Source organism: Hypanus sabinus, chromosome 3, assembly GCF_030144855.1.
Source record: "Hypanus sabinus isolate sHypSab1 chromosome 3, sHypSab1.hap1, whole genome shotgun sequence".
NCBI classification, from domain to species: Eukaryota; Metazoa; Chordata; class Chondrichthyes; order Myliobatiformes; family Dasyatidae; genus Hypanus; species Hypanus sabinus.
Window position 1 is genome coordinate 131,931,343 of NC_082708.1, and position 144,179 is coordinate 132,075,521.

Genomic DNA, 144,179 nt, shown 5'->3' on the forward strand with positions numbered 1-144,179 from the left:
CCTGCGGCCACCCGAGCTCAAATACAGTGCTTTCGACCGGGAACTGTTGGCGCTCTACCTGGGAATCCGGCATTTCAGGTACTTCCTAGAAGGTCGGCCCTTCACCGCGTTCACGGACCACAAACCGCTTACCTTTGCGTTTACGTTTACGAAAGCATCCCGCCAGCAATGCCACCTGTCCTACATCTCTGAATACACGACGGATGTCCGGCACGTCTCGGGTAAGGACAATGTCGTGGCGGATGCGCTCTCTCGCCCTACTGTTCATGCCCTTTCCCAAGGGGTAGACTTTGAGGCGCTGGCAGAGGCGCAGCAGGCGGATGAGGAGATTCCAAAGTACAGAACCGCAGTCTCCGGTTTGCAGCTCCAGGACCTCCCCATAGGCCCAGGTGAGATGACCCTACTCTGTGACGTCGCCACCGGCCAGCCCCGTCCCGTCGTCCCGACAGCCTGGTGGTGCCGTGTTTTCGACTCCATTCATAACTTGGCGCATCCCTCCAGGTTCGTTTGGCACGGACTCCGCAAGCAGATCAGTGAATGGGCCAAAACGTGCATGCACTGCCAGACAGCCAAGGTGCAGCGGCACACCAAAGCCCTGCCGCAGCAGTTCCACCCCACCCGCCGGCGTTTCGACAACATTCATGTGGATATCGTGGGCCCCCTGCCAGTGTCGCACGGAGCGCGGCAGCTCCTGACTATCGTGGACCGGTTCACAAGATGGCCAGAGGCGATCCCACTCACCGACACCACCTCCGAATCTTGCGCCCGGGCCCTGATTGCCACCTGGATATCTCGCTTTGGTGTACCGGCCCACATTACCTCCAACAGAGGCGCCCAGTTCACCTCCAGCCTGTGGTCAGCTATGGCCAGACTTTTGGGGACTCAGCTGCACCACACCACTGCCTACCACCCGCAGTCGAACGGACTAGTGGAGCGTTTCCACCGTCACCTGAAGTCAGCCCTCATGGCCCGCCTGCGAGGAGCCAACTGGGCGGACGAGCTTCCCTGGGTCCTACTCGGCATCCGCACGGCACCCAAAGATGACCTGCACGCCTCGTCGGCCAAGTTGGTGTACGGCGCGCCCCTGGTCGTCCCCAGGGAGTTCCTACCAGCCCCACGGGGGCAAGAGGAAGATCCCGCAGCAGTCCTGGGCAGACTACGCGAGAAGCTCGGTAACCTGGCCCCCATACCCACTTCACAGCACGGGCGGAACCCGACCTGCGTACCCAAAGACCTGCAGAACTGTAAGTTTGTGTTTGTACGAAGGGGCGGGCATCGGCCACCGCTGTAGCGGCCATACGAGGGGCCGTTTATGGTGCTCCGGAACAACGGGTCCACATTCGTGCTGGACGTTGGGGGGAGAGAGGAGGTTTTCACAGTGGACCGACTCAAACCAGCCCACGTGGACCTGGCGCAACCGGCCGAGTTTCCGGCACCTCGGCGCAGAGGCCGACCTCCCAAGCAGGTTCCGGCCCAGACTGTGGACATTGGGGGGTGTATCACCGGTTCTGGGGGGGGGGGGTTATGTGGCGACCCATTTCCTGGCACATCCAAACCGGCTCACAATTAGCCAGCGTACTGGCTAAAGGAGATAGCCTGCAGGGATTTGCGAGCACAGAGCTTTGGAGCCTCTGCGCCATGGGGGGCTGGTTGAGGGAGGCTTAAAAGTGAGGCTGGGGATTTCGAATAAAGTTTTTCCTTCGACTGCAGTTACCGACTCCATGTCGTAATTTTAGCGCTGCGTGTAGCACACCGCTACACATTCATCATTATACTTGTGGGTCAAAAGTATAAAACATTCTGCCAGGAGAGTGCAAGTCTCTTAAGATTCTCAACTGAAAGTCTGCTGTGTAAATAAAGAACAATACTGCACAGTACAGGTCTTTTAGCCCATGTTGTTGTGCCAGAGGACCAACTCTAACCTACTTTTAACCAACTCTAAGTTCAATTTAACTCTTCTATATAGCACTGCATTTCTCTGTCATCTGTGTGTCTATCTAAGAGTTTCTTAAATGCCCCTCATGTGTCTACCTATACCACCACCACTGGGCAGGTCTTTCCATGCACCCACAACTCTCTGTGTATAGAAATTACCTTTAAACATTTTCTCCCCGCTCCCCACCCCCTCATACTTTCCTACAAAATCCTTTAAAATACGCCCTCTTGTATTAGCCATTTCTGCTCTGGCTAAAGGTCTCCGGGAATCCACTTTATCTATATTTATGCATGACACACAAAATGCTGGCTGCTCCTGTGGCTCCTCCCACAGACCCCGGTATAAAGGCGATTGAGGCCTGAGCCCGGCCCTCAGTCTCCAGGATGTAGTATGGTGGTCAACTACTGCTTGTTCTTTCTTCCAGTCAATAAAAGCCGATATCTCGACTTCACATCTCAGAGAGAGTTATTGATGGTGCATCAATTTTATTGACTGGAAGTTTTAAAACATGGAAAGCGGTTTACGTCCGGAAAGATTGGATTTGGACCCCCAAGAAGCTGAAGCAGCTCTTGCCTTTGAACTCTGGCTTACATGCTTCCAATCATACTTGGAGGAGGTTAGTGCAACTGAACCCGCTGTTATGCACAGAATTCTCCTCTCAAGGGTCACCCCAAAAGTTTATTCATTTATCAGGGACCTGTCGACCTACGAAGGGGCACTGGACACCCTCAAAAGACAGTACCTGCGACCAGTGAACACCGTCTACGCAAGACATAGCTTAGCTACGCAATGACGAGCGCCCAGTTTCTCCGAGCCCTACAGACACTCGTGCGAACTTGCGATTGCAAAACTCTCACAGCGGAACAGCATGTGGAGCTGCTAGTACGACACGCCTTTGTTACAGGAATCAGGTCAGTGTATGTACGTCAGCGGTTGCTGGAAAATGCCGATCTTACCTTTCGCTCAGTGATTGAGACGGCCGACACGCTGGAGGCTGCTCTGCACAACGCTGACACTGTCCAGCCGTGCAATTCCCCACCGATTCCGTGGACACCTCAGACCCCGCCGCCGCCAGTTCCAGTGAGCGAATTCACCAACGCCGCTGCCAGCCGCGATTCCACGAACTCCCCAAACCCGACCACAGCTGTTGCCAGTCGCAAGCCCGCACAGTGTTACTTCTGCAGACTCGAAAAGCACCCCCGAAAACGCTGCCTGGCTCTAGAAGCGACCTGCTCCAGCTGCGGGAAGAAGGGCCATTTTGCCGAGGTCTGTAAGTCTAAACCACAAGCGGGGTCGGGCAGCGCTGTGTGTGAGACATGGGGGCCGCTATCTTGCCTGCCTAGATGGGGGCGGCCATCTTTGTTGGCGCCAACATGCCCCGCCCCCTACCCACCGGTGCTTACCAGGCACCAAGACGGCAGTTCAACTCTGGCCACCATAACCCTCGACCAAAGCGCCCCACACCAGCTTGCAAGGTCAATGATGGACATCCTGGTGGAGGGGCACAGGACTAGCTGCCTGTTTGACACGGGCAGCACTGAGAGTTTTATTGACCCAGACACGGTGCAACGCTGTGGACTCGTGACACGGCCGGTAAGCCAGAGGGTCACCTTGGCTGCTGGGTCGCATTCCACAGACATCCGGGTGGGTTGTGTAGCGACATTGGTGGTGCAGGGCACAGAATATCAGAACTTTGTGCTACTGGTCATGCCTCAACTGTGCGCACCTGTGCTATTGGGGCTGGACTTCCAGAGCCATCTCGAAAGTGTGACTATGGCATATGACGGGCCCCTCCCACCACTCACTGTCAGGAATCCTCAGTTTTGTGGGACTTCGCCATATACCCCGCTACTGACCACACACACACACCGACCCACACGTCCCACCCAGCACCATGCCAACAGCTGCGCTATTGACAACACTTGCAGCCTCGCCACCCTCAAGATCCCTCCCCCACCGCTGTTCGCCAACCTGACCCCCGACTGTAAACCTGTGGCAACTAAAAGCTGGAGGTACAACGCGGGGGACAGGGCCTTCATTCAGTCAGAGGTGCAGCGGCTGCTCAGGGAGCACAAGTCCTTGGAGGGCCCAGGTGGTTGTTGTTTGGACCAGGCAGAAAAATAGGATGGTCGTGGATTATAGTCAGACTATCAATAGGTTCACGCAGCTTGATGCGTACCCCCTACCCCGCATCGCGGATATGGTCAACCAGATAGCTCAGTACAAGGTGTACTCGACCATAGACCTGAAATCCACTTACCATCAGCTCCCCATCCGCCCAGAGGACCGCCCCTACACCGCCTTCGAGGCGGGCGGCAGGCTCTATCACTTCCTGCGCGTCCCATTCGGTGTCACAAATGGTGTCTCGGTCTTCCAAAGGGAAATGGGCCAGATGGTGGACCAGTGCCAACTGAAGGCCACATTTCCCTATCTGGATAACATCACCATCTGTGGTCACGACTGGCCAGATCACAACGCCAACCTCCAACGATTTTTCCAAGTGGCCGAAGCCCTGAACCTTACTTATAACAGGGCAAGTGTGTGTTCGAGAACCACCCGACTCACTATCCTTAGGTATGTCGTGGAAAACGGGGTCATTGGCCCTGATCCCGACCATATCCCCCTGTTAGAACTCTCTCTTCCCACCACTCTCAAAGCCCTCAGATGGTGCCTGGGCTTCTTTTCCTATTACGCCCAATGGGTCCCCCATTACGTAGACAAGGCCCGCCCCCTGGTCAAGTCTACCACATTTCCCCTCTCTGCCGAAGCCTGCGCGGCCTTCAGCCGCATTAAAGGGGACATTGCCAAAGCAACGATGCATGCGGTGGATGAGACCATTCCCTTCCAAGTAGAGAATGACGCCTCCGATTTTGCGCTGGCTGCTACCCTCAATCAGGCAGGCAGGCCAGTAGCATTCTTTTCTCGTACCCTTCAAGGCTCTGAAATTCGGCACTCCGCGGTGGAGAAAGAAGCCCAGGCCATAGTGGAAGCTATTAGGCACTGGAGGCACTATCTCGCCGGCAAAAGGCTCACCTTGCTGACCGACCAGCGCTCAGTTGCGTTCATGTTCAGCAACCAACAGCGGGGCAAAATCAAAAATGATAAAATTTTGAGGTGGAGAATCGAACTCTCCACCTACAACTATGACATCCTGTACCGGCCTGGAAGGCTCAATGAGCCCCTGATGCCCTATCTCAGGGAGCGTGTGTCAGCGCACAGCTCGACCAGCTATACTCCCTCCATGCAGATCTTTGCCACCCGGAGGTCACCCGATTTTACCATTTCGTGAAAGCCCGGAACCTGCCTTACTCCCTTGAGGACATCAGGACGATGACCAGGGACTGCCAAGTCTGCGCTGAGTGCAAACCGCACTTCTACCGTCCTGAAAAGGCGCAACTTATCAAAGCCACCCGCCCCTTTGAGCGACTGAGTGTTGACTTTAAGGGCCCCCTTCCCTCCACCGACCGCAATGTCAACTCTCTCAATATTATCGACAAGTACTCGCGATTCCCCTTTGCCATCCCCTGCCCCGATACCACTACCACGTCCATCATAAAAGCCCTGCACCAGCTCTTCACTCTGTTCGGATACCCCTGCTATATCCACAGTGATAGAGGGTCCTCCTTTATGAGTGACGAGCTGCGCCAGTACCTGCTGGCTAGGGGTATTGCTATTAGTCGGACCAGGAGCTATAATCCCCGGGGAAATGGACAGGTGGAGAGGGAGAATGCCACAGTGTGGAAGGCCACACTTTTAGCCCTTAAGTCAAAAGGGTTGCCTGTCTCTTGATGGCAGGAGGTCCTCCCCGAGGCACTCCACTCTATCTGCTCCCTGTTATGTACGTCCACCAATGCCACCCCTCACGAGCGCCTATTCTCTTTTCCCAGGAAGTCTGTCACTGGGACCACCCTACCAGCTTGGCTGATGTCCCCAGGGCCAGTGCTGCTCTGGAAACATGTGAGGAGCAATAAATACCCTCCGCTGGTCGAGAGGGTTCACCTTCTACATACGAACCCCCAGTATGCCTACATGGTCTTACCTGATGGGCGGGAAGACACGGTCTCCGTCCGCGACCTGGCGCCCGCAGGAGCAGCAGGCCACTACCCCGAACACTCCCCGGTAACTATGAACCCTGTACCCGAGGTGACACCGCACACACCAGGCCCTACACAGACTCCTCACGACACTCATATACCGGGCGTCTCGTACGTGTATATACCAGGCGCCTCGCACATGCGTGAGGGATCACTGACGCCTAGTGGGCTGACAGCCCCAGTTAGGCCGGAACCAGCACAACCTCCGTCTCCGGTGCAATCACCACCAGCACCTGTGCAATCACCACCACCGGCTCCTGTGCAATCACCACCACCGGCATCTGTGCAATCACCACCAGCACCTGTGCAATCACCACCACCGGCACCTGTGCAATCACCACCACCGGCATCTGTGCAATCACCCCCACCGGCATCTGTGCAATCACCACCACCGGCAACTGTGCAATCACCACCACTGGCACCTGTGCAATCACCACCACCGGCAACTGTGCAATCACCACCACTGGCACCTGTGCAATCACCACCACCGGCACCTGTGCAATCACCACCACCGGCATCTGTGCAATCACCCCCACCGGCATCTGTGCAATCACCACCACCGGCAACTGTGCAATCACCACCACCGGCACCTGTGCAATCACCACCACCGGCATCTGTGCAATCACCACCACCGGCATCTGTGCAATCACCACCACTGGCACCTGTGCAATCATCACCACCGGCATCTGTGCAATCACCCCCACCGGCATCTGTGCAATCACCACCACCGGCAACTGTGCAATCACCACCACTGGCACCTGTGCAATCACCACCACCGGCACCTGTGCAATCACCACCACTGGCACCTGTGCAATCATCACCACCGGCATCTGTGCAATCACCCCCACCGGCATCTGTGCAATCACCACCACCGGCTCCTGTGCAATCACCACCACCGGCACCTGTGCAATCACCACCACCGGCATCTGTGCAATCACCACCACCGGCAACTGTGCAATCACCACCACTGGCACCTGTGCAATCACCACCACCGGCACCTGTGCAATCACCAGCACCGGCATCTGTGCAATCACCACCACTGGCACCTGTGCAATCACCACCACCGGCAACTGTGCAATCACCACCACCGGCAACTGTGCAATCACCACCACTGGCACCTGTGCAATCACCACCACCGGCACCTGTGCAATCACCACCACCGGCACCTGTGCAATCACCACCACCGGCATCTGTGCAATCACCACCACCGGCACCTGTGCAATCACCACCACCGGCACCTGTGCAATCACCACCACCGGCAACTGTGCAATCACCACCACCGGCATCTGTGCAATCACCCCCACCGGCATCTGTGCAATCACCACCACCGGCACCTGTGCAATCACCACCACCGGCAACTGTGCAATCACCACCACCGGCACCTGTGCAATCACCACCATCGGCATCTGTGCAATCACCCCCACCGGCATCTGTGCAATCACCACCACCGGCATCTGTGCAATCACCCCCACCGGCATCTGTGCAATCACCACCACCGGCATCTGTGCAATCACCACCACCAGCAACTGTGCAATCACCACCACTGGCACCTGTGCAATCACCACCACCGGCATCTGTGCAATCACAGTCGGAGCTATGTAGATCACAGTGACAGATTCGACCACATGATAGACTTAACCTGTAAGAAACTTCACCACATGGGGACTCTTTTTAAAACAAAGTGGGAGGGGGTGAATGTGGTGAACTACATATACCTGTCTGGACACGTCCCCTGCTGACTGCTCCTGTGGCTCCTCCCACAGACCCCGGTATAAAGGTGATTGAGGCCTGAGCCCGGCCTCTCTGTCTCCAGGATGTAGTATGGTGGTCAACTATTGCTTGTTCCTTCTTCCAGTCAATAAAAGCCGATATCTTGCCTTTACTTCTCAGAGTGAGTCATTGATGGTGCATCAACAAGATAGAGGCAGGAAATATGTTCCAGATGCTGGGAGAGTCCAGGACCAGAGGTCATGGTTTGAGAATAAGGGGTAGGTCATTTAGGACAGAGTTAAGGAAAAACTTCTTTGCCCAGAGTGATGTGGGGGTCTGGAATGCACTGCCTCAGAAGGCAGTGGAGGTCAATTCTCTGGATGCTTTCAGAAGGAGCTAGCTAGGTATCTTATGAATAGGGGAATCAAGGGATATGGGGACAAGGCAGGAACCGGGTATTGATAGTAGATGATCAGTCATGATCTCAAAATGGCGGTGCAGGCTCGAAGGGCCGAATGGTCTACTTCTGCACCTATTGTCTATGGTCTATTGATATAAGAGCAGAATTAGGTCATTTGGCCCATTGTGCTTGCTCTGCTTTAATTATACAAATGACCTGGCCTCCACGGTCGTCTATGACAGTGAATTCCAGAGATTCACCACCCTCTAGCTAAGTAACTTCCTCCTCATCTCTCATGTTCTGAAGCAGTGTCCTTCTTTTCTGAGGCCTACCATCTGGTACTGGACTCCTCCACTATTGGAAACATCCTCCACATCCATTCTATCTAAGCCTTTTAATATTCGATAGAGTTCAATTAGATGCCTCCTTATTCTTCTAAACTCCTGTGAGTACAGGCCAAGAGCCATCAAATGCTCTTCATACATTAACCCTTTCATTCCCATGATAATTTTCATGAATCTCCTTTAGACTATTTCCAATGCTTGCACATCCTTTCCTAGATAAGGAGCCCCAATCTACTCCCAACGCTCCAAGTATGGTCTGACCAGTGCCTTATTAAGCCTCCTTATTTTTATATTCTAGTCCTCTTGAAATGAATGCTACGATTGCATGTGCCTTTCCTTACTACCAACTCAACTGGTGTGGTGAACTATGTGCCTGTCTGGACACGTCCCCTGCTGACTGCTCCTGTGGCTCCTCCCACAGGCCCCTGTATAAAGGCGATCTGAGGCCTGATGCTCGGCCTCAGTCTCCAGGACATAGTATGATGGACACTCACTCCTGGTTCCTTCTTCCAGTCAATAAAAGCCGATATCTCGCCTTATGTCTCAGTGTGAGTTATTGATGGTGCATCAACCGGCAAGCTGACCTTTAGAGAATCCATGTCTAAACTGTCCAGCACCACAGGCACAAAGCATCATATAGGCAGCAAGCAACAGTCACAAGAAATGAGGGGTGTGTCTATCATGCTGATGTTGTCAGTGCACGTCCCATTCTCAGAGTCCACTACTGCAATGAGTCACAGGACTGGTTACACAAGATTTTTATAAGATTGGTAAGCTATTAATTTTAGCTATCTCAAAACCTGACAAAACTAAAGTTTTACAAAGGCAAACCAAGCTAAAGCACTTTTGTCAGAAGCATGTTTTCTTGCCTCACTTTTGACCAACATGTTCCTTAGGAAGGTAGTTACCTGATTGTAGACATCTTTCTTTGGAAGTAAAAACACTTGAACAAATTTTAATAAGATGGGTCTTGTGAACTGAAACTGTTAGCAGAGCCTTTTATGGTCTCCATGGAAGCTTGTCAATACTTGTGAGAATTTAGTGGACAGAGCATACAGCAACTGCAGCTGAAGAGTGAAAATAGGGAACATGCAACAGGCCAGGAAATATGGCTGGAAAGAACTCCATCTTGTCAAACCAGGCCAGTAGATCACCTATTTTATGTTAGAGGCCATATCCAAGCTTGTTTTCTCATCTGCTTTATCAAGCCTCTAATTTAATCAGTTAGAGATCAATATAACAAACAAAAGTCAAATGCTGCAGGTGCTTTAAGTCTGAAAACAGAAAGTGATTAAAAAGTTCAACAGGTCTGCAGGCAGCACCCATGAAGATATAAAAGCACTAACATTTCAGGTCTGGTGACCTTCCATTGTAGCTAAAATCTTTTGTATATCAGTCTATGATTAACTAAAAATCTGAGTTTAGATCTACACAGTAGGCCTGAGCACTTAAAATTTGTGTGATTCTTTTTATTTTCAAAGACTCCTTTCCTCAAGATAAAAGCAACAAGTCGGTCAAAATTAATGCAAGAATGAATGTCTTGTTTACAAGACAAATTAACAACTGACAGCTTGGTTAACTTCGTCAAAGCTTTTCAAAACATGATTTGAAAGGCTAAAATGAAAAATGCTGCCACACCTAGTAAAAAATCCATTTAATCAGTTCAGTGATCCACGCAACCGCATTCATTAAAAATAGCCCAAACTTGCTCTTTTTCAAGGTGACATTGAAGGTTATGTTATCCTTATAAATTTTAGTGTTGTAAAAGTAGTCAATTTAGAAGTATTAGGATCAAGTAAATATCAAAATGTATTTGTTCATTGGTCCCCACTGATAATTTTTCCCCTTTGTATAAGTATGATAGATGCTCCATTAGTTTCCATTGATATTATTGTTTTTTTAACCCTTGCTTTTAAATCACATGTTGCCATTATCTGTCCAATCTGACTACCAACTCACTTTAATTGTTTTGTTAGGGAAACAGGGGCAGCAGACCGGTGAAATTGACCAAGCAACAGAGATTAATTTAGCTATCCTTAGATTATATTTTCATTGTTTTAAGTACCTGCATTTCAGAAGAAAAGCGCATTATACTTAACCTTTGGCCAGAAACATTGTTTTCCATTGGACCCAATAGAATCCAACCCACATTTTAGCTTTCCATTCTCAACACCAGACATTATTCTTCCAATGCGGTTTCACACTTCACCAACCATTGGTATTAACAATTGATTTTAAGCACGCCGTAACTATTATTTCTAGAACATCTGTAGGTGTTCTACCTTTAAAAATAGAACCTGAACATTAATGTTTTGAGAGTTTCCACTAATAACTCAGCTGGACCAGCCACAGCAATGTTGTAGTGATGGAAGCAGCTCAATGAGTGGAAATTATGTGAGAAGTGACTCAGCTAATGACAGTCTTGCTACCGTTTCCAAGGCACAGATCAGTAGTGCGATAGATTACGCTCCAACTCTTCTCAGAAAGCTCTAGGAAAAGCAGCACACTTCAAATAGGACGCATATGTAGGGAGAGATACTATAGGCTGGATGAATGTTACAGATTGATAACTCTTCCTCAGAATCGGGCACCAATGATTCAAAGTTACCTGAACTCGTCGAATAGGCCTGCAATGTGTCTGGTGGAAGATGAGGTGATAATCCCCAAGAATACTTTGGGCTTCATTGGAACAGCATAAAGGGCCAAAGACAGGGAGGTCAGATGTTGGTCAGAGAAATGAAATGATGGGTGACAGGAAGCTTAGGGCAAATGTAAGAGATTCTGCAGATGCTGGAAATCCAAAACAACACACTCAAAATGCTGGGCGAACTCAGCAGGTCAGGCAGCAGCTATGGAAATGAACGGCTGATGCTTCAGGCTGAGACCTTTCATCAGGAAGCTTAGGGTTTTGTGGACCCTAATTCTCCCCCTTGGATACTCCAATGTGGATGAGACTGGATTCCATTCAAGGTCACAGTCTCCCACAGGCATCTTGACTGCACCTCCTCCCTTTATGATTCCAATTTAATCTCCCAAAATTTCCAGCTTTGTCCTGTTTCTTCTTCTGGCAATACCTTTGATAGCAATGATTCCAAGACATTTTCCATTTACATTAACTGTGGCTTCTTATGCACTCGCTACTCAGCCCACCTTAGCAAAGACAGGTATTTTCACTCAGCCAGCCCCCAAATTCAACAAATTATTCTGCATATTTTTGACCACATTAAATGTGAAGCAAAAATAAACAACTTTCCTTTTCCTTTTGTGGTTCTCTCCAGAATTCCTAGGTTCGCATCTCCACCTATACCCACTCCCCCTCTCAAAGGAAAATATCAAAATTGACCCTGCCCCATTGGCTCAATAAACGTTGATCTTGTTCACAGTTTATGAAGGTTTCCTTTTCTTGACAAACAAATTTGAATAAGAATATATGAAAAAAGCAACACCACAAGTAACAGTCAAGTTTGTAAAAGGAGTTGAAAGTTCTCATAGACCCTGTCACATTCACAGTGTGAGTTCCTTTCTCTGAGGAGTAACGCATTAAGGTAGTAAGTACCATAATGCATCACCTTCAACATCAGTGAATGCAATCATCCAGCAAAGCAACAATAACATGTATTCCAGTGATATGCACTACGCACTCTCCCAATGGATCCTTATAACCAGAATAAGAAGGTGAGGAAAATCCATTATTTGCAGTAAATCACAACATCCCCCATGTCTAGAGAACAGGAGATTTATCTCCAAAGGTATTTCAGGACATTGAGGGATGGGTCCAAAGTTTCTGTCCACAGATGGGTTTTGGCTCCTTATCAAACCTGAGACTATTTCATGTACTGTTGTCATTCCCTAATAGCCAGCCATTCATCTTCACCTTTTCAGAGCATGGCTGCTTGGGGGCAAGTTATGTCCTTGACGTGTGGTTTACGGTACCCTGAAATTCCAGGATATGTGTGCAGCAGAGATACAAAGAGAATGACCAGGCCACAGGAATATCATATTCCTGATGTGAAGTTCCATGTTCCTTTGTCAACCTGGGACTCGGTGCAATCTGACTCTTTAGAAGAAGGCAGTAGGATTGTTTGCTTCAATATTTTGAGCAATCAGATAACTCTGATCAGATAGCAACAAGATCACTAGAAACGGAAGTCAGTGATAGTGGAAAGAACCACATTTCAACCAGAAAAGATGACTATATGTGTTCACAATATATGCTATTCATTCACAATCCTTTTGATTGTGCGATAAAAAACACCAAAACAATCTGATTGCTACATTAACAACACACCAATAATGCAGACTGACAAGCTGTAATTAAATTAATTAATGGAGACCATACAGGTTATGATTTAATTTAAGAATATCAGTGAATCATATTGTCAGCAACAAGTGTACACGTTCGGATACTGCTGGTGGGGTGATGATCTGTCAGGGCACAACAGCAGCAACTCGGCCAGTGGCACTGTGACAGGCTCTGAGACTCAGCAGGAAAGCATAAAGTCAGTCTGGGTGATAGTGATAGGAGACTTGATAGTTAGTGGGACGGACAGGAGAATCTGTGGCCGTAGATGAAATGGCAGGATTGTGTGTCAGGTGTTAGAGTCCAGAATGTCCCAGAGCAGCTGCAGAAACTGCAGGTTAAGCAGCAGCGGTCATGGGGTACGGTAGCACAAATGACATAGGTAGAAAGGGGGAAGAGGTTCCATGCAGTTAGGGAGGGGGCTGAAGAGCAGGTCCTCTAAGGTAGTAAACTCCAGATTACTCCCAGTGCCGCGTGCTAGCCAGGGCAGGAATAGGATGATAGTTCAGATGAATGAGTGGCTGATGAATTGGAGCAGTGGGCAGAGTTTCAGGTTGTAGCTACACTGCCGGGGAACCAATATCCTGGCTGGGAGGTTCACTAATGTGACTCAGGAGGTTTTAAACTAGTTTGAAAGGGGGATGGGAAAAAGAGCACCAGGTCAGAAAGTGAACGGATAGAGATGTCAGGACCAATAAAAACAGACAAAAGCAAGGCAATAGATACGATGGGACGGATACAGTAGTTTGAAGTGTGTGTATTTTAATGCGAGGAGCATTATGGGTAATGGTGATGAACTTAGGGCAAGGAGAGCTTCTTAAATCAACATGTACTTAGTGAAATCAGGGTCTGTACTGGATCTGACGCTGGGTAATGAGCTTGGGCAGGTGACCAGGGAGAGCAGTTAGGAAGCAGTGACCACAAGTCCTTAACAGCAGATAAGGATAAGCATGCACCTTGTGGGAGAGTACTAATTGGAGCAGGGCAAATTATGAGAGCATTAGGGAGGAACTGGGAAGAGTTGATTGGGAACGCCTAGCTTTGGGCATATGGAGGGTGTTTAAAGACCAGCTGCATAAATCGCAGGACAGGTATGTTCCATTCAGAAAGAAGGACAGAGAAACTTGAATGTTGAGAGAGGTGATGAGTTTAATCAAGAAGATAAAGGAAAAGTATGTAAAGCTTAGAAAGCAAGAATCAAACAGAGCCCTTGAGGATTATAAAGAAGCCAGAAAAGAACTCAAGAAAGGAAGGAAGGATCACGATAAGTTTTTGGCAAGTAAGATTAAAGAGAATCCCAAGGCATTCTATACATACATCAAGAGCAAGAGGAGAGGGTAGGACAAGTGAGGTAGGAAGTGTGAGGTGGTACACTTTGGAAGGACAAACTCCAAGGCAGAGTACAAAGTAAATGGCAGGATACTTGGTAGTGTGGAGGAGCAGAGGGATTTGGGGGTACATGTCCACAGATCCCTGAAAGTTGCCTCACAGGTAGATAGGGTAATTAAGAAACTTATGGGGTGTTAGCTTTCATAAGTCGAGGGATAGAGTTTAAGAGAAACGATGTAATGATGCAACTCTATAAAACTCTGGTTAGGCCACACTTGGAGTACTGTGTCCAGTTCTGGTCGCCTCAGTATAGGAAGGATATGGAAGCATTGGAAAGGGCACAGAGGGGATTTACCAGGATGCTGCCTGGTTTAGAGAGTATGAATTATGATCAGAGATAAGGGAGCTAGGGCTTTACTCTTTGGAGAGAAGGAGGATGAGAGGAGACATGATAGAGGTGTACAAGATATTAAGAGGAATAGACAGAGTGGACAGCCAGCACCTCTTCCCCAGGACACTACTGCTCAGTACAAGAGGACATGGTTTTAAGGTAAGGGGAGGGAGGTTCAAGGGGGATATTAGGGGAGGGTTTTTCAATCAGAGAGTGGTTGGTGCATGGAATACACTGCCTGAGTCAGTGGTTGAGGCAGATACACTAGTGAAGTTTAAGAAACTACTAGACAGGTATATGGAGGAATTTGAGGTGAGGGGTTATATGGGAGGCAGGGTTTGAGGGTCAGCACAACATTGTGGGCTGAAGGGCCTGTAATGCGCTGTACTATTCTATGTTCTATGTCAACTCCTGCATGAGAAGCAACTTGAATCCACTCCAATTTGCCTACAGGCGCAACAGGTCCATAGCAGATGCCATCTCATTGGCTCTTCACTCAACCCTGGACCATCTAGACAGCAATGCTCTTTATCGACTACAGTTCAGCATTCAGTACTTTCATCTCCTCAAAACTAATCGATAAGCTCCAAGACCTTGGCCTCAATATCTCCTTGTGCATCGGATCTTTGATTTCCTCACTTGCAAACTCCAGTTAGTTTGCACTGGCAATAACATCTCCATCAGCTCAGGTGCACCACAAGGCTGTGTGCTTCGTTCCCAGCTCTGCTCATTTTACATTTATGACTGTGTGGTGAAGCACAGCTGCAATGCCTTATACAAGTTTGTAGACAACACCATTGTTGTAAAGGTGGTGATGAATCAGCATATAGGAGGGAGATTGGAAATCTGGCTGGGTGGTACCACAATAACAACCTCTCACTCAATGTCGGCATGACCAGATAGCTCATTACCAGACATCCATGAGGCAATCCTCATTGGAGGATCAGATGTACTGAGCCTCAGTAACTTTAAATTTGTTGATGTTATCATTTCAGAGGACCTGTCCTGAGCCCAGCGCATAAGTGCAATTACAAAGAGAGCACGGCAGAGCCTCTACTCCCTTAGGAGTTTGCAAAAATTTGGCATGACATTTAAAACTTCAACAAACTTTTATAGATGTGTGGTGGAGAGCATCACAGCCTGGTGTGGAAACACCAATGCCCTTGAATGGAAAATCCTAAAAATAGTAGTGGATGCAGCCCAGTCCATCATGGGTAAAGCCTTCTCCACTACTGAGTACATCTACATGGAGCATTGTCGCAGGAAAGCAGCTTCCATCATCAGGGACACTCACCATCTAGGTCATGCTCTCTTCTTGTTGCTGCCATCAGGAAGAAGGCATTGGAGCCTTAGGCTCTGGTACAGTTGGTACCCCTCAACCATCAGACTCTTGAAGCAGAAGAGGATAACTTCACTCAACTTCACTTGTCCCATCACTGAAATCTTCCCACAACCTATGGACTCACTATCAAGGACTCTACATCTCATGTTCTCAATATTTGTTGCTTATTTATTATTATTAATTTATTGTATTTGCATAGCTTGTTGTCTTTTGCACACTGATTAAATGCCCAGTTTGTGTGATTTTTCATTGATCCTGTTATGATTATTATTCTATTATAGATTTATTGAGTACGTGTGGAAGAAAATGAATCTCACGTTTGTATATGGTGACATACAGCATATGCACTTCGATAATAAATTTACTTTGAACTTTGACCACTCAAGGAGAAAGAAGGAAAGCATTTGTTTGGATGAGCATCTTAATGAATACTTCACATCAGTACTCACTGAGAAGGATGAGGAGGATGAGGAGACCAGGGCTAAGCATGTTCAAATGCTACAGCATTTTGAGGTAAAGGAGGAGAGAGTGATCTGTCTCTTAAAGAGAGTTAAGGTGGACAAGTCCTCAGAGCTTGATGGGATATACTGCAGGTTATTTTGAGAGGCAAGAGATTGCTGGGGTCTTGACCAATATCTTCATGTCCTTTCTAGCCACAGGTGAGGTCCCAGAGGACTGGCAAATAGCTAGTGTTGTTCTATTATTCAAGGGACCAGGGATAATCCTGGAAATTATGGACCGGTGAGTCTCACATCAGTGGTAGGGAAGTTCTTAGGAAGAGGATTTATGAGCATTTGGAAAATCATGGCCTAATTAGGGAGAGCCAGCATGGCTTTGTGTGGGGCAATCGTATCTTATTAACGACTGATTTTTTTGATGAAATGGTGAGGGTGATTGATGAAGGTAGAGGTGTGAATGTTGCACACGTAGATTTTAGAAAGGCTTCTGACAAGGTCCCTCATTAGAGGCTCATCCAGAAGATTAAGGTGCATGGGGTCCATGTTGAATTGGCCATTTGCATTCAGAAATGGCTAGCCTATAGTAGACAGAGGGTAGGGGCCAAAGGGGCTTATACAAGAGGGAGATCTGTACCAGGACTTCTGCAGTTTATGATGTACAGAAATGACCTGGATAAAAATGTAGATGGATGCTCTAGTAAGTTTGAGATGATACCAAGATTAGTGGTGTTGTAGGGAGCATGGAAGACTGGCAAAGAAAACAACAGGATACGGATCAATTGCAGATTTAGTCAAGTCAAGTTAAGTCAAGTGAACTTTTATTGTCATTTCGACCATAACTGCTGGTACAGTACACAGTAAAAATGAGACATCGTTTTTCAGGACCATGGTGTTACATGACACAGTACAAAAACTACACTGAACTATGTATTAAAAAAAAACACAGAGAAAGCTACACTAGACTATACAGACATACACTGGACTACATAAAGTGCACAAAAACATTGCAGGCATTACAATAAATAATAAACAGGACAGTAGGACAAGGTGTCAGTCCAGGCTTCTGGTATTGAGGAGTCTGATAGCTTGGGGGAAGAAACTGTTACATAGCCTGGTTGTGAGAGCCCGAATGCTCCGGAGCCTTTTCCCAGATGGCAGGAGGGAGAAGAGATTGTATGAGGGGTACATGGGGTCCTTCATAATGCTGTTTGTTTTCCGGATGCAGCATGTAGTGCAAATGTCTGTAATAGCAGGAAGAGAGACCCCGATGATCTTCTCAGCTGACCTCACTATCCGCTGCAGGGTCTTGTGATCTGAGATGGTGCAATTTCTGAACCAGGCAGTGATGCAGCTGCTCAGGTTGCTCTCAATACAACCCGTGTAGAATGTGATGAGGATGGGGATGGGAGATGGACTTTCCTCAGCCTTCACAAAAAAGTAGAGACACTGCTGGGCTTTCTTTGCTATGGAGCTGGTGTTGAGTACCAGGTGAGATTCTCCGCCAGGCGAACACCAAGAAATTTGGTGTTCTTAACGATCTCTTCCGAGGAGCCGTCGATGTTCAGCGGGGAGTGGTCGCTCCGTGCCCTCCTGAAGTCAACAACCATCTCTTTTGTTTTGTTCACATTAAGAGACAGGTTGTTGGCTCTGCACCAGTCCATTAGCCGCTGCACCTCCTCTCTGTAAGCTGACTCGAAATGGCAGATGGAGTGAACCCCATCAAACGTAAGGTGTTGAACCTTGGTAGGTCAAATGCAAATGGACAGTACGCTGTTAAGGGCAAGGTTTTTAAAGGTGTTGATTAGCAGAGGGATCCTGGGTTTAGAGTTCTCTGAACGTAGTTAAACAGGTTGATAGCGTGGTTAAGAAGACATAGGGCATGTTTGTCTTGATTAGTCGAGGCACTGAGTTCAAAGGTCAGAAAGTTATGTTGCAGCTTTATAAAACTCAAGTTAGGCTGCATCTGGAGGATTGCGTAGAGTTGTGGTCACCCAGTTATAGGAAGGATGTTGAGCCTTTAGAGAGGGTGCAGAAGAGGTTTACCGGAATGTTGTCCAGCAAGAGGGCATACTCAATAACAAGAGATTGGAAACAACTATTGTTGTTTTCTCTGAAGCAGCGGAGGCTAAGGGACTATCTGATGGAGGTTTATAAGATTATGAGAGGCATAGATAGAGTGGACAGGCAGTATCTTTTTCCCTGGGTTCTGATGTCTAATACCAGAGGGAGTGCATATAAGATGGGAGGGGTAATTTCAAAGGAGATGTGAGGGGCAAGTATTTTTACACAGAGTTTTGAGTGCCTGGAATGAGCTGCCGGAGGTAGTGGTGGAGGCAGAAACATTAGAGACTTTTAAGAGACATTTAGATAAACACATTAATGAGAGGAAAATAGAAAATATGGACAATTGTGTAGGCAGAAACGATCAGTTTAGTTAGTAAATTGATTACTAACTTTACTGGTTTGGCACAACATCATGGATCAAAAGGACTGTCCCTGTGCTGTACTGTTCTATGTTTTAAATGTTGACTGTTGCATTTCACTTAAGAAAAATATTACTAACTACCACTGCCTTTAGAATTCTCTAGTTGCTTCAGCAGAACCAATGTAAGGCTAGCACTTTCTACAAGGTGACTCCTGAGACATTGGAATGCTTCTTTGCAAATCTGTTGCCGTGGATGCCTTACCCAGCTGGTTTGTGGCGCTGTGATTATTTATTAATTGAGAGGATGGGAACTGAGCTGCTGTCTTGAAATCCTGAGAGACAATTATACGTGTTAGTCCTTCTGCATCACCGTCAGAGAGGCAGCTCATTGGATCTGATAAACTGCAGAAGGACAGTTAATGGATGACTAACATATTGGTTGTGGAGCGAATACTGTTCATGATTCTGATAAATGGAAAAAGGTACAGGAATAAAGCTAACAGAAACACAAAGCATAAAAGGGAAAGATGGAATTTCTAAACAGCCCAGCATCTTGGGAGACAAGACCAGAACCAGGTTTAATATCATTGACAATTCTCATGAAATTTGTTGTTGTGTGGCAGCAGTGCACTGCAATATGTGGTAGTAAAGATATGAATTACACGAAAAAGTACAAATAAAAAGAATAAATTAAATAGGTAGTGCAAAATGGGAGGAGAGAAATCACTGAGGTAGTGCCAATGGGTTCATTGTCCATTCAGAAGTCCGATGGTGGAGGGGAAGAAGCTGTTCCTGAAACATTGAGTGTGAGGCTTGATGGTAGCCAGGAGAAGAGGGCACGTCCTGGATTATGGGGGACACTATGACACTACGCAACCTGCTGAGCTATCTTGCTCCTGTACGCCTCCTCATCACCTTCTGAATTTCTGCCTGCAATAGTTGTGTTGTCAGTAAACTTACAGAAAGTGTTCTAGCTGAGCCTAGCCATAGTCATGGTTGTAGAGAGAATTGAGTATTGGGCTATGCATGCATCCCTGTGGTGCGCCAGTAATGACTGTTTGCAAGGAGGAGATGTTATTTCTGATCCGCATAGACCGTGGGCCTTTCAACAGGAGTGCTTCATTGCCAGCTAATGCCAGAGGTAAAGGATAGATTTATGCAGTGACCATAAACACTTGTTTTTCTACAGATTACCAATTCCATAGTTAATGTGGAAAAGCTATGTAACCTTGTTAATGATAAGATCCTGGAAACACAACTTTATCATTTTGTTGCTAGTGAGAGCCATTACAAGTGGGGGAAGATTAATGCTTAGGGTGTCAGACTGGATGTCAATCAAGTGGCCTTGGAATTTATTTTGGAATGGCAGTGATCTCTTTGGGGTTTGATTGTCAGAATCACTCATTCCATTTTGGACCAAAAGAATAATGCAGCAATGCAGAAGTTTTTTGAATCTTCAGTGCTTCCCAGGCAGATCCCGGAGACGGCTAAATCATTAAACTGTTTTATGTTACCTTGAATTTCAATTCATTAATTTACAGCAGACATACACTAAGGTGAATAATGCTTGCAACTATCAAGTGTTAACTTGATAGTTATCAACTATTAAGTGTTTAATAAACCAACGAGAGCAGAATTGCTTACATAGACTTGTAGAAATATGTTTGGGCTCCTTTAATATTGATAAGATCTATCAATGCCATTAAGTTCCATAATGAAGAAGTCTGGAATGACTTGATCACTTAATTTCCATCAATCCTATAAACTACATTAGGTAACAAGTATCGCTTAAGCTCTATTCAATTTAGCTCCATAGCCAAAAAATGACTTTAGCCCTACTGTATATGAATAATACTCCCAAATATATAAAATAGTTTCAAAAATGTGACAATTATTTTATATGTTGTCCTATGAAAGTGTGTAACTTTAATACAATGATAATAAAAACTGCACATATGTGGTATGTTCATGCAATGGATGTTTAGTCATATAGGATCTTATTATTTATATGTACCAAAGTCTATATTATGGTAGTACTTGTTTTCATATGATGAACAAGTATTAAACAGTAAATGGAATATTTGATTAAAGAAAAAAAGATGAAACTCTAATGCCATTAAAATATATACAATAGTAATCTATTTAAATAATCAGAAACTTAATACCAGAATAGGAAGCATTTCATCACCTTCAGCTCTTAGTGCAATTACTAATTAATGAAATGTTTATCTGTATTCTGTATTACTCCTGTTGTTTCACTGCTGAAAGCCTGCGGGATAGAGTGTAGTCTACATTAAGTATTTCGATTTTTAGTTCTTTACACTTTATTTTGCAATCTTATTTGGTTAAATTGAAGGCAACTCTTGTTAATTTGTATCTCCCATTAGATATTTCAAAAATTTGAGGAGGACATTATAAGAATACAGAATGAAAAACATTTGCTGATGGACTATCTAGGCATAATCTAATCTAGGATAATCAATAGCTCATAAATAATATTGTGGAGCATTAGATCCATGCAGAGTGAACTATTGAAAACAAGGAAGTAGATTTATTTTGTTATTCTCTACATATATGAAACAGAATCTGAAATATTTATGCAATCAATATTCCTTAAACTCTGAGAACTGCAGGTACAGCAACAGAATAGTTATGGTACAAGGCTGAACAAATAATCCAGAGATACGAATCAAATACCATCATTGAAAATTTAATGAACATTAATTAACTAAATCTGAAAAAGAAGTATCAATCAAAAGATCGGCTAACAGCTTGGTTGTCATATTTCATTCTGGTTAACTAGTGACCTATAGTGTAGGAAATCTGAGCACAGAATATACAACATAGAACAGTATGGCACAGGAAAGGCATTTCATTCCTGATGTTGTGCCAATATTGATGGCAATTTAAATTTCCTGTGTGTCATCCACATCCCTTCATATTCACATATTCATCTAAAAGAATATAAAATTCCACTAAACTGCCTCTTCAATTACTACCAGTGTTAACTTATTCTAGGCACCTACCACTCCTGGTGTGAAAAAAATTACCTCATAGCACCTTTAAACCCTTCCCACCTATTAAAAGTAGGTCCTCTGGTATATGATGTTTTTACCCCAGGTCAAAAACTTGGGGTTTTTCATTTTATCAATGTTTCTCATAATTTTAAAGACCTCTATCAAGTACCGCCACAACCCTCAGTGCTCTAGGGAGAACAACCAATGTTTTATCCATCCTTTACTTATAGCTCATGCCTGCTAATCAAGACGGCATTCAGGTAAACTGCTTTTGCATCCTCTGCACGTTCTTCCTATAATGGGGAGACCAGGACTGCATACAATAGACCGTAATACATACTGTCGGAGCAGAATTAGTCTATTTGGCTCATCAGGTCTGTTCTGCCATTCTGGGCCTTGCTGATTCATTATCCTCTCAACCACAATCTCCTGCCTTCTCTCTGTAACCTTTGATGCCTTGACTAATCAAGAATCTGTTATCATCCACTTTAAATATACCCAACGACTTGGCCTCCACTGCTGTCTATGGCAAAGAATTCTATAGATTCACCACCCACTGTCTATAGAAATTCCTCCTCATCTCTGTTCTAAATAGATGTCCCTCTATTCTAAGACTGTGCCCTCTTGTCCTAAAATCACCCACTATGGGAAACATCTTCTCCACATCCATTCTATCCAGGCCTTTCAATATTCAATGGATTTCAATGAAATCCTCCTCCCTCCCCTCCCCCAATCTTCTAAACTCCAGTGCTCATTAACCTCCTCAGGACCATTGCCAGTCCTAGCACATCTGTTCCTAGAAAAGTCCCCTTCATTCCTATTCTTTGCCTCCTACCAGTCAGCCAATCTTCTATCCATTCGAGTATCTTTCCTGTATTAGCATGGGGTATTAACTTGTTAAACAGTCTAACGTGCAACACCTCATCAAAGGCCTTATGAAAGTCCATGGAAACAACATTCACTGACTCTCCTTAGTCTATCATGCCTGTTCTTCCCTCAAAGAATTCCAACGGATTTGGCAGGCAGGATTTCCACTGAAGGAAACCAAGCTAATTTTGGCTTATTTTATCATGCTACTCCAAGTACCCTGAAACCTCATCCTTAATAATAGACTCCAATATCTTCCCAACCACAGACGTCAGCTAACTGGCCTATAATTTGCTTTCCTTTACCTCCCTCCCTTCTTAAAAAGTGGAGCAGTATTTGCAATTTTCCAGTCCTCTGGAACCATTCCACAATCTATTGATTGTTGAAAGATCATTACTAATGCCTCCACAGTCTCTTCAGCTACCTCTTTCAGAATCCTGGCATGTAGTCTATCTGATACAAGGTGACATACCTGCCTTCAGTCCTTTCAGCTTCCCAAGCACCTTTTCCCTAGTAAAAGCAACTACACTCACTTCTGCCTTGTCACTCTCAAATTTCAGACATACTTGCTCTTCCACAGCGAAGATTGCTGCAAAATATTCAAAGTTCATCTCTCATTTCTTTGTCCCCCATTACTGTCTCACCGTCATTTTCCAGTGGTCTAATATCCGCTTTCGCCTCTTTTATTCTTTATGTAGCTGAAAAACCTTTGGCATACTCGTATATTATTGGCTAGCTTACCTTCATAATTCATCATTTCTCTCTTTATGGCTTTTTTTAAGTTGCTTTCTGTAAATTTTTAAAAGCTTTCCAATACTCAAACTTCCCATTGATCTTTGCTATATTATTTGCCCTCTCTTCTTCTTTTATGGTGTCTTTGACTTCTTATTGACCATGGTTGCATCATCCTCCCTTTAGAATACTATCTATCCTGCACCTTTTGAATTGCCCCCACAAACTCCAGCCATTGCTCTTCTACTGTTATTTCTGTTAGTTTCCCCTTCCAATCAACTTTGGCCAGCTGCTCGCTCAAGCCTCTGTAATTCTCTTTACTGTAATACTAAAACATCTGACTTTATCTTCTCCCTCTCAAGCTGCAGGGTGAATTCTCCTTTTTCACAAGCTTCCTAATCAAACCTGGTTTATTACTCAGCACACAGTCTGGAACTATCTTTCACCTTGTAAGCTGCTCTAAAAAGCCATTGCATAGGCACTCTACAAATTCTCTCTCTTGGGATCCAGTACCAACGTGATTTTCCCAATCTACCTGCATATTGAAATCCCTCATGACTATTGTAACATTGACCTTTTTTTTCTATCTCCCATTGTAATTTGTATTCCCACATCCTGACTACTGTTCTGAGGCCTGTATAAAATTCCCATTGGGGTCTTTTTACCCTTGCAGATTTTTTAAACTCTACCTACAATGATTCTACATATTCTGATCCTCTGGTTCTTCATTCTAAGGATTTGATTTCATTTATTATCAACAGAGCCACGCCATCCCTTCTACCTACCTGCCTGTCCTTTCAATACAATGTGTATACTTGGACGTTAAGCTTCCAACTATGATCTTCTTTCAGCTACAACTCAATGATGTCCCCAACTTCATACCTATCAATATTTAACTGTGCCACAAGATCACTTACTTTATTCCATATATTGTGTTCATTCAAATAATATCTTCAATCCTTTATTCATCACCTTTTAGAATTTGCCCCAATGTTACAATTCAATTCATCCACTCACTGCAATTTTGCCCTGTCATCTACCTGTGCTTTCTCACATTCTCACTATGCACAGCATCTACTTTTATACTAACTGTCCCACCTTCAGTGCTATCACTCCAGTTCCCACTCTGCTACCAGATTAATTTTAACCCTCTTCAACAGCTCTAGCAAACCGGCTCACATAATATTGGTCCCCCTTTGGTTTAGGTGTAATATGCCCTTTTTGTACTGGTCATACCTTCCCTTGAAGAGATCCCAATGTTACATAAATCAGAAACCCTTCCTCCTTCACCAATTCTTTACCCACAAGTTCATCTGCAAAATCAACCTGTTCTTACCCTCAATGGGACATGGCACAGGCAGCAATCCAGAGATTACTATCCTGGAAGTCTTGCTTTTCAGCTTTCTGCCTAACTCCCAATAATCTCTCTTCAGGACCTCCTCCCTATTCCTGTCATTGGTGCCAAAATGTATCTCAATTACCGGCTTCTTACTCGCTCCCTTTGTAATGCCCTGGACCTGATCTGAGATATCCCTGATCCTGGCACCTCAGAAGCTGGGTGTCATTTTCATCCACAGAATCTCCCTGTAACCTTTGACACCCTTATTAATCAAAAACCTATCAACCTCTGCTTTAAATATACATGATAATTTTTTCTCCACATCCATCTGCAGCAATGAATTCCACAAATTCACCACCAACTGACTCAAGAAATTCCTCTGCAACACTGTTCTAAAGGGATAGCCCTCTATTCAGAGGCTCTGCCTTCTGCTTCTAGACTCCCCCACTATAGGAAACATCCTCTCCACATCCAGTCTATTTAGGCCTTACAATATCTTTAAAGGTTTCAATGAGATCCCTCTTCATTCTTCTAAACTCCAGCAAGTACAGGCCCTGAGCCATCAAACACAAATTATATGTTAACCCTTTCTTTCCCAAAATAATTCTTTTGAACCTCTTCTGTACCCATCGCCAGTGCTAGTACACCTTTTCCCAGATAAGGGGAAAATACTGCTCAGAATCTCCTAAGTGTGATCTGATCTTCTTTCTCATGTGCCTTGCACATTACACACTTGGGCGAACATGGCTCCCCATCTCGAGTGATCCCTCACAGCGTCAATGATATCTCGCATATTTAGATTTGTTAGTTCTTTCACAGTGTCCATATATTTTCTTCTTTGCCTTTCTCTTCTGCGTTTCCCAGGCATAGTGCCTTGTAAAATGTAAGGTATTCTATTTCTCCCTTTCTCATGGCATGGCCCAGGAAATTAAGTTTCCTCTCATTTAATGTTCTCATTAAAGATCTTTTTTTATGGGCATGTTGTAGTACTATCTCATTAGTTACCCAATCTCAGTATGATATTTTCAGCATTCTTCTAAGAAACCACACTTCTGTTGCTTCTAAGTTTCTTTGGAGTTCTGGTGTTACAGTCCATGTTTCAGAAGCATACAGCAAGATTGACCAGATGTAACATTTTACTAGCCTAAGTCTTGTTGTCATAGAAATGTGTCTGTTGGTAAAATAGGTTTCATTCTTCAGAAGTTGGTTTTGGCAATGGCAATTCTTCTTTTTATTTTTACCTTACTTCTAGCACCTTGTGATATAAAATTACTAAGGTAATTAAAGCTGGTCTTTTGTTCAATTTCTTGGTTACCGATGTACAATTGGCAGTTGGGAGCATCCAGCTGTTTTGATATTACCATGTATTTGTTTTTTTTACAGGTGATGGTTAGAGCAAAATCTGCACTTGTTTGTACTACTTCGTCTAGGAGGGTTTGTATGTCTTCTGCAGCACCTGTTATTAGAGTGGTATCGTCTGTATATCTTATATTGTTGATGTTAACACCTCCAGTTTTTACCCCATCTAGGTCTTCTATTTCTCTGAGAGTCATTTCACTGTAGATATTAAATAATTCAGGTGAGGCAACGCATCCCTGTCTAATTCCTTCTGAATTTTAATCCAACTGCTTATATTATCATCAATTTTTACCGCCACTGTTTGCTTCCAATATAAATTTTGAAGCAGTTTTTGGAAACTTCCATCAATGTTTAGTTTAGCAAGAATTTGAAATAATTTTTCATGTTAAACTTTGTTGAATGCTTTAGTGAAATCAATAAAACATAAAAAGATGTCATTTTGATATTCAATTGCCCTTTCTGAAAGCATTCATAGTATGAAAATTGCATTCCTAGTTCCTCTGTCCTCAATAAACCCATATTGCAGTTTAGAAGTTTCTTAACTTGTTTTTAATTTGACTCAGAACAATTCTTAACAAAATCTTTATTATGTGAGTCATAAGACCGATTGTTCTATAATTTTCACAATCAATAGTTCCCAGAATTATTGGCGGAGTTATAAATACTGATTTCAAGAGAACGTCAGGCAATACACCAGACTCATAGATGCCATTAAACAGTTCAAAAAGAATATCTGTGCCCAGATCTTCTAGGGCTTGTATCATTTCCACTGAAATTTCATTAGGTCCAGTGGCTTTACCATGTTTAGTGATCTGATCAATGCCTAAACTAGCCTCAGCATTACATACTTGCTTTTATATTCCAGTCCTGGTTGGGGGGGTGTGGTTTGGAGAGGCAGGGGACTAGGGGAGCTCTTCCTAACTGCCTAGGTTCTGGAGGTATTTGTGATGAGGTTCCTGCAATGGCTGAAATAGTTCTGAGAAGAGAACTGGGGTTTTGGCTGATGATCTGGGAGGATTGATCCTTAAGATGTTTGTCAATTTGGAGGGCCAGAGTGATGAGGCTTTTGAGGTCCGTGGACATCTCCCATGTAGATAGCTCAGCTTTTAAGCACTCAGAGAGGCCATGTTGGTATTGGACCAGCAGCACTTCAGCATTCCAGCCACACTGCCGCGAGGGCCCTGATTCCACAGTGAAATCCAGGACCGACTGTGGTGAACTACATTTACCTGTCTGGACACGCACCCTGCTGACTGCTCCTGTGGCTCCTCCCACAGACCCCTGTATAAAGGTGATTGAGGTCTGAGCCCGGCCTCTCTGTCTCCAGGATGTAGTATGGTGGTCAACCACTGCTTGTTCCTTCTTCCAGTCAATAAAAGCCGATATCTCGCCTCACATCTCAGAGTGAGTTATTGATGGTGCGTCACCGACCGTGAGCGTTGAAGCAAGATTCCAATCTGTGGTACCCACAGATCTGTGGCCAACAACCCAGTGCATCTTGACAGTAAAACTTTCTTATATATTGCAAGTGATGCAGTGGCCCAGTCAAGAGAGAAATGATGAAGGCAGTTTTGCCTCAGTCTGTAAGAAACAGAGAAGGACAAGATGAACCAGGACGGGAATTTGCAGCATCAGCTTGGGAGTCCAAAGCATTCAGGCTCCGGAATCCGGGGCTCAGAGGGAGGAGGCTGACATGCACAGGGTTGCTGTATCAAGAGAGAATTGGTTGAGAGTGACGGGCAGATGATCAATGGCTTCCTGTTCCTTTGGGATTGTGTGTTTCTGTCAACAACTGACTTCCTTTAGGCGCACCTACTCTGCTGGGTCAATTGTTGGTTCACTCATCCTGTCAGGAAGGGTTGAGGAGGCTTGACCCAAACCAAACGCAGAGTGATAACTTTAAAGTCCAAAATAAAAGTGATTATCAGAGTGTGTGCATGTCACCACATACAACACTGAGATTCTTTCTCAGTGGGCATATTTAACAGATTTATAGAACAATAAACTGTAAACAGCAGGAACTATTAACTGTAAACAATTGTGCAAATGAAGTTATAAATAAATAACAACAAATAACAAGCAGGAATTAACAATATAACAGAGTCCTTAAGTGAGTGTAGCTACCCCCTTTTGTTTAAAAGCCTGATGGTTAAGGGGTAGTAACTGTTTTGAACCTGATGGTCTGAGTCCTGAGACACTTGGCAGCAATGAGAAAAAATCATGGCTTTTAATTATTGCACTTTAATAGTAAACTGCAAAATAACTAGCCATGAGGAGACACAAAACACTAGAGAGAAAATATTTCACACAAGACAACAAGGCGACTGAAGTCTAGGGACAACCGATGGAGGCTGGCTGGGTGAACGAGGACTCAGGGTTAGAGCTGGGTTTAAATGTGCTGCTGCTGATTTGGAAACAAATGGCAGGTGACTATTGTTAGCTGGGTGGAGACTGGAAGGTTTCTGACTGTGCAGTCCTGATAGATTAAGTTTGTAATGACCTGCACACTGGCTGTCCTTAGGCAGGTTATACCTTTCCTATCCTTCAAAACCCTCTCCAGTAGCTTCACCACCACTGATGAGAGGCTCTGGAATTTCTCCCTATTATTTTAATGAACAAAGGCACAGCATTTGCTACTCTTCAGACCTCTGCTGCTTTGCTTTTTACTATCATGGGCACAATGATCTTTGACAAAGTTCCACCCATCTCTTCACTTGCTTCTTTAAAATTCTGCAATATATTGTAGGGCATTATCCACTGAGGACTTATCCACTTTAACGCTTTTCAGAAAACCCAGCGCTGTGTCTTCCTTAATCTCAAATATCCCAGCGCAGTCGCTTGCCTCACTATCATCGAAATTGTTCTCCTCGGTAAATACCAACACAAGTGCTCATTTACTACCTCAGCTACTTGCTCTGACTCCCATCTCTATCCTTGAATGTGCTGGATCTGACTATTTAATACTTAGATCAGACTGTTTAATTGTTATTTTCTTTGTAGGTCTGCTTGTATTTTATGCAAATTTAATATGCCCCTAATGGTTATACAAAGTATAATTCTGGAAAGCTCTGGAAGCTTCTTAGTACTGCGTTATTTGAATTATGACTCTAAGCAGTTCATTCTTATCTATGGATTTGAATTGATTCTTTTCTTTATCTATGGGTATAAAATAACTAAACAGAAAGCAGTGCTAACTTCTTAATCTTATTATCTTAGTTTCTTTGACTTTAACCCTTCTGCTACTACTGCTTCCTTTCTTCTATCAACACTTAATAAAACTATAATGAAGCAACAAGTTTTAAGGCCATATGGCAGAGAATCAGAATTAGGACATTTGCCCCATTGATTCAGCTCTGTCATTCAATCAAGGCTGATCCTTTTTTCCCCTCTTTAGCCCCACTCCCTTGCCTTCTCCCCATAACCTTTGATGCCATGTCCAATCAAGAACCTATCACTCTCTGCCTTAAATACTCCCACCAACCTGGCTACCACAGATATCTGTGGTAACAAATTCCACAAATTCACCACCCTCTGGCTAAAGGAATTTCTCCGCATCTCTGTTTTGAAAGGTCGTCCCTCTATCCTGAGGCTGTGCCCTCTTGTCCTAAACTCTCCCACCATGGGAAACATCCTTTCCACATCGACTCTGTCTAGGCCTTTCAACATTCGAAAGTTTTCAATGAGATCCCCCATCATCCTTCTAAATTCCAGCGAGTACAGACCCAGAGCTATTAAACGCTCCTCATACGATAACCTTTTCATTCCTGGAATCATCCTTGGCAATGTCCTTTGAACTCCCCCCCAATGCCAGCACATCTTTTCTTAGCTGAGCCCAAAGCTGTTCACGGGTGAGACCTCACCAGGGCCTTATAAACCCTCAGCATTACATCCTTGCTCTTGCTCTAGACTACTTGAAATGAATGCAAACATGGCATTTGCCTTACGCACCAACAACTCAAAGTGCAAGTTAACCTTCAGGGTGTTCTGCACAAGGACTCCCAGGTCTCTCCGCATCTCAGGTTTTTGGATTTTCTCCTTGAGCCTCTTTCCTGATTTAAGAAAGAATCTTGGATCAGAATCCAACAAATGGACCTACCTCCTCCTTAGGCACCCTCTTGCCTAAGGATAGGCCTTTCTGGCCTGTCAAGCTGCGTTGGCCAGCAAACCCCTGATTTAACCCTAGCCTAAGCCCCGACCTTAGTGATTAGACGAGGGTTAAATTGGGGGTTTGCTGGGTGGCACAGCTCAAAGGGCCAGAAGGGCCTATTCCACACTGCGAATCAGTAAATAAATAAACAAATAAATCGAAGAGAAGGAAAGTTCAGGATTGGCATGTTCCACTGAGGAGTAAAGTCAAGGATGGTAAGGTAAGGGAACCTTGGGTGGCCATGGAGGTCACTTTATCTTACATGCTGCTATTTTTATCTTTTGTACATTGTTAGAATGCAATCACCTGTTTGGATGACGTACAATACAAAGCTTTTCACTGCTCCTTGAAGCTTGTGACAAAATAAACCAATTAGATTTCATTATGTATTCTGGCTGATGTACAACCCATGATTCCAGGCCTGATCTAGTGATAGAATTGTTTTGAAATCAATATGAAAGCCAATAATGAAAATAAAACCAGAAGGTCCACTCAGCATTGATCTATATATTGGGCATGATAGTGCTGAATAAATATATGAAAGACTATCTTGTAGTGACTACTGAACTGAGCCACACAGAAGCTGCAGCTGGGAGATATTAAAATTCTTTATGAAACACAAAAGCTCCTCTGTGGAGAATCTAGTTCTCTCTTCTCACAACACAATGTTTTGTACTTTTTGAACACAAAAACAACAATAATAGACCTAATTAAGATTAACATATTTAATGTAGATATGTAACTTGGGTGAATTGCATATTTGCATTGATAGCACATCACAACCAGAAGAACCCTTAGAATATTCAATACTGGTGGCTGGTTCAAAATCTCTGAGTGCAAACTTTTACCGTGTTGAGGGATGGCTACCTAAATACACAATCTGCCAGAATATTAAATAACAAACAGATCTTTCCCGTACTGTACATTAAGTGGCAGGGATATACCATTAACAATGTGTTAATGCAAAAAAAGCCACTTTAACACCTTCCCTGATCTCATCCTGTTATCAATGACCTCCCTTCTATTGTGTTCCCCTATGTAGTTTCAATGGTAGAAAATCAGAATGTCCCAAACTCAATAATTGGTTCTGATAACATTAATACATTAAATTAAGTTGTTAAAAGGTTTTATTTCCTACAGACTGGTTCTCATTTTAATTAACAACTAATATCCATAATTTTGTAACTCCAGAATAAGTTTCCGTTCAATTGTACCATCATTCAGCCATACGCACATATGCCACCAAACAAAACACTGTTCTTCCAGGCAAGATACATAACACAGAACATATAAATCACACATTAAGTAATATTAACACCAATAAGTTAACAGATAATAAAATATATTACAGAAGATTGACGTTTAGCATAAGGTGCACTTATGAGACGAGTCAGAAAGTAAACAGTATCTGCTTCTTAAGTTCTGAGAATTGGGTGGTGACAGGGTGTTCATTTGTCTCACAGCCTAGGGGAAGAAGTTGTTTCTCATTCTAACAGTCCTTGTCCTAATGCTATGGTACCTCCTACCTAATGGTAGGGGCCAAGGAGATTGTGGGATGGGCAGGAGGGATCCTTGACAATGCTAAGGGGCCTGCATATGCAGTGCTCTTGACAAATATCTGGGATGGATGGAAGAGAGACCCCAAAGATCCTCTCAGCAGACCCCACTATCCTCTGTAGGGACTTCTGGTCAGAGGCCTTGCGATTCCGCACCAGGCGGTGAGGCAGCTGGGCAGGACACACACTGTTGGTCCTGTAAAGATGAGTTAGAACGTAGGGGAGGTGGGAAGGGAGTCTCGCTCACCTAAATTTCCTCAGCAAGTGGAGACAATGCAGTGCTTTCTCAACTAAAGAGGTGGTGTTGCGGAATCACGTGAGATTGTCCGTTATGTGCACTCCCAGAAACGTGATGCTCCTGACTCTCTCCAGAGAGGAGCCATTTATGCACAATGTTCGGCCTGCACCTTGCTAGGGTCCACAGACATTTCCTTAGCCTTGGGCACACTGAGGCTCAAGTTGCTGGTGCTCACAGCTTTCTGTAAGGTACTCGACCTCTTCTCTGTATGCCATCTCATCATTGTTGTTGATGAGGCCAACTTCATGATTCATTTTGATCTGGATCTAGCAGTACAGTCAAATAGGTTGAGAACGCAACCCTGGGGGTGTGGGGTGTGGAGGGGTCGCTGGTGCTCAGCATGATGGAGCTAGAGATGTTGCTGCCAGTACAGACTGATTGTAGTCTTTGTGTCAGGAAGTCCAAAATACAATTACAGAGAGACGTGTTGAGGCCCAGTGAGGACAGTTTACCCACTAGCTTCTGAGGGATGATCATATTAACCAGCAAGCTGAAGTCGATAAACAGCATTGTGAGGTAAGAGGCTCCATTTTCCAGATGGGAGAGGACAGAATTGAGGCCAGAGGCTATGGCATCACCAGTGGACCAACTGAGTGATTAAAAAAACTGGAAAGGGTCTAGTGTAGCAGGAATATGGGATTTACTGTGGTTCATAACCAGCCGCTCAAAGAACTTCATTATCGTCATGGTCAGTGCCACAGGATGGTTGTTGTTAAGGCAGGTTAGCATTGCACTCTTGAGTACTGGGATGATGGTGGCTGTTGTTAGAGTGATTTTTGGGTTTAGGACATATACGTTTAGCAATTGACTTGGGTACCAGTCTTCACATCTGAAAATGTATTGTGGATTTAATTTGGAGTGCAGCTCTGAACAAAGGGTTCCTAAAAGCTACGAATCCCAGTCCTGCCAGGGTCTGTGGTGTGGATGTGAATCAGGAGGTTGTGTGTGGTTTTGAAGAAAGCATTGTCCATACATTGTTGTCCTTAGATGTTGGGCACATAAAATATCAAACCCCGCATTGAGCTAGCAGACCTTTCCACCAAAAGCGTCTCCGTATGATGCCAGCTTTACCTCCTTTTGTTGAATAAAGAAGCTGCTTTGTATCTACCAGTAATTTTATCCGATGACTTCATCCATGCAACAACAGCTGTTTGAAGCCTGAGGGGACAGGGGACGGTGAGATGTTGAAGATGTCTATTAGAATCTCAATCAACAGGGCTGCACAGACTCTCAGCACCCAACCAGCAATGTTAAAAGGCCCCGGAGCTTTACATGGGTTGACCCATGGCTAGGGTCTTCTTCACATCAGCTGTGGTCAGACAGAGTGCCTGCTCCTCGGGGGAAGGGGGGGGGGTGGGAGTCCATCCTTGCTGGCACATCATTCAGCCTATCGTGAAGAGAGGCATCACTGTCTTTGAAGCGCAAGATGGACATGTAGCCTGTTATGGTCTGAATGCCCTCCCAGTGCTTCTTGTGTCTCTGCTGTCACAGAAAGGGCTGTTAATTCTCTGTGAATAATATTGTTTTGCCTTCCTGATGGCACAGGAAAATACAGTTCTTGCTGATCTGAGAGTTGTCTTCTCCCCCAAACTGAAGGCAGCATCCTGATCTCTCAGTAGTGCCCTGTCTTCTGGTGTCAGCCACAGCTTTTTACTTCCCTTCAGTACCATTCTCTATGTAGCCAGTCGCAGATCCTGCATATTAATCAATGTCAATGTCATGGTCGTAGGCGGCTTCCTCCCTGAACATGCTCCAGTCCATGTTTGCAAAACAGCCCGGTAATGCTGAGGATGCTCCTTCAGGCCTGGTCTTTATCTCCCTTAGAACTGGTTTGACTAATTTAGTCAGTGGACTATATACATGAATTAGCATAATAGCTGAGTATCCATAGTGGGGGCAGGGAGCAGCCTTGTAAACACTATTGATGTTGGTATAGTCCAGGTCTAATATGTTCTCACCTCTGGTAGTAAATTCAATATGCTGACAGAATTTAGAGAAGACTGCTTTTAAATTAGCATGGTTAAAATCAAATAATTCCTGGCACTCCTAACATCGAGGATCCTGAGGCATTTCTGAAAGGGCAGTTACAAATATCCTGAACTCCTCCATTGCCATCCCTGGATATGTCCTTCCTATAGACCCCCTGATGCACCATCAATAACTCTCGGAGATGTGAGGCGAGATATTGGCTTTTATTGACTGGAAGAAAGAACAAGCAGTAGTTGACCACCATACTACATCCTGGAGACTGAGGGCCGGGCTCAGGCTCCAATTGCCTTTATACCGGGGTCCGTGTGAGGAGCCACAGGAGCCGGTGGTGCTTGCACCGGAGACGGAGGTTGTGCTGGTTCCGGCCTAACTGGGGGTGTCAGCCCACTAAGCGTCAGTGATCTCTCACGCATGTGTGAGGCGCCTGGTATATACGCGTACGAAACGCCCGGTATATGAGTGTCGTGAGGAGTCTGTGTAGGGCCTGGTGTGCGCGGTGTCACCTCGGGTACAGGGTTCATAGTTACCGGGGAGTGTTCGGGGTAGTGGCCTGCTACTCCTGCAGGTGCCAGGTCGCGGACGGAGACCGTGTCTTCCCGCCCATCAGGTAAGACCATGTAGGCATACTGGGGGTTCGCATGTAGAAGGTGAACCCTCTCGACCAGCAGAGGGTATTTATTGCTCCTCACATGTTTCCAGAGCAGCACTGGCCCTGGGGACATCAGCCAAACTGGTAGGGTGGTCCCAGTGACAGACTTCCTGGGAAAAGAGAACAGGCGCTCGTGAGGGGTGGCATTGGTGGACGTACATAACAGGGAGCAGATAGAGTGGAGTGCCTCGGGGAGGATCTCCTGCCATCGAGAGACCGGCAACCCTTTTGACTTAAGGGCTAAAAGTGTGGCCTTCCACACTGTGGCATTCTCCCTCTCCACCTGTCCATTTCCCCGGGGGATTATAGCTCCTGGTCCGACTAATAGCAATGCCCCTAGCCAGCAGGTACTGGTGCAGCTCATCACTCATAAAGGAGGACCCTCTATCACTGTGGATACAGCAGGGATATCCGAACAGAGTGAAGAGCTGGTGCAGGGCTTTTACGACGGACGTGGTAGTAGTGTCGGGGCAGGGGATGGCAAAGGGGAATCGCGAGTACTTGTCGATAATATTGAGAGAGTAGACATTGCTGTCGGTGGAGGGAAGGGGGCCCTTAAAGTCAACACTCAGTCGCTCAAAGGGGCAGGTGGCCTTGATAAGTTGTGCCTTTTCAGGACGGTAGAAGTGCGGTTTGCACTCAGCGCAGACTTGGCAGTCCCTGGTCATCGTCCTGATGTCCTCAAGGGAGTAAGGCAGGTTCCGGGCTTTCACGAAATAGTAAAATCGGATGACCCCCCAGTGGCAAAGATCTGCATGGAGGGCGTACAGCTGGTCGAGCTGTGTGCTAGCACACGCTCCCCGGGATAGGGCATCAGGGGGCTCATTGAGCCTTCCAGGCCGGTACAGGATGTCATAGTTGTAGGTGGAGAGTTCTATTCTCCACCACAAAATTTTATCATTTTTGATTTTGCCCCGCTGTTGGTTGCTGAACATGAATGCAACTGAGCGCTGGTCGGTCAGCAAGGTGAACCTTTTGCCGGCGAGATAGTGCCTCCAGTGCCTAATAGCTTCCACTATGGCCTGGGCTTTCTCCACCATGGAGTGCCGAATTTCAGAGCCTTGAAGGGTACGAGAAAAGAATACTACTGGCCTGCCTGCCTGATTGAGGGTAGCAGCCAGCGCAAAATCGGAGGCGTCATTCTCTACTTGGAAGGGAATGGTCTCGCCAACCGCATGCATCGTTGCTTTGGCAATGTCCCCTTTAATGCGGCTGAAGGCCGCGCAGGCTTCGGCAGAGAGGGGAAATGTGGTAGACTTGACCAGGGGGCGGGCCTTGTCTACGTAATGGGGGACCCATTGGGCGTAATAGGAAAAGAAGCCCAGGCACCATCTGAGGGCTTTGAGAGTGGTGGGAAGAGAGAGTTCTAACAGGGGGATATGGTCGGGATCAGGGCCAATGACCCCGTTTTCCACGACATACCTAAGGATAGTGAGTCGGGTGGTTCTCGAACACACACTTGCCCCTGTTATAAGTAAGGTTCAGGGCTTCGGCCACTTGGAAAAATCGTTGGAGGTTGGCGTTGTGATCTGGCCAGTCGTGACCACAGATGGTGATGTTATCCAGATAGGGAAATGTGGCCTTCAGTTGGCACTGGTCCACCATCTGGCCCATTTCCCTTTGGAAGACCGAGACACCATTTGTGACACCGAATGGGACGCGCAGGAAGTGATAGAGCCTGCCGCCCGCCTCGAAGGCGGTGTAGGGGCGGTCCTCTGGGCGGATGGGGAGCTGATGGTAAGTGGATTTCAGGTCTATGGTCGAGTACACCTTGTACTGAGCTATCTGGTTGACCATATCCGCGATGCGGGGTAGGGGGTACGCATCAAGCTGCGTGAACCTATTGATAGTCTGACTATAATCCACGACCATCCTATTTTTCTGCCTGGTCCAAACAACAACCACCTGGGCCCTCCAAGGACTTGTGCTCCCTGAGCAGCCGCTGCACCTCTGACTGAATGAAGGCCTTGTCCCCCGCACTGTACCTCCTGCTTTTAGTTGCCACAGGTTTACAGTCGGGGGTCAGGTTGGCGAACAGCGGTGGGGGAGGGATCTTGAGGGTGGCGAGGCTGCAAGTGTTGTCAATAGCGCAGCTGTTGGCATGGTGCTGGGTGGGACGTGTGGGTCGGTGTGTGTGTGTGGTCAGTAGCGGGGTATATGGCGAAGTCCCACAAAACTGAGGATTCCTGACAGTGAGTGGTGAGAGGGGCCCATCATATGCCATAGTCACACTTTCGAGATGGCTCTGGAAGTCCAGCCCCAATAGCACAGGTGCGCACAGTTGAGGCATGACCAGTAGCACAAAGTTCGGATATTCTGTGCCCTGCACCACCAATGTCGCTACACAACCCACCCTGATGTCTGTGGAATGCGACCCAGCAGCCAAGGTGACCCTCTGGCTTACCGGCCGCGTCACGAGTCCGTAGCGTTGCACCGTATCCGGGTCAATAAAACTCTCAGTGCTGCTCGTGTCAAACAGGCAGCTAGTCCTGTGCCCCTCCACCAGGATGTCCATCATTGACCTTGCAAGCTGGTGTGGGGCGCTTTGGTCGAGGGTTATGGAGGCCAGAGTTGAACTGCCGTCTTGGTGCCCGGTAAGCACCAGTGGGTAGGGGGCGGGGCATGTTGGCGCCGACAAAGATGGCCGCTCCCATGTCTCACACGATAGGCAAGATGGTGGCGACCAAGACGGCAGCCCCCATGCCTCACACGCAGTGCTGCCCGACCCCGCTCGTGGTTCAGACTTACAGACCTTGGCGAAATGGCCCTTCATTCCGCAGCTGGAGCAGGTAGCTTCTCGGGCCGGGCAGCGTTTTCGGGGGTACTTTTCGAGTCCGCAGAAGTAACACTATGCGCACTTGCGACTGGCAGCAGCTGTGGTCGGTTTCGGGGAGTTCGTGGACTCGCGACTGGCAGCGGCAGTGGTGAATTCCGGCGGAGGATTGCGCGGCTGGACAGCGTCAGTGTTGTGCAGAGCAACCTCCAGTGTGTCGCCGTCTTGATCGCTGAGTATAAGGTAAGATTGGCATTTTCCAGCAGCCACTGGCGCACGTACACTGACCTGATCCCCGTAATGAAGGCGTCTCATACTAGCAGCTCCGCACGTTGTTCCGCCGTCAGTCCTCTGCAGTCGCAAGTTCGCACGAGTGTCTGTAGGGCTCGGAGAAACTCAGCGGTCAACTTGTCGGGTCACTGTCGCCGCGTCGCTAAGCCATGTCTTGCGTAGACGGTGTTCACCGGCCGTAGGTACTGTCTTTTGAGGGCGTCCAGTGCCCCTTGGTAGGTCGGCAGGTCTCTGATAAGGGAGAATACTTTCGAACTTACTCTGGATAGTAGGATTTTGTACATTGTGGCAGGCTCAGTCACTGGAATCGCTTCCAAGTATGATTGGAAGCATGCAAGCCAGAGTTCAAAGGCAAGATCTGCTTCTGGGGCTTGGGGGTCCAAGTCTAATTTTTCTGGATGTAAAATACTTTCCATGTTTTAAAACTTCCAGCCAATAAAATTGATGCACCATCAATAACTCTCCGAGATGTGAGGTGAGATATAGGCTTTTATTGGCTGGAAGAAAGAACAAGCAGCAATTAACCACCAAACTGCATCCTGGAGACTGATGGCAGGGCTCAGGCCCCAATCGCCTCTATACCGGGGTCTGTGGGAGGAGCCACGGTCAGTCGGAGGAACCACCGGAGCAGTCAGCGCGGGGGGGGGGGGCGGGGGGCATGTCCAGACAGGTATATGTAGTTCAACACACCTACAGAGGTTTATTCAGAGTGACAATGGGAATTTCCCTTAAAATCTCACACAAAGCCCTCCTCTCAACTGATAAATTAGCAGATTCTGTGTTACACTTCACTTGGGAATAGCGTCGATGATAGTGAGGACATTGTCTTTGTAGCACTGCGCCAATGTAACAGTGGTTAGCACAACACTATTACAGATCAGGGTGTTGGAGTTCAGAGTTGAATTCCAATGTTATCTGTAAGGAGTCTATATGTCCTCCCTGTGGAAAGTCCGCATTTTCTCCAGGTGCTCCAGTTTCCTCCCACAATCCAAAGACGTATTAGTTAGTGGGTTACTTGGTCATTGTAAATTGTCCCCTGATTAGCACGGGTTAAATCAGGGGTTGCTGGGGAACATGGCTCGAAGGGTCAGAAGGGCCTAGTCTGTGGTGTATCTCAATAAATAAATAATGTTGGACTGGTTACTACTTTGGTATGTTGTAAGGCATGCCCATAAGACATTCCTCATGAGAGATGCTCTCTAATCTAGACGCTGAATCTGGAACCAAGGCCCTGTGGGGTTCAATTCCAGAGCCATTTGAACCTGTCTGAAACTAATTGTATTACCATTTCCAGGCTCCCTACTGTCCAACGCTCTCCGTTGCTATTCAGTCACCTTTGCTATTGGATGAACTGTACAATGAGCAGTCACAGGACCATTTACAGTTGGACTGAGAAAGAGGAACGGGAAAATGATTGCCCAAGACCAAAACAACTACAGAAGCAGATCATTCAGTCTATTTGATTCATGATCTTCCTATTAACAACTCTATTTCCCCATATGTTTTTTTTTCAGTTCTTTCTCAAAAACTACACATTGCCTGTGAATAACACGCAAAATACTGGAGAAACTCAGTAGATCAGAAGAGTTTGGTGGGATGGACAGTTTGTGCTTCAGTTGGAGGCTCTTCATCAAGACTGAAGTCTCGACATGAAAGGCCAATTGTCCATTTCCTTCCACAGAGCCTTCCTGACTAAGACTTCCTCCAGCACTTTGTGTGTTGTTCCAGATTTCTAGAATCTGCAATCTCTCCTGTGTCTCCATTGCCACGGAAGAATGAGTTCCCCATTCACAGGAGTTGGACATTTAGTATAAATTCACATCAAGGTTGGCACAACAACATTGGCCAAACGGTGCTCTATTGAATGATACTTTATGTTCTCACTAGTGGGAGACTCTTAAAAGGGGAGGACACAAACACGGGTATTTAAAATTGAGATTCTTAGGAATATTTTCTCGCAGTGGGTGGCAAGTCCCTGGAATAGATTGGGGGTGAAATATTTGTCCTATGAGAAGGAAAGGAAGTTGTCTATTTGAGTAATTTACAGGGAAAAGAGGAAAAGCTGGTTGAGAATTCATTCAAATGAGAGAATGTTTGACTGTGTGATGAAGGAATACACACAGTTTATAAACATTAGCATTATACCCTGCCCATTTGCCCTTGTTCATCAATGGCACTGTTTAGCCTTCCTGATCAGGATTGTCATTCAAATTCACCATTCTGTTCCCAGACTCCACCATTCCATTTCCTTCCTCCGCGATTTTGAGAGTCTAGGGCTAAGGCCTGGAGGTGGCCTGTCCTGGGGTTGGAAGCCTGTGTGTGTGAGGGGTTGGAGGGCGGGAAAGGGGGTTGCTTTTCTGTTATTGTTTTCTTTGTTTTGTTGTAGTTGCTGCTGCTTGTGTTGACACCAATGTAGCAGGTGCCTCCAGCACTTCCTTGGGTCTGTTGGTTGTTGTGCATGCTTTGATGTACAGATGATAAATAAATCTGAATCTGTACAGAACAGACCTGGAGCCTGCCCAGATATTGTAAACTGGTATATAAGATGATGAGAGGCATTGATTGTGTGGATAATCAGAGGCTTTTTCCCAGGGCTGAAATGGCTGCCACAGGAGGACACAGGTTTAAGGTGCTTGGAAGTAGGTACTGAGGGGATGTCAGGAGTAAGTTTTTTATGCAGAGTGGTGAGTGCGTGGAACGGGCTGCCGGCGACGGTGGTGGAGACGGATAGGATAAGGTCTTTTCTACAAGAAGGGTCAGAGCCGTCTCTATTTCCTGAGGAGACTGAGGTCCTTTAACATCTGCCGGACAGTGCTGAGGATGTTCTACGAGGCTGTGGTGGCCAGTGCTATCAAGTTTGCTGTTGTGTGCTGGGGCAGCAGGCTGAGGGTAGCAGACACCAGCAGAATCAACAAACTCATTCGTAAGGCCAGTGATGTTGTAGGTGTGGAACTGGACTCTCTGATGGTAGTGTCTGAAAAGAGGATGCTGTCCAAGTTGCATGCCATCTTGGACAATGACTCCCATCCACTCCATAATGTACTGGTTAGGCACAGGAGTACGTTCAGCCAGAGACTCATTCCACCAAGATGTAACACTGAGTGTCATAGGAAGTCATTCCTACCTGTGGGCATCAAACTTTACAACTCCTCCCTAGGAGTGTCAGACACCCTGAGCCAATAGGCTGATCCTGGACTTATTTCCACTTGGCATGATTAACTTATTTTTATTTAATTATTTATAGTTTTATATTGCTATATTTCTTCACTATTCTTGGTTGGTGCAGCTGTAACGAAACCCAATTTCCCTCAGAGGATCAATAAAGTATGTCTGTCTGTCTGTCTGTCTGAAAGACTCCTGGATAGGTACATGAAGCTTAGAAAAATAGAGTGCTGTGGGTAACCGTAGGTAATTTCTAAAGTAAGTACATGTTCGGCTCAGCATTGTGGGCCGAAGGGCCTGTATTGTGCTGGAGGTTTTCTATGTTTCAATGTTTCTATATTGCACAACAATTTACTGCAAGGATTTTGAAGCAAGATCTATTCCTTGTTGATAAATATTTAAAGCAAGCATTATGGACACCTGTACTGCCATTTCTGTTAATACAGTCAGAACCATATCTCGAGGGCAGCTCCAGGCAGGATGCTACATGTCTACTTTCCAGTGAAAATATTCTCTGTTGCTCTCAGTCAAGGTCTACTTGCATCCATTCTCCAGCTGTCAGGAGCAGGCAGACTCAGGTTTATTTGGCAAGAACAATGGAAGTAAATTTCTTGTTAATCACTCTTTTGCCTACTACTGATCCACACCATATCAAGGTAAAAGCTTCACCCCAAGACAATATCCTTATCCTTCATTCCATAATTGTTGAATTCCATTTTGTTGAAATGTGGTCCAACATGTAATTTCACTCTTTTATTTTATGTATTTACCATCATCAGCTCAGTTAATGCCATCAGGTTAAATTCTTCATTTATTATCAAGCAGGAGCTGAATTTTAATTAAAATTTTGATTAGAAATACACAATTTGTAGGTTGCACCATAATCTCACTTGCTCTGGCAAAACAACCCCATAAAATTTCTTTCTATTCTTAAAAAGCATACAATAGTTAGGTGGTTTTATTTTCACACTTTATCTTAACACTTGTTTATCATCACTACTTTAAGATTTCTTGCTCAAGGGTTGTTTCTTATAATTCTGCATGGTAGAACTCTAAAGCAAGAGGATTTTACATAATTCAAAGATGTCCAAGTGTTTTAAGGTCTAGAATAGACTAACAGAAGTTGTGATGGTGGAATGTGTAAGAAGGATTTACAAGAGAATTTGATATTTTCTCTTAAAATGTTCAAAGGGTCCCAAGTATTCCTCTACACAGGTTGCTAAATGCCAGCATGTAGGTACGGCCAGTGATTGAGAGAGCAAATAGTACGTTAAGTAGATATGTAACAGGAGCAGGGATATATATCGGCAATTACTGTATGTACGGCCTTGGTGAGACTTGGAGTAACGGATATAGTCTGGTCTCCTTATTTGAGAAAATACCTATTTGCCAGGAAGGAAGTGTACCAAGATTTATGGGGCAGTTAACAGGAATGGTGGGTTGCAGGTGACTCCTCCATACCAAATGGTTATGCAACCACAGTACAGTTAGAATTCTCTCCACGGTTATATCTGTAGAAATTTGCAAGTGTCTTTGGTAACATACCAATTTTCCTCAAACTCCTAATGAAATACAGCCACTGTTGTCCTTTCTTTGTAATTGCATCAATATGTTGGGCCCAGGATAAACCGTCAGAGATGTTGACACCCAGAAACTTGAAACTGCTCAGCCTTTCCACTGCTGATCCTTCAATGAGGACTGGTGTTCCCTCGACTTCCGCTTCCTGAAGTTCACAATTAATTCTTTGGTCTAATTGACATTGAGTGCAAGGATTTTGCTGTGACTCCACTCAACCAGCTGATCTATCTTGCTCCTGGTACCTTTTCATCACCACCTAAAGTTCTGTCTTCAGTAATTACGTTGTCAGCAAATTTATTAATAGTGTTTTGAGTTGTGCCAAGCCACAGACCCTTGAGTGTAGAGAAAGTAGAAAATTGGGCTTAGTATGCATCCTTGAGGGACGCCTGTGTTAATTGCCAGCAAGGAGGAGCATAGACTGGTATCCCGGTGAGGAAGTCATGGATCCACTTGCAGAGGGAGGCACAGAGGTCCAGGTTTTGGAGTTTCTTGATTGGACCTGACGGTATGATTGTGTTGAATACTGGGCTGCAATTGATCAGCAGCAACCTGATGTAGGCTTTGCAATAGTCATAGTGATTCAAGGCTGAGTGAAGAGTCCGTGAGATTGCATTCACTGTAGATGTATTATAATGATAGGCAAATAGCAGTGGGTCTGGATCCTTGCTTAGGAAGGAAATGATTCTGGCCGTGAGCAACTTTCCAAATCAATTCATCACAGATGTGAGTGCTACTGGGTGATAGTCATTGAGGCAGATCACCATGCTTTCTTGATTGTCACCTTTTTCAGAGCCCAACCAGGCACACCATCAGGGCAGATGCCTGTGATTATTCACCCTTTTGAAAGTCATTTTGATATCGGTCACTGAGACAGAAATCACAAGGTCACCAGATGCTGCATGGATTTGCTCAGGTGTAGTTTTATTCTCCCTTTCAAAACATGCATTAAAGATTTTGAGCTCAGTTGGGTATGAAGCATCACTGCCATTAATGATTTCAGGTTTTGCTTTGTAGCAATTACCTACAAACCATGCATCCAATTCTGTCTCTAACCTCAATCAAAGTACTTTTGTCCTTAAAATAGCTTTCCATAAGCTATTTGTACCTGGACTTCTTTTATATTACTAGGTCTAGCCCTCAGCAGACTACAAAGTTCCTAGTTCATCCACAGCTTTTGGTTTGGGTATGTCTGGTATGTTCTGAAAGGCACACACTCATCCACACAGGTCAAAATTAAGACATTGATAACTCAGGTGTATTCATTCAGACTCAAAGATGAACCCCTGAATATCATCCAGTCCTCTGACTTAACAAGCCCTGAAGCATTCCTCCACCTCCCTTGACCATACCTTCTTTGTCCTCACCACGGATACTGCAGTCTTCAGTCTTTGTACATTGGGAGTAGAATTAAAACATGTGATTGGACTTTCCGAAGTGTGGGCCTGGGATGGCACACTAAGCATTCTTGATGGTGGTATGTTGGTGGTAGTTGTTCAGACACTTCTTCAAGCTGGCCTGGAACCCCTCAAACCTAATCAATAAGCTTCAAGACCTTGGCTTCAATACCTCCTTGTGCAAATCCTCACTTGCAGACCCCAGTCAGTTCGGATTGGCAACAACATCACCTTCAGCACAAGTTCACCACGAGACCAGGTGCTTAGCCCCCTGCTCTACTCGCTTTACACAAATGACTGTGTGGCTAAGCACCGCTCCAAAGCCATATTCAAGTTTGCTGATGACATCACTGTCATAGGCAGAATCAGTGGTGACAAATCAGCATATAGGAGGGAGATTGAACAACAACCTCTCACTCAATGCAGCAAGACCAAGGAGCTGAATATTGACTTCAGGAAGAGGAAACCAGAGATCTACAAGCCAATCCACATCAGAGAATCAGAGGTAAAGAGGGTCAGAAACCTTAAATTCCTCGGTGTTATTATTTAGGAGGACTTATCCTAGGCCCAGCACTTAAATGCAATTATGAAGAAAGGACGGCAGTGCCTCTACTTCCTTAGGAGTTTACAAAGATTCGGAATTATATCTAAAACTTCTTAACTTCTTTGTAATAAGCTATCTTCTTGAACTACCACAGTTTATGTGGGAACATTTGTTAGTGTGGGTATTTTCAAGGCACTTTTGTAATGATGTGGGACTCTGACTTGTATTTCAGCTGCCATGCCGCATTAACATGGGACATGTTGTAAATGCCACATACCGAAATCACAGCTTTGTCCTCTACACTGCAAGAGTTATAAGAAGAGGAGGAGGAAGTAAAAAGCAGGAACAGTGGAGAAATATTACTAGTGTGCATCTAATCACCGCATGATTTACCTCAGAATTCACCCATGGAGTCAGAGGCTGTTTTTATCTGCATGCAATGAACCTTGATTTGGGCTGATGTGGTCAGTAGCCATCATGGCACATCAGTAATCAGTGATAACAATCTCCAGCGGTCGTCTACCATTTCTACTAATGCCATTAAAATCAGTCTCCCACTATCAATTAGTTCTGACGAGGTGTCCCAGAACTGAAATGTTAATTTTGTTTCCATAGATGCTGTCTGACCTGTTGAGTTGTTCCAATATTTTCTGGGTATATTTCAGATTGTCAGAATTTAGTGCTTCTTTTTTCTCGATACAATCAATATCCAAAACCATCATGAATTTGAAAATGACTTGGAACAGCCAGTAAATGTCAATATGATTGGAAGAACAAGTTTTCTGCAGTGAGGTGCTCAACCACTGCTTTTTATTTGGATACTGGAATAATGTAGTGGCTTATAATTCATACGACAGCCTAAACTTGAATTATACGCTCAGTGGCCATTTTATTAGGTACAAGAGTGGAACCCAGTGTGGTCCTCTACTGCTGTAGTCTAGCCAGTTCAAGGTTCAATGCATTGTGCACTCAGAGATGGTCTCCTGCACACCATTGGTTATTTGAACTAATGCTAACTTGCTGTCAGCTTGAACCATCCTCCTCTGTCCTCTCTCATTAACAAGGCATTTTGATGCTTATTTGTATTTTGCACCATTTTGTGTAAACTCTAGAACTATTGTGTGTGAAATCTCTTGGTCAGTAGTTTCTGAGAAACTGAAACCACCCTCTCTGGCACCTACAATCATTCCACATTCAAAATTACTTAGGTCACATTTCTTCCCCATTCTGATTTTGGTCCGAACAACAATTGAACCTCTTGACCATGTTCGCATGCTTCTATGCAGTTCAATGCTGCTACATGATTAGCTGATTAGATATTTGCATTAGTGAGCAGGGGTACAGATGTACCTAATAAAACGGTCACTGAGTGTATATCACAATTTTCAAGCTGTCATTGGTTTAGAAATACCTGTCTATTGTTTCACCTTTAGCATTACAACAGGTAGAAATAAAGGACGAATTCTAGTGATCCCTTTGGTCAATGACCAAGTTTGTTGGGTCCATGGACGAAGGCTGATGTTCCCCACTCCCCCCACCTCCCCGATCCAGGTTAGCAGGTCTTGGAGACAGAAGTCCATGTGGGTAGAAGGCATGAAGGCTGGTGAACTCCCACCCGCATCCCAGGAAGGAGGAAAGAGGTTTGTTTTTCTGTTGTAGTTGTTATTTGTGCTGTTCTGCTGAACACTGTGGGCACGCTATGTTGGTGCCCAGAATGTGTGGCAACGCTTGTGGGCCGCTCCCAGCACATCCCTAGGTTGTGTTGGTTGTTAACTGTATGCTTCAAAATACATGTGATAAATAAGTGAATTTGAATCCTTAGCACTGACAATAGGAATTTTAGGTGATCCTCACATGCTAGCCTATGGAGCCATTCACTCATTAGCGATTCTGGATGAAGAGGACCCTTGGACTCCATACTGGCATTGAAACTACTCCAAAAATGTGGTGGGCATTGTCTCAGGATATGGAGCCGCTATTTTGGACTGGAATTGGAGATAACTCATTTGCAGAGAGCTTTGTAATTCTGTACTTCAGAGGGCTAGGGCTACTCAGTCACTGAGTAAATTCTAATTCTTGAGTTCATGAACAATTCTCATGCTCAAATATCCCTGTTGCTGATGACCAGCTTGATCACACATCATGAGAAAACAAGTAAGCCAACATGCCCACCAATGGTATCGATCTAATCAGCACCAAAGCAATGCAATACCATCCAATTCCAATAATCCGATGTGTTTGGATCAGCAGACCATCCAGAATATTTGATGCTATTTCTATTCCTACCTCAATACTTTCAATTCATTTATTTAGATGTTACATACAATTTCCAGTAAAGGGAAGTGTAGGAACTGGGCTCCTGGTGAGTTGAAACGAAGCATGAGAACCAGATCTCCAGTGAGTGGAAAAGGAAAGCAACAAACATTACCCAGCGAACCAGATGCCAAACCATTGGAGACTGTCAACCCTCACTATTTCATTCTGGGGCTCTATCAATAGCTGCAGCCAACTTGATGGATAGCTTCTCCCTTGTAACTGAGGAGGCTGCAGATGGCCTTGACAGACAACTTAAAACAAATCCCAGGTCTAAATGGCTTACCTTTGGACTGCATCAACTTGCCATGAGCTACAACATGAGTGTCAGACAAATGCAACAATAATTATTTCATACTGGGGACTTGCCCTGAGCCTAACTCATGTAGTCAGTTCTCAAGTCTGTATTGCTAAATGTCTCATTGCTTTAACAAAAACTCTAAGTTCATTTTTAGAAGTCATAATTGGGATTTCTACTTCTCTGTCTTAGTTGCAGAGGTGCAGCCACAACATCGATAAGGAGATTAGTCAAATGAAAAAAGAAGCAGTATCATTATCATCAGTGGTATCAGGCACTTTCTGAAGGTCATGTCTTAATAATTTCTGGAGCTACTCTATAGACACTTAAAAACGCTTACAAATAATAGTGACATTTATCAATAATAGATGGTTGGAAAAAAGTAAAATAGCATTGTTGTATCTCAAAATAGGCTTGTTTACATTATCTCAATTATCAATTTCCTTCCCTATGTACTGTGTAGTAGTTGATTTAAATTACCAAGTGCAGATTACATTGCTGACTGTATTGAGGTTACAGGTAGGCGAGAGTGCTGTGCTCTTCTGGTTTTTGACCTTAGTAACTAAATTTCCTTTATGCGTTATGGAGACAAACAAGTTTCACTCTAAGTGACCACCAGAGGGAAAGTCTAAACCACCAGCAACTCATTTTAGCCACCTAATTGGCTTTTTGGAGCCTCATCTCTCTCTGGTTTGTTAACTGCAACAAATGTACATGATCAGACTAAGCAAAGTGAAGATATCTTCACAACTGTGGTTAACCTTACTACAACATTTAAAAGTTAGTCTGATCTTGCTTAAAACTGATGTTGACAAAGCATGCACTTGACAATGCAATGTTGAATTTGCAAATTCATTGAATTAAAATAACTTTCAGAATCTGCTGGTCATTGGATTCACGCAAATAGCATTCCATCCTTAAATTCCCAGTTACTTTTAAAAGGAGCTTAACTTGCACAAGAATTACCTAATAAACTTAACAAAGAAACAAGTTAAAGGCCATCAGTTTTGAAGTATGTATACACTTTCCATCAATGGAGGTTGCCTGTTTAGATATATCACCACTTAATTTATTACTAGTGAGGTTAAAGAAATCATTTAATCTTAACTACATTTATTAGTCTCAGTTGTGTTGCATTCTGTGGCAATAAAATACATAATCTAGGCATGTTATACTGCACGCAACAGGTATAACAAAAACAACTCAACTCTTCAAAATTTTACAATAGGACTCAACTGAATAAAGCGGAAATCTTTGCTCATGGTTCTGAATTCCACGCCAGCAATCAAAGTATGCAGGAACTGATGACTAAAAGAAAAACACAGGCCATCCTGAAAAGACAATAAACCTTGTGACCATAAACTCAAAATTCTTTTACCTGGTAATACTGATGTTAATTCCTTCTGCATCCCATGGACATGGTACTAATGCAGGGGTGGGCAAACTTTTTGACTTGTGGGCCACAAAGGGTTCTAAAATTTGACAGGGGGGCCAGACCAGGAGCAGATGGATGGAGTGTTTTGGTAATACACCTCAAAAGAGAAAATAAAATATCATGGGATATGTAGAAAACATGTGCTTTAATTTCAATTGAAAATGAACAAATGCAATACAACAAAATATCTGTCTTTGAAGTCCCATGGTATTTAGCTATTTATTGAAATGACTTTTAAAACACTGAAAATTAAATGAATAAAATACAGCTTTTTTTAATAGTAACAGTTATTATTTTGAAGCACTGAAAATTCTGTTATCCTTCAAGATATTATCATCATCACTCTCCTCCTGCCTGTCTTTATTTCAAAAACGGTAGGAGATGCAGGTCTACTTGTCCTGCTCATTCTTATTCAATTGTCCCCTGTGCCAAAACTCAACAACGACCAGCACAAGGACAGAACAGTGACAGCGCGCCAGTATGGGGAGCGCGTTATTTGATCTGGAGCTCATTTTTATTTTGTGAACGTACGTGCACCTGCGCACTACTCATGTCCATCACTTAACAGAAATGACATGTAACATGTAAGGCTTATTGAAAAATATATTTTCAAATGCATTTTTTACATAACACAACGAAGAAACTTATTTTTAATTTCAGTGGGAACAGTGTTGTTGGTCTCCCTTTTTAGCCAGCGCATCAAAGTCTGGATTTAGTTTTGTTGTGGTGATTCTCAGGATGGATCTGAGGTGTTGGTCAGTTAACTTGGATCTGTGGCTGGCTTTGTTGATGTTCATGATGCTGAATGCCTGTTCACACAAATAGGTCGAGCCGAACAAAGAGTAAAGCGCAAATGTGGAGTAATATGCTGCACCTCAACAAAGGTCAACGTGTAGCGGTGTGCTACATGCAGCGCTAAAATTACGACACGGAGTCGGTAACTGCAGTCGAAGAAAAAAACTTTATTCGAAATCCCCAGCCTCACTTTTAAGCCTCCCTCAACCTGCCCCCCATGGCGCAGAGGCTCCAAAGCTCTGTGCTCGCAAATCCCCGCAGGCTATCTCCTTTAGCCAGTACGCTGGCTAATTGTGAGCCGGTTCGGATGTGCCAGGAAATGGGTTGCCACAAATGTATATAGAGTGCGTCATCTATTGGGAAAACACCAGAATTGTGGGGAAAAAACGTTAACAAGGTTTATTAATATAATTTCATCAAGTTCTGCGGGCCGGATTAAAAAGCTTAACGGGCCGCATATGGCCCCCGGGCCGTAGTTTGCCCATGCCTGTACTAATGCCTTCAAGCTGGGTGCGTGTGAAATCTACTCAGTGCACTATCTTCTTGAGACTTTCAAATCTATTGCTGCTTCTGCGAACCTCCTCCTTCAACCACTCAGGGTGATCCCCATGCTGGACCTCACAACTTTAAGGTTCAGCATCAGGAAGATAAATGAAAACCTTCATATTCCAATAGAAAATCATGAAAATATACTACAACCATACTAACACAACATGTAATTCAATGATCCAAGTGCTTCTTTTATATACGTACTGCTGGTAGTACTGGACTGACCCAGCATGTTATGCTGTTCTCACTTAGTGATTAAAAATGCATAGAAATCCCTTTGTCATTGAATTAAAGCTACATTTTCTTTATTCATACTGAGTTTTTAAAGATTTTTTTTAACAACTAATAAATTTTTTGTGATACCGCCTTAGAATTGTGGTTGGTGCTACGGTCATGCACCTAAGGACGATTCAGCAACAATGATATTCCAGCTAGTTCACATGGCATGATGTGGTAATCTATGTGAACTTTGAATCAGTAATCTCATTAGGGACCAGTGTCTGATACCAAAGATATGTGAGTTGGGAGGTTAACTGGCCACAAGTGTAAGCCTTGGTTGATGGAAATGGGGGGAAATAGGTTGCATGGTAGTATGGGAATAAGATTGCTCTAGGAGCCAGACAGACTTGATGGCCTGTATGGTCATAAAGAAATATAGATATTGCACAATAATTGAGTTTAAGTTCTGCATTTTGGATTGGGGCACATTGTTGAGACATTTGGCTGTGCTAAATCTTGGAAGGCTCGGTGCAAAAACAGCAGACACCTAAAATGGAAAGTGTTCCACTACTAAATAGCAACTTCCCTCATATATATTGACTCCATTATGGATGCCTGAAAATACCTCAGAGGTATTTCACTGGCTCCAATGTCTGCTTGAAGAATAATCAACAGTCAGTTTCATGGCATTTTATTATAGATTATTGTTACAAAGTTGTACAGTTGCACAGCACGAAACAGGTTCTACGGTCCAAGCTGAACACAGCAGCCTCCCTGCTAGTCCCAGTTAGTAACATACAGATTTTTCCAGTCCACTTTGGTGCTAGAATACATTAAAGCAAGGGAAGGAAAATAAAAAATATCACAATTTCCTAATTTCTATACAAATTAGCTAATACATTTCATAAAAGCTGACGCCAGAGTCATCCCAGATATGTTGGGTTGTAAATTCACAGTCAGACAAAGCAGCACTGCTTTGCCCATATACAGATTTATTCCAATGGGTAATATCGATAATGATGCAAGACTTCTGCAATACCTAGCCATACATAAATAAAAGAACACATACTCATCCAGGGGAATCATAAATTCATAAAGATGATATCATTCTGTATCCTGCCTTTGAGCATTCTCTGCCAATCACAGCCTTTCTGCTACTGGACTGGGTTTTTAAAGACCATAAGACATAGGAACTGAATTAGGCCATTGAGTCTGATAATCATGGCTTATCCTTTTATTTTTCCTCCTTAGCCCCACTCCCTGGCTTTCTCCCCCAAACTTTGATGTCATGCTTTATTATGTAAAAGCTTCTCTTGTTGAAATATAGTTCAAATTAGTTTATGAAAACAAAGCTGCTAGTGTTTTCCTGGATATACCCAACAGAGCTAATAAATTGACTTTTATTTGGGAAATGTCACAACAACCACCATCGCCATAGATGCATCACAAGGCTGTGTGTTTAGCCCCTGATCTACTCGCATTATAATTATGGCTGTGAGGCTAAGTACCGCTCCAATTCCATTTTTAAGTTTGCTGATGACACCGCTGTTGTTGGCCGAATCAAAGGTGGTGATGAATTAGCATACCAGAGGAAGATTGAAAATCTGACTGAGTGGTGCCACGATAACAACCTCTCACTCAATGCTAGCACAACCAAAGAGATGATTTTTGAATACAGGAGGAGGAAGCTCAAGGTCTATGAGCCGGTCATCACCAGGGGAACAGAGACGGTGAGGGTCAGCAGCTTTAAAAAGCTCAGTATCATCATTTCAGAGGACCTGTCCTGGGTGAATCAAGAAAATGCCTTTGCAATGAAGCCATGGCAGAGTCTTTACTTTCTTAGAGGTTTGTCAAAACTTAGCATGTCATTTAACACAGACAAAATTCTATATACACTGACTAGTTGCATCACAGTCTGATATGAAAACATCAATGCAATTGAATGGAAAAGCTTACAAAAAGTAGTGGATACAGCTCAGCTCATCTCCAGTAAAGCCTTTCCCACCACTGAGCACATCTACAAGGAGCACTGTAGCAGGAGAGCAGCATCCATCATCAAGGACTCCATCATCCAGGCCATGCTCTCTTCATTGCTGCTATTAGGAAGGAGCTACAGGAGCCTCAGCACCCACACAGCCAGGTTCAGGAATATTCACTACCCCTCAGCCATCGGGCTCCTGAACCAGCGGGGATTACTTCACTCACCCCAACACTGAACTGAGTCCACAACCAATGGACTTACTTTCAAGAACTCTGCAAATCACGTTCTCAATATTTATTATTTGTTTGCTTATTCATTTATTTGGTTAGTTATTATTATACTCTTTTCATAGTTGTAGATTGCTGTCTTTTGCACATAGGTTTCTGTCCATCTTTGCTGTGTTTGTTTTTCATTGATCCTGTTGTGTTTCTTTATATTTACAGTGAATGCTCACAAGAAAATGGATCTCAGGGTAGTTTGTGGTGACGTTTACGGTATGTGCTTTGATAATAAATTTACTTTGAACGTTTCATAACTGAATCACCTCAGGCAAACCTTTTAAACCTATGAAAAAAAAATTATTTTGAAAGGTTGCAACTTTGCTATGGTGCTGCATTCTATTAGAGTGTGAATCAAGAAAAAGAATATTAAGTAAACCTTGTTGGCATTTAAATGCAATGGGCAGGCTATATTAATGAAAGTGGGTTTTTCAGAAGATGATTTTGACAGGATCTTTTATGATGCAGAGATCAGCTCATATTTTTTATCCAATGTATTTGCTACACTATCAAAAAACTGATGATTTTACCCAGGAAAGTTCACACCAACATCTCTTCAGAAAATAAATTTCAACAGACAGCTCCAAGAAATAAGAAACAATTGCCCTCCATAATTTGATCATTTATAATATCAAGTGAGAAGATGATTGGTTATATGAACAGAAAAAAGAGCTATCATCTGACATATCATATTTTTAATCTTTAAGGAATGCAGAAGTTGGTTATTGTCAAACAACATTGTATTGTGCTGCTGGTGCAAATACAAATTTGCACAGTATTTGTATCTTAGGTCTGTATGCCTGACAATACACTTGAAACTTGAAAATCATTGTTTACTGATTATTTGCAAATCTTCCCTAAAATGTGAACTAAACATAAAAGGTGAGATCTGCTGAAGACTATTGTTTTTTAAAAAAAAATGGACCTATCTCTCTCTCTCTCTCTCTCTGTACACACACACACATACATATATATTATATATATTTTTCCTGGGCCCAGCACGTTAGTGCAATTATAAAGAAAACAAGGCAGTGCATCTACTTCCTGAGAAGTTTGCAAAGATTCAGCATGACATCTAAAACTTTGACTAAGTTCTATAGAGGTGTAGTGGAGAGTATATTGACTAGTTGCTTCACAGCCTGGTAGGGAAGGAGACAACTTCAATGCCCTTGAATGGAAAATCCTACAAAAAGTAGCAGATACTGCCAAGTGTATCATGGCTACAGCCCTCCCCCTCTATTTAGCACATCTACTGAGAGCACTGCCTCAGGAAAGCAGCATCCATCATCAAGGACCCCCACACCCAGGACATGTTTTCTTCTAGCTGTTGCCATCAAAAAGAAAGTACAGGAGTCTCAGGGCCCACACCATCAGGTTCAGGAACAGTTATTAGCTCTCAAGCATCAAGTTCCTAAACCAGTGGGGATAACTTAATTCACCCCATCACAGAAATGTTCCCACAACTGATGGACTCACGTTCAAGGTCTCTTCAACCCATGTTCGCTATATTTATTGCTCGTTTGTTTATTTTTTCTTTCTTTGCAGTTTGTTGACTTTTGCAAATTGGTTGTTTGCCAATGCTTTGTGGAGTCTTTCATTGATTGGACTTGATGAGTATCCCCACAACAAAATGAACCTCAAGGTTGTATATGGTGATATATATGCACTCTGATAGACATGTACTTCGCATTTTATATATGCTACACTATATAGATATATCTGCCACGAGGAAACGTCCCTGTAACTTATCCAGTACATCCATACTCATGTCGAGCCAGGTGCACTAACCTAGGTGTTTTTTTTCTCCATCTCGTTGTTCATTGCGATTATAATTCGTTTCCAATCTGGACAAATTGCGGGTAATTCAAGAACCATCATGTCTTCTTTCTGTAGGAAGATTGAAAACACACAGTGCATTCTGAGCAGGAACTTCGGGGCACTAGCACCGGTAGGTGATGTGAGGGACGTTGGGTGACGGTGACCACAGCCGGGCGGGAGATCGCCTGCCCCACTGACAGGACGGGCTCGGCCGGCCCCCGCAGTAAACAACCGCGCCGCTTTCACTTTCCCGACGCGTTGCTCGGCGTTATGACGTATCCTACACACCGGGTAGGGACGCAGCCGTCACTCGCAATCGGGCTCGGTGATTCTTCTCAGATACTGGGCTGCTGACGTCTATCGTCCTCTTCATTTTTCTAAGGCATTTGAATGAGTGACTGAGGGACCTGCTCGCGGCTCCCGATGATGCTGCGGTCCTCCCGGCTCGGCTAGGTCGCCCGCCCGCCCGAGGTTCCCCCTGCGCGCACCCGACCACTTCTCCGCGTTCCCCCCCTGCAGGGTCCTGCGGCTGCCGGCGATGTGGGTCAAACCCGAAGAAGTCGTGCTGGCCAACGCGCTGTGGGTGACGGAGAGAGCGAACCCGTACTTCGTGCTGCAGAGGAGGAAAGGGCACGGAGAAGGGGGAGGAGGGCTGGCTGGTAAGTGCGCCCGCCGGTGGAGCCTGGCGAAGCAGGAATGTCGGGCGAGCGGCGCCTCCGGTAATTGTGCTTTAGACAGCTGTGCTGACGAGCATTTTTGTGACTTTGGCCGCAATGTAAGGATTCTGTATGTAATCTCCAGATTCCGCATCCTGTTTATGTGAATTCTATTAATTCTATATAAACGCAAAAACCCGATTTAAGTGGAAAAATTAGAGTAATCGGAGGTGTATATCAATCATTTGCATTGCATGTAGACCTGGTTCAGTAGATTTGTCCAAAATCTGCCAGTTCAGCATCTTTTATTTGAGATCATTTTACTCCAAGTGGCACAAGATTTGTTTAGTCCTTCGGATGCAACGTATCAATTACGTTATTTAATCACGCGTATCCTATTTGTGTCATTCCTGCTGTGAAATACTGTAACGTTTATATTTTGAATTTTACTCTGACATTTAAGTGTGAAAAATACATGAGCTTCAGTAGAGTTAAAAAAATTGATTTGTGGTTTTCCGCTATAGTATGTAATTCCATTAGTTGACTTCAGGCCATTGGAAATGAGGTCTAACCAATACGTTTGTTAAAATATCCTGTGTTCTCTTTACATGGTTTGAAGGTGTCTTGGTTCCACTACACTGTAACTTCGAGAATATTTGTTATTTTAATGAATTGTAAACTTTATGTAAATATACCCTTTGTGGACTCCTACTAGGATTTTATGTTTTTATTTTAGATCAGAATCAGGTTTATTATCTCCAGCATTTGTCATGATTTTTTTTTAACTTTGCAGTAGCGGTGCAATGCAATACAAAATATAGAAGAGGGAAAAAAAAGTAAATCAGTTACACTGTACATATATTGAATAGATTAAAATTGTGCAGAAACCAGAAATATTTATTTAAAAGTGTGGTAGTGTCCAAGGGATCAATGCCCATTTAGGAATCGGATGGCAGAGGGGAAGAAGCTGTTTCTGAATCGCTGAGTGTGTGCCTTCAGGCTTCTGTATCTCCTACCTGATGGTGACAGTGATAAAAGGGCATGCCCTGGGTGCTGGAGTAATTACAGGATATACAGTTTTTAAAATATTTTTTCTCTCTAGTGAAGATTAAGAGCTTTGTTAAAATTGGTAGTGAGGAATTAGGAAGGAAGGAATATATTGCCAATATGAAAAGCTTCATAATCAAAGCAAATAGGAAAAAAAAAGACCAAAAACTAAATTTGGTATGTAGGTTGAGCACTCTAAGGTCCTACATTTACTCTCCATGGAATGACTTCCTTGGAACTACTTGGAATAAAGGCCCAAATTCCAATACCTTTTCTAATTACTTGTACCTATATGTTCTTGTTTTATGACACCCAACTCCATTTGCACCATTTTGTAGTCTTAATTCTATTTAAATAATTTGCAATTTCATTCTTCCTTAAAAAGTAGATTACCTCATTCTGTCCCAGGTTATATTCATTCTGTTGTGTGCTTTATTAATATATCTATATCTGATTGCATGCTGTTGGTCCTCATACCTTGGTGAGCCATCTGTTTTTGTATAATCTGTGTAAGTATGGTTGTGGAGCATGACCCCTTCATCCAAGTTGTCAAAATAGATCGTAAATATTTGAGACTCCAGCCATGTAAGTAATAAAGTCAATTGAATTCAATGATTCTGTGGTAGTGCACTAATCACTTGGAAATGATCGTTTTTAACCAATTTTGTTTCCTGTTAGTTAACGTGTAACACAGTAGCATAGCGGTTAGCACGACTCTGCCACAGCGTTCCTGAGTTCAGAGTTCAATCCCGGTGCCGTTCTGTAAGGAGTCTGTATGTTCTCCATGTGGGATGTGTGGGTTTCTGCTGGACGCTCTATTCTGTGATGAGGTTATTGGGTTAAGGTTATTGGGTTTGTCAGGAGTTGCTGGGGTAGCATGGCTGGAGGGACCAATTCGTGCTGTATCACTAAATACATAAGTAAACCATCCATTATCAGTCTCAATATATACTGCACAACTCCATGCAAAATGAATTCTGCCATCTCACCACATAAATAATCATAAAGTAAAAATGTTTTTGTGGAGATCTGCTCAGAGAAGGGAAAGTGCTTGTTGGTAATTAGTAGTTAGAACTATTCTATTTCAGATATTTTGTATCTCCTTCAATGAAAGCCAGTGCAATGATCGTATAGCCAGATACAAAATCCTCACTACTTTTCCCCAGTAATTGTTTTAAATAAGAGAAACAATTACAATTGTATCTGAACTTTTTATAAATATAATATTTACCTTGCCCTGGAAATAAATAAACACACACACACACACCCCTCTCCCTCCAAGATCAGCTGGAGGCTGCTAAACAACAGATCCATTGAAAATCAGAGGAGATGCTTCGTGCCACATTTCTGATGGTTTCATCACTAAGATATCTGTAAGAAACTGAAAGTGGCCTATAAAGTGAACAATCTCATAAGATAGTTCCGTTTACAGCATGCTGCTATATAATTTAATGTTCTTGTACAGTATATTTGAGTTATTTAGCAATGTTATAATTTGTAACATATCTTTTTGTTTTCAAATAAAACTTGTGTCTTTCTCTCACTGGGCTATCTCATTGACATTAAGTATTTCAAGGGGAAAACATCCAACTCAAGAAGCACAGAAACATTTATTCCTACTGTTTATATTTTCTGGCAGATTGAAGTTTTTTTTGTTGAAAATCTGCCTCTGGGTATTTGGACAATTATGTGTGTTTCCTGCTTAAAATTAGTATACTGAGATTAACACTGTTAACACTTTCTATGTGACCCTTCCTTTTTAGGTAGAACTTCCTAGTCCAAATAATTTGCTTACCTTTGATGCAAGAGCATTGTACTCTAATGTAAACCACTGGTAATTATCTGAAATATAGGAAGAGAGAGAGATGATGTAGGTACAGGAATTTAAATGGGCTTAGCAGATTTTGTTGGTCAGCTGACTTATTTTTCAGATTCAAATTTACAATTTGCAGAGCTAGGAGTATGGTAGATTATTTTTATAAATATATTTGTTATGCAATTATAATGAATGTACTTCTAATTCGCAGTTTGATTATATCATTAGCTCAGTGCCAGCTAAAGACAGAGGGACACACTTCTAAGGTAGTTTCTTTTATAACAGTGCGTTTAAATATAGGTCATTTGGATAAAGTTTGGAAGAAACCCAAATGTAGGTTTCAGGTAAAAACAGCTAATGAAGCAAGGTTAACTGGAGCTGGGCATGGAATTGTAATTCATTCTTGAGGTGATGCTGCTCAAGCATACACAACTTGGAATTTGCTGTTTCTTACAGTCATTTAGCAAAACTGAGGCTCTGTACTTTCATCACCAGTGGTAAGCAGTAGTTAGTGTGATACTCACAGAGGCAATTTTCCTTATACATATATATTGCATCCAGAATTATTTCTAGGTAGCGGATGATTTCCTTGCACGCCGCTCTGAAATATTGGAAAATCGCGTACTAGGCAGGCAAGTTACAGCAGTAGTTTGCCTTTGCCTTCTGCCATTAAGAGATCCCCAGCTCTTAATGGGAGCTGGCTGGATTCGAACTCAGAACCTCTCGCCTGGAAGTCCAGCGCTGATGCCATTATGCCACCATGCATAGACAATAACTTTATAAAAAGCATGAATTAAAATCATACCTTACCAAAGATAATAGGGCTTTAGCTCAAATATTTTCATATACTTTATCCAGATACCTGTGAAGTGTGACCACAAGTTCAACTTATTCCAATGACCATGTTTAAGATATGTTCAGGATGCATAACTAGTTAATTTTAAAAGGAACTTCGATGCATGAAATGTGAGTGAATTTTGAAACAATTGAGAGTGAGGTTTCTGATTCTGATTTCAAAATATGAACTACTAGAAGAAAAGGGTTGCTGACATTTCAGGTTAGGGTTTAGACCTGCATCAGGGCTGAGTTTAGAGGGGAGGAAGCTAGTATTGAAGGTGAGAAGGAAGGGAAGATAGGTGGAACCAGGTGAAGAGGGCAGTGATTGGCAGATGAAGCCACAAGGAGGAGCAGGAAGTGCAGTGTTATGAGCTGGTGCTTGGTGTGTGATTGGTGCAAACAGATTGGGAGAGATTTGGATTTTAAAAAATGGCAAATTGAGGCAGGAGCTGGTGGGAGTAGGGGAGGATGGAGGTAGAGACTGTGCCTGAAATGTTAATGGAGACAAAATATGCTGGAATCTGATAAGGAAGAATGGTAATAAGTGGAACCAGTTAAGGGAGGGATGATTCATGTTGGTGGGAGGAAGTAGAGAATACAGATGATAGGCAGATGGAACTAGGTTATGGATAGGAACACCAGGTGATTCAGAAGAGGAGAGAGAAAGAAACACATACTGCAGGTTATCTGAAATTGAAAAATTGATTTTTCGTGCCATTGGATAGACAACCCAACTAGAATTTGGGGTGTCTGTTTTCTAGTTTGTATTTGACCTTACCTGGCTGTGGAGAAGACTAATGAGATGGCTTGATTGGAGAAGGGAGGTGAAAAGGTGTGTAACCACGAGCTCATGATGACTATTGTAGACAGAGCACAGGTGCCACCTAGTCAGTACTTGGTCTCACTGATGTAGCAGCCACATTGGGAGCACTGAGTGCAGTCAGTGATGTTGAGGAGGTACTTGTGAATCTCTGCCTCACCTGGATGAGTTGTTTAAGCCTTGAATTGTGTTGAGGGAGGAAGTGGAGGGACAAGTATTCCCCTTATACAGTTGCAGGCAAATATGCGGGAGAACAAAGAGTGATGGGTGGGTTGGGATGAGAGAACAAGGGAGACACATTGAAGTCCCTGCAGAAAGCAGAAAAAGGCAGAGAGGGATAGATGTGTGATCATGCTACATCTCGCAGAAATGTCAAAAGATGATATGTCGTATGTGGAAGTTGATTTAATGAAAGGTAAGGAGTTTGTTTTTGCTCCATACTTTAGCATCTGCAGTCACTTGTGTCAAGATTTTTGATTTTCCTTGCATTTCCTCTTTATTTGCTGTGAAATTAGGAAATACTAACTGAATAGTATGAGTTCTGAGAGGAGACATTTTAGTTGGAGTGGGATAAGTTCCAAGTCAGGATATCCCTACAATTAATTAATCTCACCCAAATTATAGAGAGGTTCTTTTCACATTTACGAGAGTCTAACCTTGGCAGTTTTACATGAACCATGAGCAGGGGTCAGTTTGCGTTGCTTGAAAAATTGGTCACAAACATAAAAGAATAATTTTGTGATCATTTGCTGATGGCAGTGTTTGTAAATAAAGTTAGTCATTATCCCTGTATGTTAGTCCAGCAGAGTCCATTCTGCATAGGTTGTTGAACATGATCAGCTTTGATTCCTTCTCAGTAAGTAAAATTTGGGCTGGTATGAAAGCTACTTTGAGATGCATATTACTGAAGTTGGTGCATATATGGAACAGACTGCCAGAGGAAGAGGTCGAGGAAGGTACAATGGTAACATTTAAAGGGCATTTGGATAGGAATGGTTTGGAGGGATTTGGGTCAAACGTAGGCAAATGGAGTTGGCTTCAATGGACATCTTGGCTAGCATGGACCAGTGATACAGCATTGCAGCTTTGCAGCTGGTGGTTTTCCTATGAAACTGTCAGTGCTCAACCAGTCACCCATAATGAATTTCCCATAGTTGTGTGACCTTGCTGCAAATCCAGATGACCGAGCTCTAATAGCAGTGCTCATGGATTGGATAACTTATCCAAATGTATTTTAATTTGAACATGAGAGGGGTCCCTCTTTCTCAATTTGAGAATGGATGCATGCAAAACTGAATATTGGTTTGAATGTCTGCCTGGCTCAATTGCATTTCTTAATTTAGATTTCCTTTCTAGAAAAACGTTATAAACCATTTGCTGTCACAGCCTTTGGAATAAGCTTTTCATTGCCCATTTCCCTACTTGAGTGTTTATTTTCCATGAAGAGATATTCTTATTTTTTGATAAGTACCTTTGGAATGTATCACTATAGTGAAATAACTTATGCAATATAAGTTAAATATTACGCAAAAATTTAAGACTGCTATTTGCACACCACGTTTTACAGATTAATCAAGATAATAACATTTTGAAATGTTGTAAGTTCTTAGCAGATCAAGCAGGAAATCTAAAGGAAATAAGGTTGACATTTTTGTTTGATGACTTGCATCAGAATCGGGTTTATTATCACTGTTTTGCAGTAACAGTATAGTGCAAAGATATAATTAACATAAATTACAAAATAGTGCAAGAAAAAGGAATAATGAGGTAGTGTTTATGTACCATTCAGAAATCTGATAACAGAGGAGAAGAGCTGTAACAAAAAGTGCTGGAAGAACATAACAGATCACGCAGTATCTACACAGAGGAATGAACAGCAAGTGTTACGGGCTGAGACCCTTCATCTGAACTAGAAAAGAACTGAGAATAAGAGGATTGGAGGAGGGGAAGAAGAACAAGCGGGCAAGTGATAGATGAAACCAGGTGAGGGGAAAATTGGGTGGGTGGGTAAGGGTGGGGGACAAAGTGAGAAGCTGGGAGGTATAGGAATGAAGAAGAAGAATCCAATAAGGAGAGGAGAGTGGACTATGGGAGGAGGGGCAGCAGACGGAGTTGATGGGCCGATGAAGAGAAGAGAAGGGAAGGGGTAAGAGGAAAGCCAGAATGAGGAAAGGAAAAAGGGAGAAGGGGAGGTGGATAAATTACTGGAAGTTAGAGAAATTGGTGTTCATGTTGTCAAGTTGGAAGCTTGTTAGATAGAATATGAGGTGTTGCTCCTCCAACTGTAGAGTGCCCTCATAGTGGCAGTAAAGAGGCCGTGGACTAAGATGTTGGAATGGGAGTGGGAAGTAGAATTAAAATAGTTGGCTACTGGGAAATCCTGCCTTTTGTGGTCGATGGAGTGAAGGTGTTCAATGAAATGGTCTCTCAATCTACCTTGGGTCTCACTGATGCAAAGAAGACTACATTAGGAGCACCAGGTACAATAGATGACCCTGATAGGCTTGCAGCTGAAGTGTCACTTTACCAGCAAGGACTATTTGGAGCACTGAGTAGTGGTGAAGGAGGAGATGTAGGTTCAGGTGTAGCATTTGTCCTGCTTGCAGGGGTAAGTGCAAAGAGTGAGATCAGTTGGGGGAGGAACAAGAAGACAAAGAAGTCATGAAGAGAGATCTTTGAATGAAGCAGGACATGGGGGGGAAGGGGAGATGTGTTTAGTGGTAGGATCCCATTGAAGATGGTGTAAGTTAAAGAGAGTGATGTGCTGGATTGAAAGCTTGTGAGATGGTGGCTAAGGACAAGGGGAACTCTATCGCTGTTGTGGCCGGGAGATGGGGAACTAGAAGAGATGTGGGTGAGGGTAGCATCGATGGTAGAGGAAGGAAGACACCATTCTTTGAAGAAGATGGATATCTCACATGTTCTGGAATGGAAAGTCTCATGTCACGAATGGAGACGGAGGAACTGACAGAAGGGAATAGCCTTTTATAATTGACAGGGTGGAAAGAGGTACAGTCAAGATAACTGAGAGTCAGTAGGGTTATAAAATATATCAGAAGACAGTCATTCTCCAGAGTTGGAGACAGAGACTGAGAAGGGAGAGTGGTGTCTGAGATGGACCATGTAAATTGGGGCAGGATGGAGGCTGCAGGTAAAGTTGATGAAATTGACGAGCTCAGTATGGATGCAGGAAGTATTGGAGTATAAAAGTATAAATTTTAACTATGAAGTCAGTTATTTGCTATGCATGTACTCAATTTAGTAGAATGAAATCTTAGGAATGTAGAAGACAATGGTGTGTTAATGAGAGGTAGCTAAAGAGTAAAGAAATGTAGATTAGAACATTGCTCAGTTCTATTATTTGCTATGCATTTGCAATTTGGTAGGAGACTTAAGTCTTAAAAATGTAGAAGACAATGGTATGTTAATGAGAGGTAGCTAAGATGTAGATTAGAACATGATTAAGCCAATTGATAGGAACAATAGGGACATGATAAGCAACTATAGATCGATTACATATGCTAATGCAACTGGACCAGGAGATTGCTATAAAAAAATGCCACAGGATCGGTGGGCAATCAGCTGTCTCAGCTTTGATTTGCAAATTAAAGTTTAACCCTTCTTGAAGAATCTTGAAGAATCTTCTGCGTCTCCTGGTCATTTGTGAGGCACGAAAAACCACGACAGAAGCAACACCAATACACTCATTGATGTAGGGATGGGAAGTGCTCCCAGTGTAGGCTTTGGTACATGGATTGTTCCATATAGCCAACAAGCAGGCAGGCATATCTCAGGCTCATGCGACTGCCTGTGAGATTAAAGCTGTTCCTGAATCATTGAACGTGCGTCTTCAGGTTCCCCTACCTCCTCCACACTAAGGTAGTGTGGTACCTAACTAAAGTACCACACTAAAGTACTACTAAGGTAGTAACAATAAGAGGGCATTATCTGGATGGCAAGGGTTCTTTAATGCGGATGCTGCCTTTTTGAGTCACCACTTCTTGAAGATGTTCTTGATGACAGGGAAGGTTGTGCCCATGATGGAGATAGCTCAGTTTACAACCCTTGGAGCCTTCATACCAAGCTGTGATGCAACCAGATAGATTGCTCTCCACCACACATGCATAGGACGTACCAAATCTCCATAAGCTCCTAAGGAAGTAGAGCCACAGGTATGCCTTCTTCCTGAATGCAACAATGTGTTTTTCACCCAGAACAGATCCTCCTAGATGTTGACATTTGTAAACTTTAAGGAATTCACCCTTTGCACAGTTGGCCTCTCAGTGAAGCTGCTGCATATTCTCCTTCCCCTTCCTGATGTACTCAATCAGTTCCTTGATAGAGTGCAAGATTGCTGCTGTGACACCACTTAATCAGACAAAGTAATCAAATTATCGCAATTACATTATATGATAAATGATTTCTTAACCTTTTTGACCATTGTATTTCCTTTGACAAGGTCATCATTACATTGTATTCCAACATCTTTCATGTGTTCACCAGCTGGGACTGTTCTTTTTAAATCGGTCACAACAGAGATTATCTGCAGTGGCTTCTCTTCCCGTTCCTGCTCTCAATTCTGGAGTCCTTGGAGGAAAGGGCCCATGAATGATTCTTTTTTCTGGCCCTGGACATCACCAATTGAACACCTGTGGGAGGAAGGTTGTAAATGTGCACTAGTTGTACCCCATTCTGCTTTGTAGCATTTTTACAATCTTATTTTCTTTCTGCTTTGCCATGCTGCTTGTCCATTTTCCAATTGTTCAAAGTAAATTTATTATCAAATAGACCTATGTCACTATATACAACCCTGAGATTTGATTTCTTGTGGGCACATTCAGTAAATCCAAGAGTCATAATAGAATCAATGAAAGATGGACCCAACAGGACAAACATGCAACTTGTGTATATAAAAAAAACCTGTGCAAATGCGAGGAAAAGATCAATTAGTTAATAAGTATCGAGAACATGAATGAAGAGTCCTTGAAAGTGAATTCATAGGTTGTGGGAACAGTTCAGTGATGGGGCAAGTGAAATTGAATGAAGTTATCCTCTCTGATTCGAGAGATCGAAGCCTGATGTTTGAGGGGTAATAACTGTTGCTGAACCTGGTGGTGTGAGTCCTGAGGCTCTTGTACCTTCTGATGGCAGCAGTGAGAAGAGAGCATGACCAGGATGGTGGGGGTCCCTGATGATGTATGCTGCTTTCCTGCAGCAGGGTTCTGTGTAGAGTGCTTAATGGTGGGAGGGCTTTTGACATGGTGAACTAGGCTGTAACTCCACATTTTGTGGGATTTTTCATTCGAGGGCATTAGTGTTTCTATACCAGGCCATGATGCAACCCAGTCAATATACTCCCCACCACACATCCATAGAAGTTTGTCAAAGTTTTAGATGTCATGCCAAGTCTTTGTAAACGTCCTAGGAAGTAGAGGTGCTGCCATGCTTTCTTTGTTATTGCCCTTGTGTGGACAGGTCCTGAGGAATTTTAAGTTGCTGAGACTTTCCACCTCTGGTTCCCCAGTGAGGACTAGCTCATGGACCTCTGGTTTCCTCCCCCTGAAGTCAATAATCAGCTGACATTGAGTGAGAGGATGTAGTTGTGACGCCACTCTGCCAGATTTTCAATCTCCTTCCTACGTGCTAATTCTTCACCAACTTTGGCCAATGTCAGTGGAGCCATCAGTAAGTTTAGGTATAGCATTGGAGCTGTACATAGCCACACTGTCATTAGTGTAAAGTGAGTAGGATGGGGATTACGCAGTTAGCCTGTGGTACACCTGTGCTGATGGAGATTGTGCAGGAGATGTTGTTGTCAATGCAAAATGACTGATGTTTGCAAGTGAGAAAAGCAAGGAACCAATTGCTTAAGGAGTATCGATGAGTAGAAATTTCTTCCTCCAACTAAATGTTGTAAAAACTAAAACTGCTTGCATTGTGTTGTCACTACGGACTTCATCCTAACTCCTAAATCCCATCTCTCACTATCTAAAGCTAATCCAGAATATTCTGGTCACAATTGCTTTATCATATGACTCATCTAGTATTGCCTGTCTGTACTCTGCTGCTAGCTCATTCACTTACCCAAACATTATTTATCTCAAGACTCTGACCAGCCTTTCATCCTAGCTCACACCAGAACCTATCTCTGTCTGAGTTACTGAGCCTCCATTGCCCCCTTGAGCAGAAAATCTTTATTTCCACATTTTGTCCATTGATCGCAGAAATGGAATGCAAATCTAGTGGCTTATTTGCAGACCTTGCGCATCAGCTCTTCTGCAACAGGAGCAGACATCACTGAGGCTTTAGTGAAAGCTGTTTCCTGCTGTTATGATGCAAAGAGGCTTTCAGTGGCTCAGAATAGCTATAAAATCTATTCTTCAGATTTATAGTGCACTGATGTGGGGCAGTAGCCTGATGCAGAATGAATTAGTTGTACCTTGAGGATGACAGCATTTGCTGCCATCCTCCCATTGTCACTCAGCCAGTGGCATTCTGTTGATTTTTAGTTAACTACCCTCAATTACTGTTGAGCTGGTGCAGACTGAAGCCAGATGTTTTGGAAATGATTGTTTGGCCCTCTGCTAAAATGATTTCTTGTATCATAATACAGTTATTGGGCTCCATCATCTTTTGTTGTAGAGAATGCCATGGTTCAACAGTGAGGAAATTTGTCCTCATCTCACACAGAGTCCCTGAAGGCAGGCACAAAGGGAATGTACTATGGTAGTTATTTGATGTTTCCATGTAACTTTGACTGTTTTTGATGCTTAATATGCTAGATTTTATTATTGTGGCAAAGAAGTCATAGCAATGATAAACAAGAGAGGGACTTTTGCTGATTTGGAGTTGGAACAGCAAATGAAACATCATTATGTATGAAAAAATAAGAACGACAGATTACTTAGCCTAAAATGAATTACAAGGAAAATGATAGTATCTATTTATAAGGAAGTGATATCAGAGTATTTTTTGAAGCAGAGTCAACTTATAGTTGCATTAGTATTTTTCAGGATGAAAGTGGATGAACAAAGGGAATTTGGAAACATACTACAGAAGACTGAATACCAATATCAAGATTATTGTGTATGGTTCTGGTTGTTTTTAATTATAGAGAGAATCTAGAGACCCTGGAAAGGGTGCAGAAAAGATTTAGAAAATAATATTGGAACTATGCATAATGGGAAAGGCTGACAGAATGGGGCTCTTTCCTCTTGACTAATAAAAAGACTGGGATGCTCAATTAAAAACTTTAAAATTATAGAGGGTTTTGGTTGAGTGGGTATAGAAAAATGTATTCATTTGTGGAGCCTAGTGTAACTAGATCCTATTAATATTGGGTAGTCCCCAAGAAATCCTGTAGAGAATTGTAAAAGAAATTTTTTAACCCAGGATCATGAGAATGTAGAATTTATTACCACAAAAGTGGCTGAAGTGAGTGGTATAGGTATATAAAAGTGAAACCTGGACAAGTATATGAGGGGGAAGGAAGAAGAGGATTACACTGATAGATTTAGATGAGTAAAGATAGGAGTAAGTGCAAGTGAGACATAAACATTGACTGGGCAAGGGAAATAGAATGTTTCATTGCTGTATATTTAATGTAGAGCTTTGCTTCACTATCATGTAGGCTCTGAAACTACATCTGGAAAACTCTACAATTTGATCTCAAAGAAAGTATGTATTTTCTTGAATGTAGTGCAGTAAAGTTCACTAGGCTGAACCCTGGGATGAGGAGGCTATTCCTTGAAGAAAAATTAAGCAGAATGGTGCTATGGAGGTGAGAATGATCTCATAAAAAGTGCAAGGTTCAAAGAAGGCTTGGTAGATGGAGATTATGGGTAGAAAGATGCAGTAAGTTTATTTTCCTCAAGTGGGAGTCTAGAAATTAGGTATAATCTCCGGATAAAGGATCTATCACTTAAGATTAAGACGAGGCTACATTTAATTTGACAATTGTGAATCTTTAAAACTTTGTTACTCTCGGTGGTTATGGGTGCTATGTTATTAAGTACATATGTTGAAAGTTGAAAATGTTTTCCTATCCTCTTACTACTATGTAAGAAAAAAATCAGTATGTGAAGGGAAAGGAATGTGTGTCCACCAGACACACTTATATATTAAATAGTGAACGACAAAAGCACGCAACCACTAACCACATCCACCACTTAATCATGTCCACACTGTATCAGAATCTGTGGATCCCTGATCAGCCTCTAGAGTCACTTGAGGACCACCAGTAGACAACCTCCAATAGGGAACATCATACTCGTCTTGAATGATCGCACTGCTGCTGCTAGTATGGTCAGTCATTTAAAAATGATGTTAATTACTGCAGCTTTAGTAATAAAAGAAGCAGAGAACCTTAATCTGCAGCTGTTTGGTGCAAGCAAGTCGGCAGATAAAGATGTAGACAAGAGCATATGAGAAAACACAAATTTGAAAGTGAATAGGAAAGTTTTATGTCAGAATTTAGACCTAATTAGAATTTGTTGAGATTATATCTGCTGTCCTTTTAGAGAAAAGGTTGAAAATGGATGAAATGGTTTCTATTCCAAATTATTACAAAGTAATTTGTTGTCTGTACAATTATATAGGAAACCAATTATCAAAAACAATTTTTAATTAGGACTAGGTTTTTGAATTCAAGGCAAATATTTTGCACTCTTAAAGTGTAGATTGGCTGCGTCAGGAGAGAAACTAGATTGTCTCGATGCCGAAGAATCTGGTTGCCTCTAGTTTTGTGAAGCATATTGTTATATAAATTTTTGGAAACTTTGTAAAAAGAAATAGTAAGATCTGCAGGATTTTTTCCTTTTGGGTACATAACTGTACTATCTGGGGGCATATAATCTTAAAAATGGAAAATGCTCTGTTATTTTCTGTGATTCTTAAATCAATATTTATGAATTATGGATTTTAAGAAAAACTTTGAGCCATGATACACCTAAATGGTACTAAATTCATTTTTAGATTTCAGTGTGAGCTTCTTGTCTAACAACGTTGTGGGAAAACATTAAGGATGTTTTTTTTCCACTTCTGTGCAATTCCCTTTTTGCATTTTATGTATGAAAACATTAAAACAAATAATCAAGTTTTCCTCAGAACATCTCAATTGTTTTTGAGATTTTGCAGTTTTGGATCACTTCTAAATGATAGAATTTTATTTTTGCGTTTAGAACATAACTTGTAAAGTTCACGTGATCTAGATTTTCTGATATGCTGCGAAAATGAATGCATGTTATCATGGTTGTAACAGGAATTGTGTTCCAAGTCAGCTAATTGTAATCTTGCTTTGAAATTTCAACTGTAGGTTTGCTTGTGGGGACACTTGATGTCGTATTAGACTCCAGTGCTCGCGTTGCACCATATAGAATCCTTTATCAGACTCCTGAATCCCTAGTATATTGGACAATTGCATGTGGTGAGTTTTCGAATAATAGGTACTTTCTTATGTAATTTAGCAATTCTAACTGAAATAAATTGTTTGTAATAAGATCTGAATGCAAAGTGGAAAAATATTTTTGATCAAATCATGTCTTACAAGGCTTAGTCATTTGCTATAGATAATCTGTAATGAACATTATAATGCAATAACATCAAATACATACCTCTTCAGGACTCTAAATTCAGTACAGTAAGAAATAAAGATTTTTTTGAGAACAGAAGCGAGTATTCAAAATTGTATGACGAATATCTGTTGTGAGAAAGTGAACTGAGGAATATGAACAATGGCTGTAAGCGAGCGTGTGGGTAAGAAGGATGTGATAGAATATAATGTGGCGAGCATCTGGGAAGTGCAGGGGGATCCTGGTGTACAGGCTATTCAGATACATGGTAAAAGTACATGAAAGCACAAGTGTTTAGAAGAGCAAATAGAATATCAACATTTATTCAAGGCGGGTTAGATTACTAGAGTAGGGAGGTTTTCCTGAGATTTAACATGCTTTGATGAGTACTCATTTGAAGTAGTGTGCTGCTTTGGTTTCCATAACTGAAGAGTGCAATGGTCTTGGAGTTGGTGCAGTATACATCGATTTAGAAGATTAATATCTCGGATATTGGCTCATTATTTGAAGGGACATCAAATAAAGTTGTCTATTTTCACTGGAAGGTAGAGGAATAGAAACAATACTGAGACATAGAAAAAAATTGAGAAGGATTGGCTGGGTAGATAGCAAGATCTATTTTCTCCTGCTGCTGGAAGGTTTCACACCATGGGCTTTTCTATTTAGAACTGAGAGGAGAAATTCCTTCTCACAAAATTTATGAATCTTTTGGAATTGAACATTGATGGGATTCGATGAGAGCATTATGGACAACTATTCCTAAAGCAGAGGAGATTTAGCTTGATGAAACAGGTAACATCATGGTCTTTGCAGTTTGCCAGTAGCCTTAATAGCACTGTTACAAAGTATGAAATAGGTTCAAAGACATCTAGCTTAATAACAAATAAGAAGTTAAAAGTTTGGAGAAAGAAAAAGCTGGTAAAATACATTAAATAGTTTGACATGTTGTAATGGAAATGATAATGCAGCACTTAATCATAATTTGACTCAGATATGTAGTTTGTGGAACAGAAATTATATTTGATTAGTTTATTATTGTTTTGAGTTTTTGGTTGACAGGATGGATAGGGGGAATCAGTGAATGTCCTTGAATTTGAATTTTAAGGTACAGTGCTAAATGTGGTGCAACATTAGGACATAGAAGATGGGGGTTTGATGACCACAAAACAAAGTAGAAATTAATTGTTTTGAGTTGGCAGCTGTACCTATCAGGACGTTTCATCTCCACCTTTGAAGAAATTGAGGAGATCGACTGCAATATATTGAATTGGAGCAAAAACTTGCAGATGCTGGAAATCCAAAACCAACAAAAGTGCTGGAAACACTAGGCAGTGTCAGCGGGGAGAGAAGCAGCACGAATAATTCAAGATTGGATTTATTTGAGCTTAAATAACAAGATAATTGTGTTTTAAATTGCAGAGGGCTGAAGAAAACATGGATTGGCATATATAAAAGTAACAAAGGTTTAAAATAAAATGGACAGAAACAGGAAAGGCATTTCCTTGGATAAGGAAGAAATAAAGAGCTTAAATGTATGGTTACATTAACCCTGATGTATGGTTACATTAATGCTGATAACAGGCAGAAGATGAATTGCTGACAATTAAGTATATGTTCAGAATCGTAGGAGCACTGTCAAAGGTCAAAGACAGGTGGGAGTGGAGTGAAGAATTAAAGTGACAGGAGCCTGGAAGCTCAAAATCACTCGTGTATTGAATAAAGTTTTCTGCAAGGTTTTTCTACTGGTTTCTCCAGTAGAAAAAAAACACATTTTGAGCATCAAGTGCAGTACACTAAATTAGAAGAGGTGCAGGTGAATTGCTGGTTCACTTGGAAGCTTTTATGGGTCCCTGGATTGTAGAAAGGGAAGATTTAAAAGTGCAGGTGTTACATTTCTTGCGTGGGAAAGTGAAGTAGTTGGTAGAGATGAAATAGTGGAAGAATGATCTTATTTGATCTGAAATGAAATGGGAAAGAATGCTGTGCCTGTTAATGGAATCATGTTAAGAGGAGGCAGAAGTTAAGGAGACCGATACTTTGGCTATGGAGGCTGGTGGGATGGAAGGTGAAGAAGACAAGGGGAACCTTATGCTGTGATGAGAACAGAAATGCTAAGAAATAGAGAGACTATTAAGAACCCTTTCTACTAGTAGAGGGAAAGCCATGGTTGAGGAAAAGGGCAGACATTTTGAAAGTACTGGTGGAATTTCTTCAAAAAAACAAGTGCAACAGAACAGGAACACTGAAGAGATTGGAATGGAGTCCTTAAAAGATGTAGTGAGAGAGGAGGTGGCTTTGAGATTGTTGAGAGTTGATCAGAAAAACATCATTCCATCTATCAGGCCAAGAGATCATCATCATTGTTAGGGCCACGATTGTTCCCCTAGATTACACTTGGTCTTGAAGAAAGTGAACGGAGTTGAAGGAGTTAATCCAGGCCATGTAGAGTGATGGTCGAAAAGGGACTGGTTTGACCTCTGTTTTAGAAGGAAATGAAGTGTTAAGAGTTCAAGCAGGTGTAGGATGTAGTTGTAGAGAGTTTAGATGTCATTTGTAATGACGAGCTGGACTATGCCAAAACAGCAGAAACTATCAAAGGTATACGGACAGACAGACTTTATTGATCACAAGGGTATATATCTGTAAGTGGGAAGTGACTAGACAAGGGGCAAAAGAAAAAGGTTAAAATGGAATTAAGTAAATTTTGTGTGACAAGAGCATGCTAAATCAGTGAGTCTAGGAAGATGGCCCTGCTATGGATCTTGAGGAAGAAGTAGGCAGTGTGGAATTGCCAAACAATAAGACTGAAAGCTACAGAAGAAAGATTTTCTGATCTTCAATGGGATTGTGGCACAATGGGAAGTATGAGAAAGTGTTGGAAAATTGGGTTTTTGAGGGAGGAGATTTTTTGGGAGTTTCATGCATAACTAACTTGATTAGGAAGGTATGAAGAGAATCAGTGAGCAAGATGTTTGATGTACTCTACATGAACTGAGTAAGGCTTTACTTGTATAGCGGGGTGGGAAAAAATAAAAGCCAAAGGAGAGTGGATTGATTTTACATGCTTAACTTTGGAGGAAGGGTTAAGAATACAGAATTAAATAGGTGGTTTAGTCATTTGGGCTGAAAGATGGCCAGTAGAATTAACTGCAGTGAGTAATGGCCAAAAACTCTAAAGCCAGCAGGACAGGTTTAAAGTTAAATTGAAAAGGCATGCAGGGTACTGTCTTAACCATATGTGGGACAGCATAAAAGTGGGGAGACAGCCTATATAGGAAACTGGTGAATAATTGTGTGGGGTTATTGACTGGGTTATGTCTTGGTATAAGTATTGTCTGGTCACTGAAATAGAGGAAAGATATGATTGTACCAGGTAGATCTCCTCTGCACACTTTACAGATATGACTAAAACTGGAATACTGTAGTTACAAAGATTGGGTTTACTCAGATTATTTTCTTTGGAACAGGAAGCTCTTAATTGAAGCACATAAAATTAAGGAGACTTGACTTCAGGCAGTACAGCCCTTTTGTTTAAGATCAAAATTTTGTTCCATATTTTCTATCTTGAAAAATTTAGCAATAGTTTATTCATTTCTGTACCTTGTTTATTTTGATATATTTGAGTAGAAAGTTGATGTAGGTGTCTGCAATTTCTTTATACATAGGTAGTTCAAGGAAGGAAATAACTGAACATTGGGAATGGATGGAACATAATCTATTACAGACACTTTCAATCTTTGAGAATGAAAATGACATCACTACATTTGTTAAGGGTAAAATACAGGTTAGTGATTTAAAACAATATTAAAACAAAATATGAGAGCATATAAATAATAAGTAATTGAATAGTAATGAAATTGAGGATTTATGCTGCTATATTTAAATAAGAGTAGATATACGCATTTTAACTACAGGTCCAGGAATAAAATGCCCTTTGAAAGTATTTGAAACAATCACTTGTATATATCAATTCGGTGTGAAAAGATAAACAACTGAATTAATTTGTAAAATATTTCTAATAGAACATTATTTACTGAGCTTGCTGTTCATTTTCCTTTTGATTTTAGGGTATAATTGCAGAATATAATAAAAATAATGATGTAAAGGAGGATGATGACACAGATAAGTTTAAGGAAGCTATTTTGAAGTTTCGTAAGCTCTTTGGGATGCCAGAGGAGGAAAAGCTGGTTAACTACTATTCTTGCAGTTATTGGAAAGGTCGGGTTCCACGGCAGGGATGGATGTATCTGAGTATCAACCATCTCTGCTTTTACTCATTTTTGCTGGGCAAAGAAGGTATAGTATTCTTCGGCAGTTTATCTTCAATTTAGGGAGTGTGGATGGGCTCAGGTTATAATTCATATTATTGGGTGTTGTACTTTTAACAATTTTAATATAAATATAAATCTTGCTTTCTTCACCTCATTCCTAACAATCCATCCACTTACAGAATGCTGGTGAATCTTACGAGGCTTGGATTATTCAAGGAGTTGTGTAATGCTTGAATTGAAACATCAATTTAATTTGCACATGTAAATAAAAACATGATCTGATTTTAAAAATTAGAATAAGGTTTTGTGATCTGGATTAAGGACTATATTGTGATTAATTGCTTTTCTTGCAGAATATCTGTTCAGCAGAATGTTTTCCCCATTCTTAAACTTTAATCATATCTCTTAAATTTACAAAATGATATGAAATCAGTCAGTGCAGTTATTTAAGTTTGTAAAGCAGGATTAATGGAAAAGCTTTAATTTTTTTAATGTGTCAAAGGTCAATGTTTCCTAAGTAGAATGACTGATTACAGATAACTTAGGACAAGAATAGATAAAGATATACAGTATTTGGATGAAATGTGATAATATGATCAATGTCAAGGCAAGAAGTCATAAAGTGAATCATTTTACATTTGAAAACTTTTCATGGAACATATACTAGAAAATACAATGGATTCCAGTTAATTGGCCCAGTTAAGCGGCTGCCACAATAAACTGAAGTAAGCAAAACAATTCTGACTTGTCTTCTGGCTTTTTCTCTTGCCAACTGTCAGTGACAAAAATCACTGCTTTCTGAATGCAAACATGTGGCAAGTGACACTATTTAAAAACAGTTTGCTCTAAGCATGGTGTAGTGCCTATTAGCTATATGACATGCACATGACTTACGCTCATTAGAAAATGTTCAGCAACAGTCACCTGCCCCAATTAAGTGGCTTATTATCCAAAATAAACGATGGAAATTCCAGCTATTTTTGCAATTTGCTTTTGTTCGTTAAGAGTTGTCATGAATAAGCAGCTGCCCTGATTAACTGGAATCCACTGTACTTGTTTTGCAGTTAAATCAACTGTATTTTTTTCCTATTTCTATTGCACAAGAAGGTTAACTATAAAATTAAATATATTGTTACACTACTTGTATTGTGACATAGGCCCTGAATGGTGGAACTTTACATAATGTTCACTCATGATGTTTTGTTCTTTTGACTCCGAAGAACTGATATTTTGGGAATTTCATGCTGCTTTTATGTGCAGTCAATCAAGTGACAGAGAATGAATTTCCACACAGTTTTGACAGAACAGTAATGAACTATAGATGTGATTATTTCTTCCTGTTCATAATACATGAAGGTATTTGGGAAATAGAATTTGTTTTATAGTCTCCTTGTAGTTCTGGTTTGGAACAATGAAAATGATCTGAGTGTCTCACCTTCTTCTAGCCAAGTTAGTGATCCGATGGGCAGATGTTATCCAGCTGGAGAAGAATGCCACACTGCTCTTTCCTGAAATGATCAAAGTGAGCACAAGATGTAGTGAGCACATTTTCACTGTCTTCCTCAATATCGGTGAAACCTTTAAACTGATGGAGCAACTAGCCAACATTGCTATGAGGCAGCTTCTTGATAATGAAGGCTTTGAAGAAGATAGATCACTTCCAAAACTAAAGAAGAAGTCTCCTCAAAAAGTTTCTGTTTTAAAACGGTTAGTAGCTTGGAAATTTAATATGGAAGTTCATATTAAATACAAAATTGAACATTAATTGAGTATTATCTATGATAACTTGTGTTTTTATACTATTGGTTATTTTATTTAATATGGTGTGCTACATTTTTAAAGTCGGGAACTCTAATGAATCTATTTTAATATTCAAATAAAGGGATCTTGATGCCAGGGCAAAAAGTGAGCGGTACAGGGCTCTATTCCGGCTTCCTAAAGACGAGCGTCTGGATGGGCACACAGACTGCACTCTTTGGACACCGTTCAGTAAAATGCACGTTGTGGGCCAGATGTTTGTTTCTAATAATTACATCTGCTTCACCAGTAAAGAGGAAAACCTGTGCAGTCTTATCATTCCTCTCAGAGAGGTGTGTATGAACTAAAGATGTTAACATTTATGCATATGATGGAATATTCTGCAAGATTCTAACTAGATTTTGTTTTTCCTACAAACATTCTGTTCTTATTTATGTTAGAATCATTTATGAATTTTCAAATCAGGAAACTAATTGGATATGGCTCAGGCCTGTCCTCACACTGGTATATTCACATTTGCAGTATGTAAAATTGCAGCAAGAACTGGACATTGTTTTCCTTAAGTTTAACAGTCATTTACTGTGGTATTCTGTCAGGAAATGGTTAGTTGAGTATTTTTATTTTTATTTTACTTATAAATATAGCATGGTGACGGCCTTCTGGCCCAACAAGCCTGCTCTGTCCATTTACACCCCATATGACCAATTAACTTACTAACTAACCCATACATCTTTGTAATGTAGGAGGAAACTGGAGCACTAGGGGTATCCCACGTGGTCACGGGGAGAATATATAAACTCCTTACAGACAGTGGCACCAATTGAAGCCGGGTTGTGGACATTGTAAGAGTGTGGCACTGACTGCTAGGCTACAATGCCACCCCGCAAAGCAACATCGCTATTTTTTTTCCCATTAATTTCTTCACAATTTTAGCTTCGGTTTCTTGTATTTCCATTTAAGTGCACATGTTATCATTAATTGTGCTTTATTTTGAGTAATTATATATTTCAATAATTCTTCAATGTAAACAGGGGAAATTAAAGGAAATGCCAGGCCAAATCATTTGATAGCTTTTATGTAATAATAGATTCTGCAGTGGACAGATGAGCTTCATTTGTTCACTACAACCTTGAATAAAAGCAGAGATGGAGTGTTGCCCCTACCGCAATATATCTTGCAGCTGTAAAACAGAAAATGTTGATGGGTGACTGTGATATGTGAAATGTCCTCCCAGAGTTAGAAATGTTGACATGCTTAAATCATCAGGTTAGATTATTATTCCCATTGATTTTATTGTTCATGTGGGATAAAATTATGTTCTAGGTTCTAAACTTTTCCCACAATGAGGAAATGTGGACAATTCAAAGCTCCTGTTCAGTATTCTTGTAACTGTTAGCATTATAGATCAATGAAGATGATCTGTGCTTGTTAAAACTAGATATGTGGTGCAGAGCTTTGGCAATGTTGACTTTTCTAGTTCTGTTATAAACTAGGGTACAGAAGAGTATTAAGAAAGGTATCACTGAAGTTATAGACTTCTGAACTTAATTTTGTGTCCGATGCAAAATACCTCACAGAATTGCAAGAATTTAACATGAGTGCCACTGTAATCTGTTTGATATGCCCTTATGTCAATTAATCTCTGAACAATAGCAATAATCGCTGTGACCCCTGTTTAGAAAATCCATCCACCAATAAATTTGCCTTAATTTTGAACTGTACTTCTTTGCAATGAAACAATACAATTAAATATTTAATTAAATCCTTGGATGTGTGTTGGCACAATGCAAATTTAAATAGCAAAAGATCTGAAAGGTAATTCATCTGAACTTAGACCTCCATAGAGCTAAAATTCTTAGTACACAAACTTGCTGACGAAAAGCTAATTTGATTAGTGTTAAATGTTAGTGATGAACTGCTGGTTTTCAGCTATTCACTTGAATGTGATGCACCTTAAAGAATATGTTTCCCCCCCCCCTTAGGTCACAATTGTGGAAAAAGCGGACAGCTCAAGTGTACTTCCAAGTCCATTATCTATCAGCACAAAGAACAGGATGACTTTCTTTTTTGCCAATCTCAAAGATCGAGATTTCCTGGTTCAAAGAATTTCTGACTTCCTGCAGCAAACAACATCGAAAATATATTCTGACAAAGAAATGACAGGAAGTCTCAACTCTGATGAAGAGGTATGCAGAATTAAATCCGAGCTAGTCTAAGAAACTGATAAACTCAGGCAGACTAAAATTTCTTAACCGCCTCAAATGGTTAAAGGGATGTAGGAGAGTATTTACAGATTATTTTAAAGGGAAGATATTTTGAAATCAGTCCTTGACGATACACCATTTCAAAATATTTAGAACTTTAATCATTTAGGATTTTGTGATCAAAATTATAGCCATGTATATGATAACTTAAAACTATTGAATAGCTATAGTCTGTCAATCTATGTATGAAATAAAATTTTCTGATTTGTTTGAATGGGATAAACCTTGTTGGCTGGAACTGGAGGCAAAGGTGAAGGCATGCTTTAATTTTATTTCTACGTTTTTTAAATGTGTTTTGACTAGCTTTTTAAAAATGTTGAATTTGACTTCAATTGTAATATGAGGGGTGATTGATAAGTTTGTGGCCTAAGGTAGGAGTCAATTTTAGAAAACCTAGCACTTTTATTTTTCAACATAGTCCCCTCCTACATTTACACACTTAGTCCAGCGGGTGTGGAGCGTACAGATCTTGGACCTCCAGAAAGTGTCCACAGCAGGGGTGATTGATAAGTTTGTGGCCTAAGGTAAAAGAAGGTGAGTTATACAACTCTCATTGTGTGCGCATGCAGGTCAACTCTGAGTGATTATGTAGAAAGTTTGAAGTTAATCACTCATCGTGGTGATTGATAAGTTCATGGCCTAAGGCAGAAGGAGATGAGTTATTAACTTCAAAATTTCTGCATAATCACTCAACGAGTTGACCTGCATGTGCATGTAATGACAAAAAATTAAATTCACATTGTGCTTAACAAAAGACAAGCTCTTTCCTTCTTTTAAAGTCTGTCAGATGCATTCCAAACTTAGACCCAACATAATGCTACCTGGGACCAGTCACCTTGAGGTCTTGCTACTCATCTGGAGTGTGTGAAGTGCTAGTGAGCTTGGCACGTTGCAGCTGGACCAGATGATTGCAGGTGACTGAGACTCTTCACCAGGACTGGAAAGGAAGGGGAAAAGAAGCCCGGATAAAGTGGGACGGGGGAGGGGGAAGGAATACAAGCTGGCAAACCACGGTAGAAACCAGGTGAAGGGGAACATGGTGGGGGGGGGGGGAATGAAGTGAAGAACTGGGAGGTGATGAGGGGAAAGGGTAGAGAGCTGAAGAAGAAGGCATCTGAAAGGAGAGGAAAGTGGACCTTGGAAAGAGAAGAGGAAGAGGGAGACCAGAGGGAGGTGAGGGGAAGGGAAGGAGTATGAAGGGATCCAGAATGGAAAATGATGAAAAAGAGAAGGGGGAGTGGGTAGGAATTACCTGGTTAGAGAAATGAATGTTCAAGCTGTCATGAGACCCTTTGCACATTCTTATCTAGTGAGCAGCTTATTCTGAGATGTATATTTATAATTTACTTTCAGTCTAATTCCTTTGTTGAGATCCATTTTAACTTTAAGATGAGAATTTCACTGTTCATTTCTCTTCAAGGACTAATAAGGGATTTAAATGAAATGAATCTTGGGATACAGTTTCATAAACTGATCTAGACTGGAATTCTCATTCCAGGAAATAGTAAATACTTGTGGACATCTGGAAAGGAAATCAAATTGAATTTTATACCACTGCACTGTGTTTGATTAAAGCATAAATCAAACTCGTCAATTTTATTGGATGTGTAGTTTTCTGCAAGTGGCTTTCAAAATCGTACAACTAATACCATGGTTACCTGCGTACTTTTAGACATGTTAGATGATTTGCTACTTGGGTCTTGATAATTGAAGTTGATATTTTATTTAGGCAGAGGTGAAAGGCCAGAACATAAATTTTTACTGAGATTTTTTAAGCAGTGTAACATTAGATCACTAGTTTATTCAAAAGATTTTTAAAAATACTTTTTAATGATTGGCAACACTTTCTGGAAACAATCAGGGTTTATTTGACCAGCATGATTTACCACCAGAATATGACTGTTTGCCTTGCAGGTATTTTCAAGACAAAGCAGTATTGTTTCAAGTAGCCCACAGAGAAGTCTCAGCTTCACCTCAGATATAAATGAAGAACGGCAGTTCATTTTCAATGGGAACAGTACACCAATAGCAACACAGACACTAATGACAATGTATCGTCGAAAATCGCCTGAAGAGTTCAATCCTAAAGTGGTACAAGCTGTTTATTAATGTATCCCTGTTATTAAATACTGCTTTGAGTTAATCTGAATTTATTTATGTAGTTTAGTTTATTCATTTTAATCCATGGAAATAAGTGGTTTAAAAATAATTCAAACTCTTAATAGTGTTACATGCAAGGCAAGATCTGGTTGAAGAAGTTTTTATTTGTGCATAAAAGTTTTTCTCATTCATTTTTTAAGGCTTTTCCAACTAAAACACTTTTGAGCAATTAAATTTAGAGCAACCATGTTCTGGCCAGAAGTGTCACAGAAACAATTGTTGTGCTCATTTAAAAGCAGCGTGCTTATAAATTAAAAATAACCTCACCCCTCTCCACCAAAACATGCACTTGTGCAGACATAATTCACCTTCACTGTGTATTGTGATGTAGTCTTGAAATCATTACTTCATAGCAGTGAAAAGAAATTATGTTACAGTAATAATGTTCCAGTTTTGAGGCTTTTTTTATAGATGGCGCTTACTTCTGACCCTTGGTATGTTAGGAAATGCATAACAATATTTTAAGGGAATTTGGACCTATTATCAACTAGCACTTTAAAAAGTGAGCATCTTGTTAAAATTGTATTTCCTGCAGAATTATTAATGTTAATTTAGCAAATGACATGTTTTGCTCACTGTGGCATCCACCATTCAGACTTGGAAATGCCAGTAATGGCCGGGAGTGAGAATGAAATAATCTCATTACTTCAAGTTAGGAACTATTTGGAATGAAGAATTTGAAGGTATCAGCAATCATTTTGAATGTTACCTTTGGTCCCCATTGGACAGTTGGCTCTCACCTATGGTTGCACGTGACACTGGCCACACACCAGTACACCAGTTCAACAGGTGGGTTAAACCAAGTGAGGGTAGCTGGTGGATCTCATACCCACTGAGCTAGGGACGTGCCTATCGGCTCCGGTGGATTGAGTGGTTGAGATCTACACCAAGATCCAACGGCCAGGAAGGTGGTTCTGCAAAGCTGTGTGGAGAGCGAAGGGAGTGACGAGGCACAGAAGAAGCCATGGCCATCCACTGCAACTGGGGAAGATCGCGGTTGTGACATTTGCTCATCCCACTGGACCTGGACGCCTGAGGTTGAGAGAGTGGTGGTGCTCCAGTGCAACAGCTTTTCCCACTTTAAAAGTTGACCATGACCAGTTTCCTATAATTGTCCGATGCATTGAGCAGCCACTAGTAGTATTGGTAGTGTTCTAATAGGTACTGTATTTCTTTTTTTAATACATTTTTAACTATTTCCATGAAACTTAGGCTAATTGGGGCATCCACATAATTGAGCCAAAATGTACAGGTCCTGATGTGTCCCAATTTACTGGAATGCACTATACTATTAAAAATAGCCAGTGCTAATTTGTGGCTTTTATCTATTGATAGAATATTATTTAAAAATAATGCATTATTTTATATGAGCATTATATGCTCAGAAATTTGATTATTGATGATTATACTATGCTTGTCAATAATTAGGCAAAGGAACTAATGAAAGAACAGAGTTGGAAAAATCATTTTGCTGAATACGGACGTGGAGTGTGTATGTATCGCACAGAGAAGACACAGGAACTTGTACTGAAGGGCATTCCAGAAAGCATGAGAGGAGAACTTTGGCTATTGTTCTCAGGTGTGTAAAGACAGAAGTTTGCTTCTACAGGGAACTTGTCGTGTTGCAAACTATCAAAATTGTCATAATTTAAGCAGAAGTAAATGTATTAGGGACTAGTTGTATTGCTGTAGAGTTTTTGAACTGTTGCTCATCTTGACAATAAGAAATCCCTGAATTCTGAATGTCTGACTTATGACACCCCTTACATGTGAACAAACTTCCACGTTAATAAAGTCGGACATATGAAAACACGATTGTTCATACAGTCAACAGAACTCACTGATTCTTCACCTCCCCTCATAATTGTTTCTTCTTATATGTTTTTGGTGTTATTCACTACATACCATAGAGGTATGGTTACCATAATGGGTGTCTTCTCTGTGTATCTTCTGACTTTTGAACAAAATTGACCTATGGACTTCTATAAAAACGGAACCCAGAAAATCGCCGGATATTCTAATATTAAATAATATTGTATATGAGGTTTGAATTTTAGCTTTTAGCAATAATTAGTAAAACACCCCAGAACACTTCATTTTATTTCTGTTAAATACACCAATAAAACTCTATGGAAATACATTTTGTAATGGCAGCCATCAAAATACAGACCCAGTGTAAATTACCCATGAACCATATATGTCTGGGGATAATGCCGTACATTAATCCATGAAATGGGGGAAAGTACAGTGGTGATTATTATCATTATTGCTATTTGCTAAGTTTTTAGTAACTAGAAATGCCCATATACTGCTAAGGATAATAACCAAAATCCCATCCCCAAGTACTTAGTTGCAGTTTTAATATCAGGCCAACTAGCAAATATCATTCTGACTATGATTTCCTAATTGGTAATATGCAGAGTTTTGAATTCTGCCCATCTTTCTTTACCTCTCCACCATTCCTATAGTTCTTTGTCCAGCTTAAAAGGCATAATTTGAGGAATAGAGGCTTGGTTAATAGCATCCTGGGGGAAAAATAACATTTGTTTATTCGATATAATTTAGAATATCCTCCTTGTCACAGGTGCCATTAATGAGATGGCCACACATCCTGGATATTACTCTGATTTGGTGGAGAAATCCATTGGAAAATATAACCTAGCCACAGAAGAAATAGAGCGGGATTTACACCGCTCTCTTCCTGAGCATCCAGCATTTCAGAATGAAATGGGAATCGGTGCTTTGCGGAGAGTACTCACTGCCTATGCTTTCCGAAATCCCAATATTGGATATTGCCAGGTAAATATTATTGTAGTATTTGAACTTGGAAAACTAGTAACAAAATCAGTGCTGTTTAATTTGCTCAAAATGCTGGTGTGTAAATACATTCTACTCTTTGAGAAAGGCGGGAAGCAGAAGAAAGGGAATTATAGGCCAGTTAGCCTGACTTCAATGGTTGGAAAGATGTTAAGAGTCAAGAGTCAATTGTTAAGAATGAGGTTTCAGGGTACTTGGAGGCACAAAATAAAGTAGGCCAAATTCAGCAAGGTTTCCTAAAGGAAATCTCTTGGAATTCTTTGAGGAAATAACAAACAGGATAGTCCAAGGTGAATTGATGGAAGTTGCTTATTTGGTTTTTCAGTAGGACTTTGTCAAGGTGCCGCATGTCAGATTGCTTAGCATGTTAGGAGTTCATGGTATTGCAGGACAGATGCTTGCATGGATAGAGCAGTGGCTGATTTGCAGGAGGCAAAGAGTGGGAATAAATGGAGCCTTTTCTGATTGTCTGCTGGTGATTAATGGTGTTCCGCAGGGTTTTTTCACTTGTTTATCGGTGATTTTTGATGTCAGAATTGATGGCTTCATGGCCAGGTTTGCAGATCATACAAGATAGGTAGAGGGGCAGGTTGTGTTAAAGAAACAGGAAAGCTGCAGAAGGACTTGGAGAGATTAGGAGAATCTCTCTAAGTAGAAGATAGAATACAGTGTTGGGAAATGTATGGTCATGCACTTTGGTAGAAGGAACAGAAGTATAGACTATTTTCTAAACTTGGGAAAATTCAAAAGTCTGAGGTGCAGAGGGACTTGGGAGTCCTCATGTAGGATTTCCTAAAGGTTAACTTGCAGCTTGAGTCAGTGGTGAGGAAGGGAATTGTGATGTTAGCATTGATTTTGTGAGGACGAGAATATAAAAACAAAAATATAATGCTGAGGCTTTGTAAGGAGTGGTGAGGTATTGAGAGCAGGAGGTAAGGGGGAGTGATGGGGCAAGAACTGAAGGGATGGGTCTTCTGAAAAGAAAGTGTATAAGGAAGGTACAATGGGGAGGGGAGGGGGAAATAGGAGCCAGCAGTAGGAATATGTGAATGATCCAGTGCACCCCTCTCATTTTTTTCCTCTTTATTTCTTTAATAACAGATGCCATAATCTGCAACCTTTTTTTTGTCTCCACCTGTCAATTCCCAGTCCCTGCCACCTTCTTAAACAGGAGATTCTGCAGATGCTGGAAATCTTGAGTAATACACACACAAAACATTAAAGAACTCAGCAAGTCAGGCAACATCTATGGAGGGGAATAAACATCATGTTTTGAGCTGAGACCTTTCATCAGGACTGGAAGTGAAGGGGGCAGGTGACAGAGTAAGAAGTTTGGGGGAGGGGGGAATGTAAGTTGGCAGGTGGTAGATGAGAGGCTGAGAGAGGATTGGTGGAAGCCCTAAAGGGTGGAAGGAGGAATCTAATGGAAGACAGTGGATTATGAAAGAATGAGGAGGAGGAGGGAAACCAGAGGGAAAACAGGAATTAGCAGAATCTCCCAGGGGCCATTAATTCGACTTCCCATTCTGAATCTAGCGAGAGTGAATATTTTGGTTTGGTGACCACTTCCCTGCATTTGCAGAACTTCAATATCAGCAGTGTTTATTAGCTTTACAGTTTTTCAATGTGTCAGCTTCAAGAGCCAACCTGGGAAGGCATAATTTATAACTGCATGTACATCCATGATTGCACCCATAACAGAGGGTAAAGACAAGAAAATCTTGAATTAGGATTTTCCATGTGAAGAAACATTTATCTAATATAAAGTAGATGATCTTAAAATAATCTTATGGTTGGACATAGCAAGAATGATTTTCAGTTATGTGGGTATTTGAGGAGCTTTTACGAAGCAGTACTACTAAGGAAGATACAATTGTCATTTTGTTGAATGTTCAGTGTCTGGAGGCACACTTCTTTCTCCCCCACTGAATAACAATCGGTCTTTCCATTTCCACATTCCAATCCATCCATATCTAACAATAGGAAGGGCTTTCTGGCCCTTTTGTCCAAATCACATGGTGCTCTGATCTTTCTGTACCTCAACAACTCCCTAATCCTAGAAGGCATTGCAACAGCAATATAAAGGTTATTATTAAACTATTTCAAAGATACACTGGCTACAGAAAGACCATTTCCATTTATAGGATCTATTGGTCACCATCTATTCTTTTAATAAATCTCTGATTTCCTTGCTTAAAAATTGTTGATGTTTAGAACAATGACTGACACTAGCCAGCTAGCCCAGTATCAGAGATGAAAGAAGTGAGTGTAAAGAAGATTGTGAGGAATTGTTCATTTCATGAAGTAAAGAATATTAGGAGCTGAATACATCTACTCTTAATATATGTAATGTCATGAAAATAATTACATTGCCTACATCAGTAATTTCATGCTAGAAGTCAAATGTTTATTATTTTCATATAAGGGACAAAGATTTATAGATGTTTTACATGCATACAGTTAAAGATATAGAATATCCTATAATTATTTGGGTAGAAACTAAGAATAGGAAAAGTCAGTACAAACTGAATAGTATTTCATAGAAAATTAGCTGCTTTGTAAAATTCTGATTTTAATTATTGGTAAACTTGTCTTAATAAGTTTCCAAGAATTCAAAAAAATTGCTGAGCATCCTTTAGCATTTTTAATTGGTTTTAAAGTGAAATAGGTTGTGTGCTTATTACCAAACAATGTCTGTGTGTGCAGGCAATGAACATTGTCACTTCAGTTTTGCTACTATATGCAAAAGAGGAGGAAGCGTTCTGGTTGTTGGTAGCACTCTGTGAACGGATGTTGCCTGACTACTATAACACCAGAGTGGTTGGTAAGTATTGTGCACTTGCCTAAAGAGCCCAGCTAAATCTTGATAGTAAAGCTTGCAATTTTTCATGTTAAACTTTTGCAAATTGTGAAAATAAGGAGACATTGAATACATTTGGGCTGATTAATCACTTACAACCTCATAATTTTATATTTTACTTCAGGAATAAGTGTAATCCCAATACTAAATAGATGTTAATAGTCCCAACATTATTTAGTTTTACAATATACATCTATACAGTTGAATGACTAAACTTGAAAAATAAAACTAAGTTTAACATGGGAAAAGGTCCTTGAAGTTCAATGGCATTATCTTCACCTAAGTGCTTGAAAGGAGCTTAGTGAATACTAGTGAAAATGTCAAAATTAATTATTCAACATTATAGATTTGTAGTCACTTGGAATATTAGGACAATTTCAAGGGCATTTCTGAATATCCTATTTTTCCCTGATCTTGTTAAGCGGCAAAAGATGTGATCAGTACATTTTATATTGTGTTTACTCTTGAGTAAATTGTATATAGGTTAAATAATTTTCCCCAGTATATTTGTTTCTGACATTTCTAATTTTTTTTTATTTGTCTGAAAAACTCTGATGGAGGTGACTGTTTAAAACCTCTTCAGGTGCTGGAACTGAACATGTATATTGCCATCTTTAATCAAAGGCATATCTACAATAGTTACCATGTTTGAATTGATGCCTATGGCTCTGACTTAACAAGGACTCTTACAAAATTAGTAATAAGTTATTTTGTCAAGTTATTTACCAGGTCTTTATTCATAACTCGTAAATCCCCTTGGTAGAACTGACCCAGACCTAACAAGAATGATCCAAGTTTGTTTATCTCTGCATTAATTAATCACAGCCCAAAATGATATTGAGGTTACTGCAGTCAGTTGCAGTAATCCTGCTAGGGAGGGTCACAGACAGTCAAGCACCACCAGTAACACAAAATCCTTGTGTTACATATCAAACAAATATGTAATTCCAAGCATATATCTCATTTTTGCATAAGAGCATTATTTACCGTGTCTTCTTCAAAAGAGGTTTTATGTAATGTATCAGGCAATGTTGGAGGTCTTTTTATTCTTGGATGTGGGCTCTTAGAACAACAAATAATCTCCCTGAAGGCTGTTTTGTTTATTTATTTATATATATAAAACAGTTGAGAAACATTTATAGCAATATCACTAGTGCCAATTCATTTTGTTATGATCTAATTTCTCTAAACCCTGTAAATACAACATGCAAATGATTATTCTGGTTGACTTCACTTACAAAGATCAGCAACAGTGTTTAGAATGGCCCATATGTTACAATTATAGAGGCACAAAAACTGTTTGTGCTCCCTGTCATTACAGTAGAAATCCCAGAGTTATTGTCAATGATTCTGTGTGCCCCAAAAGTCTATACCATTTCAAGCTTTTCTGCTGCATTAGAACTGATATGAATTTAGCAACTGCCAAGTTCTAATCATGGTAATATATCCTAAAAATATCATTAGTCTAAGTGACTTCTAATTGCATAGTAAGCCATAATTACTGCTGAGCAAAGAATGTAACCCAGGTAAAAACCAGTTTTACAAACATTCTGTATGTGTCTTTGCATAAATATTTCAAAATTATTTTTAATTGTTATATGATGCTTCATCAAGCATGTATATGTATTTCTGTCTTTATTTAATATTTATTAAGTTACTTAAAAATAGTGCCATGTTTTGCCATGTGCTGATTATGCAAATTCCTTATGATTGACTATCACACGGCTGCTGGGCCTCCCAAGATATTTCAACAAAAGCATTAATGAAATTTGATATTCAAGAGTAATGTGAAATTGTTTTCTGGTTCTTGTTTGCTTTTGCATTACATACAAAAAAGATGCACGTGCAAGGGTAACCTAGCTTGTCCCATCATAATGTCTGCACATGCTATCCCACCCACAGCCCTGACATTTCTTGGGGGAGGCAATGGGCCAGACTTGATTTACTTACGGGGAAAGTAAATTTGGAATGTATTGCGTTTTAAAGAATCTGTTTTGTAATATGAATGCAAAACAGTTTTCTGAAGCTTTAACAATTACCTTCTGTTCTTCTCTGTAGGTGCATTAGTGGACCAAGGTGTGTTTGAGGAGCTTACTAGGGATTATGTACCACAGCTTTATGACTGTATGCAGTACTTGGGTGTTATCTCCACGATCTCACTCTCCTGGTTCCTCACTCTATTCCTCAGTGTAATGCCTTTTGAAAGTGCTGTTGTAGTTGTGGACTGCTTCTTCTTTGAAGGAATCAAAGTAATTTTCCAACTTGCTCTTGCTGTGCTGGATGCTAATATTGAAAAGCTCTTGAATTGTAAAGATGATGGAGAAGCCATGACTATACTTGGAAAGTGAGTTCTTTTTTGTTGCTCTTTTTGCGTACTAGTTTCTTTTTAAAATTATGTTGTAATTATAGTGAATAAAAGTAGCTCAAGGTGGCACAAGAGATAATTTACACCAAACAAATTTTTAAAGTAGAAAAGCATCTAGTGCTTTCACGGCATGTATGATGAATAAACTCTTGGGCTTACAGCCGGGTGTCAATATCGATTATAACCGACATTTTGATGACAAGCTCTGCCATCTTCTTGAAAGATGACAGAGTTTGTCACCAGAACATCAGTTATAATCAATACCTATACCCAGCCGGAAGCCTGAGAAGAATTTAAGATCCTTAAAGGTCATAAAGACCTTTCAACCTTCATTAAGCGTTGTTTATAACCATTTCCCCTTTAATGAGAATATATCTTTGATGGATTGATGAATTTTGGATATGCCTTCTTTTATTATAGTAATAAAAACATTGAAGTGCAAAATAGCAAAAAAAATTATATGTAAATAATTTTTAAACATCAGAAGAATGGAATTAAAAACAAGATATAAGAAATTTAAATGTCAGGTATTGCAAGGACTCTCATTCCCTCATGGTCTGTGATGATCAATTGTTGTGAATACAGAGGTCTTTTTCTCTGAACACTAATCATTCTATCAGCTTTAGTTCTGTTTGTTTAAAGAGATAAATTTCTAAAATGAATTCCTGTTTTTTTTTGTTTGCTAGGTATTTGGATAGTGTGACAAACAAGGACAGTACATTACCGCCCATCCCTCACCTTCACTCTCTTCTCAGTGATGATGGAGACCCTTACCCAGAGGTTGATATCTTCAAGCTTATAAGGAGTTCATATGACGTGAGTGTCCCAAGTGAATTCCAGTATACCTACCTAGGTAATTTATGGGTTGAGGATCTTTGTAAATGATGATTTCATCCATAACTACACAATAATCCATGTTTAGCCGAAGGAAGAATAATCTGTCAGAAAAAAATTGGCAAGCTTAAGTTTAAAATAACATGAGTCAATTAGATATGGTTAACGTAATGGCAAATTCATTACTCTTGCGGGCCAACAGGAACAGACTTGAATCAGCATTTTATATAAAACTAAATTTTATAGCGTATTACCATCTCCAAGCTATATCACTTCACATCATCCTCTGCTCCCAACCTCCTGCTTTGAGGTGCTGAAGTGAAGGTCTCTTTGCCGCATTGATATCCAGGTTAAGAAGCGGCCATGGTTTGTTTTCATTTGATTTGCGTGAGGTGGTTGGAGAGAGTCTTTTGTTTTTTTTTCCTCCAACTTTCTTTTGTCTCTTTTCACAATCTCATCCACCTCCATCTCACAATAAGCCCTTGTTCATCTCAGTCGGATTCAGTTGCCCCCACCTGAAGCCTGAATCTTCACTCTTGCAGAAAATCAAAACAAAAACAATCTTCATTGTTTTTGCTGTGCATGGCACCTCACCTCTAACATATTTCTAATAGAAATAGAGCTAATGCAAAACTATCCAACTCAAGGGATCTAGACACCAGAGCCAAGATCACCCAAACCTCAATAGTCAAGCTACAATATTCAGTGCACACATGCTCAGAAGTCAAGTTTCAAGTCATTTTTGACTTTTGCTTTGAAATACACAAGGATGAAGCTTGCATTTAACCTCCACAAGGCGAGGGCTCTCCTGCCCCTTATTTATAACACTAACAGTAATAGGTTGTGAGGATGCCTAGAAAGAAGGACCATTTTTGTATCACAAGCCATGCCTCCACAAAGGAAGATATCAATAATAAAGTTCACTGTTGCCTTTAATGCCCCAATGTGGTTTTTGATCAGTCAAGAGAAAGAATATTTAACATGCACTGATCTCAGGCCTGACCCACCTTCCTATGTGCGTCTGAGACCTGGACGACATACAACAAGCTCCCCTAGGTATTGGAAGATTCCCACTACTGTTCTCTCTGCAAATGTCTTCAAGTTCATGTTCCAGATGAACATCTCCAGCACTGAACCATAAGAACTTGGATCAGAATTAGGCCATTCAGTCCATCAAGTTTACTTCACCATTTCATCAGTGCTGACCCAGTTCCTTCTCAACCCCATTCTCCTGCCTTCATCCCATAATCTTTCATGCCCTGACATATCAAGAATCTATCAACTTCTACTTTAAATATTACGATCAGTGACCTGGCCTCCATAGCCACCTGTGACAATGAATTCCACAGACTTGCCACCGTTTGGCTAAAGAAGTTCCTCCTCATCTCCGTTCTAAATGTATATTCTCTATTCTGAAACTCTGCACTCTGGCCCTAGACTCCCCACTATGGGAAACAACCTCTCCAAATCCACTCTGTTACAGGCCTTTGAACATTTCATAGGTTTCAATGAGATCTCCCCTCATCCTTCTGAATTCCAGTGAGTCCAGACCCAGAACCATCAAACACTCCTCATATGATAAGCCTTTCAATCCTGGAATCATTTTTGTAAACCTCCTTTGAATCCTCTCCAATGGTCAGCACATCCTTTCATTTGCCTCCCTGACCCTTACCTCAACCTGCAAGTTAAACTTCAGAGAATCTTGCATGAAGACTCCCAAGCCCCTTTGGACCTCGGATTTTTAAATTTTCTCCCCGTTAAAGTAGTCTATGATTTATATTCCTGCTATCAAAGTGTGTGACAATACACTTGCTAACATTGTATTCCATCTGCTACTTCTTTGCCCCCCACCTATCTTCATATCGTCCACAAGTGTTGCTACAAAGTCATCAGTTCCATCATTCAAATTATTGACATTCAACATAAAAAGAAGTTCCACCATCGGCCCCTGCAGAACACCAGTAGTCATTGGCAGTCAATCAGGAAAAAGCTCCATTTATTCCCACTCTTTGCTTCCTGCCAATCAGCCAATGCTCTATTCATGCTAGATTCTTTCCTGTAATACTGTGAGCTTTTATCTAGCTAAGCAATCTGATATTTGGCACCTTGTTAAAGGCCCTTTGAAAATACAAGTACACAACATAAACTGGTTCTCCTTTGTCTGCCCTGCTTGTTATTTTCTCAAAGAATTCCAACAGACTTGTTAGATAAGGACATGCTGACTTTGGCCTATTTTACCAGGTGCCTCCAAGTACCCCAAAACCCTGTCTGTAACAATAGACTCCCAACATCTTCCCAACCACTGAGGTCTGGTTAACTATAATTTCCTTTCTTCTGCCTCCCTCCCTTGAAGAGTGGAGTGACATTCAATCATGCTGTGTTATTTGCAAATCTGACAATTTTCAGAAATGACCACTTCTGAGCTCTTTTATAGGTTACCAGGTAGTCAGAGAAAGAGATTCAAGGACCTGCTCAAAGTGTCCATGAGGGGAAAAGTGTTATACACCCCCCCCCCCCCAACCAAATTGTTGGGAATTTCAAGCGAATGGCCGATCGAAGTGGAGAAAAGGGTTTGTGCATCCATGCACCAGGAGTACAAAAAAAACCATGAGGCATCCTGGAGGAAAGCTGAATGACATACATGCCCAGAATTGGTATTCCTGTAAATACTGGAAAGAAAAAGAGAGACACTCTTCCTATGAATGCTGCTTATAAGATTGTAGTTTAAACTTTGCAGTTCCTTGAAGCAAAGCACTGTAGATACTGGATAAAACTAGAATTTATCAGCAGTCAGAGTAACTGTAGTGAGAGGAAAGAGTTTGCATTTCTGATCAATGATCCACATCAGAATGTTCTGAAATAGTTGAATTTATTTTATCAGTTGTATTCTAGATGAATATTAAGTTGATTAGCTGGCCCATACTTAATTTATCAGGAAGTTGTCATGTAGGATATTAACCTGAACTATGTTTTTAACCCAATTTGCCTGGCTGGCTGATCAGTATGTTGTCTATCCACCCATCTTCCCTGTGCCCTCTGAACTTTTTTCTGCTGTGCTTTCATACTGGGCCATGTTAAGAAGCATTGCATATTGTTAATGAGGAAGTGCCATTGAGATAATCATCTTTTAAAAGGAATTTAAATTCCATTATATTCTTCCTATGCTGATTTATTTTTGGAAAACCATCACTGTAATCTGATTAGAAGTTCTGAAACTGGATATCAAAGCCTTTACACTGATATGCATGATATATCATGTTTGCCCTCTCACCATAGGAATGTATGTGCAAATCTATTTTCAGAACTTAAAATCAGAGTTGGGTAGCTAAAATTAATTCTTTACCAGGGCAACTTTGGAAAATATCTTCATAAGCTTCTTCAATGATCTTCTTTCCTTAATAATAAAAATATAAAATTCAGTAATGATTCTATATTATTTCTGATTATGTGTTATGCATGCTTTTTGATTATAATACCCTGTTTGCTACTTTTCCATAAGATAAGAGTTCATCATAATTGGACAATTGTCTTAGCATAATTGGAAGACTGTTTAGCACATAGAAGAAAATCAGAATAAATAGGTATCTTTCATAGTGGGTTCATATAATGTAGACCTCCAGGATCAATTCATGGCCCTCAATTATTTTCAGGTTTTAATAATGATTTGAAGAAAGGGGAAAAATATAAGATGATTGATGATATCAAAGTAGGTGAGCATACTTGTTGCCATGAGGATTTTTGGATTCAATAACAGTTGAGTGAATGGGCAGAAGTTTGGCAGGTGAAGTTTAATATGGGGAAAGTGTGAGGTGGTGCATTTCAGTAAAAGGAATCTAGAGGAAGACTTGTCTAAATGAAGAGAAACTGCAAATGAATGAAACTCAATGGAAAATAGGTGTCCTTGAACCACAAGTTTGCAGGTTAATTCATCATGCAAGTAGGGTTAGAGTTAAGAAATGGAAATTTGTTAGAAATGTTCAGGGTACGGTGAGTCTCGAGGATATACTATCATTCAAGAAGTCCATACACACAATAAATGATTTCTTGGGACTCTATTATGTGCACCTGAAGAAGTTGGGCCTGTATTCTTTGGAGTTTTTAATCGATTTTAATGAAGCATAGGATTCTAAGGGGAATGTTGCTCCCTCTAGTGAGAGAATTTCAAATGATGGAGTCAGTTGCAGCAAAAGAAATGTCCTCACTTAAACGAAGTCCATGAGAATTTCTTTTTGTATATGTTGGTAAGTACCTGGACTTAGCAATCCTGGAGGGTTGTGGAGACCTAAGGAGTACTTAGGAAGAGAAAGGTACAGTTTTGAATGATTGTTTTGACCAGATTATGTAATAGTTTCTTCCCCCAAGCTATCAGACTCCTCAATACCCAGAGCCTGGACTGACACCTTACTGCCCTATTGTCTTGTTTATTATTTATTGTAATGCCTGCACTGTTTTGTGCACTTTATGCAATCCTGGGTAGGTCTGTAGTCTTGTGTAGTTTTTACGTAATTCAGTCTAGTTTTTGTACTGTGTCATGTAACACCATGGTCCTGAAGAAACATCTTATTTTTACTATATACTGTACCAGCAGTTATGGTCAAAATGACAATAAAAGTGACTTGACTTGTGCATTTGAGAGCAACAGTGAATTGTCAATGAAGAGGAATTGAAACCCAGACAGATTAGCATGATTACATGCCCAAATGATCTGTTCCTGCTCCTACTTTCATGTGTTCTTGTGATTTGCAGATTGTATTTGCATAAAGATCTGTACAACATTAACTTGACCATGGCAGATTGTGTAGCAGCCTCTGATTATTTATAAGATCTTGTCTAAGCAGTGTCCATTGATATATTACTATCATTTTACTTTGGGATTACCACCTAACAGAAATTTAACTGAACCTACTATTCCACAGTTGTGGTCAGAGCCCAATTATTTTCTGCTGAATATCCAGATTTCTACTCCCCCCAGATCTTTCCATCAACTTATTGGTACTTGATGTTATGAAAGACTTTAGTCACTATAAGTGAGTACAGCTTCAAAAACATTCGAAGCTTGACATCATCCAAAGTATAGGAGCACATTTGACTTTACAGATTCCAGCATTCTAACCACTAAATCCTTCTGCCACTAGCATACTGTATCTACAGTATTCATCTATCAATGCACTGCAGTGGTCTCCAAGGCCACTTGGACAGGAGCTCACAGCCTTTAATCTCTACCATCGTGAAAGACCAGAGCTATGGGGGCATGGGAAAGCCACCACCTGAGAGTCTGTGCACTGGAAACATTCTGTCTGGGTCTAACTTTGGGAACTTCTTACTCCCCAGGAAGGTTATAATTGTTCTGGAAGTACCGTAGATTCCGGACTACAGAGCGCACCTGATTAAAAGCCGCACGCTCTAATTTTAGAAAGAAAACCAATTTTGTACTTGTACAGGTCGCACCGGATTTTAAGCCGCAGGTGTCCCACGTTGTAATATGAGATATTTACACAGAAAGATATTACATGTGAGGATTTTTTAACTTTTAATTAAATCTGTATGGTTACATAAACAAATACATATTGCAAATGCTTTTTTTCGAACAGTGCCTGTAACACAGCTACTTTTAAATATACATACGTATCGGTAACACACAAATTACGTTGCGTATACTTTTTTTACTGAACAGTGCACGAACAACATTCCAATATCTCCTAACGACTGGTAAAAAAAATATATATACTGCAGCCTACCAGGAAAAGTTATTGATCGCCTTCTTCATCTTCCTCCTGCACACTAAAACCATCAAAGTCCTTCAGTGTCCGAATTGAACAACCTCAGGATCTCGTCACTCACTTCAGTCTCTTCGTTGTCGCTCTCACTTGAGCGCACGCGGTCCTCTTCATCACGCAGTAGTCCAGCCTTTCGAAACCCGTTCGTGATGGTGGATGTTGTGACACGGCTCCACGCATTTAGGATCCACTGGCAGACTTGAGTTAAAGATGCTCTTCGATTGCGTCCTGTTTTGGTAAAGGATTTCTCGCCACTCGTCATCCAAGCCTCCCACTCAACGCGCAGCGCCACTTTAAATGCCCGGTTCACGCTGATGTCCAGTGGCTGCAAATACTTCGTGGTGCCCCCAGGAATCACAGCTGGAATTGAGTTTGTACTCTTGATGGCAGCTTTCACTGAACTTTCATTGTCAGCCGCTTAAAAATCACCATCGGTGGAAGCTTTAGTCCGGATGCTGTGTAGCTCAGAACACAAGTAAAATGTGTTTTCTCATGGCCATTTGTTTTCAGTGTGATGGACGAGTCATCTTTTTTATTAACAGTCTGAGTGAGGGGCAGGTCAAACGTCAAAGGTACTTCATCCATATTTATGATATCATCTGGCCCGATGGAATTCTCCGCTATCTTTGTTTGAGTGAATGTGCGGAAGTTAGCAAGTTTTTCCTCGTGGTCGGGAGGGAGCTGCTGACACAGAGTCGTGCGTACCCTGACGGACAGGCCTTTTCGTCTCATAAATCTAAAACACCACGATGGCCCACCTCTAAAATCTTCGATTTTCTTTTGGTGGCGATTGCTTTAGCCTTCAGTCTGATCTGCACGGTGGAAACACCGCGGCCGCCTGCTCTCTGTGTGTTAACCCAGTCTTCAAGAAAGTTTTCAAGTTCGGGCCATCTGCTATGATTACCTCTGAAAGCTTTTGTCGTCTTTTTGCATTGACTCAGTTCTTCACGCTGGCGTCTCCACCGTCTCACCATCGATTCATTTATGCCAAGATTATGTGCAACAGCTCGATTTCCTTCTTCAACTGCCAGATTGATTGCCTTTAACTTAAAAGCTGCATCATATGCTTTTCTTCGAGTGTTTTCCATTTTGATGAGGGTGAGTACAAATGACTGATTTACAATAATTTAATTGTGAAAGTGCGCTTGATTTATCGTACAATTTCATTGGACCTCTGTGAACTACTCATCAATTTTATTAGTCTACTGTTACGAGGCAAAATATTTTTGGCGGCATGAAAAAAAAACATGCATTAGCCGCACCGTAGTATAGGCCGCAGTGTTGCCGCAGTGTTCAAAGCGTGGGGAAAAAAGTAGCGGCTTATTGTCCGGAATTTACGGTATGTTTGTCACCAGTCTCTGGAGGTTATGGGGATGGGCAGCAAATACATTGTCAATGATTTTATTCAGTTGGTAAAACAAGTTTTGAAAAATTTATGGGACAATGATCAATTAAACTGCTTGGATAAGGATATTGTATTAATGAGATTCAGTATATTGAAAATATATTTAAGGCATGTTTACTTTTTTCAGAAATTTGGCAGTATTAGAGCAGATGTGATCGAACAAATGCGGTTTAAGCAGAGACTGAGAGTCATTCAGACACTTGAAGATACAACAAAGCGTAACGTAGTGAGTGCGGTAATTTATATTTTACTAGTTTTGCTTGTATTTGCAAACCCTACTCTACATTTACATTTTAATCTAAAGGTAGTTTCAATTTATTTTAATGTTCAGGTTCGAGCCATTGTGACAGACACTGCATTCACTATAGATGAACTGGAGGAACTCTACGTACTTTTTAAGGTAAGCCAGTTTATCTGGGAAAGTAATTTTTTGCCTGGTTGGCATGTGAAATACTTCAGTAGTAAGTGTCCATCATTCCCAATAATGTGTACTTGTCATTAAAACATAGTTAAAATGGAAACGTACTCCCAAGTAAACAAAATGCCTTTCCAGAATTGCATTGTTAAAGCTACTATTGTGCTATAAATACGGAATTGTAAAACTTACAGATATGCTGCATACCATTTGTTGAGAAGATTCTATTTAGTTCCATCAAAACTAAAATTAATACATGCTAAGCTGTTACCTTTTAGGTCAGTTAGTGGTTACTGTCTGTCTGACATTGTCTGTAATTTTTGAGTGCATATCAGAAAGCCCATGTTACAGAGCATGTTGTGCGTATATAATTATGCTGTTTAATTTTTATTCCTTGCCCCAACATTTAGCCTGATTTAATTAACATACTTTATATAAATTGGTGTAATGACTTAAAATATCTGTTTCTTGTACAACAAGAAGTAACATTTCACTAACAAGCTTGATTAATCTTATTCTTCATTTCACAGCATGGAAGCATAGGAAAACTATGTTTTCCTCATAGTTTAACACTGAGGCAATGTATTTGGGTAGAATCGTCAACTTTGGCCAGGGTGTAATATGAATAAATATTGTAATCAACTGCTGCAAATTAAAAGGGAAGTGCTAAGTGTCTAGTCCAATCGTGCTGCATTATGCCAACATTGATGGTGAAGTTTGCAGCAATTATTTTATTTTATGGAACAATACTCTGAACACTTTGTGCAGTCAAGTATGCAAAAATTTGATGTGTTTGTGCCGTTAATACATCTTGCTGCTAAATCTGCATCCATTGTGTCAATCAAATTTTTAAACATTTTCTTGTGCACTAATTGTTCTAATTAATAGTTCAGTGTTTCAGAAATAATGTAGCATGCTGTTCAGATAACGATCTGAAAACACTTTACAAGAAGAATCTTTAAAACTTCAACTTCCTACGTTCTCCTCTTGGTCTTACTCTAATTTCATCATGTTATCTTTTTTTCCTTTTTATGGAATAGGCCAAACTTAGCAGGTAAATGCCAGTAGTTCCATTGTAAATTGCTATTGGTTATTTTCATAAAGGCCAGTAAGTTCAGGACTTTTCCATAGAGGGAATTAGACACTGATATCGCCAACACACAAAATGCTGGAGGATCTCAGCAGGTCAGGCAACATCTATGGAACCCAGGATGTGACTTTCCAGGACATCACAGATATCCTCCTCCTCCAAGTAAAGTAGTTTCCTTTCCTCCACCATTGATGTTGCCCTCACCCACGTTTCCCACATATCCCAAGCATTTGCATTCACCCCGTCTTCCCGCTGCCTTAACAGTGATAGAGTACTTCTTGTCCTTACCCACCACCCCATGAGCTTCCCCACCCAACGCATCATCCTCCACAACTTCTCCCATCTCCAAAAGATCCTACCAGCAAATAAATCTTTACCTTACACCCCCCCCCCCCCCCCACTCTCTACCGGGATTGCTGCCTCCGTGATTCCTTTGTCCATTCATCCCAGCACTTATTCCTGCAAACAGATAAAGTGCTGAACTAGCCCATTCAGCTCCTCCTTCACCTCCATTCAGGGCCCAAACAATCCTTCCAGGGGAGACAACAGTTCACCTGCAAATCTACTGGGGTTGGCTATTGTGTCCAGTGCTCCCAGTGCAGCCTCCTCTACATCGGTGAGACCCATCGCAAACTGAGGGACTGCTTTGTTGAGCACCTCTGTTCCATCCGCCAAAAGCAGAGCTTCCCATCCCCGTTCAGACATATTGTTTAATGGCTTCCTCTTGTGCCAAGATGAGGCCACCCTTAGCATGGAGGAGCAACACCTTATATTCCGTCTGGGTAGCCTCAGACCTAATGGCATGAACACCAGTTGCTCCTTCTGGTTTAAAAAAAAATCCCTTCCCCTCCCCTCTTCTTCTGTTACCTGCTCAGGCCTCTTACCTCTTCTCACCTGTCTATCACCTCCCCGGGTTCCCCTCCTCCTTCCTCTTCTCCTATGGTCAACTCTCCTCTCTCATCAGACTCCTTCCTCTCCAGCCCTTTAACTTTCCTACCCAGCTGGCCTTACCTATCGTCCTCCTTCCCCAACTCACCTTTTTACTCTGACTTCTTCCCCCTTCCTTTCCAGAAGGGTCTCTGCCTGAAACATCAATTGTTTATTAATTTCCAGAGGTGCTGCCTGACCTGCTGAGTTCCTCCATCATTGTGTGTGTGTGTGTATATATAGAAGGAGGATAGGAGAAAGTTCAGGTAGTTGTCCAGGATGGTGGGGTCTGCGTCAGAATCCTGATTAAGCAGAATGTTACAATGCTCAGCCCACTTCAGCAGAATGGTATTCCGATTCTTCTGATATGTTAGTCCATCTGCTGTTTTCAGAGGAGTAACGCATCGATTTATTGGACCGTAGATGGTTTTGACAGCATTGTAAAAATTATGCATATCATTATTATTGACAAAGGACTGAATTTCATGTGCCTTTTCAGTCCACCTCTCATTTTGTATGGCCCGTATTGCCTTTTGCGCTTTCCTCCGAGCTGCCTGCCAATGCTGTCTGATGCTAATGGATGATGGGATATCTAAAGTTGCCCAGTGTGCTTTGTGCATGTCTTTAAGCAAGTTGTGGATGGTATCTGAGTTATCGTCAAACCAGTCTTGGTGGTTTCTGCTCTTATGGCTGATGGATTGGGCTGCTGCCTCATAGAGCACAGAGCTGATATAGGTCCACTGTTGTTTCATGATATTCCATGGCAGGGTTGTGTGCTAGTGCCAGTGCTCTTTAACATCTTCCTCCTGTGTGTTACCAAGCTTCTCCACAACAAGACTAAGGATAGCAGTGGTGTTGCTGTGATTAGATGGCAACCTCTTTAACATCAGGAAGCTCCGCACAACCACCAAACTCCATAGAGAACGGGTCCTGGAGCTGCAGTATGCAGATGACTGTGCTCTTCTGGCCCACACTCCGGAGGATCTTCAGACTGTCCTTGCTGTGGCGGTGAGACCGTACAGCAGGATGGGGCTGACCGTCAATACCACCAAGACAAGTGATTTGCCAATGGAGTACTAGTGTCTCACTCACCCAACCTGCCTTCACTGTAGTTGATGAAAAGCTGTCAGTAGTGCCATCTTTCAAATATCTGGGTAGCATTCTCTCTGAGGATAGTGGCATTGACAACAACATCCAGAGCCGCATTAAACAGGCATCAGCTGCCTTTTGGAGACTTCGGCGTAGAGTCTTTCAGAACTGGAGCCTTCGTCCCTCCACAAAGGTCGCTGTATACCAAGCGGTCAGTGTCACCACCCTTCTTTACAGCTGTGAAGCTTGGGTAACCTACAACCTTCACATCAAGTCCTTGGAGCGCTTCCACATAAGCCGCCTTCAGCACATCCTGGGAATTACCTGGCGTGAGCGGGTGCCTCACACTGAAATACTTGTAAAGACCAACTGCAGAAGTATTGAGGCCATGATCACCCAGCGTCAGTTTCAGTGGCTGGGGCACGTGATAAGGATGCCTCCATGTCGGCTACCCTGCAGAGTGTTATACGGCCAGCTACATTATGGTCGATGCTCAGCTGGAGGGCCGAAGAAATGCTATAAGGATCAGATGAAGAATGCCTTAAGGAAGTGCAAGATCAGCCCGAGGACCTGGAGGATGTTGCTGTTGACTATAACACTTGGTGACAGCTGTGTAGGGACGGGGTTCGTATTCTGGAGATGGAAAGAACAACTAGAAGACAGCAGAAGAGAGCCAGAAGAAATGCAGCCATGGTTGCCATCACTACCACCACTACCACATATACATGTCCCACCTGCAATAGAACTTGTGGGTCCCGGATAGGACTGTATAGTCATCAAAGATCTCACCATTAAAGGAGTGGACGTCGTCATCAGATTCCGATGGACAACCGAAGAAGAAGAAGAAGAAGAAGAGATCAAAATGAATGTTCGATATTTCAGGCCAAGACCATTCATCAGCATTTAAAAGGAAGGAGATGAAGCCAGACTAAGAAGGTGGGGAGAGGGGAAGGAGTACAAGTTAGAAGGTGAGAGGTGAAGCCAGGTGACCAGGTTGGGGGGAGGGGGGGAAGAGGTGATGAAGTTAGAAGCTGGAAGGTGATGGATGGAAAAGATAAAGGGCTAGAGAAGAAAGAATGATAGGAGAGGAGAATGGACCATGTGAGAAAGACAAGCAGGAGGGGCACCTGGGGGAGTTGATAGACAGGTAAGAAGAAAAGAGGTAAGGGGGGAACCAGAGTGCATTCCACAAGGAGGGCATACAGAGACTTATAGAATGGTGCTGGAATTGAACTCCAGAAAGCCCTGAGCTGTTACAGCGTCATGCTGACTGCTACGCTACCATGGTGCCTATGGAGATGGAGCTAATCCGGACAAGTATGAGGCTTTGCAGTTTGGAAGGTGAAATGGAAAACAGAAAGTATACAGTAAATGGCAGGACCCTTGGGAGCATTGGAGAAAAATTGAGGTACAAGTCAAAAGTCAGACAAGTGGAGAGTATAGTAAAGTAAGACATTACTTGGGGTGTTGAGTATAAAAGTCAGAAAGTCACTTTGCAGCCATGTATAAATTTATCTAGGCCACATTTGCAATATAGGGTACATTTCTGCTTATCACATTTCAGGAGAGGTGTGGAGGCTTTGGAGAGGGTGCAGAAAAGGTTAACTGGAATTTTGCATGAATTAGAGAGTATTAGCTATGAGGCCAGTCTGTGTAGTGGTTACTTGAAAACAAACCAAATCCGCTGAGAGACTGAGTATGGGAGTTGACACTGTATGACATGCTTCAAAATAACTGAGTTCCAAGTTGAAAAAAGTGCATTTGATTCTTTATTACAAAACTAGCAAAGACAAATAATCTTACAGCAATTTTAGAAATAAGCAAAATAAACATAACAGAGCGATCAACAAAAGAAAATTACTCCATGGCTCACTGCCTCTGAACTGGACTAAACTGAACTAGCAAAGACAAAGCATGAATATACTGATTTGCTTCTAGCACGGCAATAAACCACATGACAAATTAGCCATAATAAACACAAAATACAATATAGACAGAGGGGAAAATAGATACATGGCTCCTACAGAACGGACAAACTTGGATTGTCATAGAGCATCAGAGGCTAAAGGGTGACCGATGAAAGTCATAGCTTTAAGGTAAGAGGGAGAAAGTTTAAAGGAGATTCATGAGGCAACATTTCTGTACATTTCAGTAGTAAGTGCCTGTTGCACATTACCAGATGAAAAAACGGTAACAAATACAGTAGTAATATTTAAGAGGCATTTAGGCAGAGAATAAAGGAGACAAACCTTGCTTGGGCTGTCATCATAGTCGGCACAGACATAACCTGAAAGGCCTATGCTATATTCTGTGACTTGACTTGATATTGTTCTATATTCTATAAGGTGAAAGATGGTTAGTATCTCATTTTATTCCATAAGACCATAAAACATTGGAGCAGAATTAGGCCATTTGGTTCATTGAGTTTGCTCCACCATTCAATCATGACTGATCCTTTTCCCTTTCTTCAGCCCCACTCCTCGGCCTTCTCCCCATAACCTTTGATGCCATATCCAATCAAGAACCTATCAAGCTCTGCCTTAAATACACCCACCAACCTGGCCTCCACAGCTGCCTGTGGTAACAAATTCCACAAATTCACCACTCTTTGGCTAAAGAAATTTCTCCACATCTCTGTTTTAAATGGACGCCCCTCAGTCTTGTGGCTGTACCCTCTCGTCCTAGACTCCCCCACCATGGGAAACATCCTTTCCCCGTCTACTCTGTCTAGGCCTTTCAACATTTGAAAGATTTCAATGCGAATCCCCACATCCTTCTAAATTCCAGCGAGTACAGACCAGAGCTATCAAACGTTCCTCGTATGATAACCTATTCGTTTCTGGAATCATCCTTGTGAACTTTCTCTGAACCCTCTCCAATGCCAGCACATCTTTTATTAGATGAGGAGCCCAAAACTGTTCACAATACTCAACGTGAAGCCTCAGCATCACATCTCTGATCTTGTATTCTAGACCTCTTGAAATGAATGCTAACGTTGCATTTGCCTTTCTCACCACCAACTCTACCTGCAAGTTAACATTTAGTGCAGGGTATTCTGTACAAGAACTTCCAAGTCCCTTTGCACCGCAGATTTTTAAATTTTTCTTCCTGTTTAGAAAATGGTCTGCACATTTATTTCTACTACCAAAGTGTATGACCATAGATTTTCCAACATTGTATTTCATTTACCACTTTCTTGCCCATTCTCCTCATCTGTCTAAGTCCTCCTGCAGCCTATCCGTTTCCTCAACACTACCTGCCCCTCCACCAATTTTTGTTTCATTTACAAACTTGGCAACAAAGCCATCTATTCCATCATCTAAATCATTGATTTACAATATGAAAAGAAGCGGTTCCAGCATTTTTTTTCATAGTATTGTTTAATTAAGAAAACGGCTACTGTTGGGAGGCCTGTATATAACTGCCATCAAGGTACTTTTACCATTGCTGTTTTTTTGAGCTCAGCCAGAAATTACTACCCTAGAGGTCTTGTTTCTCAGCTTTCTGCCTAGCTCTCCAAATTCTCTTTTCTGCACCTCTTTGCTTTTCCTTCCTATGTCATTGGTACCAATATGTACCAACATATCTAGCTGCTCTCCATCCCCCTCCAAAATGCTGAGGACATGATCCAAAATGTCCCTGATCCTGGCACCTGGGAGGAACAGACCATTAAGGTGTCCCATTCACATCTATAAAATCTCCTGTATGTTCCCCTGACTACTGAGCCCCCTGTCAGTACTGCTCCCCTCTTCTCCCTCTTTCCCTACTGAACCCCAGATCCGTGTTCAGTGCCAGTCACCTGGGAATCCAAAACCCCCACAACAGTATCCAAAATGCTGCACTTATTATTGAGTGCTAACTGCTTATTCACTGCCTATTCTGAGGAAGCAAATTTGTTTTCAAATATGTAATATGGAATATGAAAGGTATAATGCTATTGAAAATAATATTTAACTGAGATTAATTGTATAAGTTGCATATGACTTAAAGTGTTCAAAAAAAATCATTTCTTCTTTAAAACAATTTGCTGCAACTTTGAGCAACAATGGAGGCAAAACTAATTGTACATGATTCTTTATTTGAAATGGACTTGTGCTCCATTAAAATAATAGAGAATCATGATGGATTTGAATTGGAGTTTCCACCTATTTACCTTTTGAATATCATTCTCACTTTAAATATTTATTGCAATATTCCAGAGATAGTTGACTACTGTACTGCATTCAATTGAAATTGGGAAACGTATTCTTTTAACAACTTGGGAGAATTCAGCAGTTTGAGGTTAATTCTAAACAGTTGACAAGAGACTTGCCAAGTAGTAAAGGAAAGATTATGTGTTATTTTCTAATGCTGAATGATGATCGGTAAAGGCTGTTTATTTAAGGTTCTTTTCACAGAATCTTTGGTATGTCTGTGAATGGTGCGAATGTGATAGAATAGATTGGTAAAGCCTTCTTTCCATTTGTTCTTCAGGAGCTTCTTCCATTTTCTGCCCTTCATGTGCTTAAGGAGCAATCTTTGAATATTCAAGCTGATCATTTTTCTGAAAACTTATGTAACTTTTAAACATGTCCATTAAATTCCAAAATTGAGTGATGTGTACTATAAAGGCATTTGGTAAAATGAATTATTTGTGCTCTACACTTAAATTCTGACTATCCTAAAGGTCTTTTTTAATCACTTTCACATTTAGGCTGAGCATCTGACAAGTTGTTATTGGGGTGGAAACAGTAATGCCACAGATCGCCATGACCCTAGTCTGCCTTATCTTGAACAGTACCGTATAGACTTTGAACAGTTCAAAGGATTGTTTGTACTACTTTTCCCCTGGTCATCTGGTGCACATTCTGATATACTAGCTAGGCGCTTATTTCGACTACTAGATGAGAATGGAGACTCTTTAATAAACTTCAAAGAATTTGTCACAGGATTAAGTAAGTAATATTTTCCATTCACCATTGTGCATGCCTTAGTCATTACAAGCAAACTGAAAAGTTTATATAGAGTATTTACATGAAGATACTTAAACAGATTAAGCAATGTCCAGAAGAAATAAGAATTTGAAATTTTAACATTTCTATAGTAATTTAAGCAGAAAGGCACAATGTTGAATAGTTGCACATGCGGTAAAATGGCGTGATAATTTGATGTTGGACTCTTCACAGAGAACGAAGTCTGTATTCAGATACTGCTGGGTGGTCATTCACTTGTGATGGTGAATAAGTGAATATTCATCGAGCAGGCTTACTAGTAGTCTTTCTAACATGAAGCTAATATTGCAGATTAGATCAAATAACTGAGAACTCCTCAAATCCCCTGCTACAATTATACTTGAAAGTAATTTCATTCATCAAAAGTAGCGTAACTATGGTGGATTCTGATTAATTGACTCACTGGTTAATTGGGGCAGCTGTTTATTTGGGCCAACTCTTAAAGAACAAAAACTAATTGAGGAAATAGATGGAATTCCTTTCATAGTGGGACACTATGCCACTTAATTTGGGCAAGAGATTGTTGAACAGTTTCTAACTTGTGTCACTCACATGCACTTGAGTGGCCATTAGACACTACATTGTGCTTAGAGCAAACAGTTTTAAAATAGCGTCAGTTGTGTGTATTTATATTCCGAAAGCAGTGATTTTTGTCAATGATGGTGAGAAATTAGCAATAAGACAATTCAGAACTGTTTTGCTCACTGTAGTTTCAAACATTCAGGCTTAGAGATGACAGAAATGGGCGGGAGTGAAGATGAAAAGTTTTTAGGGTATCGACGGTAATCTTGAATGTTACAATGAAAATGCAGATTTGGAAAATGCAATTGTATGAAGGCAGTCCATTATCTACACTGGTCTGATTTTGTTCATGTACAGTCAGTCAAAAGAACAAGATAGCATACACTGGATTAATTCCTCCTTCGCTAACTATTCGGAATCAATACACAGTTTTATAATATTGTAATAGTATTGATTAGAATAGTATTCTAATTTGTTCTGCTTTTCATTTAAGTACATAATTTGTTAAACAGTAGTTCATTTTTTCTTACCTTTTTAGCTATTTCAATGTAACTTAGGCTATTTGGGGTAATCCCTTTATTGGGCCAAAATATACTCACCCTGATGTAGCCTAATTAACCAAAATCCACTGTATACTGTTCAATTTATTGTGTGATTTTTTTTTCATAGTATTGTTTAATTAAGAATTAAAGCTAAGGTTCACTTAAAAATGGCATATGGGGTAAAGGGAGAGATACTTAAAGCTCAACTATGATTATATGATCTATAAAATGAGTAAATAGTCTTTTCTGAGTTTTTAAATATAATTGTATCCATTATTTGTTTTCATAGGTACAATGTGTCATGCGGATCTTGTAGAAAAATTGAAACTGCTGTATAAAGTACATGTGCTTCCTGGTAAGAATATTGATATTTACCTTCACCGCAGTAGAAATGGCACTTAATTGTCAAGTCTGCACTCTTTATATAAGTATTCACATCTCAGCAGTGATGACATCACTGGTAGAGAAGAGAAATTGTGTGTAAATTAATTTTAACGGGATGGAGAAACACAAAAGGACTGTGACTGGGGAATTTGAATGAAAGTGCTGTGCATTCAAATAGATTTCATGAACATTTCCTTTTTTGCCCATATAGTTGAAGGAAGGTCATTGACGATGATTAGGCTTGGAGTCTTGCCCTGAAAAACATCAGCACAGCTTTAAGAACTGGGCTTGATCCTGTATCTCTGTGGATGTTGCACTCTTTCCCAGCACTTTTTAGGTTTTACCATATTTCCTAGTTTCCATGATCTTTTCAAATCGAGTCTCTAATGTTTGGAGTAGTCTTGGCAAACCCAAACACTGCATTGGTTGAGCAGTTTATTGATTAGTGCTGCACGATACTACTTTAAACAACACCTTTCATCATATTGCTGATGACCAGAGAACAGATTGATCAGATGGCATTTGTCCTCATATTTATGCATACATGGGCAGTTTTTTTTATAGTGTCTGGCTGATGTAAGAGTTGTAGTAGTACCGGGATGATTCAGCTAGAGATATGGCTACTTCTGTACTATGTCTTCAATACTAGAGCCTTATTATCTGGTGTAGGAACCTTTGGAGTATTCACTGCTCTAAGCTATTTCTTTGATGTCAAGAAGACTGAATTGAATTGGATGAAGACTGGCTAGAGTAATGCTGGGAACCACAGGAGGCAACTAAGGTCGACCATACAGTAGACACTTCAGGTTAAAGGTGCTTTTATCGTGTCCTTGGCAGTTGTGCACTGAATCAAAATACTCTTGCTAATTCAGTTATTTCTTTGTGTCCACTATCGATAATGTCTATATGTGTTAAGACTACTTAGCTTTGGTCAAATCCTTTGGTAATTGATTTCTTATTGCTAAAAATGCATGACACATTTGCTTTTTAACTCAAGATCAATTCACTGTAACATTGCTGGTTTGGCAGCTCATTTTTAGCTGAGATTGTCACTCTGGGCTGCTTATTGAACCAAGGTTACTTCCTGGCTCATTTGTAGTGGTAGAGTGAGGCATTTTCCCACCCATGAAATTGTAAGTTGTGATTAAATAGATTTTGCTATTATCAGTGAGCCAGAAACTAATCAATAGAAAAACATGGGAGCTGGGAGTTAAGTGACTACTTAGTTTTACTTCAGTGAGTCATTCAAATGTGACGTGTTGGCTTAATAACATTTGCCATTCACATACTTTTTACCTATAACCCATAATGAATTATGAAAACAAACAATGCTTAATCGAGCAAATTATTTACAATGTTACTCAAGCATTACTAAAATTTGAAATACACTGCACTCCTCCTTGTTATAAATTGCAATTCAGTAGATAATGGATTTCAACTCAAATATGTAATGTATTGCTGTCTAGCTATCTTATATACACAGTATACTATATAATACAACTACTGTATAGATATCCAGAGCATAATAAATTTTATATTGCCTCATTCAGGCCTAAAGATTTAATCACTGTGGAGGATTTCTTACTTTTGTGGGATAACATCTTTCCTGACAAGGGGCTGAGGGGTGGTGTGGGTGTCACTCTGCCTGGCAGATGAGACTTGTGGCTGTGAATCAATCTCTGGTTCTGGGGCCTCCTCTGTGGTGGTTGTAGGTGTTGACTCTGGGATTGCAGGAAATGGTTCTGACAGCTCCGGACATCTTCTGGACATGTTGGCATTCCGAACAATGTGTGGCAGCTGCTCAATCTGCTGATCTGTCCAAGGCCACCAGGCAACTCTTCGAGCCAACGCTACCATTTTGACCACAATCTAGATGATCGGCATGTAGGTCCTTCAAAATTGTAGCTCTTAGCTTGGAAGGTACAACAGCTCTCAATTCCCACAGAAGGCAAGCATGTCAAGGGGCAGTTCATCCTGGCACTGGTAAAAATGGGGGAATTGGAACTGGTACTGCACATTCCAGCCATTTTGAGTGGCCATGTGATATAAAACAGTGTAGGCTCTTTTCTGGTTTCTCTTTGGATCATCACTGCTATAATAGTGAGACTTTCAATTTGCATTAGGGAGAATACATCAGGAGAGGACATCCTCTTTTGTAAATGTTTCAGCTATCTCCTTTTCCAAGGGTAAATGGGGCAAACCATCAGTATTTCCATGATTGTCCTCTTGAATTCGATCTTGTACTTGGGTCCTCCAAGAAACAGAGCCCAGCCAATCAAATTCAAGGGGATGACTAAAGTCACACAAATGCTGTTGGATTGTCATGTTTACCCTTGGCCTGAACAATTTACAGAAGAGGACACTCCTCTTGATATATTCTCTCTAATGGAAATTGGAACTCTCCTTATCATGACAGAGATGATCCAAAGGGAAACCAGAAAAGACCCCACACTCTCTCAGATCTGCATGGGCACCCAAAATGGCTGGAGTGTGCAGCAGAAACTCCAGTTCCCCCATTTTTACCAGCAACAGGTTGAACTTGCCCTTGATGGAGGTTGCCTTATGTGGGGACTGAGAGTTGTTGTCCAATCCAGGCTGGGAGCTAAGGTGCTGGAGGAACTACTGTGCATGCTAGTCATCTAGGCATTGTCAAAATTAAAGCTTTGGCTTGAAGTTTTGTCTGATAGCCTGGGATAGATCAGCAGATCGAGCAGCTTGCCATGCACTGTCTGGGTGCCAACACATCCAGAAGATGCCAAGAGCAGTGCCTCTCCATCCCTGAGAATGGCCTGCATTGCCCTGGCAGAGATAAATGGGGATTTTACCAGACCATTCATGCGCACGCATTTCTTGGTAGCAGTGGATGCAGCTACAGAATAACCAGAAGTGTTCCCAATAGCCCCCACTACAGCCTCTCACACTGCTAACTGTACTGAAAAGCCTCTTTTCAAGGACTGGTGTTCCAGAACACTTAGTCAGTGACGATGGGCTACAGTTTCTTGCGGAACAGTTTCAGTCAATCCTGAAAGTGAATAGAGCAAGGCATATTACATCTGCACCACCCAGCTACAAATGGCTTGGCGTAAAGGTTTGTCCAGAGTCTAAAAACGCAGAACACTCTACACTGACACCGAATCAGAAGCTCGCCAATCTCCTGACATTGCAGCACACTCCACAACCACCAAGTCTCCAGCTATGTTATTCCTGAGTTGTCTCTTGTGTTTACACTTGGATCTCAAAAGGCGCATGCAGGAGACAATTTGAGACATACTGAAGGCCCTTCAAACAAGGAGGTTCAATGTTTCAATCCTGGACAAGCAGTCCTGGTGAGGGACTATAGAGATTAAGGACAGAACTGAACCACCCTCCTCCTACGCAGAGGAGGTTGCATCTAATGTTTTCTGGAGATGACACATCGATCAGTTGAGGAGAACCAAGTCAGTTGTTGAGAAGAAAGGTGGTCAGAGCTGTCAGAACCACTGCTTGCAGTCTCAGTCAACTACAGCCATCATGGAGGAGGCCCCGGAAGCTAAGATTGCTTCACAGCCACAAGATATATTATGCGTGTGTATGTGAGTTCGGATGCATTCTATATTCTATTTTGGGTTAGAGTTTATAGCTAAACAGGGAGGAGTGTTGTGTATTTAATATTTCAGTTATATTTGAGTAATTCTATAAATTTACAGAATGGTTTAATTTAAGCAATTAAATTAAACAATTTAAATAATTCATTACAGGTTGTATGTGCGAATACATGAATAGCGTTCGTCGTCATGCCACCACGTCATACTTGTGCATCTCACTAAAGTAGAGACGAATCTAAGGCATGCATTCCTGGCTCTGTGTTTTTGTTTTCAATTGGATTTATGTTTTAGAGTTACAAAACCTAACAATAATTAACACAGATAATGGGATAAAAGTAAATGTCTTTATGTATGTATCTTATAACTGATCTCTTCATTTACCATGAGCTTGTTGTTCCTTTTGTAAGTGAATCATTAGAGAAGACTAGCAGACAGATTTCCATTATTTCTTGACTAGCTAACTGCAGAAATTCACACTTCACTACTGCTGGACTCCGAGAGGAATGCAGTGCTCATGTTTCGAACTTCTGCTTGGGACAAGTTTGTGTATGAGTCAGGAACTTGTGCTCATTTAAAGGCTACATGTCTGCAGTTTCCTGCAGAACTGGTGGTTTTTAGTACAGCGTATGAGGCTGATGTCAGCATTTCATTTCATTGTTCATTACATTAAATGAGAAAATCTTTCAAATTGAGTTAACCCATAAATCAGACCATTGCTTTAATTATTTCATAGAAAACATTCATGTTCCGAAGGGTTTCCTATAACTGAATAAAGCTGTTTCTTTTCATTGTATTTAGAACCATCTTTCAATGAACAAGAGGATCCGGATTCGGCATTTGAAGCTACACAATATTTCTTCGAAGATGTAACGCCTGAAACTGTTCATGGTAGGCTTTATGAACAAGGTAGTATCTGTATTTTTAACAGTGATATTCATAATGCAAGATGAGGCTTTGCATTGTTATAGATTTCATTGACTGAGGCATGAGCAAATGACAGCATCGGTGCAATAAAAACATTGCTAAAAGAGCAAAGATTAGATACAAGTTGATCATGTGGGAGAAAACAATATTTTTACTGGATGCAAACGGTATCTTAGTTGGGCGTTTGGAAAATTTTCAAGATTCAAGATTGTTTAATGAGATTTCTAGTACACAAGTGTAAAGGAGAACAAAATAATTGTTACTCCTGATCTGATGCAACCCTCAAAAAAAAACACAAAAGATAAGGAACTCAATAATAGTTAAAAAAACACCATAAATTTAAATATATAAGATAGCTTGTATACATTAATTGTATGTCTATGAAGTGACACTAAGTTGGACAATAGGTGACTGACAATAAAGTAGTGGTGGAGTTAGTGGGTGGAGATGTTTTTCAGACTTGTTGCTTGGGGAAAGTAACTTTTTCAAACTGGTAGTCCTGGCGTGAATGCTATGTCATCTCCTCCCTAATGGGAGTGGGACAAACACCCATGAGCTGTGTGGGTGGGATCCTTCATGATGTTACTGGTACCTTTCTGTATACATGTCCTTGATGGCAGGTAGGCCAGTGCTGCGTTTTGACTACCTGTTGTAAAACCATCCTGTCTGCAGTGCAGTTTCCGTCCCATGCAGTGATGCTTTCTACTGTGCATCTGTAGAGCGATACAAGTATTGATGTGCATAGTCCAGCTCTCTTCAGCCTCCTCAGAAAGTAGAGGCATTGGTGAGCTCTCCCAATTGTGTGTCTTCTGACACCATGTGAGGTTGTGTGTGATATGCACTCCCAGGAGTTTGAAATTGCTTGCAGTTTCCATTGCTGTGCTGCCAATGCAAGTGGGGGGAGAGAGTGTGAGTAGTGAGAATTTTCCAGAAGTGATAACCATCTCCTTTGTCTTGTTGACATTAAGGAAGTGGTTATTTGCCTTCAGATTGGATAGGGTACATGAAAATTAAACTTGTGGAATTAATTCCACAAACTAAAGTGTCCTATTCCAGATTTTGTCCTTCATATGTATCTATAATTGATAGATGTCCCATAAGAACTTTAAGTTTTTTATATTCTTAGAAGTGGATGTAAAAGCTCTGTTTTACATCGTGCTATTAAATTAGAATTGCAAAATGACTCACACAGAGCAATGAAATCATAAGGGGAGAAGGAAATGAACACAGGTGGTTTTGGAATTTTTCAGATGTTTTAATGAATATACAGTATGAAGCTGCTTCAGCTCTATAACCAAATTAATATTCAAAGTTAGAGGCATTAGTAGACATAGAAAACATAACTAAATCCTATATTTGATAAACTGAATATAGAAAACAATACACCTTGACAGTTCTCACTTTTGCTGAGAATGAAACAGAATAGTTTGTTTTAGGCAGGAGAACCTTTTTCATGTCAATTTTGTGAAATTTCACAACTAAACTTTTGTAAAGATTTGCTACCTTGAAAACAGCTGTACTTTAGCAGTATTTTTTGCAGATAATGTAATTATCATCATTACAAACCACAAAGCATCCAATTTATTGAGTAAAATTATATAATTAAGAAATGAGGTGATTTCTACAGACTTTTTTTTCCAAACAAGCTATGCAACACTGCTTTACATGTGAATCTTTTCATTTGTTCTGAAAGAAATGCCTTTATTTCTGACACTGATAATGTCCGAAACCAAGAGATGATCCTCTTAAGTGATAACAGGTTGTTGCCCAATAAATCAGTAGTTTTCTGAATGCACTGATTGCCCACCACAGTTCCCACTGAACATTTAGAATGATCAAAATATCTTGACCAAAATTGTTAAAAGTAATGTCACATTAAATTTTTCTGAACCACGTTTCCACATCTTGCCTGTATGCAAAGTTAGGAGTAGTCTTCCCCTCACTTTTGTCTGTTGTTCTTCTGCATTGTTCCCACGGTGAATGCAATATGACTGGTGGAAGAATGATGGTAAGAAGTGGAAAGTGTTCTGACTGTATCAGTTCGGCATGAACTGTAGCCACCATTTGATGTTAACACCTGAAAATCAACAGCTAGATCACTAGCATTGTGATGGTTACAAGATCGTGAACACAATAATCCCTTACACGATCTTCATAGAGGCTCTGCCATTCCCTCAAAGAAGCATTACATATTATGTGTTGGAGGTCAAATCATTGGAATGTCATAATCCGCTCAAACATGTTTCCCTTCAGATTCTAAATATCAGTTAGGTTGTAAGTGTTAACACGGAGCTGGCCACCATTGCCATGCTAAAAAGGCCCTGAACAAAGCCATGTATGAGGTTAAGATTGGACTCCTCTGTGTTCCTTAACATTTTTATATGCTCGTTTCAGCCATTTGTGTTATTGCACCAAGCTTTTTGTGCATGACCATCAACCAGTGAAAGTCGTCAATTAGACCTTTTGCAGCAGAACTGCTGCAATCTTGATCTCCTGGGAAGCTCACACTTGAGCTCATCTTCCTTTTGCCCTGCCTTCTCTTATCTCTGATTATGTGCAGAGCCCTCCTGTAATCTATGCTGCAGAAATGCATGATGTACAAGTGTTTGGTTTGATGACTGAGGAATTTGGATTGAGTGACATGGGGGGGAGTGGGGGGAGGCTTCCAATGATCTTTCACCATTGCCTGAAAAGAAGAGGTATTTTAGCAATCTGAAAGAAGAGGGGCATGTGTTGGATTATGGTGGGAGTTGAAACAACTTAGTTGATTGTGGCTAAATCACCTGTAACATATGGTTCAGCAGAGGTTTGGGGATGTGAGAAGAATAGGAATGAGTGATACCTTTGCTAGCATTGTCCACAGATGTTCTAGGATATAGATGTAATATTTGGAGCAATGGTAAGTAAATGAAAGTTCTGGGTATTCGTTAGGATTCCTGGTTATTAGAGGTTGTTTGGAAACTCTTGCATGAAGCATTGTGTAAGGCTAGTGACTAAGCTGTGGAATGGGTCTTGCGTACTCATGAATTTTGGCTGTAATGGTAGAAGTGAAAAATGGCATCTAAGTACTTGGGGCTTTATTCCTGGTATTTACTTTATTTGCAAACTCTTTTGGTAATTCGCAACAATTTGGATTTAGTAAGGTTTCCTTCTTGTTCTCTACTCCACCAGCCAAGACTTCCAGAGCTACGTCTGAAAATCGGGGTGGTTGTTCTCGCGCAAGCTCTGCCATGGTATTTGTCACCATAAAGTATCTAGTTTCATAAGATGTGCAACTCTGGCCCCATTCAGTGCTAGCATGCTTGAACAGGTGTCAGCTGCTCATGGTACTGAGCTCTGAGGATATGCAGCAAGTTTGGTGACAGGTGGTGAAGCTGATTGGATGTTAGTCAGGCGCTTGGAGCACAGCTTCATGTTTATCCTTCAAGCCAGAAGGCACCCTTCAATTGCTCAGCACAATCCCAGCTGAATATATTCAGCTGTTCTCAGTTTAGGCTTTCAATCTCTTCTCCACATTTGTTTGAAAAAAAAATTACAATTGTTTTATATAGTACAGCACTCCTTGAGCTTTAGTCTTTACAATGTGTTAGGTGAAATAATGTCAGTCCATAAAATCCTTTTACCAGATGGTCAAAAATAATGTGCTGTAACTTGCTTTTGGGAGGGAGGGAGGGAGGGAGATGTATTTGGGATCTTAATAACAGGGCCAACAATGTATTAGCTTAACCAATGATGTTTTAAAATTGAGAAGGAAATGGAACAGCCAGGAGGAAAATGAATTTGTTAGTAATTTGCAAAATGGGGGATAGAAAGATAAATAATAGAAAATAAATATTAGAAAAGATAAAGGTATAACCTTTGATTGTCATATCATAAGTATTTTTCTGGCTAAATTCAACCCAAAACTTTTTTAAATACCATAAACACAAGATTCTGCAAGTCTTGGAAATCATGAGCAACACGTACGAAATGCTGGAGGGACTTGGCAAATCAGGAATGGTGGAGAAGAATCAACAATCTGATGAAGGGTCTCAGCCTGAATTGTTGGCTATTTATCCCCCTCCATTGATGCTGCCTTACTAGCTGAATTCTTCTAGCATTTTGAATGTATTGCTTTAAAAGTAACATGGCAGTTTTGCCCATGTTTGTGTGAATATCTTACACTGATAATAAATAATGTTTTCTTTTCTCAGTTACAGAACTTAAGTCAAGAACAAAAAGTGAAACAGAAGATGGCTTTGTCACTGTAAACCTAAAGAATGAGAAAGGTAAAGAATGAAGTACAGCAGCTAATTGTCCACAAACAGAGTTTTAAATTACTATAATTTTTAAAGAAATATAGTACTATTTTAAAATTTTATCTTAAGCTTTTCCAATAGCATTTAGTATCATAAACTTAATCTAATCGGTTGATGTTTGGTTAACTTGTTTTTTTGCTCTCTTATAGTGGAGAAGCAACAAAATCCACGAGATTATCGACATTATATCAGAATGTGGGCGCAGGAAAGAGAGCCGAAGTTGCAAAATATCAAAGAATTACCTAAACTGAATCAGGTAGGTTAAATCCTTCTATACTCTAATTAGTAACTAGCAACTTTGAAACACACTGAACTTTAAAGTACCCTTATTTTTAATCCTTTTTAGGAGCAATTTATTGAGCTATGTAGAACTTTGTACAACATGTTCAGTGAGGATGTGAACGAGCAAGAGTTATACCATTCTACTGCGGCTGTAACCAGTTTACTTCTGGAGATTGGTGAAGTAGGAAAGCAGTTCATCGGTCAGACACTTCCAGAACCAGGCAGCAGTCAAGACAGTAAAAGCAGAATACACCCGAGGAGGGAAAACCAACATTATGGACAAGGAGATTCTTTCTGTGCTGTCCTCGAGAGGATGGATGATGAAAAGATGTCTTCCAGTGAAATGCAAGAAATTAAACTGGATGATAATTCACCAAAAGAAAATGGAATTTCTTCAGCAATGTTAATTTCAGATGATGAAACTAAAGACGATACTTCCATGTCCTCGTACTCTGTGCTAAGTGCTGGCTCTAATGACGATGAGAAGCTACAATGTGAGGACATCACGGAGGACACAGTACTTGTGCGTAATAACAATGATAACCCTCTTGCCAGGAGTAATAACATAGACAAAGACTGGGCTATCACCTTTGAGCAGTTCCTGGCTTCCCTTCTGACAGAGACCGCTTTGGTGAGATACTTCGAGAGGGCTGGGCTGGTGATGCCCAGGATTACAAATGCTAAGAATGTCAGAATGATGGGAAAGCAGATCACGTCAGTAAATGACTTTGAGATTGCTCCAATCTCAGGATAAGGTGGTTTCTGCTACTTCAACATATTACATCAAGTAATGTTCTATAACCATGTAGACTGATGTGTACAGTAGTTTCAGAAAATTGTCTCATGTACTGTTTCTTGTATTGTAAATTATAAGATGAATTTTTCCCCTCCTAAACCCATGTTTTGTTGCCATTGGGCATAAAACTTTAATTTATAATATATAGAAAATTGGAGCACCTGCACTTTTCCTTCATGCTGCTTTTTAAACCGGAAGAATTGTTTTTGTTAATTAATCATTTGTGACCAGTGATTCCTTGTAACTTTATACCGTATGTTGACCTGTGTCTTCTAATGTTTCTGAAACCATTCCTGGAAATTTTCATTTTTATACTAGAGACCTGTTCTAATATGACTTGTTTTTTTTTCAAACTGAAATTGCTATTTTAAATTGATTTCTTTCCCATGTTTTTAAAACAATTCTTGGATGTTGGCTCGACCTTTAACATGATAGGAACAATATACAGAATAAAATCAAAACGCCAGTTTAAAGCACTCAGGTAGACTGATTAATTGTTGGTAAATTGATCCTAGGCATATAGCAAAAACAACTAATTATAGTTTAATCACTGAAAATTTGAAAGTATGAAAATCAGTGAGGAAACAAAATGGAGATAAAAATTCTAAATGTAGATAGACCCTTGACCCTTGCCATCATCAAGTTGTATCCTGGAACAATAATTTGAAAAGACAGGGTGAAGTGAAGAAATGCAGAGAGGGAGAGTGTCCTTTGAAATGAGGAAACACTGAAATATAGGATAAGTTTAAGCTTGAGGGTAGAGAGAACTGCTGCAACATAGACATAGAAGTAAGCAGAGAGAAAGAGGGAGGTTCTGGGACGAGCTGAGCTGAGCGTCAGTGTTATCAAGATGTTATCATGCAATTTTTTTCTGGTGTCTGTCTGCTCTCTGATATCACTTTGGAGTTCAGCTCATTGGCTCCTGTGCCTATTCCGGCTCTGTTTTCAAAACTGGCAACAGTACTTGGGACCTTTATAGTCTTTAAACAACCACCCGTTCTTATGAAAATGAGGACTGCAGTTACTGGCGTGTGGAGCGATAAGCACGGTTCTGGCGGAACTCAAGGGGTTAAGCAACCTTTGTTGGGGGAAATGGAATGTCAGTGTTCTGGGTCGAGACCATTCATTTGGACTCGATGAGAAGTTGAGACTTCATTTTCCTCCCCAAGTGCCGCCTGACTTGCTGAATTCTCTCAGCATCTTGTTTGTTACTCCTATGGGAACCCTAAAAACTGTAAAGGAAACTACATTTTTATCAAAGGTAAATGTGTGGCCTCCCTTCACATCAAAATCACACCTGAGCCAAATACATTCATGGGTTATTCGATGGCAATTATGATGGTGCACAAGGATCATTCTAAATTTAGCTTTGATGCCTGTTTGCCCCTGGTTTTGAATGCCATGGAACTGAAATTTACTGCTGATAGGATCCTGTATGCTAGTAGGCCTGGCCACTTCATGTGCTGTTAGCTACCTGGAACCCAAAAGTTGCCAGACTTCAAAACAATTTTACAAAGAATATTCTGTTAGTTGGACAGGACAAATTTATATAACTTGTTTCATTGTAATATTTAATGTGCTCTGGATAGAGTATCTCAAGATAAATCTAATAACCTTTCAAAGAGAAATACTACAGCAACCTGATTAGATATTTAAGTTCAAACAGCATTGTGGATGAAGTCTGTAAATCAATGCTGAGTAAATAATAGGCTCTGCACAGCTGGTTTGAAGTAAATCTGACATTTTCTCTGGAAAACAGATATAAAATTTAACTCTGGTACTTTTAAGGAAATGCATCAATTATTTTATATGTATATCTGCCAGCATATAGATCATTGAGACATTTCAAGGCCAAGTAATTTTGAAGTCTCACAATCTAATGTAAAGCCATCTTTCATATACTTTGATAGTATTGTACATGAAGCATATATAATAGATTTACATGTAATCAATCTGCCATTGTATTCCAAGTACAGAGGTGAACATCAAGCAACATACTGTAACATTACACTATTGATTGGTTACATTAGCACTTAATAGATGCTACTTAATGGATCTGAATGAGTAGAAGGAAGAGGCAAAATTCAATACAGAGCAATGATAGATTATTTCAAAGCAGAAGATTGTAAGTGCTAAGTGGTGAACTGAAAGAGGTTCCACATCCCCTCTCTACACCATTATTCTGATCTGTTCTCTGACCATAGCTAAAAGTAATTCCAGCAAGAAAAAAAGTCAGTCTGCTTTTGTATAATTGCATAGATGAATTAATGGTAACTTGAAATTAAATCAAATGTGTACCATCTAATACAAATGTCATTGTAGGAGGGGAGTGGATAATGTAAATTATTCATTCCATCTGCATTTTGGTTGAATGAACTACTCAAGTGCCAGCCTATTTGCTAACCAATTTGTCAAAATGGACTCCATTAGTCTGTAGAGAGCTCACCCAGCTGCATCGGTGGGCAGTGCAGATCTGGCTATGTTAAAACCAATACCTTGGATCCAACTCTGAAATTGCATTTCTGGAGAATAGTTTAAGGAAGAATTACTTTTGATATAAATCCCACATTAGTTTCTATCCATAAAGTTAACCCCATTGTGGCACTCTCTCATTGATGGTATCCCATCTGTTGCACAAGCAAAAATGTTGGTGTGCAGAATATCCTCTTTTGAAAAGTTGCTCAACAACCTGAAACATTGACTCCTCCTCCATATCTGTTTCTAGTCCCCTTACAAATAATAACTTCTGAACCATGCTTTCATCTTGTATGCAATGAACATAACCAAGAAGCAAAGATTTGTTGCCTGGCAAAGTTGATACATCCAAAATGCAGAGCAAATTCTGTTGTCCCAACTACGTTGCACAATATGTCTTCCAAATTCTCAGACATTTCATCTATTCATCTTTGAACAGAATTGTTGTTGAGTGGAATCACCTTAATTAATTGGTCTGGTGACTTATGCAAAATTCTACTCAGAACCTCCCTCAGTGCTGGCAGAATCAGTTCCTCTCCAATTCTACGGGGCTTTCCAGATTTAGCAAAGACCAATAAAATATTGTATGAAGCACACAAGACATCACTGTTTTGTTGTGAAGTGCTAGCAAAGACGTTTTGAAGTGTTTTCTGTTTCAGAATGTTGCAGGATCAGGTTTATTATCTCTGGCATATGTTATAAAAGTTGTTTTGTGGTATTTAATTATAAATATATAATTAACTAAATAGTGCAAAATAGAAGAAAGTAATAGTGAGTTAGTGTACGTGGGGTTCATTGTTAATTCAGAAATTTGATGATAGAGGAGAAGAAGCTGTTCTTGAAATGTTGAGTCTGTGTCTTCAGGTTACTGTACCACTACCTTGTTGGTAGCAATGAGAACAGGGCATGTCCTGGTGATGGGGAGTCTTTAATGATGGATGCTGCCTTATTGAGGCATCACCTTTTAAAGGTATTATCGATGCTGGGGAAGCAAGTACCCATTTTCTGCAGTTTATTTCCAATACTGTGCAGTGGCTCCTCCATACCCCAGATGGTGGTGCAAACAATTAGAAAGCTTTCTGTGGTGTATCTGTAGAAATTTGTGAGTGTCTTTGATGACATACCAATTCACCAACTTCTAATAAAATACAGCCACTGCAGAGCCTCTTTGTCTTGCATCAATATGTTGGGCCCAGGAGAAATCTTCAGAGATGTTGACATCCAGTCTTGCATCAATATGTTGGGCCCAGGAGAAATCTTCAGAGATGTTGACATCCAGGAACTTGAAACTGCTAACCCTTTCCACTGCGATGAGGACTAGTGTGTGTTCCCTTCACTTCCCCTTACTGAAATCCATAATCAGTTTCTTCGTTTTACTGGCGTTGTGTGCAAGGTTGTTGTTATAGCACCCACACAACTAGCTGATCAATCTCACTTCTGTATTCCTCTTTGTCACCATCTGAAATTCTGTCAACAATAGTGCAATTGGCAAATTTATAGATGGTGTTTCAATTGTGCCAAGCCATAGAGTCATGGGTGTAGAAAGATTAGAGTGCTTGGCTAAGCACATATCCTTGAAGTGCACCAGTGTTGGTCATCAGTGAGGAGTAGATGTTATTTCCTATCCACACTGTCTCCCGGTGAGGAAGTCAAGAATTCAGATCTGGCCCATGCATTATTGCCGTACACTACTGTAGTACATTTTTAGTTAGCACAATTCCCATATTTTAATCATGCAGTGGTCCTGTAGAGTTTGGGCATTCAATTGGGTAATTGCCCTCGAATAGTCTTGATGACATTTCTCCAGCCCGCTGCTCAACCATGATATGATTGACCCACTTTATGTACCTTCAGGCAGACAGTCAGGTTCTGCCTGAGCTATGATTGCATCATAACTTTCTGCTTTATTGATCACAGTGCTTGAGGTTGTACTGAAATAATAGGCAATTAACCATGTTCATTAATCCATAATGAAAATAGAAGCAGGCCAAATGAAAAGAAAGTGTACACAGTATTCTGGGAGTATCTGAAACAGGATTTATACCAGCGCTAAGCAACCAACAGTTGCCACTGTGTCTGTAAAATATTTTTCAAATGACACAATGAAACCATCCAGGCTCCTTAACCATTTGAAGAACATTCACTCTGATAAAGCAAATGAATCTGGCATATTATCAGTTACAGTTTGAAAGTGAGAGTAAAACTACACCTGTGCAAACCCCCGCAGAAGTGAGCCCTCACAAGGCAACAGGTCATGATGGTGTACATGTTGGGGCTCTGAAAACCTGTGCCAACCAATTGGGAGTGCTTAAGGTCATTTTCAATCTCTCACTGGCTGAAACTGAAGGTTCCCACCTGCTTCAAAAGGGCAACATTCATACCAGTGCCCAAGAAGAGCAGAGTGAGCTGCCTCAATGACTATCATCAGGTGGAACTGTGACAAAGTGCTTTGAGAGGTTGATTACGACTAGAATCAACTCCAGTCTAGGCAAGGACCTGGACCTGCTGCAATTTGCCTATTGCCACAATAGGTCTAGAGTGAATACAATTTCACTGGCTTTCCATTCTACCTGGACAATAGTAATACCCTTGTCAGGTTGTTGTTTGATTGCAGCTCAGCGTTCAACACAATCATACCTTCCGTTCTAGTCAACAAGCTTCAGATCCTGGGGCTCTACAACTGACTTCCTCACTGGGAGACCACAGTCAGTGCAGATCAGGAATAACATCTCCCTGCTGACAATCAACACCGGCACTTTTCAAGAATATGTGTGCCACCCCATCTAGCACCAACACTCATCCCATGGTCAAAGTCACTGAGATCAAATTTCCTCTCCGTTCTGATGTTAGCCTGAACAATAACTGATCTTCTTAGCCGTGTCTTGCATTGAGTTGCTGCCACATGTTAGCTTGATTAGATATTTGTATTACTGAGCAGGTGCACAGATGTGGCCACTGTGTATAGTCTTGTTTTGAAAAAAAACACAATTTAAATTAATGTTCTTAATTAACAGAAAACCACAGTTAGCTAGGAGTTATGTTTTCATAAAATGATAGTCACCTAGGCTCATTTGATTTTTATAGCAAGGATATCAGTCAGACCTAATCACAAGTCATGCCTGTGTCATATATCAAGGGAATACATTTAGTTTTCTCCTGAACTGTAGGCAGTGTGAAAATATCATGAAAACTAAGTTAATTATACTATATTAATTGATGTGGCAGGTGCTTACACAACCTAACCAACTTGACTTCCTGATGCAGTAGTTTTCTGTTACCTGAATATCTGATCTAGCCTCTCCATTCATTAAGCTGGCTCTGCCTGTCCTTCCTGTCAACCTCCATTATGCAGATATACACCGCAATGAAACTTCTTAACATTACCTTCCAATAAATATTCTACATCCGATCATCAGAAAAAAACACATAAAAGATACCCCTTTAAGTGATTTGCAGTGTTCTGCTTATTTTCCAAAAATGCCCATGGTTTGAATCATTCCATCAGTCCTCAGATAACTCACTCAATTAATCTTTCTTCGAGGACTTTGTTGAAAGTGACAGTGAAGAATCCATTTAAAGACTTAAGATGAGGCACATTCATTTGTACCTGAAATTTATACCAGTAAACAGAGTTGAATCAAAATTTACATAAGTTGGCAGTCAATTGCCTATTGTGGCAGGCATGTTAGGAACATTTCATTGGCCCAGCTGCAAGACAGCTGGGCCTTGAACTTATTGAAAGTGTCCATGTAACTTTCTACTGCTGTTGTCTATTTCTCTGGCAAGAAGTGAGTGATTGGCAGTTTAAAATCTCCCGTTGGACTAGGGAAACTTTCCTGTTTGCACCTGTAGGTATACACACGGGGATAAGAACGTTGCAGCTGATGTCACTTGGGATTTATAACTTGTAGAGCATTTGAATCTCCATCTAAAGGTAACTAAGTACATCTGAAAATCAGCTAAATGACTTCCACCTTTTAATGTTTTACCTTTCAAGGAATACTTGATATATTGAGCAAAATTATTTGAAAGTGGATTCCATTATTTACTATATTTTAAGATTTTTATTGGACAACATCAGACAGCCATGGGGCTCAATAGGAAAGTATGATAAAAGAAAAGTCCCCTACCTTCATTTTTGCCAATTATGTTTCAGGTTTGCAGTTAAGTGAAGGACAGAATTAAATGCAGCATTGAAGTTGACATTAAATTTTACTCCTGATGAAGGATCTTAGCCCTAAATGTCAGCTCTCTATTCCTCTCCGTAGATGCTGCCTGAACTGTTGAGTTTCTCCTGCATTTTGTGTGTGATACACTAAAGGTTAGGGTTCATTTCTGATTGTTGTTGCAGGGCCTGAAGCTGCGAAGCTCCAGAACTATATCAAGGGCCAACATTAATCTCCCACTCTGCAATATAGCAATACAACATTCTTGAAAAGCATAAGTAAAATGGACCTTTAACAGGGAATTTGATGGTAAATTGACACACATAATATAAGACACCAAGACTTAGCAGACTTAGACCATTCAGCCTATTGAGTCTTTGCCATTCCATCATGCATGATTTATCAATCCTCTCAATCCCATTCTCCTGCCTTCTCTCCATAACTAATCTGCCTTACTAATCAAGAACCAATCAACCTCTGTTTTAAATGTACCCAATGACAGCCCTATGCGGCAATAAATTCCACAGATTCACCCTCTAGCTAAAGAAATTTCTCATCACTGTTCTAAAGGAACATCCCTCTATTCTGAGGCTGTACCCTCTAGTGCTTGACTTCCCCACTCTAGAAAACATCTTCTTCACATCCACTCTATCTATCCCTTTCACTATCCAAAAGGATTCAATAAATTCCCCCCTTCATTCTTATAAACTCCAGTAAGTAGAAGCCTAGGACCATCAAATGTGCCTCTTACATTAACCCTTTCATTCCTGGAATTATTCTCGTGAACCTCCTCTGGACCCTAGCCGAAGGTGGACTTTGGCCTTTCTAATCATGCTTCCAAATACCCCAAAACCTCATCCTCAATAATAGTCTCCAACCTCTTGCAAACCAATGAAGTCAGGCTAAATAGTCTATAATTTCTTTTCTTCTGCCTCGCTCCTTCCTAAAGAGTGGAGTGATATTTGCAATTTTCTAGTTCCTCTAAAACCATTCCAGAATCTAGTGATTCCTGAAAGATCATTACAAAGGTCTCCATAATCTCTTCAGCTACCTCTTTTGGAACCTTAGTGTGTAGTCCATGTGGTCCAGTTGATTTATCTACTTCTAATTCTTCAGCATTCCAAGCACCTTCTCCTTAATATTAGTAACTCATACACTTCTGCTCTCTAACACTTAAATTTCTGGTATACTGCTTTGGTATCCTCGTTTATATTATTGCCTAGCTATCCTTCATATTTATTGATGTCTTGATAAAAGGTCTCAGCCCAAAATGTCAACTGTTTACTATTTTCCATAGATGCTGCTTGACCTACTGAGTTCCTCCAGCATTTTGTGTGCATTGCTTGGATTTCCAGCATCTGCAGATTTTCTTGTCTTTATATTTAATATTTTCTCTTTTTATAGCTTTTAAGTTGTCTTCTGTTGGTTTTTAAAGGCTTCACTGTCCTCGTACTCCCAACTAGTTTTTGCTACATGGTGTGCTCTCTCTTTTGCTTTTATGCTGCCTTTGACTTCACTTGTCATCATCCTTTTAGAATGCTACTTCTTCGGGAAGTATCTACCCTGCACCTTCCAGATTGCTCCAGAAACTCCAACCATTGCTGTTCTGCCATCAACCCCTCTAGTGTTTCTCCCAATCAACTTTTACCAACCCCTTTCTCATGCCTCTGTATTTCCCTTTACTCCAGACTAATACTAATGCACCTAATTTGAGCTTCTCCCTCTCAAATTGTAAGGTGAATCCTGTCATATTATGATCACTGTCCTCTAAGGGTTCCTATATCTTGAGCTCCCTAATCAAATCTTGTTGATTATACCACAACCAATCAAGAATTGTGGTCAAGGTGAAAGTAAATCCGAAAGGTTTCTACAGTTATATTAAAAGCAAGAGGATAGTGAGGGATAAAATTGGCCCCTTAGAGAATCAGAGTGGTCAGCTATGTGTGGAACCGAAGGAGATGGGAGAGATTTTGAATGATTTCTTCTCTTCGGTATTCACTAAGGAGAAGGATATTGAATTGTCTAAGGTGTGGGAAACAAGTAAGGAAGTTATGGAACCTATGACAATTAAAGAGGTGGAGGTACTGGCGCTTTTAAGAAACTTAAAAGTGGATAAATCTCCGGATCCTGACAGGATATTCCCCAGGACCTTGAGGGAAGTTTGTGTAGAAATAGCAGGAGCTCTGACGGAGATCTTTAATATGTCTTTAGAAACGGGGTTTGTGCCGGAGGACTGGCGTATTGCTCATGTGGTTCCATTGTTTAAAAAGGGTTCTAGAAGGAAGCCTAGCAATTATAGACCTGTCAGTTTGACATCAGTGGTGGGTAAATTAATGGAAAGTATTCTTAGAGATAGTATTTATAATTATCTGGATAGACGGGATCTGATTAGAAGTAGCCAGCATGGATTTGTGCGTGGAAGGTCATGTTTGACAAACCTTATTGAATTTTTTGAAGAAGTTACGAGGAATGTTGACGAGGGTAAGGCAGTGGATGTAGTCTATATGGACTTCAGCAAAGCCTTTGACAAAGTTCCACATGGGAGGTTAGTTAAGAAGGTTCAGTCGTTAGGTATTAATGCTGGAGTAATAAAATGGATTCAACAGTGGCTAGATGGGAGATGCCAGAGAGTAGTGGTGGATAACTGTTTATCGGGATGGAGGCCGGTGACTAGCGGGGTGCCTCAGGGATCTGTTTTGGGCCCAATGTTGTTTGTAATATACATAAATGATCTGGATGATGGGGTGGTAAATTGGATTAGTAAGTATGCCAATGATACTAAGGTAGGAGGTGTTGTGGATAATGAGGTGGATTTTCAAAGCTTGCAGGGAGATTTATGCTGGTTAGAAGAATGGACTGAACGTTGGCAGATGGAGTTTAATGCTGAGAAGTGTGAGGTTCTACATTTTGGCAGGAATAATCCAAATAGAACATACAGAGTAAATGGTAGGGCATTGAGGAATGCAGAGGAACAGAGAGATCTAGGAATAACTGTGCATAGTTCCCTGAAAGTGGAGTCTCATGTAGATAGGGTGGTGAAGAGGGCTTTTGGAACGCTGGCCTTTATAAATCAAAGCATTGAGTACAGAAGTTGGTATGTAATGCTAAAGTTGTACAAGGCATTGGTAAGGCCAAATTTGGAATATTGTGTGCAGTTCTGGTCACCGAATTATAGGAAAGATATCAATAAATTAGAGAGAGTGCAGAGACGATTTACTAGGATGTTACCTGGGTTTCAGCAATTAAGTTACAGAGAAAGGTTGAACAAGTTAGGTCTCTATTCATTGGAGCGTAGAAGGTTGAGGGGGGATTTGATCGAGGTATTTAAAATTTTGAGAGGGATAGATAGAGTTGACGTGAACAGGCTGTTTCCATTGAGAGTAGGGGAGATTCAAACTAGAGGACATGATTTGAGAGTTAGGGGGCAGAAGTTTAAGGGAAACACGAGGGAGTATTTCTTTACTCAAAGAGTGATAGCTGTGTGGAATGAGCTTCCTGTAGAAGTAGTAGAGGCCAGTTCAGTTGTGTCATTTAAGGTAAAATTGGATAGGTATATGGACAGGAAAGGAGTGGAGGGTTATGGGCTGAGTGTGGGTAGGTGGGACTAGGTGAGATTAAGAGTTCGGCCCGGACTAGGAGGGCCAAGATGGCCTGTTTCCGTGCTGTGATTGTTATATGGTTATATAATTGCCTTTTCCCTCGTGGGCACATCCGCAAACTGCTCTGAAATGCCATCTCAAAGGCATTCTACAAATTCTTTCTCTCGGGATCCAGCACCAACCTGATTTTCCATTCTACCTGCATATTGAAATTACGTGGCTATTATAACATATTCCTTTTTTCATGCCTCTTCCTTCTCCCTTTCTAATTTGTACCCCATATCCTGGCCACTGTTCAGAGCCCTATAGATAATTCCATCAGTGTCTTTTTATCCTTGCAATTTCTGGATTCTACTCACAAGGATTCTACAGCCCATGTTAGTTCTTTCGAAGGATTTAATTTCCGTTTTCATCAAACAGAGCCATCCTACCCTCTCTACCTACCTGCCTGAGCAGAAACAAAAATGTTTTTTTTTTCCAAATGGTAGCATAAAACTAACATGATTCTAAAATATATGTGCTAGTGTAGATTTCTCTTGGTGCATCACTTCACCAGTAACAACGTAGGATCCTGTATCAACAGACAGGCAAGTCGGTGGTGACCTGCCTCGACATCATTCACCTCTGCAAAATCCCTCATGGACTCTGCCAATCAACCATTAAAACTCAGCTGTCCCACTCACTGATGACTTCTGCTACCTGCTGTTCTCCTCGACATGCCTGGGCAGTTGTGTAATCAGCCATTTCACATGCCAAGTGTCTCACTATGACAAACATTCCCAGTAATGAACATGATTTATGGATTCACCGGAAATGGTGAAAATAAGACTTTAAAAAAGTTTGTTAGTATTGTGCAACCTGTAATGTCACTGAGCCAATACTACTGCATGCAGTCAATTGCAATCAGACAATATAAACATTCCCATTTGATATATATATTATTAAAATTATGTATGAATAAGCTTCCCCCTTCCTTTGCTGTACTAATGAAAGATCTCAGCTCCAAACGTCAACTATTTATTTCCCTGCTGAGTTCTTACTCTGGATCTCCAGCTCCTGCAGAATAGCTTATGTCTTAGAATATCAGTTTGCCTTTTTTATCCATTGTCAGTTTAGGAAAGAATTAATTGTTTGCTCCTTCTCAACTCCTCACCAGAACATTTAACAAGCAGTGCAGATGTTATATTTCTTTTGATAATTCTTATAACAGTAACCAAATCATGTGAGATTATTTCCAGCCAGAGCATGAAACTACCACACTGTAGGCCAGTATTACTACCAAGTCAGGAGCATGAATGATGGAGGGCTATGCAGGAGGGAATGGTTAGATTGATTTTAAGAGTAAGTTAAAAATGACAAAGAATGAATTATATCCTCAATAAATCACCTCTCATATTTTCTATTCCACCATACTGCTTGCCTTCCGTGCCTGCTCCATATTATCATACCTTAGCAGTTAATTCTACAGCACTGTGTGGTGAAATTCTGTGTCACTACAATTTCCTCCTGACATTAAGGGCTCAGAGAGTGAGATTCATGTATGGTCCATATCTGTTCCCAGAGAGAAAGTCCTGGCCCTGGCTTCCAGCTATTTGTACAGTAAGCAATAACATGGAAAAGCATGGTGGTTTTCCCTTGTGAGAACCTCGGTCACAGCAGGACGAACTGAAAGCACCTGTTAATACCTGTAGCTGGCTTGTGAGGAGATGAGAAGAATGCTGTCCGAAGACTTGTTCACTGAGAAACTTGGTAGTGCAGCAGGTCCAAAACATCAGCTGTCTGTGAGGGTGGAGAAAGGTGATAAGTGGAAAGATTAGGACTAATGTCAATGATGGGGATGGTGGTGCATTGGGACTGAAAGTTGGGAGGTGGAATTGCAGGCAGGGGTAAGGAGCCATAGCTGGGGGTGGCGATGAGGAGGCATCAAAGGACTAGACGAAGTAGACAGATTAAAGACAATATACCTGAGGCAGTTCCCCATTGGCAGCCTGAGACCACCTTAGTTCCAGTGACATGTAAGCTTGCCCTGTCATAAGTATCCAGTGGATCTCTCAAGTTAGAAATTCCAAAAATGGCCTGCAGACACGTAGAATATATGCTACTATGTGTCTGGGCACCCTTCTGCATTGTCTTGGAGGACCCAGTCAGTAAATTACCGACTTTACGTAATTCAGAAGAAAAAATCTCCACAGCTTGCTCTTCTCTGAAACCCTTTAATGCAAAGGATCTCACTCTGAATTAAACCTGCTTTTCCAAATCGGAATGGATTGGTCAGAAATGTAACAACTGTGGTCCACATTGACCCGATGCAGGGGCCTAAAAGATGTTCAGTATGTTGAAATTGGATTATCTCCCAGAATAAAAAAGAAATAATGACTTCTCCTTCACCTGTCACCATGGCCACAATATTGGCCCTGAACTGCGCCCTGTGAACCAGCCATGCTCCCTACTCCCAGAGAACATAACTCTGCTCCTGAAGCTGCCAGCACATCAAGATGTGCCAACGGGCACTTTCAGGCTGCAGGAGTTTGAGCTGAGGGTTGCTCTGAAGCTTAGTGCAGTCACCACGTGGATTCGGTGGCGATCTGCTACTGGAGAGGGAGGGACTAGGATGAGTGAGGAAGCCCCTCAATTATTGTAGTTGTATACCACCCCAGCAGCCACATGTATGGCAGCAGTGCTATTGGTGTGTAGGAATGTGTATATGTGTGTAAGAATGAAGACATTGCACGGTTAATTCTTATAATTTTTTATTATGAATAAAGCTTATTTTGAAATTTTTAAAAAATCTTCGCTCCAGATAATCACATGACTTTTCCATTTGCATCTGAGACCATGTACATGAAGCAGCACCTAAAGCTTGTGGGCTGAAGGAAATCACAAATGGCATCATCATTGGTGTCCTGGTTCTGCACTATTCAGTGGACTGTTCAGATGAGATATATCGAATTGTCTCCTTTGACTAAATGTTCGGAAAGAGAAGTCTATATCAAAATTTAATATGTAATACACTTGCTATTTCTAATGACCAGCTCAAGAAACATTTTTGAAAAATTTGTAGCCGTGCCTCCTTGCCATGTTTGAGGATATCTTCAAAATTATTGCCAGAAAGCCACTTAAATTTATCTTACTCTCTATTCGCAAAGGAATAAAGATCTACTGAGGTGCTCTGATATAACAATATCTATTACAAATTCAGACAACTAGAGGGGACAAGACAAATTCTTCAGGCAGCTTTTTAATGGGTGTGAATGCCTTTTCCATGTGATTTAGTGTCAATGAGTTACTTTTCTTGGATACGTGTCTTTTTAAATACAACCAGAATCTAAAGGAAGAAAAATACTTAACATATGTTAGCTCAGATAATGTGTCACCATTCATAAAGAAAGTAGTGTTGGGAAAAAATGCGGAAGTTTTATTTCCCAAGTGAACAGGAACTTTCTTAAATTCTGACTAAAACACACTGTCATTTTCTGTCTCTGTGACTAAAAGAAGAACTCTTGTAACTTTACTGAAATAATATCTGATAAGCTAACAACACCCAGGTCTGGCATCCAAGTAAGATACAAGAGGTCCAGGTACAATCTCCAGAAAGCCATCTCAAGTGCAAAATGGCAATTCTGCAGCAAACTTCAATCACTGAAGGATGCTCGACAGCTGTGGCAGGGCTTGAGTGTTATCACCTCTTACAAAGTGAAACCAAACGACATAGGTGACAACAAGGCTTTGCTCTCAGATGATCTCAATACCTTCTATGCTCACTTTGATTGTCAAAACATGGAGGAAGCTTCACGATCTTCCACATCCAATAAGAGAGCATACTTCAGGAGGATGAACCCAAGGAAAGCATCCAGCCCAGATGGGGTACATAGTCAAGTACTGAAGACCTGAGCAGATTAACTGGCTGGAGAGTTCACTGATATCTTTAACCTCTCACTTTAGCATTCCGAGGTACCCACCTGCTTCAAGCAAATTTCAATTATACCGGTGTCTAAGAAGAATGTGGTAACCTGCCTCAATGACTATCACCCTGTAGCACTTACATCCACAGTGATGAAGTGCTTTGAGAGGTTGATGATGAAACATATCAAATCCTGCCTGAGAACCAACTTCCTTTGACGTTTGTGAAGATTTGGCATGACGTCTAGAACTTAGATAAACTTTTATACATGTGTAGTGGAGAGTATGTTAAGCTGATTGCATCACAGCCTGGTTTGGAAACACCAATGCCGTAGAACAGAAAGTCCTACAAAAAGTAGTGGATATGGCCCAGTTTATTAGCTCATCTACACAAAGCATTGTCACAAGAAGCAGCATCCATCATCAAGGAGCTCCACCACCCACACCACGGTCTCTTCTCATTGCTAAAAGTGGTACAGGAGCCTTAGGATCCAAACCACCAGCCACTGGTGAAGTTCCTGAGTGTAAGTCACATACAGAAAAGGTTGTTAAGCTGCAGAATATCGGGTGCCTTAGAAGAAAGGCAAATTGAACAGTGATCTTATAAGTAGTACATTTATAAATTCAGTAGTAGTACATTCAGAAACCGAGGTGTTCTGTATATAAACAAGAACCATTGTTTAGTTAGCTAGAAACTTATACTGAGACGCAATCAGATATTGTCAAAGTAAGGGAACATCATTCACAACCATTTAAATGGTAATAAAACTTTAGCGGTTTTACTCAGTCATTGATGTCATTCAAAGCTGAGATTGATTAATGTTTAGATATTGAATGAATTGGAGGATATTTGGGATAAGGAAGGTAAATGGTGTTGAGACAGAGAAATAGACATGATTTTGTTGAATGGAGGCGAAGGCTGAGCTGCCAAATGACCAACCCTGGCTTCAATTTCTTAAGCTCTAACATTGCATTATTGTTAATATTATTTGACAGAGTTTCCGTGCTAACAAAGGCCCTGACAGACATTGGGGATTAAATTTCTCGAAGAAGTCTAGGTGCATGTGACCAGCCTGTTTATGTGATCCCTCCTGCTTGTTACCTCGGTGGTATTTAAGACCATAAAATGGTGGATTGGCACACTCACCTAAAACCAGTTTTATCAATAACTAAATTCTTCTGATAATTGGTGAGTGCCTTTTTGGTTCTTTAAAGTTGCATTTCCAAGTTGTGAGTAATTGGGTGTTGTAGAGAGGGAAGCATACTCAACATGAATCACTGTCAGGAGGGGAAGTAAGATCTTGATCTAATATGAAGAACATCAGCTTAAGTCTCACTTCCACATCAGCTTACGTTGACTAGGAGGGATGAATTTGGGTGGGATTGAAATCAATACTTGCTGTCCTGTTTCTTAAAGGTATTATTCCTGGAACTTCCAGAGTGTTTTTCTGGGTTCTTGTCATACATCTGGAGATTGAAAACATGGGTTAGGTAAAGGAAGTTTGACAGACCGTCATTAATCTTGATGTACACATTGTTCACCTAGGATTTCCGCAACCAAAGATATGACACAATATTGGAAAAAATACTTTCATTAAATTTTGTCCATATGGACATTTCACTTAGTTATGAATAAAAAGATCCTTGTGGTCACAAAAGTTGAGGTTACACTCCAGTGGATGTGATAACACAGCTGCACACTCAGTTTTATTTCAAATGGACTTTACTGATGGTAAATCATTCTGCTGATGAAACACTGCTTTAAATAATTCATCAACCAATACGGAGGAACTTAATTGAAAGCATGAAAAAAATGAATTATTTGAACACGGTGCTCCTGTGGGAGGATGACGTTTTCCCCACTTTCATTGGTTGATGGGGTTTGGCAAAGTGCCCAGATGAGGTAATGTCAATGACTCACGCACAGATTTGCCCGTGCATTCGTAGAAGTCTTTTCTCTGTCAATCATTTAACAGCACAGTATGAGAGTTCCATTTTTAAATCTATAACATCACCTCAGTTTAATCAAAAGGCTGAATCCCATCACATATAAATAGGACACTCATAATTGATTTAATCTGTTTTTAAAGATTTTAACTCCACAGACTCAAAGGTATAAAATTGTGCACAAGAACCTAATTAAGACAGTGTTTGGTATATGACACATAATTTAAACATAAAACTGTCACGTATTTGTACAAAACCTCACAGCTATGAACCTCCTTCAGATTGTAATCTGAGCAAGAAGCTAACATGGCACGTTATTTTTCATTTATAAAGAAATTTCCAGTATCTCTTTAGGGGAGCTGTCTAAATGGCTATCATAATGAGCATTCACTGCCTGCAACTCACTTAAAGGGAATTCTGATTACAATCAGTCCCCAGGTTACAAAAGGTTTCCATTCCTGACAGCTGTCCATGACCTGAGGCAGAATAAGCAGAAGTGGAGCGTGGGAGAGGATCGTTGAGACGGAATAGTGAGACGGCGGGAGAGAAGTTGCTGCCAGTGGGCCACACTAACTCAGTGAGTGAGTCTGCTTGGGTGCCCCAGCTGTGTTCTTCTCCACTCAGCCCCTAATTGTTGCTGCTTTAAGTGGCATTGAGTGGGCGGGGGGGGGGGGGGGGAGCTGTGCAGGAGACAGAAGGCACATGAAAATGCAATATTCCCTCCCAGCAGGAGATGCCTCCAGCCCTAAGGCAGCTAGCAGATTGATTGCCACTACAGTCTCACTGATTCCTATGCAACACACACAAAATGCTGGAGGAACCTGGTGAGTCAGGCAGCATCTTTCGAGAAAAATACACAGTTAATGTTTGGGTCGTGACCCTTCATCAGGAGTTGGTGCAAAATATTGACTATTTATTTCCCTCCATCAATGCTGCCTGATTTGCTGAGTTCCTTCTGCCATAAAGCAATTTCAAAAATGACCATTTTTCTTTCTAAATGTTTTGAAAGGTCAATTTGATTGTTTTCTATGCCAATATTACAATTCAAGGTAAAATCTATAAAGTATTGCGTGAATGACTTGAGCTATTACTAATGAGGGTAATCTGGTGAAGATATTCCCCGAATGCATCAGTTTCTAAACGATAAGTGACAGTCCACTGTTACCTTCATAAAAGTGATTTTTCAGCAATAATTTTCCTGGAAGTTGGTATACTTGAAAATTAATAAAGGTTAAAGAAATTTGACATTGTCCTCTTTCATGCTCACATGATTTTCATTGATGCACAATGAGAGCATCTTATTCAGATGCATCATGGCATGGTATAGCAATTGCTCTGCCTGTGATTGCAAGGAACTGCAGAGAGTTGTGAACATAGCTCAGCACATCGCAGAAAACAGCCTCCACTACATGAACTCTATTTATTTTCTTGCTGTCTCAGTAAAGCAGCCAGCAAACCAAAGACCCGTCCTGCCCTGGACATTCTCTCTTCTCCCCTTGCCCACTGGGCAGACGATACAAGACCCTGAAAGAACATACCACCAGGCTCAAGAATACTGCATTTTTATAAGACTATTGAACAGTTCCCTAGTGCAATAAGATAGACTCCACCCCACAATCTATTTTGTCTTGCATTTTACTGTCTGCCTGTATGGAATGTATTCTGAAACTATAACACTTTATTCCACATTCTATTACTGCTTTCCCCTATAGTACCATAATGCATTGTTGTTGTGAAATGATCTGTATGGATGGCATGCAAAACAAAGTTTTATATTGTACTTTGGGAAGTGACAATAATAAACCAGTTTACCATTTACCAATTTAATTGCCAAACAATCTCACTGCAAAGAATTCTTTTCATTCTTTAATCAAAAGTCAGCATTGTTGGCAAAGCCAGTATTATAGGCTATCCATAAATGCACAAGACTAGGAGCAGAATTAGGCCATTTGGCCCATCGTGTCTACTCCACCATTTCATCATGGCTGATCTATTTCCCTCTCAGGCCCAATCTCCTACCTTTTCCCTGTATCCCTTCATGCCCTGACCAATCCAGAAACTAAGAACCTCTGCCTTAAATATACCCAGTCACTTGGCCTCCACAGGCACCTGGGGCAATGAATTCCAAAGATTCACCTCTCCCTGGCTGAAGACTGAGCTAAGGTGATTGAGAGGAGATTTGACAGAGGTATACAAAATCATCAGGGGTACAGACAGGGTAAATGCAAGCTGGCATTTTCCTCTAAGAATGGGTGGGACTACAACCAAAGGTCATGGGTTAAGGGTGAAAGGTGAGAAGTTTAAGGGAAACATAAGGAGAAACTCTTTCAGTCAGAGGGACATGAGAGTGTGGAATGAGCTGCCAGTATGTGGTCTATGTCAGCTCAATTTCAGTATATAAGAGAAGTTTGGATTAGTACATGGATAGTAGGGATTTGGAGGGCTATGGTCCTGGTGAAGGTCAATGGGAATAGGTAGTTTAAATGTTTTTTTTGGCGTGGTATAAATGCACCCAGGGGCCTGTTTCTGTGTTATACTTCTCTATTTCTCTATGACTCTAAAGAAATTCCTCCTCATTTCCATTCTAAATTGACATCCCTTCATTCTGAGGCTGTGTCCTCTCGTCTTAGACTCACCCACCATAGGAAACATCTTCTCTATCGAGGCCTTTCAATTTTTAGTAGGTCTCAATGTGGTTCCCCCCCCTCCCCCCACTGCATTCTTCTGAATTCCAATGAGTGCAGGCCCAGACCCATCAAGCGTTACTCAAATGATGAGCCTTTCAATCCTGGAACCATTTTTGTGAAACGCCTTTGAACCCTGTCCATTGTCAGCATGTTCTTTCTTAGATATGGGGCCCAAAACTTCTAAGAATACTCCAAATAAGACCTCACCGATGCCTTATAAAGCTTTAATATTACATCCTTGCTTTTATATTCTAATCCTCTCAAAATGAATGCTAACATTGCATTTGCATTTCTCACCACCAATTCAACCTGCACATTAATCTTTATGGAATCCTGCATATCTCTCCATTTGGAAAATAATCTTTGCTTTTATTTCTTCTACCAAAGTGCATGACCATACTCTTCCCCACACTGTATTCCATCTGCCACTTCTTTGTCCATTTTACTAATCTGTTTAAGTCTCCTGTAGCTCCTCTGCTTCCTCAACACTACCTCCCCCTTCACCTATCTTTGTATCATCTGCCACCTTGGCTACAAAGCTATCAATTCCTTCATCCAAATCATTGCAAAAATGTAAAAAGAAACAGTCCCAATACCTGTGGAATGCCACTGGTCACTGGCAGCCAACTAGAAAAGCCCCTTTTATTCCCACTCTACCTCCTGCCAATCAGCCAATGCTCTACCCATGCTAGAATCTTTCCTCTAATACCATGGGCTTTAACTTCTTAACCTTATCAAAAGCCTTCTGAAAATCTAAGCACACAAAATCCACTGATTTTCCTTTGTCTATCCTGCTTGTTATTTCTTCAAAGAATTCCAATAGATTTTTCAGGCAAGATTTTCCTTTTAGAAAACTATGCTGACTTCAGCCTGCTTTATCATGTGCTTCCAAGTACACCAAAGCCATATCCTTAACAAATGAATCCAACATCTTCTCTACCACTCAGGACAGACTAACTGGCTTATAATTTCCTTTCTTCTGCCTCTCTCTCTTCCTGAAGATTGGAGTGACATTTGAAGTTTTCCAGTCCTCCAGAACCATGTCAGAACTCCTTGCCACAATCATGCCTTGACTGTGCCTGCATCTCCATCTCCATGACCATGCACATTTATTTGCCTCAACCACCTTTTTCTCACCTCTCCATTATTAACGTTATTAGCATTGATCATTATTAATAAAGTGTTATTAATAAGGATGTAGATATCCTGAATGGGTCCTAATGCCCTTCCTTTGGACAACATTGGTGGCATGGAGAGGGGAGACTTGCAGCTTGGGCAACTGCCAATCTTCCATACAACCTTGCCCAGGCTTGCACCCTGGAAAATTCCAAAGTTGCAAATCCATGGTATATTAAGACTAACGGAGGCCTACCTCATGCACCTTATGAATTGCTCCCAGAAACTTCAGCCATTGCTGCTGTGCCATCATCTTGCTAGTGTCCCCTTCCAACCAATTTTGGCCAGCTCCTTTCTCATGCCTCTGTAATTCCCTGCATTCCATTGTAATACCTATACTTCTGATTTTAGCTTCTCCTTCTCAAGCTGTGGAGTAAATCCTATCATATTATGATCACTGCTTCCTAAGGGTTCCTTTACCTTAAGCTCTTTAATCAATCAATTTCAGTTCATTGCACAACACTCAATCCAGAATAGCTGATCCCTTAGTGAGCTCAACCACCAGCTGCTCTAAAAAGCTATCTTGTAAGCATTCTACAAATTTCCCCTCCTGGGATCCAGCACCAACCTGATTTTCCCAATCTACCTGCATGTTGAAATCCCCATAACCACTGTAACATTGCTCTTTATATATGCCTTTTCTATCTACAGATGTAGTTGGTAAACCATAGCTTTGCTTTTGTTTGGAGGTCTGTATATAACTCCCACTAGGGTCTTTTTACCTTTGCAGTTTTTTAGCTTGACCCATATCGATTTTACATCTTCCAATCCTAAGTTATAGTTCAAAGATTACTACCCTGGAGGTTCTGCTTTTCAACTTCTACTTAGTTCCCTCAAATCTCTCTTCAGGACCCCCCTCACCATTCTTACCTATGTCACAGGTGCCTATATGCCCCAAGATTTCTGTCTGCACCCCTCCCCCTTTAGAATGCTGTGCACCCAAGCTGAGGCATCTCTGACCCTGGCACTTGGAGGCAACAGGTGTCACGAGGTGTTTCTATCGCATACACAGAATCTCATCTCTATTCTTCTAACTATGCAATCTCCTGCAGTACACGCCACCTCTGTTCTATTCTGAGCCACAGCATCATAATCAATGCCAGAGACCCATTCACTGCCTAGTGGATCGTTCCCCTTAAACGTATCCAAAACAGTACACTTGTTATTGAGGGGAATGGCCACAGTTGTACTCAGTACCAGCTGCCTACTTCCCTTCCTGTTATTTGTGTTTTTTGTGGACTTCAGTTCTACATTTAACATAGTCAACCCCCATAAACTGAACACTCTTGGCCTTGGTTCCTCCCTGTGCTCGTGGGTCATGGACTTTCTCACAGACCGACCACAGCAAGTCAGAGTTGGTGAGCACACCCCCACTACCCTCATCTTAAACACAGGCACCCCGCAGGGCTGTGTGCTGAGCCCTATGCTCTACACACTCTTCACACATGACTGCACCCTCATCTACACCTCCAATTCCATAATTAAATTTGTGGATGATACCACAGTGGTTGGCCTGATCTCGGACGAGGATGAAACAGCCTTCAGGCTCGAGGTGGATCATCTGACAGAGTGGTGTAAGGACAACGACCTGGTCCTTAACACTTCTAAAACAAAAAAGATGATCATTGACTTCAGGAGATCAAAGGGCAGAGTACACACCCCCCTCCATATACATGGAGAGGTAGTGGAAAGTGTGGAACACCTAAAGTTCCTTGGAGTTATGTTGTCAAAACAGCTGACATGGACCACCACCACCTCGCTGACATGGACCACCACCACCTCGCTGACATGGACCACCAACACCTCGCTGACATGGACCACCACCACCTCGCTGACATGGACCACCGACACCTCGCTGACATGGACCACCGACACCTCGCTGACATGGACCACCAACACCTCGCGGACATGGACCACCAACACCTCGCGGACATGGACCACCGACACCTCGCTGACATGGACCACCGACACCTCGCTGACATGGACCACCAACACCTCGCTGACATGGACCACCACCACCTCGCTGACATGGACCACCACCACCTCGCTGACATGGACCACCGACACCTCGCTGCTTGTAAAAAAGACACAACAAAGACTCCTCTTCCTCAGAAAGCTGAAACAGGCCAAACTCCCACAAAAACTGTTGCCTAACTTCTACAGACGCGCAATTGAAACCATCCTGACCAACAACGCCACAGTGTGGTATGCCAGCTGCACAGCCGCTGAGCAACAAGACCTGCATCGCGTGGTGAAGGCGGCCCAGCGAATTGTCAGGATGTAGCTCCCAGGACTGGACACCATCTATTCCAGCAGACTCAGGAAGAGAGCAATCAGTACAACCAGAGACACCACACACCCCGACCATTCCCTGTTTGACCCGTCCAGCAAAAGGCTCAGGACACTAAAAGGCAGAACAAATAGACAGAGGAACAGCTTCTACCCCAGAGCTGTGGCCTCCATCACACCACTCCCACAGAACAATGACTGAAACTGTGAGCATACACAAGGATTCAAATACTTGCACTACCGGCACTTTGTGCATTACTGTGATATTCTGGTGCTGCTGCAACTTATTTTCTGCTACTTATCTATTTAATACTGTTTTTCTATTACTGTCTTGTTTTGATCTACCGCTTTGTTTGATTGCCTGAGAGGAAGCCAAACAGAGTTCTATTGTACCTATGTATAATGACAATAAAGATCATTCAATTCAATTCAATTCCTTCTCCTGTCAGTCATCCAGTTACCTGCCCCCTGCAACCTAGACATGACTACCTACCGTTAGCTCCTATCTATCACTTCCTTAGTCTCCTGTATGAGTCAAAGGTCATCAAACTGCAGTTCCAGTTCCTTAAAATTTCCTCTGAGGAGCTGCAGTTCAGTGCACCTGGTGTAGATGTTGTTATTTGGGAGACCGTAGGTGTCCCAGAATTTCCACATCTTAAACAAAGATCACAACACTGCCCCTGGAGTCATTCTCACTCATTCAGATGAGGAATGAAGAATAAATAAGAAACTTACCATATACTTTCCTCGCCCAAGGCAGATGAGCCACAGCTTCCCCACTCTAACACTGGCAAACTCCAACAATGGCTGTTCCACTTGCCCCTGCCTTATTTTTATTGGCCCTTGCTAATGATTCCTGTTCTCTGATTGGACACAATTCAAACTCTGAAAACTGCAACAAAACACTTTCGTTTTAATCTTCAATCATGGACCTGTGTGAAGTCGCCTCTTCATCTCATGCTCCCGTTCACAGATTGGCCACAGTTCAAACTCATACACTTACCTACACTAAGTTCCATCTAGCACTTCTTTGTCCATTCCCCCCGTCTGCCTAAGTTCTTCTGCAGACTCCCTGTTTTGTCTACATTACCTGCTCCTCCACCTATCTTTGTGTCATTCACAAATTTGTCCACAAAGCTGTCAATTCCTTTATCCAAATCATTGACATATAATGTGAAAAGAGGCAGTCCCAAAACCAGCCACTGTGGCACACCACTAGTCACTAGCAGCCAAATAGAAAAGGACCCCTTTATTCTCATTCTTTGCCTCCAGCTAATCAGCTAAGATTTCTATCCATACTTGTAGCTTCCCTGTAATACCATGGGCTCTTATCTTACTAAGCAGCCTCATGTGTGGCACCCTGTCAAAAGCCTTCTGAAAATCCAGAGAGGCAAGATCCACTGATGCCCTTTATCTATCCTGCCTGTTATTTCCTCAAAGAATTCCAACGGATTTGTCAAACAACATTTCCCCTTCATAAAACCATGCTGACTTTCACCTATTTTATCACATGCATCTAAATACCCCAAAACCTCATCCTTAATCATCGATCCAACATCTTTCCAACCACTGAAATCAGGCTAACTGGCTGTAATTTCCTTTCCTCTGCCTCCCTCCCTTCTTAAAAAGTGGAGTGAAATTTTCAATTTATCAGTCATCTGGAACCATTCCTGAAACTTGAACGATCATCACTAATGTCTCCACAATCTCTTCAGTTACTGTACCTCTGTAAGAACCCTGGGGTGTAGTCCATTTGGTCCTGATGACTTATTTATCTTCAGACTTTTCAACTTCCCAAGCATTTTTATCCCCCATTATTACCTGTCCAGTATCATTTTCCAGTGGTCCAATTATATCCACTCTCATCTCTCTTTTACTCTTTATATATCAAAAAAATCTTTTTGTATCTTCTTTTATATTACTGGCTAGCTTACCATCATATTTCATCTTTTCAATGGGATCAATAGGTACATTTAATGTCAGAGAAATGTATGCAATATACATCCTGAAATTCTTTTTCTCTCTTAATGAGTATTTAGATGTCTTCTGTTGGCTTTTTATAAACTTCCCAATCCTCTATCTTCCCACCAATTTTTGCAGTATTATATGCCCTCTCATTTGCTTTTATACTGTCTTTGACTTCCCGTGTTGGCCATGGTTGCCTCATCATTCCTTTAGAATACTTCTTCATCTTTGGAATGCATCTTCCCTGCACCATCCGAATTTCCCCCAAAAATATCAGTGACTGATGTTCTGCCATCATCTCCTTCCAATCAACTTTGGCCAGCTCCTCTCACATTGCTCTGTAATTTCCTTTACTCCACTGTAACAGGGATATTTCTGCTTCTGAAGCTGCAGGGTGAATTCTATCATTTTATGACTATTGCCTCCTAAACGTTCATTTACTTTATGTTTCCTAAAGAAATCTGGGTCATTATATAATGCCCAACCCAGAATAGTCATTCCCCTAGTAGTAGCTCAACCACAAACCACTCTAGAAAGCCATTTTATAGGCATTCTACAAAGTCCCTTCCTTGGAATCCAGCACCAACCTGATTTTCCCAATCTATATGCATATGAAATCCCCCTTGATTATCACAACAATGCCCTTCTTTTTTTCCCCATTGTAATTTATAGCCCACATTCTGGCTATAGCATGTGTGTAACTACCATTAGCATCTTTTTATCCTTGAAGTTTCTTAAATCTACCAAGGATCCATTCCCTTTTTCTGAATCAGAATCAGAATCAAGTTTATCATCACCAACATGTGTCATGAAATTTGTTAACTTAGCATCAACAGTTCAATGTAATACATAATATAAAAGAAAAAATAATAAATAAGTATGGATATGATTTCAATTTTTACCAACAGAGTCACTTCACCCTTCTGCCTACGTATATCCTTCAAAGTTAAGCTCCCCAACTATGATCTTCTTACAGCCATGACTCAGTGATGGCCACAATATCATGCCTACCAATCTCTAATGCGCTAATGGATTATCTACCTTCTTCCATATATTCTGTATAACGCTACACTTCTGTATACGGTGATGAGGAAGTACCTTTTTGAATCATTGCATGTTGGATAATGAGACTCAATACGGATGAAGGACGAAGGAATATTTCCAACAGAGATGGTGTGCAGTTTGCTGGGAAGTTTACAGTAAGTAGTGATCTAATGGGCATGCTGTCTTTATCCTTGCTGATAGCTGTCAACAATAGTTAAGCTAGGGATTGGGGGAGCAGGGTAGTGGTGAAACACGTCCTTTATTTCTTTGAGTAAGATGCTAAATATGGACTCTCACTGTTCAACCACATGACTGGAAATTATAGCACTTTTTGTATTTCAAATACACAGTGGAGGCAGGTGAAACAGTTTCATCACCCACAGCACATATGAACCACAGTGAGAAAACAGTGGTGAACCAATGGCTTGGAACTTCATTCTGCATTAGTTTGGTTGCCTTCTTGTTTTCAGAAGGTGACAGATTTTTTACAGAAGGCTGATATTCATATCTTATGAATACCTGAATTCTGAGCCAAAGTCAGCTCTTTGACACTTGGAAGCTGCCACACCACTCAGTAACATCATGGCTGAACTGACTGTAACCACATCTCTATATGCCCTGTTCCACCAATAACACTGCATCCTCTTGCTTATCAACAAGTTATTTACCACTGCCCAAAAGATAATCTCATTCTTCCAAGACCCACTGGACATGTGCCTAGCCTTTCCAAGCTTTCTGTTAGTTTTCCAGTTGAAATGAATCATTCCATATTTTCCCACATTATACTCCACTTGCCAGATCTTTGCCACTCAATTAACCTTTTCACACCTTGTGGCACATCAGGAGACATTTTTCTTTCTTTAGCATTTGTCTGTTTTATGAGGCTGAGTAGCTAGCTCGATGCTCAATCCAGCAAGGATGGAAGGCGTGCAAGGAGCCAACCAGATTCGAATCCAAGACCATTGCCTCAAAGTCTAGTGCTGATGTCACTACACCAACGCCACCTGCATCTTCTAAAATACTCTTCACAACCTACTTTACTCTCTAAATTTGTGTCATTAGGAAATTTAACAAACATACTTTCAGTCTCTTCATCTCATTTATTTAAAGTCTTTATGTCAGTCATTGATGTATAATTGATATTCTGCAATAATCTTTGATATGGCTCCTTATCAATTACCTTCTGGAAATCTAAGTATTATTCATCCACCTTTTATCCAAGCTTGTTACTTCTTCAAATAACTGCAATAGATCAGTCAAACATAATTTTCAGTTTGACTTTGCCTATTGGTCTTCTGTTGTTCTAACTGTCCTGCTATATATCTACAAAGGCAGCCTCCAACTTTATCACTGTGAAAGGTAGAAAGGTATTTACCCTGCACTTTCATGCTTTCTGTCTCCCTTCCTCATTAAGTTAAAGAGGTGTTTTCAATTTTACCCTTATTATAATGGAAACTTACCCAAATTTAGGGGAATATGGAAAGATAAAGCCAATGCATGAACTAACCACATTAAAGAAGATCATTGGTGGTCACAGGATTCAGGTGAGTTGAAGAAAGTTTGTTACTACTTAGGACACATTTTTTGGGTAATTTTTGTCTCTAGTATTATGTATTTTTATCTCTTAGCAGTGTGGAGGATCAGAGGGATCTTGGAGTCTGAGTCCATAGGACACTCAAAGCTGCTACGCAGGTTGACTCTGTGGTTAAGAAAGCATACAGTGTATTGGCCTTCATCAATCATGGGATGAGTTCAAGAGCCGAGAGGTAATGTTGCAGCTATACAGGACCCTGGTCAGACCCCACTTGGAGTACTGTGCTCAATCCTGGTCGCCTCAATACAGGAAGGATGTGGAAGCCATAGAAAAGGTACAGAGGAGATTTACAAGGATGTTGCCTGGATTAGGGAGCATGCCTTATGAAAACAGGTTGAGTGAACTCGGCCTTTTCTCCTTGGAGTGACAGAGGATGAGAGGTGACCCGATGGAGGTGTACAAGGTGATGAGAGGCATTGGTCATGTGGATAGTCAAAGGCTTTTGCCCAGGGCTGAAATGGCTAGCACAAGAGGGCATAACTTTAAGGTGCTGGGGAGTAGGTACAGAGGAGATATCAGGTGTAAGTTTTTTACGCAGAGTGGTGAGTGTGTGGAATGGGCTGCCGGTGGCGGCGGAGGCAGATACGTTAAGGTCTTTTAAGAGATTCCTGGATGGCTACATGGAGCTTAGAAAAATAGAGGGCTATGGGTAAAGCCCAGGTAGTTCTAAGGTAGGGACATGTTTGGCACAGCTTTGTGGGCTGAAGAGCCTGTATTGTGCTGTAGGTTTTCTATGTCTCTATGTTAATGACAAAACAATATCCACATGTTAATCAGAAAATATGATGTTACATACCTGTTAATGGAGCATATTCTATCTATGTTTAGTTCAGTGTGGCATTGTACTTATTATCCTTGATATGATATGTCCATATTAGGCTCAAAGAGATAATGAATTTATGTTAATAACCCCAATATGGCAACTGAATGTGCTCCAGTTCTAAAAGGGGACAAAAACATCTAAACAGCTAGAACTTAATCAAAATATCTGCATTGTTACAGCTAGATAGACAGATAGATAGATACTTTATTCATCCCCAAGGGGAAATTCAAACATTTTTCCAGTGTCCCATACACTTATTGTAGCAAAACTAATTACCTACAGTATTTAACTCAGTATAAATATGATATGCATCTAAAATCACCCTCCCAAAAAGCATTAATAAATAGCTTTTAAAAAGTTCTTAAATAGTTTACTAAAGTGCACTGAGTGGTAACTTAAGCTCAGTCCTAACCCCAGCACTTTAACATGTCTTGCCCCTGGTGGTTGAATTGTAGAGCTGAATGGCGTTGGGGAGTAATGATCTCTTCATCCTGTCTGAGGAGCATTGCATTGACAGCAACCTGCCGCTGAAGCTGCTTCTCTGTCTCTGGATGGTGCTGTGCAGAGGATGTTCAGGGTTTTCCATGATTGACCGTAGCCTACTCAGCGCCCTCCGCTCTGCCACCGATGTCATACTCTCCAGTTCTGTGCCCACGACAGAGCCTGCCTTCCTTACCAGTTTATTAAGATGCACTAGAAGCATTGCTGTCTCAAGATTCAAATAGAACTGTACATTTTCCAGACTGCCTAAGTAATCTGATGGCTGAGGGGAAGGAGCTGTTCCTGAATAGTCGAGTGTGTGTCTTCAGGCTCTTGTGCTTCCTCCCTGATGGTAGCAACAAGAGGACACGTCCTGGGTGATAGAGGCCCTTACTGATGGATGCTGCCTTGCTGAGGCACTGCTCCTGCTCGCGGCTATAGAGGCCAGTACTCACGATGGAGCTGACTGGATGCAGAACTTTCTGAACCTTTTCTCAAACCCCCCACCCCCATAGCAGACAGTGATGCAGCCAGTTAGATTGCTCTTCACGGTGACATTGTAAATCTCCTCAAACTCCTAATGAAATATAGACACTTTTCTGCCTTCTTTGTAACTATATCAGTATGTTGGGCCCAGGATAGATCTCCAGAGATATTGACAGCCAGGAACTCGAAATTGCTCACCCTTTTTACTTCTGATCCCTCCATAAGGACTGATGTGTGTTCCCTTGTCTTACTCTTTCTGAAGTCCACAATCAATTATTTGGCTGTTCTGACTTTGACAGCAACACCACTCAACTAGCTAATAACATCTCATTCCTGTA

General features: G+C 41.3%; 1 protein-coding gene across 4 annotated transcripts; it reads left to right on the forward strand.

Annotated features, from left to right (window-relative positions):
* Positions 1-52,570: 52,570 nt before the first annotated feature.
* On the forward strand, positions 52,571-115,686 carry tbc1d9 (TBC1 domain family, member 9 (with GRAM domain)). 4 transcript variants are annotated; one of them, XM_059965155.1, is made up of 21 exons: positions 52,571-54,769; positions 68,600-68,710; positions 72,521-72,639; positions 72,923-73,151; positions 74,572-74,833; positions 75,009-75,216; positions 76,867-77,070; positions 79,063-79,239; positions 80,737-80,887; positions 81,893-82,107; positions 84,832-84,949; positions 87,044-87,329; positions 88,037-88,166; positions 95,494-95,601; positions 95,698-95,766; positions 103,581-103,821; positions 105,232-105,297; positions 109,709-109,816; positions 114,028-114,102; positions 114,282-114,388; positions 114,479-115,686. In XM_059965155.1, exons 1-21 carry the CDS (start codon positions 54,649-54,651, stop codon positions 115,166-115,168), a joined length of 3,795 nt encoding a protein of 1,264 aa, XP_059821138.1. In that variant the 5' UTR covers positions 52,571-54,648; the 3' UTR covers positions 115,169-115,686. The 4 variants fall into 4 exon arrangements, with proteins under 4 accessions (XP_059821138.1, XP_059821140.1, XP_059821139.1 ...); XM_059965157.1 differs by having other exon boundaries at positions 109,709-109,798; XM_059965156.1 differs by having other exon boundaries at positions 95,494-95,592.
* Positions 115,687-144,179: the final 28,493 nt, after the last annotated feature.

Coding starts and splice junctions, on each gene's coding strand:
- tbc1d9 (XM_059965155.1), top strand. CDS start 54,649: ATGTGGGTCAAACCCGAAGAAGTCGTGCTGGCCAACGCGCTGTGGGTG. Junction 68,711..72,520: donor ATATTGGACAATTGCATGTG/GTGAGTTTTCGA, acceptor CTTTATACATAG/GTAGTTCAAGGAAGGAAATA. Junction 74,834..75,008: donor AAAGTTTCTGTTTTAAAACG/GTTAGTAGCTTG, acceptor ATTCAAATAAAG/GGATCTTGATGCCAGGGCAA.